Source organism: Haliotis asinina, chromosome 2 (genome assembly GCF_037392515.1).
Source record: "Haliotis asinina isolate JCU_RB_2024 chromosome 2, JCU_Hal_asi_v2, whole genome shotgun sequence".
In the NCBI taxonomy this organism is placed as follows: Eukaryota; Metazoa; Mollusca; class Gastropoda; order Lepetellida; family Haliotidae; genus Haliotis; species Haliotis asinina.
This window is the reverse complement of record NC_090281.1, coordinates 88951776-89074319: the sequence shown is the minus strand read 5'-3', so window position 1 is coordinate 89074319 and position 122544 is coordinate 88951776. Positions and strand designations below refer to the sequence as shown.

Genomic DNA, 122544 nt, shown 5'->3' with positions numbered 1-122544 from the left:
CGGGGTTTGACTGTTTTTACATGACAGAATATATTGTATATTAGAACTGGTTGTAAGAAGCAGTTACCTTTGACAATGTGGGCAAACTGTGACTCAACTCATCCTACTTTAGAGGCTCACATCACTGCTAATCTTTTACAGGTTTTACTGGTAAAGACTTGGTTATTTGTAGGTGCCACATTTATTGCAGGAATATTCAACAACCAAAGTGGGGACTGAATTAGTTTGGTGGTGGTAGTAGTTTTTACATTAATATTGATCCATGTCTGAAGTGAAGTCATCACGTGGGTGACTGGGAAGTGGAGTGGTTAAGGTGTCATGCGGAACAGGTTCCACTGTCCTGAAAGGTGCTGGGTTTGAAGCTGATGTGTCATTTCTAGTACCGCTGTGTCATTGAAATATTTCTGAAAGTGCCATAAACTCACACGTTCTGGATCTACATAGATGTTAATCTGACAGTATTGATCAACACTGGGTCATCATGTAACTCATGTCTCAAGTTACATTTAACCAACTTTAAAATGATGTGGTTTACTGGTTGAACTGCAGTATTGTCCCTGGACGTTTTGGCCACATTCTTGGTTTCTGTGTAACTGACCGTTCCTCCAACTGGTCTGTAACACTACAGGATGATGCTTTATTTACTGCAGGTTTTAACATGTGTCAACTGTTTGGGTAGTCAACAAAATAAGTGCTCTAGAATAGAAGCAATTATCAGCACCATAGCCAGGATTGTGGGTTTTGCGAGATTAGTAAAAATCCAGTGTCAGGCATTTGTCACGCATTCAGCTGGTTTTACCAAGATACACATGTCAAACACTGATCCACTCTTGTCCAGGGGAATTTGAAAAGTTCTGATTGAAATAATAAGAAGGTAAAACGCTTCAGATCAGAGTTGTTAACACGAATACTATGGACTTGGTTATTTCAGGCAGTTCAGTATTCCGTATTTGTTTTGCTTGATATGGTTGTATGAGAATCCATTTCATTGTATGTATTTCACTTCTGTTGTTGATGAAAGTCTGTCATTTGTTATGTTTGTTGTTGTCTTTTTGTTATGAGTTATCATATTCATCAAACCAAGTGACATAGTTTAATTTGAGTCTTTCCCATGAATGATATCCTTGTTCATGATATTTCAACTGTTTAGTTGCTTTGGTGGTTCCTTGGGCTATCCAGAATTGTCTCCCTTAGCTTTGGAAGGATTAACTAGTCGTTAGTGTGAATCCTACACCAAATAGTTTGAGTATATGGATGAATTTATTTGTTCTTAATTGTGAAGATGAAGTGTAATTTAATTGCAAAACATTTAATCAAAACATGTATTCAACAGAACTCATATTGAGTTTAGAATACAATAAAAGATTAATATGGACAAACATTGTGGTCTATAAGTGGGATTCAAAGGATATATGTATGTAGTTGTTTGTTGTTGTTGGATGTTGATATAGGAAATACTTTGTTCTTGTTGTTTAAGTGGTGTTAAGTTTGATATGGTAACAGTGTTTTAAGTGGAATTACTTCTTGTTGACAATTACTGTGAACCACTTTATATGCTGTGAAACAGTAAGGCTGTGTTTCCTATATGGTTGAACCCCAACGTCTTGAACTCGGTTGAGATGAGTTCTCAGTTATGTCACATCTCTCGGTTCCTGACGATTTCCTTACATTTGTCATTATTTCTATGCTGACTGTGTCGAACACTCAGTCAATATGAACTGGTCCCGACGAGTTTGATTCTTTGGGGTTTGACTGTATATGTTTATATATTACAAGTACACTTACCATCTTCACTTGTCACTTTGCTTATTGGCCACAACATGCTTATTTGCAATTCCATGTTAAAATCTCCCATAATCAAAGGAATAGTCACAATGACCAGGGAGTGAACACAGCATAATTAGCTGTGTGACAGTCAGTAGGGCCAGCTTCAGATGTTGTTTTTAATGATTGCTTTCAAAATTGGACATTTTATATTGAGTGATTCTAAAACATTGTGAACTGTTTTTGATGACACATCAAGGACAGGTTATATGAAACAAGAATTGATATGAACTAGCTTAGTATATAAGACATCCTATTACTGAAAGCATGCAAAATTAAGTTAAATTAACATTTAAGAATAAAAGAGACGCCTTGTCATCAGTTTGGTTGAGGTTGATGAATAGTAAGAAAGATAAGATATTTTATGGATGACATCATTTTTATTATATTTTGATGTAACATTGTATACGTTCTTAAACACTGTTGCCTGGCGATGGCATAAGAACCTACACTGAAACATCATATGATACATAATAAAGTTGTCATCCATAAGTAGGTCATCTCAGTTATCTCCCTTATCAGGTGTCCATTAGAGCAATGGATGGTCCAGTCCTGAACGGCCAATCCCCGATATGTATTTATGAATGTCAGTGCCATTACAATGTACACCACATGGTGATAGGGTGTACAGAGCGGAGGTCACAAATCAAGGGAAGTTAAACAACATTGGCCTTAACTTCGATGGGGGGCGGTTTTATACGATAATAATGCCCATGTTGCTTGTGAATTTCTTGCAGGCAATGTATGCCCAACTGGTGAACTGATGGGCTGATCCTGTAAGAAGATTCTGTCTGCCTGCTGTATTTGATAATTATGTTACCTGAATGACTCATGATGATAAAATTGTGTTCATCTGATTTAGTTGTTAAGTATGTCTATGCAGCAATGTAAACTATTCCAGTTACATTGCTTCTGAGCAATGAAACAAGCATCATCTACAGTGAGAAGAATGCCTAAGGGCTGAAGGCATGTTCAAATTATCATCAATTATCACCAATATGTTTGTTGTATCTTAAACTGCTGACAGAAAATGGCCAATATCAACAACAAGAGTTCAGGATCAATTAATCCCAAATTTGGTCAGCAAAGTTAGAAATTGTGTGAATGCTCAGTAATTGTACCACCATTAACAACTCCATATATTCTTGCCAGATGCCTACAGTGTCCAGAAGAGAAGAGTCAAAGTGGCCTTGTGTTGGGTTTACAGGAGTAGAAATTCCCGTTAATTCCCACAAAAAGGAATGGGCAACTTTGGGTGATTTCCTAACAACTGTGAATGTCAGTGTAAGGCAACATGACAGATTTTGGTGTGTCATGGAATGGGGCAAGATCAGCGTAACTGTCCGTGGAAGGGTCAGTGGACATGCATGCATTAATAGTTCCACTGCAGGATGGTCCCGATTTTATCTTGGTCTAGAATGTCAGCCAAGCAAAATGACCACCGGTATAAGGAGGAGCAAAACTCCACCAGGATGCAACAGTCAGCCAGCTTGGCATTAAATGTATCAAAAACTGGTAGACAGTACGCTTTGTGAGAATGGTCTTACACCACTTTTAGCAATATTTCAGCATTATCGTGGTGGGGACACCAGAAATGGGCTTCACACATTGCATTGTAGGGAATCAAACCTGCGTCTTCAGCGTGACAACTGCACACTCCGTCCATGTATTGACATAACACTGTGGCATAGTATACCTGGACTTGGTTATTTCAGGCAGTTCAGTATTCCGTATTTGTTTTGCTTGATATGGTTGTATGAGAATCCATTTCATTGTATGTATTTCACTTCTGTTGTTGATGAAAGTCTGTCATTTGTTATGTTTGTTGTTGTCTTTTTGTTATGAGTTATCATATTCATCAAACCAAGTGACATAGTTTAATTTGAGTCTTTCCCATGAATGATATCCTTGTTCATGATATTTCAACTGTTTAGTTGCTTTGGTGGTTCCTTGGGCTATCCAGAATTGTCTCCCTTAGCTTTGGAAGGATTAACTAGTCGTTAGTGTGAATCCTACACCAAATAGTTTGAGTATATGGATGAATTTATTTGTTCTTAATTGTGAAGATGAAGTGTAATTTAATTGCAAAACATTTAATCAAAACATGTATTCAACAGAACTCATATTGAGTTTAGAATACAATAAAAGATTAATATGGACAAACATTGTGGTCTATAAGTGGGATTCAAAGGATATATGTATGTAGTTGTTTGTTGTTGTTGGATGTTGATATAGGAAATACTTTGTTCTTGTTGTTTAAGTGGTGTTAAGTTTGATATGGTAACAGTGTTTTAAGTGGAATTACTTCTTGTTGACAATTCCTGTGCACCACTTGATATGCTGTGAAACAGTAAGGCTGTGTTTCCTATATGGTTGAACCCCAACGTCTTGAACTTGGTTGACATGAATTCTCAGTTATGTCACATCTCTCGGTTCCTGACGATTTCCTTACATTTCCTTACATGTGAGAATGGTCTTACGCCACTTTTAGCAATATTTCAGCATTATCGTGGTGGGGACACCAGAAATGGGCTTCACACATTGCATTGTAGGGAATCAAACCTGCGTCTTCAGCATGACAACTGCACACTCCGTCCATGTATTGACATAACACTGTGGCATAGTATACCAGTGGGCTGGCACTATTCCTGTAAGCAGTATTATTATTATAAGTGTTCTTGTATAGCGCACAAATCAAACTGCAAGGCAATTTCTCTAGGCGCTAGGTACTTTTCCCTCGATCACCGGATGTCAATCTCAACAGCACATTGTATTTCAATCTCAACTCCCTGGGGAGTATACAACTCTTGCTGCCACTAGACGCACTGGGTTTATTGTGGCTCTCTCATCCTAACGAGGTACCCATTTGACAGCTGGGTGGACTGGGACACATAGTCACAGCACATTGTCCAAGTTTTACTGCACGTTGCTGTAACCGCAACTAGGTGTATGCATGTGTTCATGTGGCCACCATCTGGTCATATACCAACGGATTCGTGGGTTCTTTTAAGTGCACAGGATTGTACACTAGGGGTTGTGACAACACTGAAAGAGTCTGCACACAAAGTTGACTCCAAGGTTTTTTACACCCGGTCACAGGTGGGCTCGATCCCGAAATCTCAACCTCGCTGGATCACTAGCCTGGCGCCTTAGCCAGCTCACCCACCATGCCCCCCAAATCTGGTAAAATTGTGTTCATCTGATTTAGTTGTTGATACCATACATTTCCCCCCATCATGGACCTACACTTTTCTAAACTTCTAAAGTAAGTTTCATGAACTAAAAGACACATTTCATCATCACCCTTTACCTCCTGGTGAAAATATCACAAGTTACAATACTTTCATCTTTTATTTTCAAATATTCTTTTGAACGACATATACATTGTTTTTCTGTACAATTTAAGAAAATCATACCTGCTACATTCCCACTTTGCTAGAAGCTCTGGGGAAATATGCATTGCACTGATGTGTGACATTAAATACCAAATGGGGCACATTTTGGGAAACATGATCATTTTTCAAGACATATTTCACGGTGACCAACTGAGACACCTGATACCTCTTGTTAAGTTTGTTGCTATGTAGCATCTGTTTCCATATATACACTTGACAACAAACAAACATGCAAGAATGGATGTACCCTAACTTCATTTGAGCAGTATGCACCATAGCTACAGACAATTATGACATGGGATTGTCAAGTCATGATAAAAGCGAGTTAGTTTGCTTTTACACCATTTTTAGCAATGATACAGCAGTATCACAGCAGGACACCAGAAATAGGCTTCACATATTGTACATGTGGGGCACTGAACCTATGTCTTCAGCGTGATGATTGGATGCCTTGACCTGGTTACCCCACTGCCCCTGGTGGTATGACTCAATGAAAATCATAAGTCTATGTTATTACTGTCACAGTATACGGGTTATGGGAGCAGGCTTCAGATTATTTGCAGGTAAAATCAAACCAATAGATAGTCAACATCTAAAATGCAAGCAAATGAATGAATTTCTTCCATTCATACAATCAAGCTTGTGGTAATGAGGCTGATTTACATAAAAGTTTAATAAGCTTGCTTACAATTAAAAATATGTTAGGTAATGCAAATATTCCAGATACACTTCCCCAATGCACCACTGTCCTGGAAGATACACATTCTTGAATAAATGCACTATGTCTAATGCTGCCTTTAACAGTAATTTAGTTGTGTCCTGTCATGGAAGGTTAATGGAAAGCAAACCAAGAATGCTGCAGATCTAAGGGGCTTCTACTCTGATGAAACCTAAGGCCAAGGGTGTAGCTTTGACTAATCCACATTTAAAGACTTTAGAAATGCAGTTCTGCACTGTACAGTAGATACATGAGCCACACAGGCCTCGAATGTGAACTAGAAAACCTTTTTATCTAGCCATATGTAAGGATGTCGAGTTTTGATTGGTTCACTTGACTCTGATAAAATACCATGTACATCCATCACGATCCGCCAGCGGGAGTATAAAAGTCATATACTCCCGCTGCGAAAGTCATATAACCCTGCTATGCCTCGGTGACGACGAGAAGTGAAAAAAGCGTGCATCGACAAGCCTTTAGTAACGTGCGGTGCGTTGAGGTCAAACGATCAGCTGGTGTCAACATGGCAGCAAGTCGATTCGATGCGTGTTGTTTTGTTTTGATTTAGTGAAAACATTCAGCTTGATAAATGCGTTATAACATCGTGTCAAGGGAAATACAGGGTTTTATGAGTCCCCCGTAAGGAATACAACCTTACTCGGGACTGACAAAACCCTGTATTTCCCTCGACACGATGTGATAACTTATACTATTGCACTGCAGCAAACATTGGTGAAACTCCCTGTCTTCCATATTTACACCCTGCTGAGCTTCTTTTAATTTAAACATTCTGAAACAAGCTTATAAGACTGGCATAAAACCTTCACCATTAGCTTAGAAGCAACACACATACATTATATACATGTACCACACATGAAGCGTCGGGTACATTCAGACCAATAATTGCTTTCTTTATGACAAATATTGGGAGTTAACAGATGTACAAATAAATACACTGTGTGAACATTGTACAATTAAAATTTATGCTATGTACCATATTTCAAGTTTATACAAAACTAGACGCACAAAATTCATTCAATCCTTAGTCTCAATTTTGTTTATAATAAATAGTAACACCGACAATTTAATTACTTGTTTACATCAAAAACATCAAAGTCAGCAACAGAATTCAGAGCATCAGCGCAAAAACTTGTCTGCTCTTATCAGCAGATCACTATCCAATAGTCCAGTTGGACTATACTACAATTTTAGAAATAAAACAAATGGCTTTGTTAGCCAATTATTTGCATTTGATTAGGACATATATCTATATATCTATATATGTAACTGCAAACAATGAACTGTGCTTACCTGAATCTTAGAGGGCATACAACATACATCTTGATACATTAAGTAGTAAATTTCTTCATCAAGAAGTTCCCAAAAGGCAATCATCACTTTTTCATTCTTCTAAACCTCCACTTCAACTACCTGTTTATCAGCTTTATCAGACTTGCAGTGCATGAAGCTTATTCCATGGACGATGTTTTTGCTCCAATGGCCTGTATTGTTTCTAACTTCAAACAATTTAGAATATGTACAGTGATTTAGCCATTGATAAACTAAATACTTGTCACAACACTGTTGTGCAGACATCTATTGTTTTGGTTTGAGAACCAATTCCCCCATAGAGGACTGATCAGCACCCAGATATTGCGATGCCCTGTGAAAAGCCAATGCTTACTTGGTTGAACGCTAGGTATGGTTGCCCCAGAAGAGAAACAAACAATTCCGGTGATGATTTCTTAATCTTCCATGGTACAGCTTTCTGCCCTGTAGACAATCTATCATATTTTAAATATTAATGAAAATTTGCTTGGGCAGATTTGTTCAACAACCCAAACCACTCCACAACATTGCATAGTATAAGGCTGGAAGACGTGGCAGTCATGGATGCTACTGTATATAGCAATGGCACGATTCACTAATACTCCTTTTCCAGTAAGACTATCAAATCCTACCAAAGTCCTTGCTAGGATAGGCCTTCAGCAACCTATGCCTGTTGTAAGAGATGGCACATGGGGTCAGGTAGTCAGAATTGCTGACATGGTTGATGTGTCACAATATTCCACCACAGTGTGTAGACTGATGCTCATGATGGCAATCTCTGGTAAAGATCATGTCTAGAAAACTATCACATAGCAAGAGTAGTACTACGTGCAGCATCATGTACTTACATTGTTGTTATTTATGATTCATTATTACTATTTCTGTTACTATTCTCATTGTACTCATATTTATATTTACCGGTAGTCATGTGTTCAAATAAGTGGCATGTATCATTCCAATCCGAATCAGTTTTCGATTACCGGTACTTCTCTTAAAACAAACAAAGCATGAAGTCCTTCATACCATCCAGTATTTGTCAACATGTCTTGGAACAGGTATGCAATAACGACTCATCTAGCCTACCTATGTGGTTAATTATCATCAGCATTCATTTTGTGCATGTAATTATTGTGTATACTTTTGTGAATTTAGTAAATTCATTTTGAGGCCATTTTTGATCCAGGAAAAAAATAGTTATATCTTATCTTATCTTATCTTATCTTATCCTACCCCTGCCATATTAATGCAAACATGTGTCATACCCTCTGACCATATTTAAATTAAACACCATATTGGCCATGTCTACCAACCTGCTCCCAACCTGAAACCAATGTTCCTAAGGCTTTCACAGAAATGTTTCTTATTTCCATGGCTATTTTACAGGAAGCAGCCAAAGGGTATGTATGTTTGACTAGTAACCCACACACTATGTTTCAATGACCTTCAAACCAGGCTTGCTCTCAAACCATCCAATCCCTGACATTTGTTGCATACTGATTTAATAAGCCTCAGACAGTTCTCTAAGCACCCAGGACATTATCAGCCATGCCACATCCAATCTCTGACATTTGTTGCATACAGATTTAATAAGCCTCAGACAGTTCTCTAAGCACCCAGGACATTATCAGCCATGCCACATCCAATCCCTGACATTTGTTGCATACTGATTTAATAAGCCTCAGACAGTTCTCTAAGCACCCAGGACATTATCAGCCATGCCACATCCAATCTCTGACATTTGTTGCATACTGATTTAATAAGCCTCAGACAGTTCTCTAAGCACCCAGGACATTATCAGCTGTGTCACTACCAATCTCTGACATTTGTTGCATACAGATTTAATAAGCCTCAGATGGTTCTCTAAGCACCCAGGACATTATCAGCTGTGTCACTACCAATCTCTGACATTTGTTGCATACAGATTTAATAAGCCTCAGACAGTTCTCTAAGCACCCAGGACATTATCAGCTGTGTCACTACCAACACCTTGCCACACATCATTTTATTAGGTTTCCCCTCCTTTGTTTACTTTACCAGTCAGCAATTAATACTCAGAGATGCCTTGAATAGTTTGTTTCAAATATAGAAACATTAGTTGACCTCACATTTTGGCTAAAATAATGATTTGAAGACTTAAATATGAAATCTAATTAATGATAGATGGAACAATGAGAGTTCAAAACTGAATATAAATGGCTGACTGCAAAGATCAGATGTATGAGCAAACTTTAAACAAGAGACACACAAGCAGATGACAAATATGGTGGACAAGACCTCAGGCTATTAAAACCAGCAGCAATAACATTACACTCTCATCCAAAATAGGTACATCCACCACAACTGGTGTTGTCATCTTCTTACAGTTATACAGTCATTGTGACCAGCTGATCCCCCAATTTTTTTTTGCCTCTATTAATAATGGGTATAGTGCCATATTCTGTACATAATGTATATGTTCAAAGTGCTGACATTATTACCCCGGTCAATGGACCCATATGCACCATAATGCCTAGGTGCTAGAAGTTGAACAGTCATGGCAAGCTCATCCCACCTGGTACCCATTTACTGCTGGGTGAACAGAGGCATTTTCCTCTAATGGGATGGACCATATCAACACTTTCCCGACACACAACACACACATTCGGAATAAAATCTCATGATTCACAATCAGATCAAACAAGACTGTTTTTACTGATATAATCATTCTATGAATGTGGCACATTTGGTGAAAGAATGCTGTGGATTAATACACATGGGTATTGCCATTACATTGATCTGGTCATGAAGTCTGTTACAGCGTTTTTACCAAACTTGGTTTCTAAAAGATTTATAACAAAGTCTCTTGAACATCTGTAGTGTTGCTGTGTAAAATTCTTTGCAGGTTGGTAGTATGTTTTGCAATATTGCTGAGCCTCATTCTGACTGCAATAGAACTGTACTCCAACCATGACAGCAAGCAACAACACCATCATTGAAAAGAAGAAGAAACAACATTGTCCTAGGCAGCCCCCTTCTGTAACAGAAAAAGAACCTATGTAACTGCCAGTGATGAAATATCTTCAGGAGATAGACACTCTTGCAGCATCACAGTTCATGATTACTAGTAAATTACAAGTTGAGACTTTTATTGCTAGTCCACTGAAGTTTAACAAAAACAAAAATGAAACATGTGCATTACACATAGCTGATAATTCGAAGACATGCACTCAAAATTCAGAGTATTAATGATTGTTACCACCACTGAGCTAACAAACAGTTTCAGAAACACCAAGGGTCTGGGAGGTCGACCTCCATCATCAAGTTATCAAATTCAGCAGAGAATTGATACAAATGATACCACTATCAGCTTCAGTAAGACATCGTGGGTCTATGAACTATTTAGCCTGCAGCTAAAATTAAAAACATCCTCAATACCCAGATCATGTAAACTGCTATTTCTCCTATTCAGGAAATGTATGCCAAATCACAGAACATATTCTGTCACACAAGAGGAAGGTGTATGCATGAAAGGCTGTGGGAACACATTACAACCTCTTCCACTTGAGTTACAAAATGCAGATCCAGAAAAGGGTACTTTCTTTACTTTCCTTCTAACAACATGCTATTGAAACCAAAAAGTCCTGTTCAAAATGTTTTCAGAGAAATGCAGTCTCTTCAACTAAACACAGTACATACCTTTTGTTTTCTCCTTGGTTTTGTTGACACCATTTTCACGAACTTCATTTTCTTCTGAAAGAAAAGACAGAAACATGTGACACAGTGCTAAGAAAGTGATGTACATGCTACACAAGGGATGGAATGATCAGGATACAATCAAAAACACTGCACTTTAAGTGTGATACTATTTGCATTCTGTACTCATGTTTGTTAAGTTGATATTTTCTACTTTTCAGCAAGACATATCACAGCCCATGACTATTTGTTTTGAAAACATATGGCCCTCAAGCTCCTCACTAACAAAGTGATCACTAACAAAGCAAGCAGTTGTATTTTCAAAAGAAGCCAAGGAGACACCGATGACATCGCTATTAGCTTTCCCAGTTTCAATGATTATTATGTTGCTCATGTTCTTATCTATATTACCATCACAATTTGTGTTCTTACATCAGTAAGCTGCGACCATGTCCTGGTGTTACCCAAATTGTTGTCAAGGTAATAAAACTAAAGTTATCAACTCTTCACTCAGCAGTATTCCAGCCATATGACAGCAGTCTATTGATGATCATATCTGGACCAGACACACTGATGACTGCCACAACAAGGAACATTCCACTAGGTACAATGACACAATCATCCAAGTCACTGTGTTTGACTGATGTGTCACAGTTCTCACCATATTTCGCCCCTTCTTCCTCCATCTTCTCTTTCCTCTCCTGGGCTTTCCGGGCCTGGTGTTCTTTCCTCCTTCGTTCTTTCTCTGCTTGTTTTTCAGCCTTCTTCTTCTTTAGTTCTTCCTCTTCCTTCAGCTTCTCTGCAGCTTCTTTTTCTGAAGAAACAAGAACATCTTCATACAGTCAACAGTAGGAGGTATCACAATGTCTGTGTTCATCCTTGGTGCAGAGCCCTCAGGTATGTCAGGACCAATCAGAAGAAAGAACTGAAATCGACCATTTTTGTAACTTTTCTAGGTGACAATGGTGAGTGAAAACCTTGCACCTCACCTCTAGCCTCCTGTAACTGTTTCTGTTTTCGCCTCTCAGCATCTGAGTTGACTTGTCTCATGTACAACAGAACCTGTAAGGAACAATATACCATCATACACACATCATGAAGGTTTGGCAGTCACTTAAGGTCACTTTCAGTTCAGTGGCAGCCGAGATGTTCCTTCACTATTTTCTCATTCCAATCAATTACTCAAACTGATATTGCATGTTTGCTTCAAAACTATTACATTTGATGAAGTTGGGAGTATAATAATGACTACAACCAACACGAATCACGTCAAAACCTTGATTACGATAAAAACAAGATGTTACTGACATTCTGGACCAACAGACAGTGATCACAGGACTACAGTCTTATAACCAGTTGACTTTCATATTCCTCCTGGATGATGGAGGACGGTTACACCCTTAAAGATTTCTCTCTAAAAACAAGTTATATTCTGGAGGTAACTGATAGCTTTGATGTGTTATTAAATGCCTTGAAGACTGCAGTCCACTCCTATATTGTTTGAATTCAGGGACCAGCTAGCTACATTTTTCACCAGGGGCTAAAACAAGGAGCCTATTACTGTCATGCTTTATTTATAACACTGAAATTTCAATTAAAACTGACACTGACAAAAAATACAAACATGAATATATTTCAACAAGCTCTGAGTTACAGGGCACATAATGATCTCAGATTCCAGACAAAAAGGTGAGACTGGGACAGGTTTAGTCAACTAGTCCAACAAATATATCAAGACTTGGGACACGAGAAATGGGCTTAGCATTAAGTGTTAAATCAAACCTGGGTCTTTGGCATGATGAACAAACCGCAAAGAGGGGTACCCTTGCAGCTAAAGCATCTTCTCATTGCTACAAAGACCAGGGTTTGATTCCCCACATGGGTACAATTAGTGAAGTCCATTTTGAGCATCCCTACCATGATATTGCTAAAAGCAACATAAAATCCAACTCACTCACTTTAACCACTTAGATATCCCAACACACACTCAAGAGATGTCAGGGATTCAAAAATCCCATCACCCAATGCCTGGGACAAGTCAGTTTTCATTTCTGGCAATCAAATAATGGTATCTTACTTGTCCGTGAACTACTAGATAACTTCCACTTATGGTTTCAAACTGCAAATAATCTTGGATTTCATTTCATATCTGCTCATAATGAAGCTAGTAGAGAGTGAAGTTATCACTCTTCGATAAATAGTCCAGTAAATATTAACATCACACATTGTGTCCTAAAATCAGGGCAAGTGGAAAATTAGTCATGACAAGGTACTTTACTTTGGAACACAATACACCTGGATGTGAAGTAGAGTTGTGACGATACGCCCATGCCACGATATGATACGCATCATAATACTGGTAGTCCGATACATACGATACGATATGTATCACGATATTTTGTCCTTGTATACAGAAAAATAAAAGTACTGGAAATAATGTGCTGTTATGTTATCATTTCAGGGAAGGTATTCTTCTCCCAAGAAAAATAAAACATGTCATCATGAAAGACATTTTATTAAAAATGTTTAGCGTGTGTTAGTAAAGTAGTGTTTTCCACAAAAAAATGGAACAGCAGGGATCAATATTGGCACAACTGGCTTTTTTGCATAGATAACAAAATAAATTTGTGTAAATTATCTCCGACGGCGCATGCCCATGGCAATATTTTCCACGAAAATCTAAATAGAAGGGGAGGCGGTGTTTTCGTAGACTCCTAAGTATGTAAGTATCGTGTTGAATCGATACACGACAACCGTATCGATGTATCGTATCGCGATAACTTGTGTATCGATTAATCGTCACAACTCTAATGTGAAGTATATCTAAAATAATGACAATTATTGATAACCTACATTTTTAGCACACTTGCGACACTGTGTTTCATCCAAGCAGTCCCCAGCTGCTTGTTTCAAACCAGGGTCAAGGGGATTGTCCTTTAGGTCCAGCCATTTCAGTTTCTGAAGGTTGAAGAAGCTGAGGGGGAGGATGGTCAGCTGATTGCCCAGCAGGTCCAAGTGTTGCAGGTGGGTCAGATTGCCAAACCGGGTTGGTAGAGAGGTCAGTGTGTTCTTGCTGAGGTCAATCTTGATCAAATGGGTCAGGTTGCAGAAGGGATCCTTGAACATGTTGAAATAATTAAAACATAATCTCATGATTCAACTTCGAGTAAATTCACACAAACATGATGACATATGGATAGTCCTTGAACATTGTCTACGTAATTGGTTTGGGAAACTATCTCAGTCACACAAAATATATTACTGGCCTTGAGACTATCAACGCAATAGCCACTGAAAATATTTTCAGCAATGGGTACTGAAACACTATCTCAGCAATATGCTACGAAACACTGTCCCTTATCAGCACTGATCTTGCCTTGGCATCTGTATTAATATTTTCAAAACAATATTGAATCACATAAGTCGGTTGATCATGGACACCATAAAAGACACCATGATAACAAATGCATACCAACGTTTTTAGGATGGCCACATCTGGTAACAAGGGTCATCACATGTCTTATGATACGGATTTGGTTCAAAGTGAAGCTCTACCCATCAGATCATGGAAATAGTCTGACACAAGTGAAAGTACGGAACATACATAATAATCAGGATCATACTGAAAAAAAAAAAAACTTCAACATACTGATGAGTTGCAAATGGATTACTCACTGGTAATGACGTCAATACATTGCAGGATAAATCCAGATGTGTGGCTTTGGGTATAGCACTCTACAATGAAACAATGTTTGCATAGATGAATATATGGTTCACGCATTCAATGTAAGTGATGGAGGGTCTACACCAAGTAAGCAAGTGCTTCACAGACTGAACAGTGTCCCGACTGAACCTAAAACCTGAAAAGCACAATAACCAGTTATTTTGTTTTTCATATCTTTTGAAGAAAGTAACAAATCCTTGAAATTTTCAACGTATATGGAAGCAAATATACTATCATAATATGCTCATAGACAAAACATATTGTGATCCAAATCCTACAAATCAGAAAAACAAATCCAACTTGGCATAAGATTACACGATGCCATTTAGAAAGTGGTCAAATGCAACATATGTCATATTTGGGATTTCACTTTCTTAGTAAAGTACAAATGCTAGTACTTTTTTCGGTTGAGTCCCATCCGGGATTCGAACCCGCACCCTCAAAGTCAGGCACCTAATCGCCAGCACACAAAGTCAGCCGCCTAGCCCGCTCAGCCACCGCGACTTCCACAAAAAATGAAAGTCGGACAACTGGTAGTCTAGACTGCGTACTTTGTGTACCCCTCTGATGAGTGTAAATTGGCACGGCTCCCACGGCCGAAAGCTATGATTACACGATGCCATTTAGAAAATGGTCAAATGCAACATATGTCATATTTGGGATTTCACTTTCTTAGTAAAGTACAAATGCTAGTACTTTTTTCGGTTGAGTCCCATCCGGGATTCGAACCCGCACCCTCAAAGTCAGGCACCTAATCGCCAGCACACAAAGTCAGCCGCCTAGCCCGCTCAGCTACCGCGACTTCCACAAAAAATGAAAGTCGGACAACTGGTAGTCTAGACTGCGTACTTTGTGTACCCCTCTGATGAGTGTAAATTGGCACGGCTCCCACGGCCGAAAGCTATGATTACACGATGCCATTTAGAAAGTGGTCAAATGCAACATATGTCATATTTGGGATTTCACTTTCTTAGTAAAGTACAAATGCTAGTACTTTTTTCGGTTGAGTCCCATCCGGGATTCGAACCCGCACCCTCAAAGTCAGGCACCTAATCGCCAGCACACAAAGTCAGCCGCCTAGCCCGCTCAGCCACCGCGACTTCCACAAAAAATGAAAGTCGGACAACTGGTAGTCTAGACTGTGTACTTTGTGTACCCCTCTGATGAGTGTAAATTGGCACGGCTCCCACGGCCGAAAGCTATGATTACACGATGCCATTTAGAAAGTGGTCAAATGCAACATATGTCATATTTGGGATTTCACTTTCTTAGTAAAGTACAAATGCTAGTACTTTTTTCGGTTGAGTCCCATCCGGGATTCGAACCCGCACCCTCAAAGTCAGGCACCTAATCGCCAGCACACAAAGTCAGCCGCCTAGCCCGCTCAGCCACCGCGACTTCCACAAAAAATGAAAGTCGGACAACTGGTAGTCTAGACTGCGTACTTTGTGTACCCCTCTGATGAGTGTAAATTGGCACGGCTCCCACGGCCGAAAGCTATGATTACACGATGCCATTTAGAAAGTGGTCAAATGCAACATATGTCATATTTGGGATTTCACTTTCTTAGTAAAGTACAAATGTTAGTACTTTTTCCGGTTGAGTCCCATCCGGGATTCGAACCCGCACCCTCAAAGTCAGGCACCTAATCGCCAGCACACAAAGTCAGCCGCCTAGCCCGCTCAGCCACCGCGACTTCCACAAAAAAATGAAAGTCGGACAACTGGTAGTCTAGACTGCGTACTTTGTGTACCCCTCTGATGAGTGTAAATTGGCACGGCTCCCACGGCCGAAAGCTATGATTACACGATGCCATTTAGAAAGTGGTCAAATGCAACATATGTCATATTTGGGATTTCACTTTCTTAGTAAAGTACAAATGCTAGTACTTTTTTCGGTTGAGTCCCATCCGGGATTCGAACCCGCACCCTCAAAGTCAGGCACCTAATCGCCAGCACACAAAGTCAGCCGCCTAGCCCGCTCAGCCACCGCGACTTCCACAAAAAAATGAAAGTCGGACAACTGGTAGTCTAGACTGCGTACTTTGTGTACCCCTCTGATGAGTGTAAATTGGCACGGCTCCCACGGCCGAAAGCTATGATTACACGATGCCATTTAGAAAGTGGTCAAATGCAACATATGTCATATTTGGGATTTCACTTTCTTAGTAAAGTACAAATGCTAGTACTTTTTTCGGTTGAGTCCCATCCGGGATTCGAACCCGCACCCTCAAAGTCAGGCACCTAATCGCCAGCACACAAAGTCAGCCGCCTAGCCCGCTCAGCCACCACGACTTCCACAAAAAATGAAAGTCGGACAACTGGTAGTCTAGACTGCGTACTTTGTGTACCCCTCTAATGAGTGTAAATTGGCACGGCTCCCACGGCCGAAAGCTATGATTACACGATGCCATTTAGAAAGTGGTCAAATGCAACATATGTCATATTTGGGATTTCACTTTCTTAGTAAAGTACAAATGCTAGTACTTTTTTCGGTTGAGTCCCATCCGGGATTCGAACCCGCACCCTCAAAGTCAGGCACCTAATCGCCAGCACACAAAGTCAGCCGCCTAGCCCGCTCAGCCACCGCGACTTCCACAAAAAATGAAAGTCGGACAACTGGTAGTCTAGACTGCGTACTTTGTGTACCCCTCTGATGAGTGTAAATTGGCACGGCTCCCACGGCCGAAAGCTATGATTACACGATGCCATTTAGAAAGTGGTCAAATGCAACATATGTCATATTTGGGATTTCACTTTCTTAGTAAAGTACAAATGCTAGTACTTTTTTCGGTTGAGTCCCATCCGGGATTCGAACCCGCACCCTCAAAGTCAGGCACCTAATCGCCAGCACACAAAGTCAGCCGCCTAGCCCGCTCAGCCACCGCGACTTCCACAAAAAATGAAAGTCGGACAACTGGTAGTCTAGACTGCGTACTTTGTGTACCCCTCTAATGAGTGTAAATTGGCACGGCTCCCACGGCCGAAAGCTATGATTACACGATGCCATTTAGAAAGTGGTCAAATGCAACATATGTCATATTTGGGATTTCACTTTCTTAGTAAAGTACAAATGCTAGTACTTTTTTCGGTTGAGTCCCATCCGGGATTCGAACCCGCACCCTCAAAGTCAGGCACCTAATCGCCAGCACACAAAGTCAGCCGCCTAGCCCGCTCAGCCACCGCGACTTCCACAAAAAATGAAAGTCGGACAACTGGTAGTCTAGACTGCGTACTTTGTGTACCCCTCTGATGAGTGTAAATTGGCACGGCTCCCACGGCCGAAAGCTATGATTACATGATGCCATTTAGAAAGTGGTCAAATGCAACATATGTCATATTTGGGATTTCACTTTCTTAGTAAAGTACAAATGCTAGTACTTTTTTCGGTTGAGTCCCATCCGGGATTCGAACCCGCACCCTCAAAGTCAGGCACCTAATCGCCAGCACACAAAGTCAGCCGCCTAGCCCGCTCAGCCACCGCGACTTCCACAAAAAATGAAAGTCGGACAACTGGTAGTCTAGACTGCGTACTTTGTGTACCCCTCTGATGAGTGTAAATTGGCACGGCTCCCACGGCCGAAAGCTATGATTACACGATGCCATTTAGAAAGTGGTCAAATGCAACATATGTCATATTTGGGATTTCACTTTCTTAGTAAAGTACAAATGCTAGTACTTTTTTCGGTTGAGTCCCATCCGGGATTCGAACCCGCACCTTCAAAGTCAGGCACCTAATCGCCAGCACACAAAGTCAGCCGCCTAGCCCGCTCAGCCACCGCGACTTCCACAAAAAATGAAAGTCGGACAACTGGTAGTCTAGACTGCGTACTTTGTGTACCCCTCTGATGAGTGTAAATTGGCACGGCTCCCACGGCCGAAAGCTATGATTACACGATGCCATTTAGAAAGTGGTCAAATGCAACATATGTCATATTTGGGATTTCACTTTCTTAGTAAAGTACAAATGCTAGTACTTTTTTCGGTTGAGTCCCATCCGGGATTCGAACCCGCACCCTCAAAGTCAGGCACCTAATCGCCAGCACACAAAGTCAGCCGCCTAGCCCGCTCAGCCACCGCGACTTCCACAAAAAATGAAAGTCGGACAACTGGTAGTCTAGACTGCGTACTTTGTGTACCCCTCTGATGAGTGTAAATTGGCACGGCTCCCACGGCCTAAAGCTATGATTACACGATGCCATTTAGAAAGTGGTCAAATGCAACATATGTCATATTTGGGATTTCACTTTCTTAGTAAAGTACAAATGCTAGTACTTTTTTCGGTTGAGTCCCATCCGGGATTCGAACCCGCACCCTCAAAGTCAGGCACCTAATCGCCAGCACACAAAGTCAGCCGCCTAGCCCGCTCAGCCACCGCGACTTCCACAAAAAATGAAAGTCGGACAACTGGTAGTCTAGACTGCGTACTTTGTGTACCCCTCTGATGAGTGTAAATTGGCACGGCTCCCACGGCCGAAAGCTATGATTACACGATGCCATTTAGAAAGTGGTCAAATGCAACATATGTCATATTTGGGATTTCACTTTCTTAGTAAAGTACAAATGCTAGTACTTTTTTCGGTTGAGTCCCATCCGGGATTCGAACCCGCACCCTCAAAGTCAGGCACCTAATCGCCAGCACACAAAGTCAGCCGCCTAGCCCGCTCAGCCACCGCGACTTCCACAAAAAATGAAAGTCGGACAACTGGTAGTCTAGACTGCGTACTTTGTGTACCCCTCTGATGAGTGTAAATTGGCACGGCTCCCACGGCCGAAAGCTATGATTACACGATGCCATTTAGAAAGTGGTCAAATGCAACATATGTCATATTTGGGATTTCACTTTCTTAGTAAAGTACAAATGCTAGTACTTTTTTCGGTTGAGTCCCATCCGGGATTCGAACCCGCACCCTCAAAGTCAGGCACCTAATCGCCAGCACACAAAGTCAGCCGCCTAGCCCGCTCAGCCACCGCGACTTCCACAAAAAATGAAAGTCGGACAACTGGTAGTCTAGACTGCGTACTTTGTGTACCCCTCTGATGAGTGTAAATTGGCACGGCTCCCACGGCCGAAAGCTATGATTACACGATGCCATTTAGAAAGTGGTCAAATGCAACATATGTCATATTTGGGATTTCATTTTCTTAGTAAAGTACAAATGCTAGTACTTTTTTCGGTTGAGTCCCATCCGGGATTCGAACCCGCACCCTCAAAGTCAGGCACCTAATCGCCAGCACACAAAGTCAGCCGCCTAGCCCGCTCAGCCACCGCGACTTCCACAAAAAATGAAAGTCAGACAACTGGTAGTCTAGACTGCGTACTTTGTGTACCCCTCTGATGAGTGTAAATTGGCACGGCTCCCACGGCCGAAAGCTATGATTACACGATGCCATTTAGAAAGTGGTCAAATGCAACATATGTCATATTTGGGATTTCACTTTCTTAGTAAAGTACAAATGCTAGTACTTTTTTCGGTTGAGTCCCATCCGGGATTCGAACCCGCACCCTCAAAGTCAGGCACCTAATCGCCAGCACACAAAGTCAGCCGCCTAGCCCGCTCAGCCACCGCGACTTCCACAAAAAATGAAAGTCGGACAACTGGTAGTCTAGACTGCGTACTTTGTGTACCCCTCTGATGAGTGTAAATTGGCACGGCTCCCACGGCCGAAAGCTATGATTACACGATGCCATTTAGAAAGTGGTCAAATGCAACATATGTCATATTTGGGATTTCACTTTCTTAGTAAAGTACAAATGCTAGTACTTTTTTCGGTTGAGTCCCATCCGGGATTCGAACCCGCACCCTCAAAGTCAGGCACCTAATCGCCAGCACACAAAGTCAGCCGCCTAGCCCGCTCAGCCACCGCGACTTCCACAAAAAATGAAAGTCGGACAACTGGTAGTCTAGACTGCGTACTTTGTGTACCCCTCTGATGAGTGTAAATTGGCACGGCTCCCACGGCCGAAAGCTATGATTACACGATGCCATTTAGAAAGTGGTCAAATGCAACATATGTCATATTTGGGATTTCATTTTCTTAGTAAAGTACAAATGCTAGTACTTTTTTCGGTTGAGTCCCATCCGGGATTCGAACCCGCACCCTCAAAGTCAGGCACCTAATCGCCAGCACACAAAGTCAGCCGCCTAGCCCGCTCAGCCACCGCGACTTCCACAAAAAATGAAAGTCGGACAACTGGTAGTCTAGACTGCGTACTTTGTGTACCCCTCTGATGAGTGTAAATTGGCACGGCTCCCACGGCCGAAAGCTATGATTACACGATGCCATTTAGAAAGTGGTCAAATGCAACATATGTCATATTTGGGATTTCACTTTCTTAGTAAAGTACAAATGCTAGTACTTTTTTCGGTTGAGTCCCATCCGGGATTCGAACCCGCACCCTCAAAGTCAGGCACCTAATCGCCAGCACACAAAGTCAGCCGCCTAGCCCGCTCAGCCACCGCGACTTCCACAAAAAATGAAAGTCGGACAACTGGTAGTCTAGACTGCGTACTTTGTGTACCCCTCTGATGAGTGTAAATTGGCACGGCTCCCACGGCCGAAAGCTATGATTACACGATGCCATTTAGAAAGTGGTCAAATGCAACATATGTCATATTTGGGATTTCACTTTCTTAGTAAAGTACAAATGCTAGTACTTTTTTCGGTTGAGTCCCATTTGTGTGCTGGCGATTAGGTGCCTGACTTTGAGGGTGCGGGTTCGAATCCCGGATGGGACTCAACCGAAAAAAGTACTAGCATTTGTACTTTACTAAGAAAGTGAAATCCCAAATATGACATATGTTGCATTTGACCACTTTCTAAATGGCATCGTGTAATCATAGCTTTCGGCCGTGGGAGCCGTGCCAATTTACACTCATCAGAGGGGTACACAAAGTACGCAGTCTAGACTACCAGTTGTCCGACTTTCATTTTTTTGTGGAAGTCGCGGTGGCTGAGCGGGCTAGGCGGCTGACTTTGTGTGCTGGCGATTAGGTGCCTGACTTTGAGGGTGCGGGTTCGAATCCCGGATGGGACTCAACCGGAAAAAGTACTAACATTTGTACTTTACTAAGAAAGTGAAATCCCAAATATGACATATGTTGCATTTGACCACTTTCTAAATGGCATCGTGTAATCATAGCTTTCGGCCGTGGGAGCCGTGCCAATTTACACTCATCAGAGGGGTACACAAAGTACGCAGTCTAGACTACCAGTTGTCCGACTTTCATTTTTTGTGGAAGTCGCGGTGGCTGAGCGGGCTAGGCGGCTGACTTTGTGTGCTGGCGATTAGGTGCCTGACTTTGAGGGTGCGGGTTCGAATCCCGGATGGGACTCAACCGAAAAAAGTACTAGCATTTGTACTTTACTAAGAAAGTGAAATCCCAAATATGACATATGTTGCATTTGACCACTTTCTAAATGGCATCGTGTAATCATAGCTTTCGGCCGTGGGAGCCGTGCCAATTTACACTCATCAGAGGGGTACACAAAGTACGCAGTCTAGACTACCAGTTGTCCGACTTTCATTTTTTGTGGAAGTCGCGGTGGCTGAGCGGGCTAGGCGGCTGACTTTGTGTGCTGGCGATTAGGTGCCTGACTTTGAGGGTGCGGGTTCGAATCCCGGATGGGACTCAACCGAAAAAAGTACTAGCATTTGTACTTTACTAAGAAAGTGAAATCCCAAATATGACATATGTTGCATTTGACCACTTTCTAAATGGCATCGTGTAATCATAGCTTTCGGCCGTGGGAGCCGTGCCAATTTACACTCATTAGAGGGGTACACAAAGTACGCAGTCTAGACTACCAGTTGTCCGACTTTCATTTTTTGTGGAAGTCGCGGTGGCTGAGCGGGCTAGGCGGCTGACTTTGTGTGCTGGCGATTAGGTGCCTGACTTTGAGGGTGCGGGTTCGAATCCCGGATGGGACTCAACCGAAAAAAGTACTAGCATTTGTACTTTACTAAGAAAGTGAAATCCCAAATATGACATATGTTGCATTTGACCACTTTCTAAATGGCATCGTGTAATCATAGCTTTCGGCCGTGGGAGCCGTGCCAATTTACACTCATCAGAGGGGTACACAAAGTACGCAGTCTAGACTACCAGTTGTCCGACTTTCATTTTTTTGTGGAAGTCGCGGTGGCTGAGCGGGCTAGGCGGCTGACTTTGTGTGCTGGCGATTAGGTGCCTGACTTTGAGGGTGCGGGTTCGAATCCCGGATGGGACTCAACCGAAAAAAGTACTAGCATTTGTACTTTACTAAGAAAGTGAAATCCCAAATATGACATATGTTGAACTTGGCATAACTCGAGCAGTGAAGGAGAACTGAACTTCAAATAATGGTAAAGGTGATGGAACACCTTTCTATGCGAACACATCGGGCTTCAAACATGCAATGTTAACCAAAAAAAATGAGAAAAAGATGGCAATGGTCTCTGCTGATGTGGCTAAAATAAGCATTTGGAGCATATAATCAAATATATAACCAATCATCTTTTTCTTTTTGATTTCAGTTGCCATGACCGGGATAACTGTCACAAAATGGAATAAACACTAAACTTAATATAGCTATCACCATTACCCAGGTTGGCTCTGACAATGCTTCTCAGATAACTAGGGGATACTTCGACCTGTCCCAGTATATAGCCCTTAGTGAACTTCAGGTTAACTAACCAGTTTCAAATGGCTTCATTTGATGGCACAAGATGATTAAAAGTCAAAATCTAAAACCTGGAACATTGCCTATGCTGTAAAGAGTGGTTTAGATGGCAAACAGCTAGTATTTTCAAGCTGCCATACCCATGATGGTGTAACTGAATTATGCTGACTTGCATAATAACATCCATTCATCATGTTTAGGCACTAACGTCTAATTGTAAATGAGTAATTTGTGAAACTAATCATCGCATCAAGGGCACCAAAGGCAAGATATAAGTCACTTATGAGCATGCTACCTGGTTATTCAACTCTTTCCCATCTCCATACTATATATCATCAAAACCAAGCCGGTTGAAAGTAAAAACCCAAGTGGTTTTATAAATTATACAGTAAACAAACGTCCGTTTCATTTTCAACTGCATGTAAGTGTCAGTATTTCCTACCAGTTCTTTTACAGGGACAACCGACAGGTTATTGAGGCTAAGATCCAGTTCATTCCCATCCAGATATTCTCTCAAATTGTCTTTCGGCATGCTGAATGTGAATATTTTTCGGCCTCGTATTGCACCAGCGGCGAGTCAGACTTCTTCTCTGTTGATAACGTGACACGCAAAGCCGGAAGTTCTGTCACCAATAAAGAACCGGGCTAAATTTTGGAAAGAAAGAAGTGATCCCTCAAAAATTATACGCTAAAATATTTTAATTTCACATTCTAATTCTGTTCTACTCTGCGAAGAACTCGTATAGTGGCAAAGGGCTAGGTGTAGATTTGCCATGTATCTTAACTCATGATGCTGTTGATATGAAAAAACTCTTTCGTAATTTCATCCAAGCGACCCCTCTTTTCCGTGAAAATCCACTGTGAGGAATTCACGAATATTCACTGCGGGAGGGTACACCGTTGCTTCCGGTGTCAATAGAGGACATGTGCAAGGTCTAGCGGTATTACAGCAGATAAATGGTTAGTATGTCATGTGATTCAACGGTTAGTGCAGCCGAATATAATCTGGTTCAGCGTGGTTGAGATATGAGCACCACAGTTGCAGTGAGTAAACCTGCCCATGATTTAAAATATCAACTTTTCTTCACTTCACGACAGTGTCTGAAAAAATGGTATCCTGCTGATATAGGTAGCGTTCATGCCATCTGAGAAGAATATTATTGTTTTCTTGCCTTCGAATTTCTTGAAAACTCTCAACACTAACCATTGCGAACGGTAGCCTTCCACCTACAACAGTTGCCAGTGTGGTTGTTGGTAAGGCGAGTAATTGATGTTTTCGATCAGTGACCTTTTACTTAAGTTACTCTTTATCATCATACTAGGGACCGCAGATACAATTTTGAGATACAAAGAATATTTTTGTGCTTATTTTTTAGATCTAGCAACCACTGAGAAGTAAAGAAATGATGGGTTTTTTTCACAAAAAATGTATGTGTTTTAGCCCAAAGAGGTCCAACCGAGACCACGCATGTGATCGATTTCACAAACCAAATTGGGCCACTCGACTGCTCCAAGGGAATATAAGTTTTCATGTAAAAAAATGTTCCAGTCTATTGAGTAGATGTTGATTCACGTTTCTTTAAAGTTTCCTTTCGAAACTTTTCATAACCTTTAAAGCTACAAGCAAGTGTCTGAGGGAAAATCTTGTCATGAATAAAAAACAAAGGCATTGTAAAGTCACACAGTCATTTATAATGTCATATTGCATTTCTTTCTACCCAGTTCTGAACGCAGTATGACTGAATGTTGTGAATATCAAATTAGAATAGATTTCTTTATCCTTTTCATGTCTTTTTACAAATATTCAGGAAAAAAAATATAATTTTTACCATGATGCTTTTACCAAGGCTTTTGAGTAAAATCTTCTAAAAAATCCTCTTTAATAGTGTTTAACATTCAAGATGAAATTATATAATATAGACACGTACTTGATTTTTGAAAATTATTTATCAGATAAGAAAATCTTAGCAGTTTTTAAAGATATTAAAAAACATGATGATTGCTTGTTATATGTACGTCACAGCTCTGCTTTCAATGCAGTAAATAGTTCATACGATTGTTGAAAGTTGTCCATAATCCAATTATGTAACATGACTTGACACGTTTGTTCAGAGTATACTTGAAATGAAACCTCAAACAAAGAGGATCAAACACATAAACTATGTTATTTTCAGTCACTTCAGTGTTTCAGTTTCACTAAACTTACAGTTTCAGCACCTGCCTTGGATGTCTCCCATGGGTTTCAGAAGTATCTTCAGAAAATATTTGAGTGTACAATTTAACAGCTACACAAGACAGTGGCGATCACACCAGCACCATTAACATCAAATTAAAAAATACCTACACATGACATCAGCTTGGAATCATTGTGAATCTCATCTTCAAGCATTATTATTTGCAATGTTCTTCAAACCCTTGTGATTCCAGTATTTAATAAGTGGGTGGGCTTTTGATTCTTTTTTCAAACATTTGTTCAGTCCCACGATGAGCACAAAATACTCATACAAAATATCTAGCTACACTTTGTAAGAGCATTACTTGTTATCATAAACAGAATAACAATTCTGCTGCAAAATTATTTTACTACGCAGCAGGTGCCACGATTTTGCAATCCTCTTTGACTCTACATGGAGATGAGACTTATAACATACTTTACACTTTACTTTACACATGTATCATGTGTTACACATTATGTGTTGTGAGAGAGAGAGGCGGACATATTTATCTTCGACAGTATTTTCCTCCAGACAAGGCACACTCCAAGTAGGAATCTGTAAAACACGACTTCAATCCAATATGTAACATGTCTGTATTTTATTTACAGGCATCTTGTGCTTTTCAAGCTATCACACAAGTGACTAAGGATGACTGGTTGTGATCTATAAATACGTTTGGTGTGGTGGCTTGCATTTCAGGCCATCAGCTGAAGTAAAAGATTAACAACATTTTTAGTGTAAACCTAAAATGTAATCAGTTCTACTTTGTCATGACAAATACTGTTTCAGAAGACCTATAGCACTATCTGCAAGGACATAACGTGGCATTTACACCAGATGTAAATTCTGATGCTCTATCTAATTGTTATTTTTATGTTTACATTAGTACTGAGGGGTTAGTTCTTACAGAATATATTAAAGCAGTCTCAAGCAACTTGAAATACAACAATGTCAATGGACTTGCTATGCTATGGTGAAACAGTTACTACTTACACTTAACTATTGCAAGTGCTACTTGGGCTGGCTATGAATACTGGCTGTCAGAGAGGCATCTGATTCTGAGCAAAAGGTCATAAAAAGTCAGATAGAAACCATCATATTTGACATCACTGATGAGTGGAAAAGCATGGACAATAAACAAAACCAAAAAGTGTCATGGACATAATAAAGAAGAGATATGAACAAAAACCTCAGTTTGTACATTGTATGTGTAAATTTTTACTCTATTGTACCACAAGAAACTTTTGTTCATGCAATTCATCCAAAAGAAAACCAAGATAATTCTGGTTTCAAAAACTAAACCTTTATGCAATGCATAACATGTTTACTAATTTTTAAGTATTCTACATACATTCATTCTGGTTTCCAATAAATTGACCTTTAAAAAGTAGACATATTTGGACGTTAGTCATTACAACTATTTGAACACACTGAATGAACATGGAATGAAGCTTGTCTTTGCTAAGACACAGGGATTGTTTACATGCATTTACTTCGAAAAATCCATTAATGTACTCAGGTTACCATGGTTACTAAATTGCAATTTGGAAATAAAACAAGAGTGGCAAATTCCTGTTTATTTCTCCTTCAGTTCAGTGTTAATTGCTCAAATACGATTATGTCTACACTGAAATTGTTCCGTGCACAGGAAAATCCAGGAAACATGATAAACAAAAGTGTTATTTATGAAAACTTTGGCAGTGAAAATTCCTTAGCTTACTTTCCCCACTTCATATCAAGGGCAGATAACTCTAAACGACGAGCTATGCAGATTCGCAGCAATGACACCGGAAAAGTTTAAGGTCTCATTTCAGTAAGTTATATACTTCCTAAAATAACCAAACTTTGCATGCTTGTAAATGAATGATTGTATTGAGCGTATTTGCTCATACTTGAAAGAAATTTTTTTTTACAGTGTTTGACATACATATAAAAAAAGAGCAAAGTTTAACTTACTAGCGTTTCTTCATCTTTCTCTGACATATGTTAGTTTTGCAAAATATGCGCACCGGAACATGTGTACAGCGCAATCAAGAAATATCACATACATATCTTCAAAATATGCATATTTTGACCTTAAACGGTGGCCTGTCCGTGGCCCAAAATCATACACAATTCTAAAAATAGCGACACTAGTGACACTAGTGGTGGCTGCAGTCGCTAATCATACAGGTACGTGTAAGGAAGACTGTTTTATGAATCATAAGTCAAATAAAGATCTTAAAATTAGAGAAATCATTCAGAAGACTGAAAATAGGGACAATTGATGAAACAGATTAGTAAGCATGGCTAAAAATTAACATATGCCTGCTTGTCTGAGACCAGTAAAACTTCTTGTGGAGTAGCATTTGCACTTTTTAGGAGACCGCAAATATTTAGTTTATTGTTTTGGCAGATTAGATATCAACATCTTACCATGATTATTGCACTGATTGCTTGATAGTCAGATTCATAGAAGATTCATTACCCTGCTACTATAATCTGTGAATATGTTTGATTATTGTTCATTTGAAATTTTGAGTAACTGGAATATTGCTTTTAATCTTTGCTCAGGAAAGCATCATGAAAACTGTTCACTCATGCTTCTCTTGTTATAGGTTGGTTGGTTCTTGTTTAATGTCACATTCAGCAATATTCCAGCTGTATGGGGGAGATTTGTAAATAACTGAGTCTGTACCAGACCAGATTCTGTTATCAACAGCACGAACATCAATCTACGCCATTTAGATACAATGGCTTGTGTCAACCAATCCTGTTAGTTACCTTTTACAATGATCATGGGTTTCTGAAAATCAATTCTAACCCAATCCTAACGGATATTTTGTTATAGGCCAAGTATCTAGCACAGATCCTGGTCGCTGGGACACAGGTTGTTGGTCGAGCATTTGCACGTGCACTGAAGCAGGAATATGCAGCAAGCCAACAGGCAGCCCAGAGGGCTGGGGGAGGGAGAAAAGGAGCAAGGAGAGCTGCTGCAGACACAGCCACAGGGATGACTTTACAGGTATCATGTCGTTACAGGTGTGATGTTGAATACATGACACTTACTATGGATAGTGACATCTTTTCAGCTGTGTAACTGATTGAGACCTGCCAATATTTTAACATAGATTAGATTTCTGTGATATAAAAATAAAACAAACACAGGTTCCCACATTATAGGTCAGTAAAATCTTTATTAGATACTCTTCTCAAAAAACATGCTTAAATTTTAACAGTAAGTGCCAGTTGTCTTGTGGTCAGAGTTGGCAGCAGTTACGACCCTCATCGCGGGGAGTCAGCTTCTCAGCTTGATACCAATTTTAAGGCTCAAGTTAGAGCATTGGCTTATCTGTGAGGTTGGCGTATCCATGGTAATATATGTTACTTCTTGCCCCTTCATCTGGTATAATGTTGCAGTGGGGAATGTTTTTGGTCTTACAAGTATAATGTTGTTTTGGGTCGAATCATATTGCCATGATAATGTTATACTGAAATATTGTACTGTCGGAATGCGTGACAGGGTACCCAGAACAGCATGTTCACTCGTAAAATCAGGCAAAGCTTAGATACAATACAAATAGCTGCTGAAAACAGTAGATCAGACTATAGGTGGCAATGAGGTATGATGGTGGACAGTCGACTCACCTGGCATGAAACGCATTTGCTGCCCACAGGCACAAGGGGTCATCTCAAAGATGTTTTATGCCTTTTCATGTGTGTTGAATAAGTCTCTCTACTGATTAACATCTTAGATATCTTTCATAAAGTATATGTTTAGGTATGTAAAAGAGTATGATACCCATAGAAAAGCTTAAATCAGCCATCACATTAAATGTCTCAAAATATATAGGTGGCATGACCACCTGTTGACTGGATCTTGTAAATTGTTATGATATGCTGTTTACCTCCCCAGTTTAATTCCCCTAAAGGATTGTCTAATTTCAGCTGATATTTCTACCCACAAGCCTCACCACTGTCTGTGACACATGTCGTGACACACCGTTTAAGACAACCCCTCCTACCTGTTTCTTTTCATAGTGATAGTGAGACTCCATGGTAGTTACATCCTTAAAAGTTCCAGTAATAATGTTATTATTTTTATGTTAGCTATCATTTATAGGTTAAGCTAGGTTTAATTTTAAAATGGCCATTAAAAAAGAGTCCTGTGTAATACAGTATCAGTCCACTCTAATTTGCATAAAGTCATGGTCTGTTCCAATTAAGTCACTTTGGCCATAGAAAAAGAAAACACATTGCTCATTTCTACACTTACCTGTCCTCAGTAAAGTCCTTTTTCTATGTGTCCAACCACTGAGATTGTAGACTCTGTAGTTACACATAGTTTAACACATATTTCACACTGTACTTTTCTGTACATATCCCTCACTAGTATGACATTTCAGTATTTCCATCCTTGTTGTCCTGTTCATAAATAAGCCAGTATTGCATTTTTCATTTTGTTGATATTGTGTTTACAGTATGACATTCGTGAAGGTCTAATAATATTTGCTAGATGTTGAAATCAGGTCCTTTGTCTGAGATGTACTCTTCAGATTTGATGTCCCAAATGTGCTGAATCAGTCAGGCAAAGTAGTGCTGTATATACAACTCAGACATAGTGGAAAAGTCATAGAATCATAGTTTCAGTTTCGCAAACCTTTTTACTACAGTGTTCAAAAAATATTTCTTTTCTACAAGGAATATTCAACCTGATAGTGTATGTTCACAGGTTTCATCAAGGTGGTAAGTGACTAAGACCGTGTTTTCTCTGACATAGAGCTGATGCCCCAACACAACTGGGGTACTGTTGAAAATAATGTTGAAACTACCCTACTTGTTCACTCACTCACTTGAATATTGCAGGAGGCAAAGCAGATACTTAATGTGTCCGAAATCACAGACAAAGAATTGATACAGAGTAAATATGACCACTTGTTTAACGTCAATGAGAAGTCCAAGGGAGGCTCATTCTATATACAGTCTAAGGTATGCTATCTATCCTACAACAGATTGTCAGTATGATGAGAAACTGATTACTACTATGAAAAGTGATATGTGAAGTGGAACTACACATGCTAGAATCCCTAGTTTGTCTGGTTCATACTTCAACACGTACTTAATGCCTATGTGGCAATTGTTTTTACATTTAGACTTCCACAAACTGATAAAACAGGCCCTGCGTTCTGAAAGAGTGTTGCTACCTGATTGACTTGTGGTAAATGTGATTGCATGTATGGTTTTACGCAATATCATGGCGGGGCACACAAGAAATTGGCTTCACACATTGCACCCATGTGGTGAATCGAACACAGTTCCTTGGCATCATGCCCAAACAGTGAAACCACTAGGCTAACACTAACGCCCATGTGATAAATGGACTGAACTTGTGTTGACTGTGGAACTATGTCACTGTTCTGGGGGTATTGTCTTAAGATTTTCATATTAGTAATCAGTTTGAGAGATTATTATTAACAATATTGTTGACATGTTAAAACCTGCAAACATGGGAACAATTCAGAAATATTCACTCACAAATAGGGGTGTCTAGACACAGGTGCCTCATGGGACGATACATATCTCGATACTGAGGTCACAATCAACTATGCTTGTATGAGGCAACTAATGGGATCGGGTGCCCAGGCTCGCTGACTTTGTTGACACATGTCATCAGTTCCCAATTGCACAGATCAATGCTCATGCTGTTGATCAGTGGATTGTCTGGTACAGACTCGATTATTTACAAACCGCTGCCATACAGCTGGAGTATTGCTGAGTGTGGCGTAAAGCTAAAGTCACTCAGGCACTCAATAAGGTCACGATACGTTTCTTGATGCTACATTTCTGACATTTTGCTCATAACAAGCAGCCATTATGTTGATGGCAAGCTCATACCAAAGCTAACCAGTCGCCAATTATTTTTGAGAAATTACAAGAGAAGGGAAGACTGACTCTCAACCATCATGAAGTCTAGTCTTATGTGATGTCAAACAGAATTAAAAGGAAGGATGTGTTAAGTTCACTTTTGATAATGTCTTTTTATTACAAAAAATAACAAAAAATGTTTAAGACAAAATGTCAGTGTAACATCAAAATAATAATCAATAGATGTCAAAGTGAATCTATACCAAATCAAATGAATTATATATCTTATCATTCAAAGCATGCCAGCAATGGGCTGATGCATCAGTGAATCGTATCATTACCAGCTACTACTAGCACTAGTTTTTGAATTGTCAAATTCAGGTCATACGAGCAAAGGAGAGAATTGACATGGAGTTAAGCAACCCTCAACCTAAAAACAAGAAGGAAGAGACTTGACGTCACCATCCAATAGACAGTATGTGTGTTTGTGTGGATGATCAAGATAACACAGTGTTGGATGACCAAGATTACAATCAGGGCCAAATATGTACCTGCTGCAGATCAACCAACCATGATGACAATGTTTCAGAGATTGAGTCAGTATGTTTTATATGGATTTAAGGACATAACCTCAAGATGAAGTTATCATTAAGATGCATGTCTTATATAGTTACCATGGTTACTTTATATGCAGGAAGTCTTTCTGTTCTTCAGTTTTTTTCTGATACTTTTATCCTCAGCGCCAAAGACACAGGAAGCCTGTTTCTGGTCCAGTTATGGTCCAAGTTTGTGCATAAGTGCTTCTACATTATCCAACAAGATTACATTGATTGGCAGCAAGTTAAGATCTGGTCTCCTTATATAATAGTTCACTTGATTACCTGACTTTAGTTACTGAAGAAAGTAAAACTGAGAAATGCATGCTAAGATACCCATTTGGAGGTGATACACACCATAAGTGGTTCGGGTTTCAAAGGGAGCTCACTCTAAATACAGACTGGAACTGTCTAAGTAAACTTAGCCTCAGTACTTTTCGTTACATTCCACTACTGAGTCTGACAAAACTTTATTGGAGGTCGCGTCAGGTAACCTTTTAGGTTGACTAATCAGAGCACAGCTTACCAAATTGCAAAAGTGGACACTCGCACATACCCTTTGAACTTTTTATCTTGAAGAATTTGTTCGTACCGGAACATTCTGAATGCTTTTTAGCGTACACCCGCTTCCAGGTGATGACAACGGTGAGTAAACAAACGCTGAAAATAATGTTTTGGCAATATTCAAGGATGTCATCTTGCGGAAATAATAGCTATGTCAACAGAAACCCTAAAGCGTATAAACTGCAAGTCAAATAACTGTGTTATATACACAGAATTTTGTTTGTGGAGAGATCTATGTCAGTGACCTGAATATTTTTAAAGTCCATCCGATCCCTAAGTACTAGCCGTTGTCTGATCGGTCAATTTCCTTTTGCCGTATCGCATTTGATTGGACGGTCATAGGTTGTTCAAAGGTCACCTGATGCGACCTACTAGGGTTTGTTAGACTCAATGGTGGAGTGTAACAATTAACACTGAGACTAAGTTTACTTAGACTGAGACTGGAGGTATGCAGTTTAGTTTCATATCTGAGAAAACGCAGATCACTGAGATAGCAATAAACTGCACTGTCTAGAACACTGAAAATATATGTATATGAATTTCAGACCCACTTATTTTTTACTTGGGGGTTATTTTTGGGAATAGTGAATAAGTGGCACTTAGGTTGTATTTATGAGTATTTATCTTGGCAGATACCTATAACTTCATGTTGACATGGTTTCAGGTGTGATTTAGTTTTGAATGTGGGCCAATATGTGCATGTATGATGTAGAAAGAGAGCATGCTCCCTTAAACCACCATGATGCAGTTTCATCCATCTGGGCCCTGCTTCACCAAGCTCTCAAAGTTCTAGAACTACCATAACTCCTGTACTTCAACATAGACTTACAACAGTCACAGACACTTGTAACCTTGGACCACCGAAAATGAAAAGGATAATGCAAGAAGATTGTGAGCCAAGCAGCGTACGTAGCAATTAGCTGCAGGGTCAATGTCTGCCTTGTGTCAGATTGTGTGGAATTTCAAACACCTTAGGTATACACATTGTTTGAGAAGATTTTTTCAAGTATAATAGTTCATTTTCAAAGAACCAAGTTTTGTTTTGCCTAATTGTAATGTTACTGGCTGTTTTGTTCAAATATTGTACTGACAGTAAAAGATACCGAAAGACAAATATTGGAAGCATGAATATTTAAAAATGTTTTAACTATAATAGTTGCAAATAATGTTTTCCTGAATAGATTCCATTGTAATCCTTGTCTTCAGTTTGTCTGTAAATATGTACAGTGTACAAGTACGTGGAATGTTCATGTTATGTTCATTGGATAGACAAATTTCATCTTACATGAAGGAATAAACGGTGAATGATGTCATTGAGCATTTTGTCATGGCTGCTGAGTTAAGAGTGAAAAAGTTATGAAGACTTGGATTGAAGCAACCAACACCTCTGCAGGACAAATATCTCATTTTTCAAGTGTTTCTGTGTCAAGATCTCATCCTTGGTTATGAAGGGTATCCTATCTCCGTCTTATTGTCACAAATAACCTTTACCTATTAGTAGGACTGCATTTCCGAAGTGGAATCAACACCTCATTCAGGAAGTGAGCATAGAGAATCACAAAGTGAAAATGTCTCTTTTTCACTGAAATTTACCTTAGATCTTCATTTAAAACTTCAAAGGAAATTATTTACATACAGCTCTTAAAAGAAAGTTAAAGACCACCCAGATGCTTTTTAGGCCATAATTAGTCATAATCCAACAATTTCACAGCATGAAGAACAAACTTATTCATTTTGAAATCATCATTGCTTCTTTAAAAATCCAATCATTTACTTGGAAGTTTCATGGGAAGTCGAGTCATTCAAATCCGATATTAAATAAAGCTATGGTTCAAGAACCAGGATATAAAATGGAAGAGGAAGGAAACAATTCCCATGATAACTGAGGATGTAAAATTCTGGAAATGAAAAAAACAACAAACATTAGAGATCAACAAGTATTTAATTCAACAACATTCATTCAACACCCAACACTCAATCACAACAACTCCCGATGTATCAATGCACTTCATACAACACATTTCATCACCCATATATATAAACAAATATATTCTGACACGTGACTATATATGAATATTATCTACACTCTGCTTTGATACAAAGGAAACAATGCCATTTTGTAATTTATTCTGAGTAAAATGGATGCCAGACCATAAACTATAACTTGAAATAATTTATGAAAAACACAAAGTCCTATTACTGACATACTAGACAGCTGTCATATAACTTGGTTTTGCCCTATAGTCAATACAAACTGATGCCACTTTAACATGGTGATGCTATATATAGTGACAGCACATGAATCTGGATACTCTACTTTGCAGGCAGTTCCTGTTAGGGTGTGTTCAGTTTGACACTATACTCGGTAATGTTCCAGTTGTGTGACATTGGCCTGTTAATACCATGTCTGGAGCCGACACTGAAGCCACTGTATTTTATGAGCAGTATCCCAGGCCGTTTGGATACATTAACACTCAACTAAATAAGTCACTGAGCCTGTGTGCCTGATCAATTTCATCACCTCACACAGCAAGCAGAGGTTACTTGTTCAAAGATGGAATGCCCACAAGGAGATAGATACTACTACACATCATGCATGGTTTGTTACGACATGGATTTCAGAGAGATGTATAGCATCCAGATTCAGGTCACAGTCTGCACTAGTGAGAGTATGCAATTCTGCAAAAAATGCTGACAACCAGAAACTTATAAAATGCATTTCAAGCAAGAATTAACTATTGATAGTATATATAGGGGTGAAAAAGTACACCGTCTTTGTTTTGGTAAACTAATGCACTCCAAATATTTTGGAATTTCAATTTCTATGCCATCATTTTATCAACCTCGTTAAACGTTTTCTAAATGTCTAGAAATTGAATCACGTCAGAATTCTTTGCAAGATGTCTGCAATTTTCCTAAATGTAAGTTCACATATACTAAGCCAAAATGGACTGAACCACAGGCCTTGTACTGTAATACAAGGTACAAGTAATAAGAGCATACCGTTTCATCCCTAATGATATAGTGACACTTTAACATGTATATTCAAGTCTTGTTCAGTTTGTCCACTTATTAAAATCTGAATGGAATGGTAACAGGATCTTGGAAGATACAGTCAGTCATTTATGCATACAACAGTACTGTGAGTATAATGAATACCTGACACATAGCCATCATGAAACACATGTTAATGTTGGATTTGTCCTTCAATTTGTTTAATATATATTGTTCATATATTTTAAAAACAGTAATAAACACAAAAAACAACTGGCCACAGCACTTAAATGCAATGTCACATTCCATGAATAGAAATTAAATACTATTTTGCCTTATCTGCGGCAGACATCCTCTATTCCCACTAACAATACCAAAAAGGGTTCAGGCAAAAAGAAACTTGTTTCTGATGATTACAATATTGACATACATTGTAATAGTTGGTGACTATTTCTGCCAAGGTTATGCTGACACTATGGCATTGTGTACCTAACATGGAGATTGTTTGATTCAGGCATTTTTTGGAAAATAAAAGAAACTGGAATTTTTCGCTACAAAAGAGTGATTGAGTGAGTATGATTTTATGCAGCTGTTGGCAATATCCCAGCAATATGACGGCTAAATGTATTTGCTGTGTAGTTGATATGCCCAGTGTGTAGCTGATATACAAAGGTGAAGGACAACGATTTCTTTAACCTTATCTTGATCAGTCACATTCATCAACCTGCTGTACAAACTTTACTCATGCATAAGCCTTTCTTTTAGTATCGTACAACGCTTGCTTGATAACAGTGTTAGCAGCTACACCAAACTGTTCCCCATATTAATAGTAAAGAAGATGTACCATGTACAGCCAACTCTTGCCCATTGTCTGTCAAGGCATTGGCGAAATATAAGCACAACTTTCTTCTGTACTTACTCATTTGACTTACAATACCATAAGGTCAGTTGTTGAAAAGTGACTCAATACATTTTCGTAAACACATATTCAAAGGATTTCTCAAAGTCGTGTGGGAAACTCAACAAAGGAAGCAATGTGGGAATAGTCAAAAGGTTTACAGTCTTGATGATCATACTGGTTACCCGTGTGAGTAAGGATATGACTTGGACAAACTTAGAGTGAGAATGGTTTAATGCCACTTTTAGCAATATTCCAGAAATATCATGACAGCCACCAAAAATGGATTTCACACACTGAACCCATCTGGTTAATCCTTTTCAGCGTGATGAGCATACGCTTTAACTATCAGGCTACCCCTCCACCCCAAGAAACTTACAAACATAATGGGGAACAAGTGACCAATGTTTGACAACCATAAGATCCTGGCATGGCTAAGGGATTGAACTCTGCGTAGCAATAGAAGACTGGATTAGCCTGGCTCCATGTACAAGGGTGAAGGGAAGCAAGTTAACTTCCAGTACTTCAGCTCCTTTTCTGCTGAAGATCTTACATACAGACAGCATACATGAATTGAAAAATTATGCTTAATGGCTAAGCACAATCAAAGTGTAACGCAAATGGGTTGCACAGCATAGAGAAAATGACCAGTCTTCTTATATGCGAGCAAAGCAAGCAAAGGTTGGCAATGTAGTATCCTAGCTTCACTTCGAAAAATATAATAAAATATAATAATCATAAAATAAAATATCACCACCATCAAAAGTATATATCCATTTCTTCAATTGGTTCTGCTCTCACTTTTCCAAACCCATGTTGAACAATTACTCATGTGAAATACTTTTTATTCAGCATTTTAAGTGCAACTCGTGATTCATCAGACAGTTCTTCACCTCCATTACCCCTTCCAGCTTCCGGTTCAACTGAGTGAAGGGACAGGAGGTTATTATTCCATATGGAACACTTACAGTTACCTCCCCTGCTTCATTTGCCCATTACCCCAGAAGTGTTTTTACGTAGAATCAATGTTACAAAAATTGTAACAATAGCGACGACAGAAATGACAAATAATCTCCAACAGGTTCATGATAAAATTAGGCAATATGGTATTTCTTTTTAATCTTTGTTTATTCTTGCATCGTCACTCCGTTCAACCATTCAATCATTCAATATGAATAAAACATATTTCATGTGAGTAATTATTAAACATGGGGTAGAAAATCTGAGAGCACAACCGAGTGAAGAAATGAGAGTGTACCTTTGATGGTGGCAATATTTTGACACGAAAAATATTTTTTCGATCCGAAGCGATGGAAGTATGTTGCCAACCTTTGCTCATTTCGCTTGCATATGAGAAGATTTGTCATATTCTCTATGGGGCACCGCCCCATTTGTGCTACAATTTGCCTGTGGGCTGAGGTAAACTTACAATGGTTGTGACAGAAAATCATGTTCAATCTACAGACAATGATCTAAATCCCTGAGCAAGTCACCAATCCCAAATTTGTCACTATGAATGAAAAGGTAAATAACTTGATCACATACATCTGGTAACTTGAGAAATCTGAACACAAAACTTGAATAACTCAAGCCTCATGATGGCTCAGAAAGGCCACTGAATGTACAAAGTCAAGCTTACAACGGGACAAACAGATTCAAATGAGGAACTTTTTCTAAACATGACTGTTAATACGTTCCTGTTTTCAAAAATACACAGAATCATATGAAGGCAAGTTTCCAAACAAAAAACATAAACTGACTTGACATATAAACAGAAACAATGATTTCTCTGAAACAAATTATTAGCATTTATTTTCTTTCCATGACTGGAAAACCAGTGACACCGGGCAATGAGTCAGGAACAAGTCTCCAAGCTATGGCCATGTATGTGGACATACATGCTGGGATATTTTGTAGCATGCACCTTGAGTTTTTGTTAAATAAAACATTCTTTGAGTTGACGAATAAAACAACTAACAAGGCTACACTACAAACACGTTTCTCTATCACAATATGCAGAATCACAGATTAGAAAAGTACTGCAAATCTGAGCCTGGACATATATTTGAATACCTTTCTGACTGAGTATTCAGACATCTAGCATGTCCTTGGCTTTGACTTGGAGCCCCCTGTAAGATCAAAGAGACCAGTCACCTATTCTACGGGTTAGTAGATCAGAGAGACCAGTCACCTATTCTACGGGTTAGCAGATCAGAGAGACCAGTCACCTATTCTACGGGTTAGTAGATCAGAGAGACCAGTCACCTATTCCACGGGTTAGTAGATCAGAGAGACCAGTCACCTATTCCACGGGTTAGTAGATCAGAGAGACCAGTCATCTATTCTATGGGTGAGTAGATCAAAGAGACCAGTCACTTATTCTACAGGTAAGTAATTAATGGGGATGCAAGTCTGAATAAAAGCAAATCATCTCTAATAGTTAGCCTCCACCCAGGTAAGAAATGACTAGTCCCCCGTTTGAAATTTCTCTGACAAAACTCTAATCAACTCTGCAGCACATGTGAATTATATTTTAGATCATATGAAACTAGTAGCACTAATATGCACACTTCAAATTTCAGTTTCAAATAGAAACTTTCCAAAACAGTTATATTTGTAGAGCACACCTATGTACCTACTTCAACACACTTCACTTAAAAGTCATGTACATTCTTAAATGGAGCAGAATGTTTGTTAATAAACAGCAAAACAAGAACACAAGATAGTAAATAAACAATACTAGAGCTAACAAGTCTACTGCCTATGCAGATAAGGGAATGCCGCTCACTGAAGTGCACTGTCAATATATATATCTGCATGCTTTTCACTTAGAAAGTGACATAAGATTCCAATCATCTCATGATAAATCCCAACACTGCCCCTCAACTGTCAGTACTGGAACAAGCGGGAGTTACCTCCCTTACATACATTTCTTTCTCCAGTTTAATGCCTAAATGAGCATTTTGTTGAATAATGTAACATAACCATAAATATAATCAGTTCAAACAATCTCCACAAAAATGAGAGTCAGATACAATAAATAAAACATAGCACTTATGTCAGACCAGAAATGATTGTTCCAACAGCATTACCTCTTCACAGATATAACAGTACCATAATGTAGTTTACAGGTATCCAGGTAGGCACCACTGTCTTAGTGTCAACTAGATAATTGAACAGCAACTTCCTGGACTGATAACATAATTCAACATGGGGTGATTGAGAGAGTTTAGCTTTACACCGCACTCAGCAATATTCCAGCTGTATGGGAGAGGTCTGTAAATAATCGAGTCTGAACCAGACAATCCAGTGATCAATAGCAGGAGCATCAATCTACACAACTGGGAACCAATGACATACGTCAACCAAGTCACCGAGCCCGACCACCCGATCCCATTAGTCGGCTCATATGACAAGTATAGTCACAATTCAAAAAGGGATTTGCTCAAGGTTATTTCTGTGATCCTGGATTTTCTACACCATTTGCTGATGACAAAGAAAGAGCTTAAGAACAAAACGACTGCTGCCAAACTCATCACCAAGAATACCAAAGTGACATGCTGATGTGTATGTGTGTCTCCACCAATCATCAGCTGGTTACTATAATGAGAATGGAAATAACATCATGGGCAGACAGGTTGTCATATTACTACTTCTTCCTGCACTGCTCTTTTCAAGTATAAAAAGTAGAGTGATTTTCCAAAAATGGGGAAAAAAGGCATTGGCTTGTAGAAACTTCTAAAACAAGGGAAGAATGGATTTGTTTCAATAAAATTAAAGCAGACCAAAGACACTCCTCAATGTTGCTGATACTATCAAGACTTATTCTTTGTTGTTCTTGTACCAATGCCTGAAAAAAACAAGGTGATAAAATGTTCCCGTATTTGCATGACAAAACAGAATATTCTGGGTAAAAATAAATATTTTCTATCATCCTTGATCAGGGCCAAGCATTCCCCTGGCATGTCAGTCAACCTGGACGTAGTCCATGTCTGATGTTTCATCTTCTTTGGCTTGCTGAGGTAATGGACTCCTTGACAGGTCGAGGGGACCATCTTGGCATCTTGGAGAAGGTAAGGTAGTCTTTATATCGACGGGACTATCACTTTTTTCAGAATGGATGGCTCGTGGGTCTGATACAATTATTCCTGAATGATTTGCTGGTAAGTTGACACTTGATGATGATGATGAATGAGACGAGGTTATGACAGGTGGTGAAAACAATGAATGAAGTGATGACACGGGGAAAATATTGGGTGATAGTGGCAGGAAGTGGGGAGAAAGACTTCCCAGCATTCCACTTGAAGGCGTAAGATTGATGAGATTGTTGACTGTAATTGGAGGAGTAGGCACTGGGGAAGGGGGAGAACTCCGCTGCAACTTTGGGGTTACTGATCCATCACCACGGAAATGGTGTCCAATTGTCCTCACGTGTTTCCTCAACGAGCTTGGATCAGTGTAGCGCTTATGACATCCTGGCATCTTACACACATATGGTTTCTCCTCCTGGTGTGTGCGCACATGCTTGAAACGGTCGCTAGAGTTGGAGTATGCTTTGTGACAGCCCTGGACTGGACACACATATGGCTTCTCTCCTGAAACACAAATCCAAGACTTTGTTGTTTAATATTATGCACACAAGTCCAGCTGTCTTTACTAACTTCAGGACTGGACCTCAAAATGCAGTGATTTATGTTTTAAACCATGATCAACACTGTTGGCATACACTGACACAGAAACAACAAAGTCACAATGTTGATTTATAGTTATAAGATACCACAAGAGAAGTTAGTTGTCCTCAACTTGTGTCCAGAATGAGGTGTATATTACCTGTGTGAGATCGGTTGTGAATCTTGAGGTTTTCTAGGCGTGAAAAGCACTTGCCACACAGACCACATCGATGAGGCTTCTCATTGGTGTGAGTCCGGATGTGGATCAGCATCTTGTATCTGTCAACAGTATCACATCCCATGTAGATAATATCACAAAACTGCTTCGTCATTAATAACAGTTCTGTGTTGCGCTACTCGAGCAAGCCATGTAAAGGCAGGAAGGGACTGGGCATAGGAAAAATCTTTTCTGTACTAGTTAGAGATACTCCACCTTCATCAGTACATAATGAAGTCTAAACCATTGGATAATGACCTGTACCATCTAGCTTAACAGCACTTTAATCCTCATTTTCACCCTCTGAGACATTTAACAATAGCCAAATTGTTGAGCCATTTGCACTTCATGCTTAAGTCCAAAGTTTGACTCCCTACATTGGTACACAAACAGTGATGCCCATTTCCCTCACCATGACATTGCTAGAATATTGCTAAAAGCAACATAAAATCATACTCACTCACTCCCTCATTTCTGACCATCACATCCCAGCAGAATGATACCCAGTGACCATCCAGTCCCAATTTTTGACCCATGATTGAGGGGATGGTTGGATAGCTTGATCGTGATATGAAATATTTACTCATCACACTGGGACCCAAGTTCAGGAACAGAGAAAACAAACCCTAGCAAAAATGGACACTAACACCCCTACCCCCCAAATCAAGATAACAGCCACCGCACTGAGAGAAAGGTCTCCAAACCCATGGTGTCAGTGCAAGGAGTAAATGGTCAAAACAACAATGAGCGACATTTAAGTTTTGACCCGTGAATCTCCTGGGGTAGAATAGGCCTTCAGCAACCCATGCTTGCCATAAAAGGCGACTATGCTTGTCGTAAGAGGCGACTAACGGGATCGGGTGGTCAGGCTCGCTGACTTGGTTGACACATGTAATCGGTTCCCAATTGTGCAGACCGTTGCTCATGTTGTTGATCACTGGATTGCCTGGTCCAGACTCGATTATTTACAGACTGCCCCCATATGGCTGGGATATTACTGAGTGCGGCGTAAAACTAAACTCACTCACTCACTCACTCACTCACTCACTCATTTTTCATCACTCAGCTGAGCAGCCCCCGGTGACTTCCCAATCCTAATTTGGTAACCTGACTTTAGCAAGCATGAGATCCATACAGGGACAGTGATCTGGAGGCTAAACCCACCTTGCATTGAAGCCTTTTCCCTGCCGGGGACATCCTGTCCATTTACACTGGTAGTCAACATCCGGGCGCTCCACTTTGACATGTTGGTCATTGACGTGATTGACCAGATCATCCAGAGCAGAGAACCGACGTTCACACTGCATCCATCTACACTCCCACTCCGCTCCATCTGGAGGTGACATCTGTTCCTTATCAGGGGGAGATAACTGCAGCTAAACATGACACATTTTGTTACAACATTATCTCATGATGTTATTATCAATTCTACATTTGTCCCAAGCTTCTAACATGTAAACAAATAATTCCATTACAGTCAAACCTTTCTTTTGAATTTTAGGATATCGAAATCCATTCACCTCCTAAATTCTACAGGTGCAAAAACGAAATCCCTCTATTATATCATGTATACGACTATTCTACTACATCACATACCTTCAACAATTGAAAGGGGAATAACAAACTTGACCAATGTGAATGTGAAATTTGAGACAGAATGGAAATTTCTCCCATGCTACCAGTGATTCAGTGAAAAAAAGCCAATCATACAGCATGAGAAAGTCTGACACAAAGGCTGCAATGTATTGTATCTGTAACTAATTTCATACTGGCAATAATACTCAATACTGTAGATTTACAGCTCATGATATGTAAGTGTGCCAAGTTTGTGAACATCTGAGGTGTTGGTGTCCATTGTATCCACATCAATATCACAATAAGCCAATGAAACTCCCCAAAAATAATCACTTTAACCTGCACTGAAGACGAACAATTGGAGACACTAATCCACCTTGGGTGCAGCCACTAAACACTACATGCATTATTTAATTCAGCTACCTTCATTGACTTAATAGTTGGAAGGTCAACTAGAGGCGGGAGGGGGACACTTGAGGGACCAATCACTGATGTCATCATCACTGGCTCATTAATAGGTGGTGGCATGGAGAGTGGCATTGAGCAGGATGTTATGACTCCAGGCTGCAGTGCATCCTGGGAGATGATGACATCATGCTGTGTGCATGTCCCACAGTAGACAGGAAGTGAAGGTGGAAGATCCTTGGTTGTCAGGCAGAGTGGCAAGTGCTGGGAAGACAAGTGGTGGAAGTGCCCGCTTCCAGAAGACGGAGCAACTCCAGGAGCCATATTGTCTGAAAATTAACATGTAACATAAAAACAATCTTTAAAATAGTTGTTTAAAGAATGTACAACAAGCAAAGAAAACGCGAATCTTTCATCGATTAAGAACAGTAAGACCAGACCGATCTTATTTCTCGTTTTTTTTGTCCTCAGAAAACCCTAAGGCAAAGGGGGCAAAAATCACCAGTCAAAGGACAGTTCCTTTAAAAAGAAAATTTTACTATTCTCAATTAATCAAGTGTATATGGGGCAAAAACCAATCTAAAATAAGATTTTCTTGTAAGTTTACATTTTTGTCCAGTAAAAACATTTTCTTCATTCTTGAAAAAATATTATCGGCGGATCTGCAAAAACACAAGAAATTAGAATTGGCCTGGACTAATAACAAACAATTATCTGATCTTTACATCTTTGAGTAGCACCACACACTGAAACCTTATGGGGACCATCTTCCTAGATATATTCACTCTCCCCAGATTCATTTACCACTGGAATGGATTTGAACAATGCAATCTTAAAAGCAGCTTTCCAGAATAATATATCAGTTAGTGTGAAACACTGTGAAGTTATGCCACTTACTTGATTTGCTGCCCAAGGCGAGCACCTGTTCGTCGTCCCCAGGAGTTCCTCCTCCATTTGTGACTGGATGTCGATTGTGTGTGGAGTAGCCTGGATTGCCTCCCTCCATCGAGGCCTCATCCTTCACCAGCACCGGATGTTCAGGCACACTCAGCTGAATCTGCAGCAAACAAACAGGGAGACTAAGTAACATGTAGGCACTGAGCTAGACAGGGATCTGACAGTCCAAATCCTGTCAATACCAATGCACACTAGTTTATATATATACTACCAACAGAAAATAAGGGAACCAAGAAAGTGAATGTAGAAGACTTTGACTGTGACAGGGTTCGTTATCGTGGCATATCTTCCAAACGCAACATCCAATGACAATGGAATTTCTCGTAATGCATGCCCAGCACGTGCTACACGTGTATACAGAAGTTAACTCCTGTAAATGTACTGGAGAAGTCGCAATCACTAATGCAATAGAGATTGACACTTACTGACAGAAATGCCTCCGAGGCAGTATCTCGGTGAAGCAACAAACTGGAGAATTGTGGGGATGATAGAGGGGGGGGACATCATTATGTGAAGTTGCCCAGCAGATAGGTAAATCAAAAAGTGTAATTTCACGCCTGTGGGATAAGTACCGTCAAACGGGTGGGGTTGCAACGAGACCTGGGCGTGGTAGACCAAAATCAACAACACCACGACAGGATCGTCTCATTACGTTAATTGCTCTACGTGATAGGTTTAAATCGGCCCCTGCCATCAATAGAGAATTCCGCACACTCACTGGAAGATGCATTTCAACCTCAACCGTTAAAAACCAACTCTATCAAGCTCGTCTGAAAGCAAGACGGCCTTTTAAGGGTGTCCCCCTTTCAGCTCACCATAAGCGCCAAAGATTGGCATGGGCTAGGCAGCATCAGGGACAGGCTATGCGCCACTGGCGTTACACCATGTTCTCTGATGAGTCTAGGTTTTGCCTACGATTCACAGATGGCAGAAAACGTTGGCGTCGGAGCGGGTAGCGATATGCCAGAGCAGCAATTCTTGACCATGATCGATATGGAGGTGGTAGTGTCATGGTTTGGGTTGGGATTACACATGACAGATGATCAGATTTGGTCATCATTAACGGAGCCATGACTGGTCAGCGATACGTTGACCAAATATTGCGTCCTGTTGTGGCTCCATTGGCTAGAGCTATCGACAGAAATTTTGTATTCCAAGATGATAATGCCACACCACATCGGGCCCGAATTGTCTCCGCTTATCTCCGACAAGAAGGTATCCAGACATTGGACTGGCCCTTTAAGTCCCCAGACCTGTCCCCAATTGAACATCTCTGGGACGTTCTTGGTCGAAGGGTGTACGCCAGGGACCCAGGACCCGCCAACCTGGCCCAGCTTGGTGCAGCTCTCCAAGAGGAATGGCGGGCAATACCACGGGCAACCATCCGGAAATTGATTAACAGCATGCCATCAAGGTGCCGTGAATGTGTTGCCCAACATGGTGGACACACCAGATATTGAACTTGACGCCTAAAATTGATTTAGTGGATATTTAAAGCAGTTTCAAATTCGCTATTATTTCATTAGTTCCCTTATTTCTTATCAGTAGTATATTATTAAAATGTATTCATATACACAAAATGCCTTCTTGTCAAGATCTTCTTAGACCAAACCCCTATTTTTCCACAGAAAGACAAAACCCCGAAAGTCCAACTCCTGTCAATACCAACCCACATAAGTATCTTCTTGTCAAGATCCTGTAAAGTTAAACCCTTATTTGTCCACAACCTAAAAGACCAAAGTTGCTAAATTCCACTTACTGAATGAGTGAGTGAGTTTGGTTTTGTGCTGTTTTTAACAACATTCCAGCAATAACAGGTTTGGGGACACCAGAATGGGCTTCACACATTGTACCCTGTGGGGAATGAATGTCTTAGTTTAGTTCTTTGACAAGTAAACAATTAAACCAGTAGAATAAACCTTGTTAGTCCACAACAAGATGAACCAAACTCCTTCAAGCCAAGACAGTACTAGCTCATATGTTGCCAGCCCATGTCAAACCAAACCCCTATTTGTCTACACCCTGGAAGACCCTGCCAGACAAACTGACTGCTTGACCCATCGTATAAATGACTACTAGCAAATCATGTCTTCTCAGTAACTCATGGATATAGAAAGAAAGGATAAATGATAAATGATAAAAAGCATGTTCATGCACAGGCAAACTCTAGCGCAAATGGGGTTGCACAGCATAGCGAAAATGACCAGTTTTTATATATGCGAGCAAAGCAAGCAAAGGTTGGGAACGTACTTTCCTTGCTTCGGATCGAAAAATATTTTTCATCTCAAAATAAAATATCACCACCATCAAAGGTACACTCCCATTTCCTCATTTGGTTGTGCTCTCAGATTTTCTACCCCATGTTTAATAATTACTCACGTGAAATATGTTTTATTGAACATTTTAAGCGCCACTCGTGGTATTCAGATCATTCTTCGCCTCTATTACTCCTGCCAGCTTCCGGTTGAACGGAGTGACAGAACAAGAATAAGCAGAAATTAAAAAGAAATACTATATTGCCTAATTTTATCATGAACCTTATTTGTCGTATCTGTTGTCGCTATTGTTAGAATTTTCATAACATCTATTCTACATAAAAACACTTCTGGCATAATGGGCGAATGAAGCTGGGGAGGTAACTGTATGTATTCCTGTTCCTTCACTGCACTGAACCGGAAGCTGGAAGGGGGAATGGAGGCGAAGAACGATCTGATCTACCACGAGTAGCACTTAAAATGTTGAATAAGAATATTTCACGTAATTGTTCAACATGGGTTTGGAAATGTGAAAGCACAACCCAGTGAAGAAATAGGTGTATACTTTTGATTGGTGGCAATATTTTTATTTTGACATGAAAAATATATTTCGAACTGAAGCGAGGTAAGTACGGTGCCAACCTTGGCTCGCTTAGCTCGCATGTAAGAAGACTGGTCATTTTCTCTATGCTGCGTCACCCTGTGGTTCATGGTAACCTTCAGAAAGAAAGGGAACATGATAAAAAGCATGTTCATGGTAACCATGAGAAGGGGGGATCCTTGTGAATAAGACAGCACAGAACAAGGATTCATGATGAGCATCAGTTTCATGCATATTTCATACAAAATGGTGACTTGGTTGTCAGTCACAGGACTCACCCCACTTCATATCATCTGAATGAGTTTTAGTTTTATTAAACTATCAGGTCATTATTTCAAGCCATGTTGACAGCACCTATGTAAGTCTAGATTCGATCGGCAGCAGCATTCCATGTGTCTAAAAATGACTCTCAACTACTGGTTTTATTTTTTTATAGGAGACACACATTCAAGTTTAGATAGTTACATGTAGTTTTCATGGTTTAATGACTAGAGTTGTGTATCATGGCCTAGGTGGTGAGATGAAATATCCCAATACCAGTCTAATGGCAAGATATACCATGAGTACTGGCAAGGAACAAGCAAGACAATTATCATCACATGCTAAAGATAGTACAGTCACATATATTCAGTATACCTTGATCTAACATATATAACTTGGAAACTGAACTTCTTTCAGAAGTTGTATCTATGCACCAATGCTTTCACAAACATTTCAGTATATGATTACACGATGCCATTTAGAAAGTGGTCAAATGCAACATATGTCATATTTGGGATTTCACTTTCTTAGTAAAGTACAAATTCTAGTACTTTTTTCGGTTGAGTCCCATCCGGGATTCGAACCCGCACCCTCAGAGTCAGGCACCTAATCGCCAGCACACAAAGTCAGCGGGCTAGGCGGCTGACTTTGTGTGCTGGCGATTAGGTGCCTGACTCTGAGGGTACGGGTTTGAATCCCAGATGGGACTCAACCGAAAAAAGTACTAGAATTTGTACTTTACTAAGAAAGTGAAATCCCAAATATGACATATGTTGAATTCATTATAATTTATACAATTTCACACATTGACAATATTTTTACCTATATTATATTTATAATGGGTACATATGCACTCACTGTCACTTCCTATGGATGCAATAAAACACTTTATATACCTTATAACTTGCTTGAAATCGATAATTGAAACTTCAGAGTTTCTAAGTAGAGAACAATTGTCACACATGGTGATGTCGGTGTTTCCTGAACTGGTTTCAATCACAAGTTGCACATGTGTTTTTGCACCAGACATTAGCGTCATTTTCTGGGTCTGAGTTCTGTCTCCCAAAGTGTTAAAGAATATAAGTAACGAGCACTCCAAGGGATCTAATTCTATAAGATTCACTGGGAATAATCTTTGGCCGGTAGACTGAACGAGAGTCTGTTCAATGCAACGTATTATTACTTCAATTTAAATTTCTAATGTAACCATTGTAATCCAAATATGTAATATTTTTGGGGAAAAAAATTATATGGCAGCTTCCCTGAGGGCTGATTATGAGTATTATTGAGAGAAATGCATTATTTATTTTTAGAGAAGTGTGATCTGATATAGTGTCTTTGAGTAAACTACAATTTTAACACACTCAAATTTCTGTTGTTTCCAACCATAGTTTATATACTTGTTGGATCGTCTTGACCTTCACTGATGACCAGAAAAATACATTTGTGAAATTATGTGTCATAGGTAAGACGACCCCTTCTACAGACTGCTGTTTTTGGACATCAAAATACAGTTTATACATAGTAATATACGGTAATAATCATATACATGTTGAGTAAAATAAACCTGTTCAGTTTGTTATATAATGTTTGCTACAAACAGTTAACTATTCTTTCAACCTGAGTCTAGATTTCATCAATATTCTCATGAATACAGAATGTTCAATTCAGATCATGTTGAGGGCAGTATATTTACCTGTCCATAATACAGTATAGACACTTCTCCCTATAGAACTGCCTGCTGATTAGTGACCCTCCTGGTGGCTGGTGTAGGATTACACACTGGCAGAACCAATCAGGAACCTCTCTCCCTAAACACACATATTACTCCACTCAGTTGCACTCAGTTGCCTCAAAGTAGGTGACAGGTCATTCTGCCATGTAGGCATGGCACTTCAGTCTCAAATAACATCACTCTCCTCTAATACAGTCTTTGCCATAGGTTTGTCTGTAGCCATTAACGTCTATAAGTATAATTTTATCAAACACAGATCTACAGTAATGGTTACTGTACTATACTATTTCTAATATGAATCTCATTGTTTGTCTCAAACCAGAAACCACAAAGTTTCTGCTCAAATAGTTTTGTAACAAGCTGATTTCATGGTGATTCTCTCAAACTGTTTCACATAGCATTGACTGAGGGAGTGAGCAGGGTTTCATGCCTCTTTCAACAGTCACTAATGATGCACATATCAGGAGTTTTCCATATTGGAGGAGTGAGTGAGTTTAGGTTTATGCTGCACTCAGCAACATTCCAATTATGTGGTGGTGGTCTGTAAAGAATACTGTCTGGACCAGACAATACAGTGATGAACAGCATCAGCATCAGCATCAGTCTGCGCATTAAGGATCCGATGATGTATGTCCACCAAGCCAGCGAACCCGACCACCTGATCCTGTTAGTCACCACTTACAGCAAGCATGGGTTGCTAAAGATCTATTCTAATCCAGATCCTCACGGGTGGAGCTTAATTAGGATAAAAGTGAAGAGTGAAATTCATCACTGCAAACAGTATAGCAATACTCCAGCAATATCAGAGTGGGGGACACCAGCAATGGGTTTCAAACATTCTACCCATGTGGGGTATTGAGCCAGTGAACCCGGATGCTCTAACCACTTGGCCACCCCACCACCCGAGAACCATATGGATCAGTGCTGGATCACATGGATCAGTGCTGGAGTAACACAGAGAGAGGCATACCCCTTCCTAGGTTTTATCCAGGTATCCTTCCCTGTTTATGCTTTTTCTTCCCCATCCTAGCTTGATCATTCTTCATGACCTGAGGTGGGAAAGGGTCACCCTAACCCTGATCTTTTTTCTTTTTTTTTTCTGACTCTTATTCCAGAAGTTGGAAAGAAAATGAAAAAAATGTATATCTATATTGACAACAACTCCTAATGAACTGTCAATGAATATTGTTACACCATGTTTAAGGGGGAATGAGTTCCACCAAATGATTTTATGTAAGCATGATATATGATAAGCTTCACATTAACACTACAAGAAGAACAGACAGAGAACTGGTAACTTATAGCACACAGCTGGAGATAATTGGATGAAACAAGACATACAGTAAGGATTACTGTGTTGCAAGTTGGACTGACAACTAAGTAGAAGAGTCTTTTGCATGATTAGATCTTCATATAAAGAGAGGATCTAATACCCTTGATCTCTGTTAATTGAATGTATGCAAGGTTAAGGTCTATCCCAAAATTTAATGGTTAAGCATTATAGGGATCAAACTATGAACTATAAATATGTTAACAATGAAAACGTTGAGTTGTGCTTTTAACTTTTTTAGTTGAATATATGCAGTAGAAGATGTTTATGGCTTCTGACAGATGTCTTGCCATAAAGTCCTGATGTTTGGTTGAGAATTTCAACTTTGTAAAACTGAATTTGATGACAATGGAACGTGTGCTGGGTGTTTTGAGTGGCTTATCATTTGTTGTCTGGCTTAGCTGATGAATATTTACACATTTTGTCAAGGATATCCCAATATCCAAGTTCTCACAGTCACGCATAATCTTCAGCAGACTGCTCGTTGGTGCGTAATGACAAATAAGCTTGCAGGAAGGTATTAAGGGATGAGAAGCAACTTGATGGTGTTGATGCTTACTTCGGTGTTTGGTCTGCTGACATCTACTGATTTGATTTAACATATGCTGATTTATGCAGACCTATTTATATGCCACGTTTGGTGAAGAAACATTGAATGGTTTCAATGTTCTGTACTGGAAAAGAGCACCACCACCAATTTCACTTGAAATCACACTTGTTGCCATGGTAACACAAAACATATTTTATTCAGAAATCCGAAACCATCAAAAAGCAGCAGTTCATCACAAGACCCATTTATGTTCCAAGTTTGGTGGAGAAATATTAAACAGTACTTATGTTCTGCTCCGGAAAAGATGAATTTGCACAGGTGATTGCTTATTCTGACATTGAGTCAGTAGGAAATCACGACGTCTTCATCTAACACCTTCACTGCCATGAAAAGGGCACTGATACCTTCTTACACAGAAAGTCTGTTCTCTGTTTAGTGATTCATGTTTCTGAGGAAATGCTTCTTCCATTCATAAGTTGATGGATGACATGATGAAATGTCCCACAAAAAGAAGTGAGTCTCTGTGTAAAAGATTTTCAAGATGACAAAACTCACACAGAAAAGACAGAAACTTCCAACAACAGATCCATTTTGTTCCCAAGAATTGGGTTCATGGAATAACTGACTGTGAGAGCATTTTTAAAAGAATTGGGGGACCTTATCATATGTCGTAAAACATTTTGGTTGCAAATGAAACGATAGTGATCATGAAACACAAACCATTTAATATTTTGTCTCATGAGTGTTTGAATGAGTGCATGAGTGTTCTTGCACTGCTTACAAGCACAATGCTAGCATAGCACCGTTGTGAAAGTGTGAGTGAGAGCAAGTACTTTATTCCCTCCCCTTGCTATACATACTGTCTTAAATACCTTCTAGACACCAGACAACGCAGCTCCATCTATCTGACATCTTTTCCATCGTACAACCAATTCTGAACAGTAATTTGATTTGACAAATTGATATTTAACACTGAGTCTGGAAACCACTTGCAAAAGTATTTGTTGTGAGTGAGTATGGTTTTAGGTGCCTTTTAGCATATTCCAGTAATATCACAGCAAGGGACACCAGAAATGGGCTTCACACATTGTATCCAGGTGAGAAATAAAACCCAGATCTTCAGCTGTACCTGCCACAGCAGCCTTGTGGGAAATAATAGCAATGTTGTCAGATACATATGCAACCTCTGCCATCAACTCCTTGATTGTCATGTGGACAAGACAATCATTCAAAAATTGAGCAGACAGGAGGTAAGGAAAAACTGTGCAAATAAGAAATAATACACTATTGAGAAAATGAATAAGAAAAAAAAATAAGATAAATTTTTAATTTGCAATATGAACACTGATTTGAAAACTGAAATACTTAAATCATTATGCAGTCATGTGCTTTGTATAGATTTACGAAAACATTTATGAAATGAATGGAAAGTCAACAGTAATCACAAACATTTTATTACTCGCCTGTTGAAGATACTGCAGTGTAATATTTTAATGGCAATATTACACTAGTGTAATACTGCTTGACGTTTGACATCAAAATGGTTCAAAGTTGTGACGTCACAATGCTAATGTTACTGCCGCAAGACCTTGCTTGACGGAAAGCTGAGAGTCCTCGCACTGTAGGTTGTTTCACTGCAGTTTCTGTCAATTTATATTGGCGAGTACTAAACAGAATACTAAACTCCTTCCGTGAAATACCACATTTATTAAACTCATTAAAGATTTAGTATCAAACAAGCGAAAGTGAGATTGATACCAAATCATTAACTCGTTTAAATATTACACGAAGGGTCGTTTAGTATAGTCTATCTGTGCTGTCGCAAAGAAAGGTTTCTGGAGTACCAGAACAAATAGAAACCATACGAAATACTTTTTCAAGAGTAAACTTTGACAATGTGAATTAATATACATCTGTATTACTGTAGTATTGATGTAGTAGTGTGAATTTTATGTGTGTTTGTGTGTTTAAAAAAGCAAAAATACTTTGGATGTGTACAGCTGTTATTCACGTATATTTACATTGTACACATCTTCTTTATTCCAATAAAAATTAAAAACAGCAAATATCTCAAACAACTAGGAACTGCCTTAAATCAGGCTTAGAAGGAAGGTCTTCCTGTAGACTGATTCATACAAGCAATCAGCTGACATTTCAACAGTGAGTTGGAGTTTCAGAACCTGAGCTATAGGGAAATAATGTGGTTCAGGGACTGAGAGAGGAACGCTTATTTGTCACCAACAACACAAAGACAACCAATCTAGCTGAGATTCCCTGCAGAAGAACAATCTCTGAGACAACCATCAAGATGAGTATTGATACCAGCCTATACCAATACAGAGCCTCAACCAGATCCTCCAAGTTGTCCAGTGGCGGTAACCATCTCTACGACAGCCCTGAGCATGATTTACTATCAATAGTGAGTGAGTGAGTGAGTGAGGTGAGTGAGTGAGGTGAGTGAGTGAGTGAGTGAGTGAGTGAGTGAGTGAGTGAGTGAGTGAGTGAGTGAGTGAGTGAGGTGAGTTTAGTTTTTCACCATTTATAGCAGTATTCCAGCAATATCACAATGCTATCATTGGCTGAACTTATTACAACAACCAATCAGTGATATTATTGCATGTGGATTAAAACTGGATCATTTAATTGTCTTTTGCACAACTGCAGTTAATGATAACAATATTTAAAGCATCACATACTCTTCAAAAAAGGCAGAGGAACCTGAACTTTGAAGTTTGGTAGAAAGAAAACACACTAAGAAATATTACAATCACATTCATCTTGTGTATGCAGCATCATTTCACGTTATCACCACACACAAACATAATGCATGGGAAACGTGCACAACGTGGGAGCCTCCAGCAAGTGCATGGGGTGTCATTGTGAATCTTGACATTTTTCAGGCAGGTTGATAAATCACTGTAGACCATTTATTCCGATAATATTCTTGCATCTGTGCAAGGTCATGGTCTTGCATCTGTGCATGTGTTCACGGTTAAATCACACACTACTGACTGAAAATTGTAAACCTGAAATTTTCATGTCATGCTCCAGTCACCTAAGAAAGGGGAGAACTGAACGAACAGCTTTGCTTTGAATGAAATCCACGTGGTGATGCATTCCCAAATCATCCATTATTATTGTATCAACATTGCTTCAATCCCCTATATCTCCCAATTTTGACAATCGTACATTGGAAGTACAGTTCCCCTACTTTTTCTGAAGTGTATATTTACTTAAGGTGCACTTGTATTTTTCTGCATGGTGCATTTTCAAATATTTTGTGAACAGCAAGGCACAATCTAAATTTCTGTAAGTGGCAGATCATAATTTGATGCTGAAATGTGGCATAAAACGCATCCCGAGTGTATCCCTGTTGGTGATAACATGAATCAATCTTTTTATTCTATGTACATGGTGAATGAGTAAAATGGTTTCATGACTGCTTGGAAATGTATTCCGGTTATCTGTGTGGGTCTGTTTGAGAAGAGGTGATGGCCACTTCCATTCTTGATGTCCTTTTCCACCAGATGTCATCCTTTTCAACATTTTGGAATGTTACTAATAGCAGCAATAAATTCATTTAGATATAACCTCTGAATCTAATTCATAATTTACATGAAGTAGTTCTTTGGACAAACTGTCAAAGCCAATGATTCACATACTGAACCGTGTACAGTTCACACAGAGGAAGATTCTTCAGAGAAAGTCCAGAAATATAACCATGCACTCATGACAGGGTAATTCAGAATTCAAACTGAATATTGTGTACACTATAAACCCCATTCTCACACTCCTGTCAGGATTTGCATCAAAAAGACACTGAAAACTTACGAGTTCAAAGTTTTCTAAAAATATTCTTAATTGCACCAATAAGTCACTGACAGTCGAGACCGAGAAGCTGTCTTCTCCATCTGAGATTATAGAAATGTTTAAACACTTACCATTGTGATATTTATGAGGAGATTGTTGAGTGGAGTCCTCTTCAATCTTGCATGAATAATGCAGCTGAACCATGTTTGTCCTAACTTTATAGATCTACAGAGGGAAATCGTGTGATCAACAACTGTGTGTTGATCACAGCTCGCTTAACAACTTTTTTTGTTATTGCATGTATCCGAGGTTTTTCAATTGGTTCGAATGAGTTTAGTTTTATGCTGCACTCTAAAATATTCCAGCAGTATGGTGGCAGTCTGTAAATAATAGAGTGCGGATTTGACAATCCAGTGATCAAGAACATGAGCATCAATCTACACAACTGGGAACAGATGACATGTGTCAAATAAGTCATCAAGTCTGACCACCACATCCCATAAGACGCCTCTTATGCTAGCACAGTTTATTAGATCTTCATGTGTAGTTAAATTTAAAGAAAATAAGAATGTTTTGATGAAACTTATATGAAAGTATATCTTCTATTCAGCATGAAAAAAAAAAGACCCTAAACCGGAGGGTAACTGGAGTGAGTGAGTGAGTGAAATGGGTTTTCCAGGTTGATAACAGCCTAAAACACACAGTGGGCTACACAAAACAGTGGTTGTCAGACAAAACTGTTTTTAGACTGGCCCAGCCAAAACCCAGATCTCAAACCTATTGAGAATGTGTGGGGATTGATGAAGGACAGAATAAACCAAAGGCAATTTTAAAATACTGAGAGCATGAAAAGAAAAGTGGTCGAATATTGGAATACGCTGTCACATGAGATCCTACTTTGATCAGTACTGTGTCTGGGTAAATTTGGGAAATCATTTGGGATTTTTTTTACAAACAGAAAAGTTTGACAAAAAGGTGTCATTTGAGATAAACCTGTCAACAATCTGAGCTCGACAGCATAGCTTGGCATGGTTATTCCAATTGTGGTGATCTTTTGACACAGAATAAAATCCCCAAATCCAGAACTATCATAAGATAGTGAAGAAACATCCAACACTGTTTAGTTTGCTCAATAGATGATGCCAAACAATTAGATGAAACAACTTGCCATTAAAATAAAAACCACCTTTTCCTCATTACATAACTAGCCATATGACCAACATTTTCACAAGGCATAGACTTTGACCTCTGCTTCAAAACATATTCCTGAATTAATGGTGGCCATATTGCAGCATAATAAAGACACATTTCATCATAAAAAATCATGGTTAACACACTTTTCAGTAGTACTTGATTTCAGGTGGACAACAAGAAATGAAAGGATGAACAGAAACTTTTATGTTTTCATTCACAAAAAAAGAACAATCAAAAACAACAGTTTGAATAGTTCCCATCACTGGACAAGCCATTAATGGAATCAAGATAGATCAATAAACTCACAGTAACGATGCTGTATACCCTTGTGGTTTCACACACCATTCATCTGCTTTACAGTCTCAGCCTAATGCTCAGTTACAAACTGAACACATTAATTCACTCTTTATTTAGACTCTTAAACTTTAATACTTAACATGAGTTTGACACAATTTGACATCAAAGACATCAAACTGTGTACAAACTATCCGAATTATCAAACTAAAAAACATTCAAAATGATAAAAACTACTACCCTTTAAAAAACATCATGATAAGAAAACATACTAGCACTGTAAAGAACACATTTTTACTGCAAGTTACCACGACTAAATATGGGACGACCACCTATATTCCCCCACATACCTGCCCTCGCATGCTGGCCTCAGCAACTAACTCAAGATGGAGAGACAGTACTTAGACTGTCGTCAACCAAAGTTGGGCTCGAATGTCTCCTTCAACAAGTGCTTTCTTTACCCCCTGTCAATCACCTAACACCCCTTTAAAGAAGATAATAACAGCGTCCACACTACCATAACAAACACAACAGGCCATTTCATTTACTACAACAGGGGTTAACAGATTACAATTCATCTGTGCGATCAGTTAGTCTTTTACTTAGATGTTTAACCCCCCTCAGAAGTATAATCGTTCACGCAATAAGACAAACCACACCACTGTGCCAATTTGTACACAGCAAATAGATACTCGTCATGCAACATATCGCAGTACACTTTGCCGGTGTTGCTCCCTGAGCCACTTCATCATAGTGTCGTGATAATCCGCGTGTTGGACATATTAAATCCTTTGTTAACCAACAATATACCACAAGATAAGATCTTGTACCGCTTATCCTCAATCAGCGACCAGAATCGCTGGGCCACCATTGATACGTGATCACAGGGGTGCGATAGGTTTCGTGGGGGCCCCGTGCAGGGTAGCTCACACAGTGGTGCCAACAGGCCCCCTACCTGGGTCCTCAAAGGAAACCCCATGCAAGTTTCTAACACATATTGTATAAACATTATCAGTCCTTAGCCACATGACATCTGGGATATTTATAGGAATTAACATCTCATGAGAAAACAGTTTTGGCATTTACAGTTTTAATCCGATCTTATAGAGAGGCACATGTCCATCTTGCACAGTTTAATCTTTTAAAATGAGTTTGTGGTATTGTTTGTTTGCTGTACAATATGTTTTGTAATCTCTTTCATGGGTGAGTGACCATTCCTTGTAATTGTGTAATAGGATACTGTTTAAAATCATTGTTCATGTCAAAGTCACACTAACACAGGTCTGCAAGGTGATACACTGGGTATAGCAAAAATTGTGAATACAATCATTTACAAGGCACATGAAAACAGGCAAAATGTTTGGAAAGTCCATATTATGAGTTACACACAAAAGCATTCTGGTAAATATCAAATGTGGGAGATTTATCAGTTTTAATCAGCAGAAAATTAATGCAGAGGATTTTTTTATTTATTTTCAAAAAATTTTACATGATAATGAAATAAATTTGTTATTGACATGATTGAGCAAGTGAGTGTAGTTTTACGCTGCTCTCAGCAATATTCCAGCTATATGGCAGCGTTCTGTAAATAATCAAGGCTAGACCAGACAATCCAGTGATCAACAGCACGAGCATCGATCTATACTGGAAACCGGTGACATGTGTTAAGTCTCCTCTTATGACAAGCATAGTCGTCTTTTCTGGCATGCTTGGGTTGCTGAAGGCCTATTCAACCTAGGACCTTCAAGGGTCTGTTGACATGATGGATAACTGAAAACAAACTCATAACAATTCAATCATCATTGTGCTCAGTAAAATCATTAATAAAGTAGTAACAATGCAAAAAGCATTTCACACTATTCAAAGATACACTATTCTCATGTACTATTCTAAACTTTCGTTGGTAGTAGAAATGCGACGGTCATATTGCCTTGTATGGTTTTTCACAGATGTAACTGAAATGATGTAGAGAAGATACGTAACCCGAACATAAACTGTCGCCAAACTGTTCATCATTTGTTTTTCTAGAAACGTTGGTCTTAACATAATGGGCTGAAATGTCACAAGAATCGCGCGTCAGTTAGCCCTGTGCGAGGATTCTGAATTTAGGTCACAGACACCGTTGTTTGTTTCCTGACATAGATTAATCGAAATTAGGCTTAGAAATTATTGAATAAGGCATCTTTGAAAAGAAATACAGTTCATTCTACCACCATGTATAGTGTAATAAATCACACTTTCGCCCTGAACTATTATAGTTAAAGCACGAGGGTGCACGCAAGCGTCCTCGTGCTTTAGCTATAATAGTTCAGGGTGAAAGTGTGCTTTATTACACTATACGTGGTGGTACATAGAAAGAACTGTATTTCTTAATTCAGAATCCTATTTGACTAATTTTAATAGCTTAATTTCATATCTATAAACATAAACTTTCAAATCAAATATCGCAGTTATTCATTTTGAAGAAATAATTGAACTATTGCCAAAATGTCGAAAAAATTAGATATTAGCAAGGTTTCAGGGATACCACTGCAAATGAAAACAGTATGAAAATCTTATTTCAGAAGCTAGCACTGATAACATGACTTTATTTATTTATTTTATTTTTGCATTTTATTTGTATGGATGTTTGAGTGAATGTTGCATCTGTGTTAAAATAAACCAAAAGACTCAGTGAACCAATGTACTGTATGCACACTGTGTGCATTTATTGTTCACTGCAAGAATAAAAATTGAAATAAAAAAAACAAAACAATATATTTGCCCTCATTAGTAAGAAAACATCATATTGTTATGAGCCACAAATACATACATGTACATTGTACCTTTATTGCAATATCTTGAAGTGATAATAATGAGAACTACTTCCTACTAGTAGTTGAAAATGTATTTGAATCATGACCATAAGGATTTTGCTTGACACAACTTGTAACATTAACAACTTCTTCCACAGAAGTGAGGTGGGGGTCGAAGTGAAAATATTGCGTGATGAATTTCTTCACATACTAAATTCACTTGTTTGTAAGCATTCACTCACCACTATGTAGACACTAGTCAATGTACATCTTTATATTTGGTCTTACAATCCTAAGTAATTCATAATCATACTTGTATGTATTTTGAAATGTAATAAAAAGAAGCGATCTGCTGCTACTTACAGCGAATGCATAGCAGGAATGTAATATCTAGACATTTTATAGTTTGCCTATGTGAATCATAATCCGCACGTATGCCCTAATGTATGTTGTGTGTATCATTACATTTCACGATGAAAACAATGATTCTGTTGAAAGATCTCATCTGCTTACAATGAACACCTGAAAACAACAGAACAGCACTCCAGCCCTCATTGCTGATCAATCCTATCTTTATGAGTATTTTTAAATCTGCCTCTCCAATAGTTGACTTTTTCCCGCACCAGTACCAATAGCCATTGTCATTGTTAATCCCTTTGATAACACCCTAATGCTGTCTTACTTAAACCCATGTAGGTGAATGTAAGTCTTTTCTATGCTGCATTCCTTCACTCTTATTTGACAACAATATCAGAAAACACAACCAATTTCAAAATATTTTTGTCCAACACAAATCCACTGTTTTGAATTTGTGCACGTGTGAACATCAGTGGCACCTTCAACATCTACTGTTAGTCTGCACAGGGGGCATGGACTCCTGCTGCTTGAGGAATACCTCAAAACACATTGTTTATTGTTTACCTGTGTATTCCAGGTATATTCCTAATATATGACAAGGTCATGAAATGTGGATAATAGAAGCGTGACAATACAGAAAATTCGCAATATGATACAAAACACGATATCTTGGAATGATACGATACGATTCGATACACATCACCATATGCTATCTTCAGAATTTTCTTTAGCAACATATATTTTTATATCAAGTAAAAGTGTAAATATTGACATAACCGTCCATTTCTGGAGACAAACAACATTATCTGGCCTCATGTAAAAATGTCAGGTTTTGATTGGTCCACGTGACTCTGATAAAATACCATGTACATCCATCACGATCCACCAGCGTGAGTATACGACTTTCATACTCCCGCTGCGAAAGTCATATTCTCCCGCTATGGCTCGGTGACGACGCGAGAAGTGAGAAAAGCGTGCATCGACAAGCCTTTAGTAACGTGTGGTGCACTGAGGTCAAACGATCAGCTGGTGTCAACATGGCAGCAAGTCAACTCGATGCGTGTTGTTTTGTTTTGATTTAGTGAAAACATTCAGCTAGATAAATGCGTTATCACATCGTGTCGAGGGAAATACACAAACTTACTCAGGGCTGATAAAACCCTGTATTTCCCTCGACACGATGTGAGAACTTATAATGTTGAGGTCAACGATACGTATCACAAAATAAGAAGAAAGTATCAATTTGATGAAGCATCACAATTATCGATACTACAATATATCGTCACACCTCTAGTGGATAAACTATTCAGACTCAAAAATGCCTAGTCTTTTTTGGTGTCTGCACACTACATCAATCCTTGGGTGAAATGTCATGGTCCAGTTAAGAAGAAAGTTTGACATCCTGTCAGAGGATGAAAAAAAGACAAAGAAATAATCCAGTTTTTTACAAGATGATAATCTGGATTATGATAAGTAGACAAGAGAAAAGTAATAAAATTTCATCCATTTCATTTGCAAGCCAATAATAAATACAATCTATCTTCTGGTTTGTTTTTTTCAAAACGCCAGAGGCTCAGTAAACTTTCAAAATCCACTGAACCAATATTAATTTCACTTGACCACAATTCACAGTTTGGTTTCTTTTGCAAGTCAATCTAAGAATATCCAAGGAAATGAAACACAGACATTAGTTGGTAACAATTGCATTCTATCTCATAATCAAAATACATACATCAAAACATTTCAGTAGTTGGGCACAACTGTACCACAGTAAAGTTTAATGTGGATATTTACTTGAGAATGAAAATTCCACTCAACCTGGACAATGGTATTTTTCAACCTTTGTATCACAAGCTCTTGTCCATTGTTCTTGGAAGTGTTTTATTAGCATAACATATTACCTGGTCATTAGGGCAATATTAAAAAAATAAAAATGTACTTATTTTGATAATCTTCATAACTAATACATTACACACATATTAAATAAGTATGCCCTCGCAGATTTTATCTAAATAAATACCATGTAAGGATGCTGAACCCATACATATCCAAACTGAATGAACTATGTCAATCTTTGTACAATTCACTCTCATATGATGTCATTGATGACATTTTGTGTGAACTACATGAGTAAACTATTCCATACCTCACACGATGCTCACATTATTTAAAATATTAACACACATATTAGTCGATTAGTGTGACTCTACCAACACCTTCAACATCAACGTTTATCACAGGTCGACTTCGTATCCATAGCAAAATTTAAAAAGGTTGACTTCTTGTGAATAAACAAGAGCTCCTGATAAGCTTTTGGCCATGTGTGTATGATACCCATACTTGAGAAACTAAGTGGGTTATTTCCAATTTCATGTGGGTATCAATACTTTTTGATATCCACCATATCATTAATAAATGGGTGATCATTTCAAATAAGTTTATGAGGTGAGACATTTTCCTATTCAACTGACATAATAGATAATAATAATTGTAGTCAAAATCCTCCCAAAATGAATAACTATTAATGCTACAGTATATGGCTAATAGCTGACACAGCTTTATCCACTTGTGCTGTACGAATTATAGTCTGTCCTACAGACCCTGAAGCAAATTTATCCAAGAAAGTCCATGCTAGTCTTGAAAATGTTGCAAGTCTAGATTCCCCTTGCTTTTGAAAATGAAGAAAGTCTCAGGGCTTTGGACTAACAGGAGCCCCGGCAACTTTCACGAGACTGACGAATAAAATTGTTAGCAATGAAAAATTTCAAACCATCCTCATCTACTTGGATGGCATACTCATTTTTGGCAGTACCTTTGGAGAAACACTTCAAAAATTAGACTTGGTTTTGACAAGACTTGCCAAATTTACCTTCAAAGTAAAGCCAGAGAAATGTCAGCTATTTGAAGAGAAACTGCAGCATCTTGAGCAAAACATATCCTAAGAAGGTATTTCACCAGATCAAATCAAAATCAATGCAGTGGTTGAATGGCCTGTTCCAAAAACATGCTTTCACAGGACCAGGAGACAGGCAGAACTTGTAATATACTACCGACAAGAAATAAGGGAACTAATGAAATAATAGCGAATTTGAAATTGCTTCAAATATCCACTAAATCAATTTTAGGCGTCAAGTTCAATATCTGGTGTGTCCACCATGTTGGGCAACACATTCACGGCACCTTGATGGCATGCTGTTAATCAATTTCCGGATGGTTGCCCGTGGTATTGCCCGCCATTCCTCTTGGAGAGCTGCACCAAGCTGGGCCAGGTTGGCAGGTCCTGGGTACCTGGTGTACACCCTTCGACCAAGAACGTCCCGGAGATGTTCAATTGGGGACAGGTCTGGGGGCTTAGAGGGCCAGTCCAATGTCTGGATACCTTCTTGTCGGAGATATGCGGAGACAATTCGGGCCCGATGTGGTCTGGCATTATCATCTTGGAATACAAAATTTCGGCCGATTGCTCTAGCCAATGGAGCCACAACAGGACGCAATATTTAGTCAACGTATCGCTGACCAGTCATGGCTCCGTTAATGATGACCAAATCTGATCGTCTGTCATGTGTAATCCCAACCCACACCATGACAATACCACCTCCATATCGATCATGGTCAAGAATTGCTGCTCTGGCATATCGCTACCCGCTCCGACGCCAACAACGTTTTCTGCCATCTGTGAATCGTAGGCAAAACCTTGACTCATCAAAGAACATGGTGTAACGCCAGTGGCGCATAGCCCGTCCCTGATGCTGCCTAGCCCATGCCAATCTTTGGCGCTTATGGTGAGCTGAAAGGGGGACACCCTTAAAAGGCCGTCTTGCTTTCAGACGAGCTTGATAGAGTTGGTTTTTAACGGTTGAGGTTGAAGTGCATCTTCCAGTGAGTGTGCGGAATTCTCTATTGATGGCAGGGGCCGATTTAAACCTATCACGTAGAGCAATTAACGTAATGAGACGATCCTGTCGTGGTGTCGTTGATTTTGGTCTACCACGCCCAGATCTCGTTGCAACCCCACCCGTTTGACGGTACTTATCCCACAGGCGTGAAATTACACTTTTTGATTTACCCATCTGTCGGGCAACTTCACATAATGATGCCCCCCCCTCTATCATCCCCACAATTCTCCATTTTGTTGCTTCACCGAGATACTGCCTCGGAGGCATTTCTGTCAGTAAGTGTCTATCTCTATTGCATTAGTGATTGCGACTTTTCCAGTACATTTACAGGAGTTAACTTCTGTATGCACGTGTAGCACGTGCTGGGCATGCATTATGCGAAATTCCATTGTCATTGGATGTTGTATTTGGGAGATACGCCACGATAACGGACCCTGTCACAGTCAAAGTCATCTACATTCAATTTCTTGGTTCCCTTATTTTCTGTCGGTAGTATATATTAGCAATGCTGCGTTGTGCTACTCGGTCACAGTGCGACCTGCTGAGAACATGACAAACTACAGCAGGATACAATCAGAACTGGTTGCGCCGAAATGGGCTGTTACAGGGAAGTACAGAGATTTCTTACTTGGTGCACAGTGTACTGTTTACACAGTGGGCTGTATGACCTTTCCAGTTATATAAAAACTTCAGCTAAACTTGGAACTGTGGAGATGAGGTGGATTGGTGAACTAGCTCAGTGCAATTTGACCATTTGTCACAGGTCTGGATGAAAAACAAGAATGCTGATTCTCTCAGCAGGAGTCCATCAAGACTAGGGGTTGTTGTCATCATGGCACAACACAAGGCAGCATCTACAATATTACCAACAGACCTGAAATTACAATTCAACCAGGACAGACAAGCCATTCATGCTCTAGACGAACCACTCTCATGTACCCACATACCATCTGTGTCAAAGAGAGAAGCTGCAGCAAGAGGATACACCCATTTCTAGATCCCTTCATTACTGGGACCAAAGTAAGGATCAGCAAAGAAGATCCAGGTACAAGGAAACTACTGAAATGCTGGACACAGATCATAATGCAAAATGGAGTGCTCTACCGACAATCCTGAGCAGACAAGACTGTAACAAGAAGACAAAGTCATCAATATCCCCCACAATGGAAAAATACTCTTCATGAATGTATCACTATTTATGATGATGTCAAATGTTTTGGCAAAGTGGAGAGACAGTACTGAAAATATTTTATTCAGAATTCCAACACTACCAAAAGTAAATCACCTGACCAATCTATGTGCCATCTTTAGTGAAGAAATACTGAAAGGTTTTACATTTCTGCTCCGGAAAAGAGCACACCCCAAATTCAGTCAAAGTTGAACTTGTTGCCATGGAAATGCCAAAATATATTTTGTTCAGAATTCCAAAGCTGCCAAAAGTGAGTGAGTGAGTGAGTGAGTGAGTGAGTGAGTTTTACGATGCACTCAGCAATATTCCAGCTATATGGCGTCCGTCTGGAAAATAATCAAGCCTGGACCAGAGAATCCAGTGATCAACAACATGAGCATCGATCTGCACAATTAGGAACCAATGACATGTGTCAACCAAGTCAGCAAGCCTGACCACATGATCCCATTAGTCACCACTTACGACAAGCATAGTCGCCCTTTTATGGCAGGCATAGGTTGCTGAAGGCCTATTCTATCCCGGGACCTTCACAGGTCCCAAAGCTACCAAAAGACACAAGTACACCACCACATCTGTCCAGTTTGGTTTAGAAATAGTGAACAGTTTTGGGAAGAGTTCTCCTCGCGATAAATAGTACACCAAGCAAAATCATTTAAAGTCGAACTTATTGCTATGTGAACGCAGATATAATTTTATTCAGAATTCCAAAAGGAAAAAGTTACCAAAAGGCATCAGTACACTACCAGAACAATCTATGTGCCAAGTTTGGTTTAGAAATAGTGAACAGTTTCAGAGTTCTTCTCAGGAAAAGAGTACACCCTCCAAATTTCAGTCGAAGTCAACTTGTTGCCATTGAAACCAGTGTTGACGAATAGCGTCTGACCCTCTGACAAATCTGGCAGATTTGCCAGTGGTCAGATAGAAATCACCAACCGGCCAGCCCCAGTGTCAATGCCAATTGTAAGAAATGTCAAATCTGAAGTGCTTGTTTAACTTATTCTGTGGGTCCAATGAATTTTCAGTGGGTCAGACAGACATATGAAACCTACAGGACCCAATGTCCTGTCACTTTGAAACACCATCATGAACACTGGGAAATACAAACAATACTTTATTCAGAAATCCAAACCTACGAAGAGGCACCAGTATACCACATGATCTATCTATGTGCCATGTTTGGTGAAGAAATAGTGAGGAATTTTAAAATTTTGGCCCAGTAAAGAGTACACCACCAAATTCAGTCAAAGTCGAACCTGTTGCCATGGAAATGCAAAAAATAAATATATTATTCAGAATTCCAAAACTACTAAAAGGCACCAGTACATCACCAGATCTATCTATGTGACAAGATTGGTGAAGAAATAATAAACAGTTTTGAAGTTCTGCTCTGGAAAAGACAAATGTGCATGGACGTACATACAGACCGAGTGCATTATAACACATTTATGAAAACGTTCTCATATTAACAGATGTATTTATGAAACACACCAAATGACCAAATTGTGCAGAATCTCAAGCCTGACAGTGAGATTAAGATGAACATAGTTTTTAAGCTTAATACAATAGGGGCTGGTGCACTACATCCTGATATCAAATTTTCAAGATTAGACTCATGGTGACAAAAAACATTATTGACCAAAGCCTGATCATCTCCCCTCGCCACCATCTTTGACAATATTTATGCCATTTCAGGATACTATGACTGCCGCTTTTAGATGCCACGACTGCCATTTTGTATGATTGGCAACTGTTCTCCGGGCACTGTTGTAGCTGATAAATGAGTTTTGTTTCCATTTCAAATGACAAGTTTTTCAGTGTTTGGGTTTTAGAGGCTATTGTTGCAGTTTGGGAAGTTTATTTTCCTATTTTTTTATTTTTGTTCTGTTTTGGTGCATATGAGTTCTGTTTTGATAATTTGTTCACTGTTTGTATGGTAGGCCTAAGGACTATAGCCGAGAGGGGTAGAAATACAATATTGTACCTGAGTAATTTGTTACCAGGACCAGAGCATGGCCTTTGTACAACACTGAAACTGATACTTACATCAAGAACCAGAGTGAGGTATAAGTTCAATATTGTACCCAAGTACATCTTGGGTAGAAAGGTGTCTGTACAATTATTGTAGTACATACAGTTATGATAAGAAGCAGAGTGAGGTGTCAGTACAGTACAGTAACAGGCAGTACTTACGATCATGACAAGAACCAGAGATTGGCGTAAGTTCAGTACAGTAACAGGTGGTACTCACAGTCATGACAAGAACCAGAGATTGGCATAAGTTCAGTACAGTAACTGGTAGTACTTATGATCATGACAAGAACCAGAGATTGGCATAAGTTCAGTACAGTAACAGGTGGTACTTACGATCATGACAAGAACCAGAGATTGGCATAAGTTCAGGACAGACACTGGTAGTACTTACAATCTGGCATAAGTTCAGTACAATAACGGGTAGTACTTACAATCAGGCATAAGTTCAGTACAATAACGGGTAGTACTTACAATCTGGCATAAGTTTAGTACAATAACGGGTAGTACTTACGATCATGACAAGAACCATACAGTACCCACACAACCAGCAGGCTTCTGTTGATGTTCCATGTTGCTACATTAGATGCTGAAAGAGCTGAAACAAACCAATCAAATGTGAGAATCTCATGAGCATCAAAATGACCAAACCCTGCAGACAAGTACGAAGACACTATCTAAGACCAATCCAGTCATCCAGCATGTCTATGTTTCATTAATACCTGTCCAAATGAAGAATGTCGTTAAAGTGAATTTTCCTGAAAGCGTAAACTGTTTCTGTACTAGTCTGTTCTAGAGGATGACAACTGAAAAGCATTGTAACAGAGGTTACTAAGGGTATGTTTAATCATGGAGGAACAGACAAGAACGGCGTAAGTGATGTTAACACCTCATTCTCATTATCCCTTTGATCTTTCAACAAATCATCTTAGAAAGCAGAATATACGTCAAAGGTGACATTTAGCAACAAACGAACAAACCAACGTCAGCCTAACAGAGTAATCATTGTCAACACCATAGTTTCAGGTTTATAAAACATCAAACTATTAAGACACAGAAAATAATGTAAACATGATTAACTCAGGCAGGATTTAAACATTCTTAATTGCTTTTCACTGCCTGGGGAAGAAAATTCTGATCGGTAATTGAAAATACACATTGATATATAGACTTCTGAAATAATCTTATGTTCCTAAGTCATATATGCACTATTAGCTTAAAGTTTGCTTCAACATTTAACAAGGGATATTGTATTGCCAAGGCAGTTTTACTAACACAATACTTCAATAACCCAGAACCTTCAAGAAATAATCTTTTTCTCACTTTTAACTGATTAGTATTTGAAGCCTACAAAACCCTGACTCCATGATGATCTTGAGTCGTTTAATTTTTATGCAAGTTGTATTTTTTTCTGAAAACCGTTTAACAAACTTAAAAAAAAAGACTTCACCATTCAAAGTGAGACTCATCATAATGTGGGATGGAACTCTAGAGTTTTGTGGGGCAGTTTAGATTCTGAACACTTACAACAAACAAGACTTCAGAGTTATGTCCCTTCTACTGCTGAAGCTGCCAACCCAACCTTGTGTGGCTTATATATACACTCTCTACACAATCTTATCTTACCAACAAAAATGTGTCACACTTACAATTATGACTGTGTATAGAGACCCTACCTACTTCCTGGTTGATTGCAGCTGTTCCATACCTAACAGACTGGTTGATTTTCACAATTTTATAATGTAAGATCAAATGATATTGTTTAACATAAACCATGGTAACCTGGTTTTATCAAATTGATTACACGTTCCTAAATATCAATCAATTATCAAAAAATACAACTGATAATTTTTAGCAAAAATGCCAAAATGTCTGAAAGAAATTAATATGCTGTTCAGTATATTATCAATTGTTTTGGACAGCGCTACTGACAGAGGTATCGATACAACTGGTTCAAATACTTGAAATGAACAATCTTATTCAAATATCTTATTCTGGTATAGACCTCATATCATCAGGAGGCAAGAAGGAACTGGCAATGGATGTCCAGTTTCATATTGTCAAACAAAGCTTGGGATTGGGGAGTTTAGCTGAAATCTATGCATAATCCATTCTAACAACACCAGGTTTGTTAACTTCTAGTCAGATTTCGATGATCTTTATCTTCATGTAGAAAGGCAGAGATCTATCGTATCAATGTATCTGAATGCCAAGATCAAAAGGTTCTGACTCAGAGATTTCATATCGCTGTAATTTGTTTGCATTTCAGAGGGCATAATAGGAATTATTCTTGAAATCTCAGAATTTCTATTTGTTACAAGTTGGCTAACAAATTATCAGTTATGAACAAACTGCTTACAAGATGTGGGACACATAGTGGTATCAGATGCAGTCATTCAAGTACATGTGTAACACAAGCGATTTCTCACAGCAGAAATATTGGCAGTCAAGGTAATGTCAATAGCCAGTACACATGGACTGAATGATTGGCTATATTTAGACACAAACACTACGCCAAGGTACCTTTGACATTTCTAAAATGTCGCACACTTCATAATGGTAGCCAGGAATCTCAGAAATGGAGATTATGTCCACACTGGAATAGATTACCTAAAGCTCTGTACGAACCATGTATGTATACAATGTCAACAGGTAGGGTCAATGCTGATCAGCTAAAACGAAGAGTATGTTAAAGTCACTTTCCTGACCCTGACATTAAGATTGTTGACCTAACTGTTTGTAAATGTTATCTGCTTTAAGGCAGCTCACATGATGTAACGGACGTGTTTTACGAGATGGGTAAGAATATAAACAGTCATTAGGACAACAGTTTTCTCTTTATTCACTTGAACATTCCTATAATTCAATATCCTGGATAGATATGCGGAAAATGTTAAGAAAAACATATAATTATTACAAAAGTCTTCTTTCTAAACTGACAACTACTTATGTTTCCAGACAAACACAAACTACATTGTGATGAAAACTATTTCCAATACTGAATTGCACAGAGGATTAAGATTTACTATTTCCTTCCAAAAAGTCCAGGGAATAATCTTGGCATTATCAGAGGACAATATTTGCTCTGTTGTAAATGCAAAAGAAATTATGACAACATGAGTATACTACTTACACTGATCACGATATATTGTAATGCTAAAGACTGAAAGAGTAACTGGTATTTTAGTGGTATCATTACAAATACATCAATCAAGTTGTTAGTAACTTTACACTGTTCAAAAACAGTTACATATATTTTAATTGTACTTTTCACATGTACTTCCTATCAAAAGTTAGACTCATTTAAAATACTTGCTATATGTATTGCATATACAGATGGTTGCATCAAAGATTAATTCCTCCAAGAACATGCGAGAACCAACTGCAAACCTTATGCAGCTGAACTGCATGAGGATCATGCATCAAATTGCTGAAAATTAAATATCGTCCATATGAACAGCTACATTGTCTTGCAAACTAATGTGACAGTCACTGACACGCTTATAATGAATTGGCAGATATGATTTTTTGTGTGTGTCTTTGCAACTTGCTGCATGCTTTAGTGAAAATGTGTGAAAGGACCTGTTCTTACAATGAACTAAATCAGTTGTCCCTTGAGTTCACAATAACTGTAGTTTACTGTATTCTCCAATCAGTATTCCCAACAAGGTATCTGGCACTTATTCAAAATAATCTCTTGTTTCAGTCAGGGTGCACAACTTTCACACACAACCGTTGGAGGTAAGAAAAACAATTTTGAATTTAAAGCTCTTGAAGGTATACACAGTCCAAGGGACTTATCAGGAGTTGCTAAGAGAGCATTACTTGGCCCATGTCTGCAGCAAATGTCAGTAAAACTTCAAAATATGAACACATCATGTTCTAAACTTTCAGAATTTACAAAAAAAAAGGACGTTTTAAAACAATTTAATTTCACATAATACACATATTTTGTCATTTTGCCATACAAAGGTGCATAGTTTATAATCCTAGAAAATCCCTGTATACATAATATTAGTGCACTTATCAAATTCATGTGAAAAGTATCTGTGATCTGAAACACGTGAATCATTGGATCCACTTATGGTGGGACATATTCCATGTCATGTCAGAGTGGTGGGGTAGCCTAATGGTTATAGTGTTCAGTCATAATGTCAAAGATCCGGGGTTCGATACATCACATTGGTACAGTGTGTGTACCATTTCTGGTGTCCCCCACCATCCTATAGCTGGAATACTGTTAAATAACTCCTCTGTCTCCACAGCCTAGTGGATAGAAGCTGAGGCAATAAACCCACACCCAACTGTGACATTGCTGTAATACTGCTAAATGGGCAATAAATACACACACTCACTAAGTCTCTATATTTCAGCAAGCAAGCACTAAATACACACACAATATGCAAGTTCAATAATCTTGGACAGGATAATAAACCCCATGTCACCTCACTTAAAACTCTATTACACATTATAGTGTTCAATAGTTGCTTGCTGTTTAATGAGACAGTGCTTAGAGGAATTCAAAGGTACGGCTATATGCAATAATTTCATGAGCTATTTTCGACACAGGGTCAGCACTCACATTAATTCAATGAAATTCACAGGAGTGTGTGTATATAATAACATAGGAACATAGCACCTTAATAACAGAGACATAAGAAGCTTCACGCATTGTTCCACTGCAGGGATTATGAAAAAGAAGATAGGCAAATAATGAAAGGAGACAGTTTGTCTAAAGAGTAAGGTGATCTAGTGATCATAAGGCTGAGATATATGACAGAGATTATAGCCCAAACCACTTCGCAAATCTCATTTTCGCCCACACCCTGTGTAATAACAAGTCGCCTTGTTGACCAATACTTGGAACTGCTCATTGTCTTGGGGACTGTGACAAATTCATTTCTTTCCTTTATGAAGGACTGGATGGGAGTCCAGGCTCAGGTTCAAGTGAGTGAGTAGTGAGTATGGTCAGGTGCCACCTTTAGCAATATTCCTGAAATATCCAAGTGGGGGACACCAGAAAAAGACTTTTTTACACATTCGAACCTGTATCTCATGTGGGAAATCAAACCTTGACAAGCAAACACTTTAACCACTAGGCTACCCGACCACTCCTACAGTGAATGATTGAGTGAGTTTAGTTTTATGCAATATACGAGAAATATCATGGTGGGCAACACCAGAAATGGGCTTCACACATTGTACCAAGTGGAGTAAGCCTCAGAAGCTCCTTTGACGGGATGTCATTGTATCTCAGTGGTGCTGATTATTTCTCACAATATCAATGAATGGTTCACAAGGTCAGATAAATAAAGTCTACGAGTCAAAATCTTGTACAACTGGCTTGCAGTTTCCACACATGGGAAAAATGTAAAATATCAGATATAAATATATATTCTAATCAATTAATCTAAACATTTCAAAACATATTACATTTGAACAGTAAAGTCAATATAATGAGTGTTTGGATACCATATGCCCATGATAACCCTATCCTACAGCGTTGATGGCAATCATAGTATATCATAAGGTGACTCAAACACTACATTATCCTATTATTGACATATTCACAAATTCTCAGACGTTTATCACATACGAAATTCACTAGTAATGTCTCAGCCCATATACCAATTACATGGTCTCTGGTATGTCTACACTTCATCCCCGATATGAAATATAGATCAAGTATGCTTTGAGATGCCCCCTGAAATAGGTCCCAGCATGGAACACAAGTAGCAATATACTAATCTATGTCTCCACCCTGTTAAATGAGCGTGTATAAGTATGTATTCCTATATATTTACTTCACAGTTAGACATTCAATGAAGTCAATTACGTTCTCTCTTCAAGGGTTTTCAAAGAAGGGTCATATTCTCACTAAGTCTATAACTAACTAGCTCACAGTGGTGGACAAAGTGACCAGTGTGTTCCCCTCTCATCAACGTGGAGATCCACTTACTGAGCTATGTTGGAAAATGAGTTGAACACTTGAATCACCTTCAAATTATCATCCAGATCTAAAGGTATGTATTTCAGGCATCTGGGAAACTTTCACCAAGATCCATTATTTTGGGATGGCGTGACTGTTCCTTTTTCGCATCACTAGTTTTTCAGGTCAAAGAAATATTAAAATATCAAACTACTGAGTTAGAGCAACAAATGGCATAAAATAACTTGTAATCACTTCATGACCAGTCTTCACTGCATGTTTATGAGTGAGTAAGTGAGTGAGGCTAGTTTTACGCCGCTTCCAGCAATATCACACTGTAATACAGCATAAATGGGCATCACACATTTCAACCACATGGGAAAACCAGCCTGACTGAACACTTTAACCACTTGGCTACCCCACCAACCAACATCTATTTATGACACAGGACACAAAGATGAGAGTCAGTTCAATGTCAAGAATGAACACCCAAAGTGTAAAACCAGGATGTGTCTGTATACTGATATATAACACTAACTGGTTGGTTGGTTGAATAATGCAGCACTCAGCAATATTCCAGTCTGTAAAGAACTGAGTCTGGCCCTGACAATCCAGTGATCAATATCATGAACATCAATGCACCAATTAAATAACTTGTCTTTTAATCCATTGTTTTCATACTGAAATGTTTTTATGACCCTTAAACATGTTGCATCCACAGGGATTTGTATCGCTTAGAAACAGCGCTCGAAAGACATACATGTGTATAGACCCTATCCGATTGGCCACTGCCACTGTATATTTCATTTCCCACCAATATACAGTAGCAGTGGCCAATCGGATGGCCCGAGTCTGTTTGCGCGGATCTGCTCTGTTATTTGAATGTCAAGGTCACTTATGGCCGACAAGTGAGTAGGTTTGCCAGCAATTTTGGTGGAAATGTTTGCTTACTGTCGAGAAAATGACATGTAGATGTTGCAATAAGTTTTCCGACCCACGGAATGCCGCAGCCGATCGAATCCAGCCCAGTGATGGTGCTGTCAACGTGTCTGGAATTAATAAACTAATTTAAAAGGTGAGTTTTCGCCGTATTTGGTGATCCATGATTTTAGCGTGAAATTGCGGAGGTAGCTGTTTTCGATGATTCGTGGCGTGTAACTTTTGAAATAATGATCCGATTGTGACCATTTATGGCTCATTTTGTAGGGAAATCATCTGGCGTTCGATCCGTTGGCCTCGACGTTGCCTTAAAAATATTTTACCCGGTGACATGGAACTTTGATCAAGGAGGGGGTGGTTTCTTCGTTACATCCCTTTCCTTTTATATAGTACTAGGGTAGGGTCTATACACATGTCTTTCGAGCGCTGTTTCTAAGCAATACAAGTCCCTGTGGTTGCATCAAAGAAACTTACAGTGTTTACAAACAGTATTATTTACTTAAAATAATCTACAAGAAATCAATATTACTGCCTTTAAGTGAGCCAATCCCCTAGTAAACAGTCTCATATTCAGGGGTTGAAAAAAATGTTGAAAAGTCACTTGCCACAGGGCAACAGGCTTCAAGAAAGCAACTTGTCCTGACTAATTTTTCACTTGCCCTGATTTTATGACACAATGCATGATGTTAATGTTTACTGGACTATTTATTGAAGAGTGATAATTTCACTTTCAATAGCTCTACTTTATTATTATTGCGAGATTTAATAGCTTAACAATGAGCAGATATGAAATGAAATCCATGATAGTTTGAAAGCACAAGTGGAAATTATCTAGCAGTCCATGGCCAAGTAAGATGCCATTATTCGATTGCCCGAAATCAAAACTGTACCCGGCGTCGGGCAATGGGATTTTTTAACCCCTGCACACTGACAAATATTAGTGTTTACGCCAACATATTACTAAAAACCGTCTCCCTCAATACTTCGCTAGTGAATGAAAACAAACATCATTTGACAAAATGTCAAGACAGTCAATGCACATTCTCATAGAATAATAATCCAAATGAAATATTTACAAGACATTTAAATACCCTCAAAACAACAGCATTCAACCTATAATCATTGGCCCCAATAGCCCTGACAATTATCTGATGAACTACCAAATGTCATTCAAGTACAATCATATCATTCACACGTAAACCTTCGTTTGTTAAGTCTTGTCAGTATGCTACCTCCTGAAACACAACAGGCGAAACACGCCACTTCAAAGACCTGAATGAACAGCCTTGGCTATTCCTTACCATACATGAGTGTACTAAGAGGTCTGAGGTTTTTCAGCAAAGGTGTCTGGTTTTGATTGTAATTCCAGACCACCAGAGCAGACGGTGTGTATGTTTGCTAGTCTGTTAACAGACAGGCGATTGGACTGTAATCTGAACCATAAACATGATAATTTGATAAACCTCGAGTGAACCTGTTACCTACACGATAAAGGGCGTCTAACATTCCAGGTAGAAAGCAACACAGCCATACAGAGGTCTGAGTTTGATTCTCTAATAATAATCAATATTTGATGTTTCACGCCTGTCTGCAATATTCCAAGCTTTTTTGTACACAGTCAATCATCCAGGTTGTCCATTGTAAACATTAAGATGTCTAATGCTATAGCATATTTTATTTCAATCTACTGCCCAAACAAAGTGACACAGGCAAGATTCCACGACTAGATGTCAAATCATCAGATATAGGGTCCTCTATATATCAAACGAAACATGAATTAATTCCCTTTTTCCAACAAGTAAATGAGAGTGTCACCACAACAACCTTCAAACACAACTTATCAGCAATGTACCTTGTGAAGATGTAAGATGACCTCAAGGAATGTCGATGCACACAATTTTCTTAAACAACTGCACATATGCTGAAACTTTACTATTCGGCTGAAAACTTGCCACATTACTAACAGAAAACAGTGCTTTCTCATAAATGCATAATCAATCACATTTTGTCTATATACGGTTAAATTATTTTAAAATGTTCAACATAATTTTATAAAAAAAGGCAAAGAAAATATGTGATTTCCTATATGCCCCTGAATTTACACTTAAATGACTGTGTCTAACTCATGACTTTGACTCTAGTCACTAGTATTATTCTAATATATGATTTAGAAGCGCCATTAATAATACTACTACTCTGTATGGTAGTTTTACATGATTGTGTCATCTAAGAATGCCTACTAACGTTTTGAAAATTGAAAAATAAGACAAGAAAGTCAGTCATCTTATTTTTGATACCTAATTCAGAAATATGTAAATAAGATCACAAGTAATTATGAAGCTCTGAAACTCCTGAAGTCAACCTGTAGAATTATGGGTTATTGAAGATGAACTCCTGTCAAGTTTTGCTAACGCAGATGACAAATACTAGATCAAGAAATACACCAATGATGAAAATCAACTATACAGCAAGGAGTGACTTGATTTTCCTCCGAATAATATCCCCAAAAACTTGTGTTCTAAATCACCCTCCAATACCGGATGGGGGAGGGAGAGGAAACTTCCAAAGCAGCATTTCACACTTAAAAAATAACATTAGAAATCATAGAATCAAGAGAATGTTTCTAAATGAGTGAGCGAGTGAGCGAGATATGACTTAGTCACTTTTAGCAATATACCAAAAATATCATGTTGTGGAACACCAGTTACTCATGATAGATGCACGCTGACCAGTTAACCAGGGATAAAAAGTGCAGTGAGTGAGTGAGTGAGTTTAGTTGTATGCTGCTCTTAGCAATGTTCCAGCAATATCATGGTGGGGAACACCAGAGATGGGTTTCACTCATTGTGCCCATGAGGGGAATCGAAACGCCGGTCTCCAGCGTGAGGAGCGAATGCTTTAATCACTGGGCTACCTCAGCGCCTCTATAAAAGTATAGAAACCGTCTGTGGTTACAATGTAGGTGGATATAAATAACACTGAATGAGTTTGTCTTACATACCCTCTTAGACTCACAATAACTGTCGTCACTTCAACCTCCATCAAGAACATAGCCACAATGACAATCTGACATAGTAACTCAATAATGCAAATAGAAATTTATGAATTCAATCTATTTCATAAAAAGCAGAATATTAAATGAGCATGAAATTGATAAAAATTTACAAAAACATCCTTCACTGTTCTGACATAAAAATATTTCATTCCTAGAAATGAAAAAAACTGTACATTATATTGCAGGTAAAAAATTATGAATTCGAGCTGTATTTTTTTTAAAAGCAGAATATCCTGTGAGAATGAAAATTAATAAAAATATCCATTTCTGTTTTGACATAGACATATTTATCCCTGTAATGGAAAAAAAAAATGAACTGGATACAGGCTAAATAAGTCTGATATGAAAAAGCTAAAAGACTCTGGCAGTGAAATCCATGTACATGACCAAAAAAAGTATGCATCTGGTATGAGCAGATGCTAGCACAACCAAGGGATGCAACTCAGCATGGCATGCACAAAAGATCATACATTAAGAACTGATAAACCAAGTCTGGAACAGAACAGAAATGTCAACTCCTGCAAAATCTGGATTCAGCTGAAAAATATCATGATTATAATTGTGCAAGTGGGCTGCACTTACAAATTTCTAATCGCTAAAAAAATACAACATGTAGGAACCATCATTAAAATCTACAAAGATCAGATAACAGCGACACAAGCAACAGACTTGATTCATTAACACTGAAATGGCTAGTTATCAAGACTAGTTAACACACATTTAACCAGCTGGAGTTGCACATCTATCAAAGTGCACCAGAAAGAAGCTGGGGCATCATATCCCCAACATCATTTATGGTATATATATGTTAAAAATATTCCCAACAGATAAGCTGCTCTGTATCAGCCCCTCAAACTGTACTGGGTGGCCCGGAAACAGCAGTTAGATTCTGCCGGGACAAAAAAAAATCACAAAACCTAGCTTGAGTTTATCATTGATGATTCAAGCTTTCCAAAGTTGCGTGAAGCAGATGCATGATGGGTAGAGCCAGACCAGGTGGCACATTTTCGGAATAGTCCGACAGGGTGTTTCAGGAAGTCTCAAGATATAACTTATCTCAATTTCACAAGTCTCCCTAGGAAAACATAAGCGAGTTTAAACTTTATCAGTATTTTTTCATGGAAGGAATTTCATGAAGCTCTGACAAATGGTTTATCTTGTGATGTGCTGGGTTGTTGCACAAAAAGGGTATTCTTCAACCTCTATGATGCTGCAATGGCGGATCCAGGCTGATATTTCTGTTGGATAATCTTGATGTGAGGAGACAAAGAACCTCTAGAATGACAATAGCATCCTCTATCAACATTTCTTACAATTTACCAAGAAACAAAAACCAAACAGGAACATCTGCTACGCATTTTCATGATACATGTTCCCGACAGACACACATGCATGCTGGGATTGAGTGTTTTCAGAGCTATTCACTCAGTTTCCCATTCAAATACAGTAATAGATGATTATAACAGTTTTTATATAACACAAACAATATTTGTTCAATATCAATAGATGCGAATATTTAAAAATTACGGTGGTAATTTTGGACAGATTGTAACTATTGTGCTACAGTCCTCAAATACAACTCTTAAAAGCTCTTAAAAACATATTGATGGTCACTCAATATGAAATAGTAGCGACAACATTTGTCTACTATCCATAACTAAAATCAATGTTAAGCTGCCTGCATACAAACAGACATAAAAATTAGTCAAAATAAGTTTTAAAAAATTACAAATGCACCGTTTTTAATTTGTGTACCTGTATTTAAGTGAGTGAGTGAGTGAGTGAGTGAGTGAGTGAGTGAGTGAGTGAGTGAGTGAGTGAGTGAAAAATGGTTTATGCACAGTTTCACAAATATCCCCACAAAAATGCCAACACTGGTCCCACAAGGCAGCCCTACAGGCCCTTACAGGCATCATGTACATACATAAACAAGATAGTGGCGTAGCCTAGTGGTTAAAGTGGTCACTTGTCACGCCCCAGACCCATGTTCAACTCTCCAGATGGGTACGATGTAAAGTCCATTCCTGGTGTCCCCTGCTGTGATATTTCTAAAAGCAGCATAAAACCTCTCTACCTCTCTCTCTCTCTCTCACTCACTCACTCCACTCCACTCCACTCCACTCCACTCCACTCCGCTCCGCTCCACTCCACTCCACTCCGCTCCACTCCACTCCATAACATAAAAAAGAAGCCATGCCAAGCGGATGGTTAATTAGACATATATATCACTGCTGTGAGTTTGTGTGTGATGTGTTACACACTTGGGGCCACACATGAACAGATACAAATTGAATGTTTACTGAAACACAACTTTAAGCCAAATCCTTTTTAAAATGTTTATTCAATGGCGCAAAAATACCTAACAGATTGGGCCCAAGGGAGAGAAAACAAACGAATACTGACTGACATCAATCATCAACTAATGTAAATGATAATTCAGTGTACTCAATGTCTCAAAACACTGTCTGGGAAGCTGAACAAGGAGATTACAAATTCTCACAGACAATGACAATGACAAGCTGAGCTAACACTGACTTTTAAATTATGCTGCCATGGAAGATTTCCAGTCCCATCAATAGCCATGAAGATTCAGGTTTGAATTGACCTTCAGTAAGCCATGCCTGTCACAAAAAGCGTAAGGCTCAATTGCGTAGATCAAAACTCATGCTGCTGATCAGTGGATTGTCTAGTCCAGACTTGATTATTTGCAGACAACAACCATATAGCTGGAATGTGACTGCTTAAACGTAAACTCATTCTCTCATTCTAGTCCCCTCATTGTTTTACACTGCTGATCTGAAGACACCAACAAGTTCATCGTACAGTTGAAACAGACCAGCACATCTATGTATGTATAACACACAGGTAGATCTCTCAGTATGGTCAGACTCACAGACTTGGCTGATGTCACTTTAACCCCACTGCAGAGATCACATGGTTATCTGGTCTAGACCACGGCCATGTTGCTGGGATTTACACACATGTAGGAATGAAACCCAGGGCTTCAGGGTGACAAGAGAACACTTTAACAACACAGAGACACGCGCACGCGCACGCGCACGCGCACACGCACACGCACGCGCACGCACACACACACACACACACACACCAAACCTGCCCCCCCCCCCACCACCACCCAAGTTACAAGAAGTTAAGAACAAGTGAATGAATAATATAGCACCAGTTCAGGATGTTCAGTCAGTAATTCTGAGTCTCAAGTATGTTATTCCATATATCTCCTATTTGTCTGTCAAGGTGGATGTCAGACTGAGACACAAGAATCTGCAGGTTGGCTGAATGACCAGGGATTGAGGTAGATATGTTTGAACATGGAATTCTGTCAGCAGCTGTTAGGTACAGTACACATACCTTTCCTGGTGATATGGAACAAATGCATCACTCAATTCCCCATGCATTTCAGATTACAAATGATCTGTGTCACCAATCTATATGAAAAAAAATGAAAGATACTGGGTGTGAAAATGAACACTGCAAGAAAGACTGCGCTTGTTTGAAATGTAAACCAAGAAACCTTCCGATTTTACACTGTGTAGAAATTTTCCAACATCCAACTGTCTAACCATTGCTTACTAAGACTCAATCTATATGGAACATGCAGGGGAAGAGTATCATAGCAACAAAGAGCAAACTAAAAACAAACACCATGTAATGATTTGATAATTCATAAGAAGTTTCCATGCAACATGACGCAACGACTGATGCAAAATCATTCTGAACGACAACGGTAGTTGTCAGCATTTCCGACGTCTTCTCTTATTTACAATGAAAACAATGAAAAAACATATAACAATACACAGATAGTCAGAATCGTTTTGATTACTTACATTTCATACTTATGTACAAACGATCCCTGAATCAACTGAAAAGTCCTTGCAAAATCCTGCGCACCCTTGTCAGCAAAGCCACCATTTTTTATGAAATCTGTCATCGGTAGTGTTGTCATACGTCAAAATTGTTGTACATATTAGACAATTTCTTTGAGGTAAAGATCAGTTCAACAAGCCTTTACACACGTTAGAAGATCACATGCAGCAATTATTGCAACATAAGCTTCAGCTCCTGTCATGTACAATATTCACTGTAGCCATCGCTTGATTTTGCTTACAAATAAAACAGATTTTGTGTTCTCCCTTCTCTCGATTTGCATTCACAAAGCATTGGTAATTTCTGTACATCATACGTATGTCAGTGTTATTCGAGACAGAGAATTACTGCCAGGAAGTACCGAATGAGTTGCTATTGGCACCAGGGTACATTGCAATGTACCTTGCTTGTAAGCAGGGTACACTGAAGATAATAGAAGCCAGTCAGAAAGCAACATTCACGTGTGAGGTAAGACGACAAACAATGCTCCCCCTTGTGAGTGAGTGAGTGAGCTTAGTTTTACGCCGCACTCAGCAATATTCCAGCTATATGGCAGCGGTCTATAAATAATCAAGTCTGGACCAAACAATCCACTGATCAACAACGTGAGCATCAATCTGTGCAATTGGGAACCGATGACATGTGTCAACCAAGTCAGCGAGCCTGACCACCCGATCCTGTAAGTCGCCTCTTACAACAAGCTGAGTCGCCTTTTACGGCAACCCCCCTCTTGTGAAAGTGAAAAACTTATAATGTACCCCTTTAGGGGACAGTTAGTTGTTTGATTGGTAAACCTGCCCTCAGCAGCAAAATTTCAGCTATATAACGGCAATGTCTATACATAATGCTGTCTGGACCAAACAATCCAATGATCAACAGCACGAGCATTGACTATGCAATGGTGATACGATGACATACCTCAACCAAGTCAGTGAAACCTGACTGCCAATCCCAGTAAAAGCCTTTTAAGGAAAGCATGGATTTCCATCCCTGATCTTGAAGGATGTAGGGGAGAATGCCACTTTCTAAATCTTCTACAGTGGCAAGTGCCACCCCTGAAAATGCCCCTGTGGAGAACGTCCCAATACTCCTACAGGGGATATAACCCACCTTAAATGTCTCCCATATTAAGAGAGCACCACATTACTGAGTTTGGTTTTATGCCATTTTCAGCAGTATTCAAGCAACAACACGTCGGGGAACACCAGAAATGAGCTTCACACAATTTACCCATGTGGGGATTCGACCCGGGTCTTCAGCATGACAAGCCAATGTTTTAAACTCTAGGATACCCCATTGCCCAGCACCACATTGAAATGTCCCCATTTCCGACAACATCCCTATACGTACCCTGTCTAAAAAACACTACTAAGCGTTTCCAAATTTCGTAAATATCCCCACCAGAACGTCTGAGTTAATAACATGACAAGTACCATGTACATACCAGCTGGTTGTCTGACTGCATGCAGTAACTCCAAGAATAAAAATATTGTATCCCTTCCATGTACGCAGTCAGAGAAACTTGCTTGCCCTCACCAACAACTACTTCCATAAATAATTAATGAGAGAAAACAAATGTCAATGATCACATGGCCAAATTAATCAGATTTTAAATTCATCTTCCCTTCACCTCACATACAACACATTGCCCTGAACATGAATAAAAATTCCAGTCAACCTGTCCAGCTCACCCAGCTGGGGACCCCCTGCAAAGATTTACCTGTAACAGGTACCCCCCACAAAGCTAACTCACATGTATACAGTAATCAGCTCGTCAATTTGTTGCTGGACTCCTACAGGAGGCCCTGCGGGTCAGTTGAGGAGGGGAAAAGCCGACATTGGCTATTGATCTCAGCTAAGTGGGGGGTCAGGTATTAATCGGGATTGTAAGTGATTAACACATCAACTAACACGCTTATCTCACTGCTTGTGTACTATACACCGTATACCATGTCTGTTTCACAGGTTCAGTACTATATACCATGTCTTTGTCCCATCAGACATCTACTGTAAAAATCATATACCATGCTATAGTCTCTGAGGTTGTTTACCAGTTGTATAGTATACATTTATATACCAATATTGTCTCGGTCTTGTCAGTTATCTACTATGACATCATATCATATATTATGCTTAAATCTCACAAGTTGTCTATCAAAAATATCTACCCCAAATTTCTATCAAACTACATGTATATACCATACATCCTACTGGTATACATCACTTCAGTTAATAGGAATTTAATATGCCTCTCTCTTTCCAGTTCTGTATTACTGAAGAATATTTTCCTTGTGCTGTGACCGAGTGAGTGAGTTTAATTCTACACTAAGTTTAGCAACAGCCCTGCAGGAGGCACCAGAAATGGGCTTCACATATTATACCCATATAAGGATTCAAACCTGGGTCTTCGACATGAGAAAATGCTTTAACCACGAGGCAACCCCACCGACCCTAGCGACTAAGTTGTTTAGTTATCCAACAGAACACAACATGAAACAACAAGACGACATTTCAGAATCAAATCAAGAGTTATTGCGTATTACTTCATCCATCTGTAATTGTAATTAAACAATAAAAGTGGATAAAATTGTATAATGTGCATAGTTTTACACTGTTGGGCTCACGTTAGTTAGTGATCATTCATATAAATTTAATGGTTAGTTTACCTCATTCAATTGTTTTATACCAAAATAACAAAATTTCAATTAACTGACAATATGTTTTCTACAATCAATAGATATTTCTTATCCTTCTTTCAATCTATTTTGGCTTATTTTCAATCATCAGAACATCACTAACAGTCATGAGAGCTTTTGCCAAGAATCATCATACAGCACAAAGTACACAGAGGTTCAAAAATCCCTTCTCCTCACGCCTGGGACAAGTCAGTTTTCATTTTGGGCAATCAAATAATGGCATCTTATTTGCCTTTGGGCCACTAGATAATTTCTGCTTACAGTTTCAAACTGAAAATAAACTTGGATTTCATTTCATATCTGCTCAAAATGTAGCTATTAAATTTCCAGTGATAATATAACACGGTTATCTTTTTTTCCTATTTATCACATTCGATAAATATTCCAGTAAAGATTAACATCAAATACCAAGTTGATTTATTCTTTCACAATTTCACCATCATGATTATGTCATATTAATCAGGGCAAGAGGGAAAATTAGTCAGAACAAGTAACTTTCTTAAAGTCACTTGCCCTGAGTACATGAAAAGTATCACAAGATGAACATCATCAAAGTAACCATTATGTATACATACTTAATGTGGAATCTGTGACGGTACCGGTTAGAATTGGTCAGGGGCATAGACCAGCTTCATGAATGTCATCATATCGTATTTGCACCGAGTTTGAACCTATTGACCATCGTAAGTACCTTCAAGCAACAGATCAAAAGTATGGACATGTGATCAGAATTGGATACTATAGGATAAAAAGGTACATTCAGATTTCACGAGGCTTTGGACGAAACACTAACAAAGCTGTGAAAAGAAACAAGTTAAGAAATAACCTCTGTCAATCTTAAAAATTGACAAAATATTTCTTTGACTAATTCCAGAAAAACGTAATAATAAAATATTGAAAGAGTCAATTTGGAATAAGAAAAATCTTGAGCCAATACAATCTCAATGTAACTAATTGATTTCTAAAGAATAATTCATAAAATGCATTGCACTTAGTTTCTGGTTACTGTGACCTTCTAAGAGGTAAAATGTACAGGTTAGTTGCAACATATTACACATATGGACAGAAATACTGTGGGGAAAACATTTTTCTTTCAGCTGTATGCTATCTGACAAAGTATGTATTCACTGAGCACAATAAAACAGTCTATATAATCCATACAATTAACACAAAATGTTTAGCATTACCCACAGAACTAAGTATTCATTTTTAGTCAGCACCAACTAAATCTTCATTTTGGGCATATTTCTGAATTAGCTGTTCAATTTAAAAATTGTTGAACAACTTTGTAAAACACTAAATTATTGAACTGTAAAAATATTACAAGTTATTGTTTTTATATGCTCAATTTTTTAATAAGCAAAAGTTGTTAATAATCAAATTAAAGATAATTGGCTAATCATTTACAATTATATCCCTGGAAAGTCGGAGTTTTGCACTATATGCACTAGTAGAATGCTTGCTTACTGCCGGTGGATGGGGATCATGCAAATTAACATTCAGTACGAAAATTTTTGGTTTGAAATCCATAACTACGACTATACAGTAGTGACAACACTGTGACAGCTGTGAGACATGACTGTGACAGCAGTGAGACAGCAGTGAGACTGCATTGTGACAGCACTGTGACAGCAGCATGACAGCAGTGTGACAGCAGTGTGTCGTACAGAAACTAACTAACCCATAAGGTTTGATTGTTGTTCAACGCCACTCTCAGGAATATTCCATCCCAAAAGCGGCAGTGTATAAACAACTAAGTCTGGACTAGGCAATCCAGTGATCAACAGCATGAGCATCAATCTGCACAAATGGGATACGATGACAAATGTCATCCGGTCAGCAAACCTGACCACTTGATCCCATCACAAAGGGACACTTTATCACTAAGCTGCCCCCCCCCCCCCCCACCCTGATCAATAGGGCTGTATACTGGCAAATATATTGTACTGCAATAGACTGCAGGTCTGGTATCTGTATTCAAGTACATACCATGATATACTGAGAGCTTCAGTATTTGAAAAAGAGTGATATTGAATGTGCATGCAGAGTTTATTTTATACATACTAAAGCCCTAAAAAAGGGGTTCAAAATTCCCATTGCTCAATGCCCAGGACAAGTCAGTTTTAATTTCAGCCAATCAAATAATGGTATCTTACTTGTCTGTGGAGTTAGATAGTTTCCACTTGTGGTTTCAAACTACAAATAATCTTGAATTTCATTTCATATCTGCTCATAATAAAGCTATTAAAGTTCGCAATAGTAATAAAGTGGAGCTAGTAGAAAGAGAAATCATCACTTTTCGATAAATAGTCCAGTCAACATTAACACCACGCATTGTGTCATAAAATCAGGCAGGTGGAAAATTGGTCAGGACAAGTCACGTTCTCGAAGTCACTTGCCCTATGGCAAGTGGCATTTCAAAATATTTTTGAACCCCTGCCCAAAATTAAATTTTATGGATGTGATAAAAGAGTTCTCAATTTAGATTGAATTCTAAAGGATTGTATTATCTTTTTTATAATTTTTGTGTATGTAATGTCTGCAGTTTACTCAATTAATAACAATTGAAAACTTTAGTATGAAAGAAAGTCTGTGTAGATTTCAACTTAGATTGCAATATAGTCAGAAAACTACATATACAGGTTCGGAGAAATACCACTGCAATATGTATCATTTGCACAGCATATTGTGATATACTGGTAATAATGTGCAATCCTATTGACCTACACAATTGAATTATGATGACACACATCAAAGTCATCAAGTCTGAAACAATCAGTCTCCCGTTAAAACTAGATCTATAAACTGATGGCCTATTGTGAAACGGATCTTCATGGGAAAACTTCTACATTTGCATAAAGGATGAATCAAATTAAAAGTGCATAAATAAAAACAAGCAACTGGCAAATGGTTTGGTCCACATGTAATTAATGCTTTGATTGCGTTATCAAAGGATTCATGATTTTATCTCTTAAAAGAATACACTAAAGAGCAATTGACCTAAGACTATGTCAACTGCTCAACAAAAGGCCACTTAGATTAATCACAACATTCTTTCTTAAATGCAGTACTCTTTGCACTGATGATCTATATCTTAAATATTTGCCCTGAACAAGTTTCTTTCTTAAGGTTGACACAACTTTAATCTTTCTCTTAACCCCTGCTGTTATCCTCTGAAACCTGACTGGACATACTATGCCATTCCTTATTAGGCAACATTATTTTTTTTCTTTCTACAATTCACAAAACAACTTCTCAAAATTTTCAGAATATTTTTAAACAGATGACACATCTGATAATCCCGATCAGTGACTGAGTTTAGTTTTACATCACACCAGAAATATTCTTCACACACTGTACCCATGTGGGGAATCGAACCAAGGTCTTCGGCATGCTGAACAGGCACCTGAACCACCAGGCTACCTCACCACCCCAGGCTACCTGACTATCCAAGGCTCAACTCTCCAGAGCTGAGTAAGTATTTGAACAATATTATAAACACACTCAGCTGTGATAGCCATAACCATCATACATATTACTGCACTTGATCATCCAACCATTAAGATGTCTCTCATGAACAGGCAAATTCCACCAACTGATTCAGCCTCAAGTCGGTACCAAATGACAATTACCATTTTTAATTAACAGAATTTAAAAAAAAACAAGGACATTCACGCAAATTATTTTTCAACAACATCATAATAATTTCCCAAAATAAATACCTTGATCAATACAAGTGCACTCGTTAAAATCATGTGCACATATATCAAACAGAAATGTCAAAGTATGTATCACGACAAAATGAATCATAACCATCTCACAATAGAGTTGAGTAATATCACTACGCACTGGAAGGGGCATTATATATGGGTGATGGAATTACAACTTACATGTTGCAATGTACTGGATAATACCCAGATCCATATCATATATTATTAAATGAGTTAATGTCACATTACATTATGAAGCATATGATACCAGTGCACTTCCTAGCATTTCGTATATAAAGACTTATGCAACAGTTCATGACTCAACCACTTTATTTTCAGTACCTTCTTTCACAAGTCCAGTGCATTCTACCTCCAATTAATTATGGAAAACTAAAAAGGGCTATTAACATAGCTTTGTTCTTACACCAGTTTGAGCATGACTCAACCCTAAAATTAGCTGTCACATTACTGTACACAGTATGGCTCTAACATGCACAATATCATCACCATCACTGGACCTCTGAAATACAACTTAAAATACCTCATAGCAAGGGTTTGTCTACCATATCTGTATATTTTGAAAATTACTTCCCCAAATATAATTGTGAAATTCATAATGTTGGATCAAGTAAATTTGCCAGATCTAGCAGAGTAACTGGGTAAATGATGAAAAATGTTTTGTGACGGAGTGAGTGATTCGCATTACTTGTTATACAAAACTGTCTTACATAGATCTAGACACTAAAGTGACTTACCTCCACCAATCAGACAACTTTTCTAAGTCACAATTAATTTTTTTAAGATATTTCATATTGAGGTTGGAAATCATTTACAAATGTATTTGTTGTTAATTTTAAGCTAATTTGAACAGAAATTCTTGAGCTCAGTGATTGTGGAGATGGAGATTGAAAACCGAGCCCATGGTGGCAAAAGGGACCAGAGTGTTTACCACAGATGAATAGAGAAAAAAATCCTGAAATAATCAAGGATAGGTGGAAGACAGGTGTCAAAGCCTGGTCACCTACGTATCCTGTGCTGGCATTTCATTCACCCAGGTAAAGGCTGCACAATGGCAATCACCACTACGATGACATGACATGCTGTATATTTACTTTAGAAATGTCCAAGAACATATAGGATGACATTTTTATTATCTTTTCATTGATACTTAAGTGAAATATATGTAGTCAGAATGAGACCCATTTGAGACACAAAAGGTATCATATAGCAGGTACAGGTAAATTTCAAAAATTTCAGTCAGACCACAGGGCTGTTTAGATATAAAATTTGCCAGAACTGACCAAAAGTTATCTGCCTCCAAATAACTTCGACAAGCGAGATACCATGTCATCCAAGTGGAATTCATCCTTACTTTAACGAGTGAATTAAAAATGATTTATTTATGAAATATGATGATTATCTTCAATCATATAAGCCAACTGTCATACAGGCAAATACTGCATAGAGGCAAAACATCATCTTCAGCACTGATATGGATGTTATTATTTGCATCATAAAATCATACGCACAATACATGGAACTGAAAGAAAAAATAATTAAATATTGTCAGTATTTGATGATATTCTTTATGTCCCATATTGTTCATCGTCATCGTGGGTTTAGCATAAACACTGCTCAGATTTCGCAGTAAATATCTGGGACAAAATACTCTTGATCCCCGTGTATTTTTCAGTATACTTTTGGTCTAATATTTGGTCTTGGTTATTTGCTCTAACAGAAAAAGCCATTTATTATGCATTTGTTTTCTACATATAAAGGGGAGGTAGGGTATATCCAAGATATAGTAGAGATTTATGCAGATGTACCCTGAAGATATCGAGGATGTGGGACAGAAAAACCCATATACTTCTATGTCAATTACATTCAAAGTTCTAAGTGGATTTGAAAATTTAAGACAGAGCTTCATGGAGAAGGCAGTGGGGTAAGTAAACAGGGCAAGGGACTAAATACACTTTAATGCATTTATTCTGAAGAGCTATGCAGTTCTTTGAATTAGGCCTTACATATATTCATCCCAACACACCTAATGTTGCTGGTCCTGATAAAACTAATGAAAGTAGGGACCATTCCTAATTTATGGTTAGGCAGCATGATGATATTTTGAGACGGTTTACACATTTTGTTCTGGAGAGGTGGGAGGGGGCTGGTTATCAATTTTGTAAGGGGTCAGAAATTTTATAAGCAAAAATATTAAAAACACATGTTCAGAAATTCTGGGGTCGGGTTGGCATTGTTTTTGTACAGTACATATATTTTAAGAGAGGGTCATTCACATTGTGCATGCTTCTCCATAAAAATCATTATCACACCCCAATGCCATAATTCCATAACGCTCCCTTACTTACATCATTTAACTTTCTGTCCTGTTTAACATGAACATGACTGGAAAAATTCAGGAAAAAATGTCATACTTGCATCCCAAGTATCAAATTGTCTCTCCCTAGTTCTCAGTGCCTTAGGGGGGGGCGGGGTAGCCTAGTGGTTAAAGTGTCCGCTCGTCACGCCGAAGACCCGGGTTCGATTCCCCACATGGGTACAATGTGTGAGGCCCATTTTCTGGTGTCCCCCCGCCATGACATCGCTGGAATATTGCTAAAAGCGGCGTAAAACCAAACTCACTCACTCTCAGTGCCTTAGGTGTGGTATCTCTCAATCACTTGACTGGCATTGGAGGAGTACCTGGATTTGCTGACAGGAACACGGCTTTTCTGACACACTGGGTAATGCAAAACGGTGCAGTGTTGGGGAGTCTACATGCATATTATCCAAAATAATCTTTGTTTGCTTGACTAGGCAGCAATCTCTCCTGGTCCCCTACTTAAGCATTTAAACAAGGGCCCTTAAACAACACGTCTTCTAACAATAACTCTACTGACTTAAAATGATTACAATACACTTACAATGCAATGTCTAAGCATTAAAATCATCTGTATATTCAAGCTGTAAAATCTATTCAAAGCATCTGTATATTCAAGCTGTATGATCACGTAATGCATCGAATTCCAATGTATATGGATGCAAGACATGAAATACAATAAACATCTTTTGACCTTTTTGACAAGGCAGCACCAAAAGGGAAAAGTCCCCTACACTGTCTGGAAATGGACCTGTAATAAAGGGGGTAAGACCCTGACTGTTCCAGATTAGCCAAGCTCTCTTTACTAGGTGTATTCTAATGTGTAAATAATATTAACCCTAAGAAAGAACCCTTGCCTAAATACCATGGCATTATCATGTTTAGTCATCCGGATGAAGTAGTGTGTAAGAACATATGTCAGTCAGAAACTATGCTATGTGACGTACACAAACACGCCGAACGTAACTAGGGGTTTAAATACGCCAGATATATTCAAAGAATGTGTGCTGACTCGCTAACAACTGCTTTATGCTGGTTCATGACTGCGGTAATGAAAGCACAACTCTCACAAGCCTATTAAGCTTCTTGACTGAACGACCCCATGTTGTCCAAGCCTATTACCCAACCTCCGGCCGACAGTCCTATGTTCGCTATTTATGAATGAACACCACACACAGTTGTGGGAAAACGCGAAAGTACTTATGACCGAAGTGCCTGTGTTAAAACGGGGTGCATGTGTTAGAACGGAGTTCAGTTGCTTGACGTGAAAGTGTAGCAACGAAAGTCTAAACCAAGCCGAGTAAATATACCTGTGTGGGCGAGAATGTCGACTTGTCACTTGCATTTGGTTGCGTTTCGAAAGGTAGCCATCAATGTTTTCGCTTACTCGCACATGCTCAGACCCCCTGCATGCCAAACAATACGTCATCAAATTCCGCTGGTCACATGACCCTTTCTCCACGCGGGAATGTTTGAATATTTTTTTTGCTGAGATTTTAACAGGGCAGGTGCCCGTTGAGTGTTGGTTGGTAAGAAGTTAAAGATTACTTTAAGTCCCCGAAATGAAAAAGACAATTTCTTCCTTGTTTATTTTTATATCAAATTTGTCAACCGGAGCTTAAAAGTGACAAAAAAGACATTTTATGTACGAGTGTTTCCCATCTTTTTCCTTGCTGAAATAATTCGTATACACATATGCACAGTGTGGTGTGTGTAAGAAGGTCTTATGTGTAAAGGCACAGTGCCTTGTGTTTAAACAGATATCGTCTTGCATAACTGTGTGTAAAGTAAAGGTACAGAGTATTGTGATTAAAACTACAGTGGCTTGTGTAAATTGGTAGTGTCAGAAGCAAAAAGGCACAGCTAAGCATCGAAGAACAGCGTCTAGTGTGTAAGATTAAAGTACATTGGCTTATGTATCAAAGTGCAGTGTCTTACTGTAACAGGAAGTGGAGTCATCCCACACATGACATCTTTACGTTGTCAGACTTTTGTCATGAAAGTTTATAAAAAGACCATAAACGTAGTGAAAATTAACCGTGCAGTCCCAGTTCCACCCCCACCCCTTTTTCAATATAGGCTGTATCCTACCCTGTGTATCAGTGTTTGTAAATGTACAATGTCTTGTGATTAAAAGTACCTCTCTATTTAAGAATATTTACATCTAATACCTAGATTTCACATGAATGTATATACATGTATACACGAGGAAACTACTGCAGCATTCCACAAGGGCGGATCCAGCCTCCTCGCACCTCTCTCCCTCAAAAAGCTGTATCCACCCCTGCCCTATAAATAACAGTGTATCAATGTGTTCCCGTTAACCACTGTCAAGGAACCTATCCTCCCGGCAAGATAACTGACGACCTGGATCAACTGACATTCAAGTAATAATTGAATGGCAAATCTCAAAGCAAAAAGACCGGAAGCTGTAATTTATTCATAGAGGCATATATATGGCAAAACACTGACTAGTCTTATAGTGCTGATAACTATCGTCATATAATTAATAGATGCGGTCATAATCATGATTCTGTCATACAATCCTCCAGAAATCATGCAGGTATCAATACGTGTTAATATCTAATATCCGCCAAGCAATATCTCTTATACTCTCCTCTTTTACTGTTTGCGATCCCCAGATATGCTCGATGGGTTTGATATCTGGACTCCTGTCGAGAGAAGGACGAACCGCTACCACTACTTGATATAAGAAATCATCACTGGAAATGCCTTTACGTTCAGATGATGGTCATCTAAATGTGGTACAACAACCCACTCTAGGATACCAGTAATGTTCCCTTGTCCGTTCAGATGATGGTCATCTAAATGTGGTACAACAACCCACTCTAGGATACCAGTAATGTTCCCTTGTCCGTTCAGATGATGGTCATCTAAATGTGGTACAACAACCCACTCTAGGATACCAGTAATGAACCCTTGTCCGTTCAGATGATGGTCATCTAAATGTGGTACAACAACCCACTCTAGGATACCAGTAATGTTCCCTTGTCCGTTCAGATTTTGTCTGACCATCACAAGGTCAGGTTTACAGCCATGTGAGAAGGACCCCAACACCAAACCCCAACCAAACGGTGTCTGCTCCAAGATATTCCATTGTGCTTTATGTAGTGTATCTAATATCAGTCACAGATACATTTTGTCCGACCACAAGTCACTTCTCCATGACCTCAAATTATAGTGTGCAGAAGTATGAAGTGTGAAGTCTAGTGTGAAGATCCGACCGCTTAGAACTGGCCTTCAGTAATACGTGCTTGTAGTATAAAGGCCTGCATGCAAACGGGATCGGGTCAGTCTCGTTCACTTGGTTGATACAGGGGTTGATACATGCCATCGCATCCTATTTGCGTAGATCCGTGTTAAAGCTGTTCAGAAGATAGTCTGGTGCAGACTCGAATATATTTACAAACCGCCGCAGTATAACTGGAATATTGGTGCGTGCGGCGTAACGCTAAATTCCCTCACTCAAATTCCAGTGACGACGGGGATAACAATGGATGTGTGATATGTCGTCAAGCTCTATACTCAGCTGATTTTAGAATGTTCTGATTGTATTGGAGAAATCAGAATGTGGAGGCTAGGCTACTCTTTCTAGAAGTCTACTGATTCTGAAAAGGGCTGACTCGTCCCTGAGCTGTCGGGCGTGGTCGACCTGAACGCCGATAGTTAACGTTACTAATTCGCTGACGCTATCTGGCCAGTCAGCTCCTAGCCGATTAATGATAATGAACATCTCGTGTCATTGCCCTCAATGTTATGCCTTCACACCAATAACCTGCCATTCTTGAACACGTGTTCGTTGAAGGGGCTCCGTGTGATAAAACAAATCGATTTTTACGTTGAACACCTGCTTACAGAGACATTATGACACGTGCATGTAGTAGACATATGTAACTTGCACACCTGTACATGGAGACATTATGACACGTGCATGTAATAGGACAGATGTAAGCTGTACACCTGTAGACGGAGACATTATGACACATACATGTAGTAGACAGATGTACGTTATACACCTGCGACGGAGACATTATGACACGTGTATGTAGTAGACAGGTGTAAGCTGTAAACCTAGAGACGGACATATTATGACACTTACATGTAGTGGGATAGATTCATGTTGTTCACCAGTAGACGGAGACATAATGACACGTGAATGTAGTAGGACAGATGCACTTTGTATCACTTGTGAGGAGCTGGCTATCCTTGTGTATGATTTAACAGTAGAATCTAGTTATGGTTATGGCCCAACTGAACGGAAACCCCTCAGCCCATAAATGTCCAGGTTACATCCGATCTTCATTCAGTAACCCATGCTTGTCGTAACAGGCGATAAAAGGGATCGGGTGATCAGCATCGCTGACTTGGTTGGCCACACCCATCCGCACTTTGGGAAGATAATTCTGAAATACTTTATTTCTAGCATGGGTTTTAGGTGAGGGTGGTGAGTTCGGATTTAACGAATCGGATGAATCGGTTATTGATACATCGAGAATTACGTGCGCGGGTGGACTAGACTGTGGATTGTTTGACCTTATTGAAAGGGGGATTATGAATAGATTATCCGTAATATTCACAGTTTTAAACAGGTTACGTATAGTATTTTTTGTTGGGAACATAAGTAAGTAACAACCCTTCGGAGAAAACTACTAAAGCCAACAGCACAATGTGCACTTTGTTGCGTCATGAACAATGGGTGGTGTAGTTTCTTTCACCAGCGACGCACTGTGACGTCATGTTGCTTCAACTGACCAATCAGCATTGATGGTTGCATAAATGCCAATGTGCAGGTAAAGGAAGAAAATATATTTGCCTACTCTTCATTCAACCCACAGTGAGTATAGCGATACGGGTCTCACCTGCAAGACAAAATCTTTGGTGTGAATAAATGATTTTTGTAAGTTTATCGTACTGACAGTGGAACAATGAGGATCGAATCACAAATACAAACACTTTGATATTTCGCGTTCGACATATTAATACCCAAATCTTTCACATATTACATAAATGGAAGCATTTCTAACGTTATCAAAAGGAGCTCTATTAATAGGACATATCCTCACGTAAACACCAATGCCCAGAACCGAAAAAACAAAACAAAACACAAACATAAAACAAGGTATTGCGATATTGTAATGTTTTTGTGCATGACAAGGCAAAACTTATTTTTTCATTCATTGTTTCAGTGTAAATAACCTAACATTACATAGGTGCGTGATGCATTAAACCCGATGACAATAGATGAGGGAAAGTGAGCAATTGTTGTATATATCTGATCAAAGTATAAATGATTTTATAAAAAGTAATTCACCCATCAAATTACAGAAGAAATACGATAGCGTACCAACCCTATCCGTAGGGCATGACAAGGGTGTGTTACACAAATCGATAAACGTGGTGGTCCGGCAACTCAGAATCAGGAAACGTTCAAAAGTCGGTGGATGCAGAATACACGTGCCTTTTGTTTATTTATTCATTATTTAAGTAGGTCTTTGTGTCCAAAATAAACCTTTACCAATTTCTGAATGAATCACCTTTTAATGCTTAAGCGAAGAACATATTTTCCAAGATGTTTAGGGGACTTACAACAGTCAATATATACGGATACAGTCTATGGTAATGACGAGGTCCCCCATCCATTGTTGGTTGGTGATATTTACAAACTTGTATCCATCATACGAAACCCTTTCTGATCACATAGTAAATGTATTTTTTCCTATTTCTCGCGCTTCCAAATCCTTACTAGAGACAACAACGACGATGACAGCAACAACTGCAACAACATAATCAAATAAATTAATTGATTAATAAATGAACTTTGAAGAGCTTAATGGATTCTATTTTAGTAGGTTGATGTTCATAAAATCTGGAAACACACCCCGAAATGCCGCTGAGTTATTAAAACAGTTAAACAGAGCCAACTCGTACTCTATCTCGAAGCGCCGCTAAAATGCTTTTAACAGTGCACACGCGATACTGCTTCTCGTAGTGGATTACATAAAATCTTCAGATTGAAGCGTGTCAGAGCCAGCAGTTTCTTATTGATCATTTCTACACCAATCAGAAGCGCGGAGCCAGTCAGCTGACTCTCGCTCTTTTTTTAGTAGCGACGTATATGGCAATGTCATAGACTGTCTGCATTCCAGACATAGTAAATCACTACGAAGAATATTCCGCATACCCTTTTGGATTTTACACTGTGCAGTGTTAGTGTTGGGGTAACAGTTGGATGCAAAGTCTAAAACGTAAGTAGTTTATATAGATACACAGTTTCCTGTAAAATGTATTGAAGCATAATACGCCATTTAGATGCAACTTTAAGAAATATGCTCCGGCAAAATCAAATTCTCCCTAGTAGGCGGTTGGCAGCCTGCCAGCAGCTGTTGATTTGTTTATTTTTACTTTCCCGCGCCTTGCCAACGGCCGTCTCACGGAGCTGCATACGCTAGAGAATATAGTCCGCTCATGTTTTAATTCTAAACAATTCGGTAGATGCTTTGCTGCCTCATCACCACTGCTAAGATGCTTTAGCAGACATATGCACATCATAAGGTGTTATTTTCCACTGTTTAAATATTTCAACGTTTGCCAGACGGACCCCCCCAGTGGACCATATCTGTTTGGTGTGAATCGGCCAGCCCAGCTGTTTCCCGCCAATTATTACTCATTCTGCTAGCGTATCGCAGGGTTCTACTGTCTTACAACCGTAAATATTCTCGTATTTTGAGGATATTTCTGTGTGATTCTTGTTTCTTGTGGCAGAGATGGCACTTTATTCACGGAGTAACGATAGGAGAAGGATTATGGAGGAAATTCGACTGCGGGAGATGGATATTGCAGCCGCAATCGGAAAGTAAGTTGTAGTATTTGCCTTACACATGGTTTACGTTATAAACATTGGCGTACGCACGCATGCCGCGATCTTGTTTTGAAGTTCTTCGTCTTCCTAAGCAAGTTTATGATGTTCAAAACATACGATAGCATTCTCTATAACTGGTTTCGTTATAATTCTCACCATTTGCCGTCTTGTTAAGTCTGATTTTGCCAGAATGGCGAGGTAAAGAGAGCAGTAGGCGACAACCACATGATGGCCATTACAAACAAAGGCCCATTCACCAAGCCGCACGGCGCGCTTTACTCGGTAGCGTGGTCGACAATATTTTTGACTTCCCATGTTTTGCGTTATATTCCTTTTATTTGACCAAACGTTAGAACTACAAATACGTTGTTGTGTGTATTTTCGCTGGTGTAGTTTTGCAAGATGGCACGTAGCGTGGTGTGATCAGCTGATTAGTCTGATGTTTGGCTCTGTTGACATGTGGCTTGCGCGGCCTCTGTTCGGCGGCCATGTGTAAGCGTCGATCAGCTGAGCGAAACATTTGCACTCGTTATTGTGAAAAAGGCAACGACAAAATGTGGGCCCTCATTTTCGATTCCGGTTTTCTTTTTTTCAAAATGATATTTGGTACAATATCGGTACGCGTTTTACTTCATGGTTTGTCATTTAGTTTAGTTAGAAAAATTGACTGCCATGTGATGAGTAAGCAAGGCGTGCTGCGTCACATCAGCTGATTTCAGAAAATGGGTGTTCTCAAATGAGAAAATAGTTTGCAACACGGATTTCGTTTTCAATCAAAATTTTATTGCGTCGGACATAATTTATTTGTGTTTTCGATTTTAAATTTTGTATTTTTTACCCTTACATATGTAGTTTCTTCGAATATTTTGGCCAAGAATATATATCTTATTTCGTGTGTTGTTTTTTTTGTGTTTGATGTATATTTTTATAGCTTTTTATTTCATGAATGCTTGGAGTCGGTAAGCTTTCTTCAACGCAAATAATTTTCATAAAAAAATATCTGCACATTATTTTCATTGTTGTAAGTAAAGAAACCATTTTCAATTTATTTGAACTTTCATCGATTTAAGTCTAAAGTTCATAAATTTTGTTCAACGAACAATATACCGAAAACGTGGTCGTCATTAGCTAGCAATATTAATAAGGCGGGTCTGTAGTCACGAGGTTTCTTTGGCTCTCGGCCAAATATTGTAGTCAGGACATACTTTATACGTGTATTGCGCAAATCTCTACTTTCGTTCATGGGACGATAGTGTTATACTCCTGAAAGTTAAATAACCAATGGCACGAGAAATGTATTCGGCACATGTCTGAAAATCACCATAACATTGAAGGAAATTTCGTCCGGGCAAAACCATGAACACCATGCCTTCTCTTGGCGTGGTGCCAGAATTTGTTAGCGACTTGTTGGCAGGCTGCCAAGCGACATTTCGTGTCTGGCTAGACCAGAAGATCAATAATACAACATCGATCGATGCGGTCGCTCTCAAATGGGATTATTCCATTCATTTACAGCGAGAGTAAATGCGGCATGTTTTTATTAAAAATAAACCTAGTTGTATTTGAAATGTAAACACCCGATCTTGAATTTCAGCATTACCTTTAGACAATTATTCATAAGATATAAATGTACTTCGCAATGAGTCGACTTTTACCCGTCTTAAATCGAAATATATATTTAAAAAAAAGACCCACATGTCAGGGTAGACAGAATTTTAGCAGTTTGGCTAAAAATAATCAACCTTGTAAAATCTGCAAGGCAGCAGCAGCTCTTATGCCCAGATCTACTACTAACATTCACGTTTAATTTATTAAATTGCAGTGTCGGTTTTGAAAAAAAAAACAGCTTGTGTACGCAATATTTCAGTCCTTTTCAGAACACATTCTCAAAGAGATTACTTTTTGTTGATATAAACATTTGTTTTCTAGGCAAAGAGAATGTTCCCCAAAGGGACATTTAGAAAATGAGAAGAGAGTCCGCCGAGAAATAGCAAACAGCAATGAACGTCGCCGAATGCAGAGCATCAATGCCGGTTTTGAGTCCCTCAAAACACTCATTCCCCATCACAACGGTGAAAAACTCAGCAAGGTGAATATAGCTGTCTCTTTTCACGCAAAAATTCATACTATAAACGCTCATTCTTAATTTACCTTTTCATTTGCATAAATATTCATGGCACCTTTAGATTTTTTGGGGGGTGGGGGTGGGAAAAAAATTACCTCTTGTTGAGATTTGACAACAGCAAACCCGATGTTTCAATCAATTCAGTAAGCACATTGCCCGGTTTTATTGTAAACAATCGAAGCCAGTGTTATTGTTTGACTTTAGAAATTGTCAAGGTGCCTTGTTAGTGGGTTAGCTTGTAAGGATTCCAGCAAAGCGACCGAGGACGCCCTTGCCATGTAAGGCAGACAGCAGCCAATGAACATGTGAAACACAACCCACTCCCTCGCACGCTACACTAGCTAGCGCCAGCCGCAGACAGGCGGAGTGAGTGGGTACATGCACATGGCATATAGGTCATTGCCACCAAGAGTTCACTCCCCTTGCTCTGTCTGGGATTCTCAGCAAGGTCTATCCGAGTTATTATTTCTTTGATTCATTTCAGCCAGAAATAATATTTCTCTTATTATTTGAATATGACTTTATATTTATTTTTATGACTGAATTTTTGTTTTCTTTTGTTGTTTTTTAAATTTTACATGCAGTAAATGTTCTCAATTCCCAGTTTACAATTTGGTCATTTTGAAATAGTTTATTTTCCTTTTGTGGCGTTGCCTGCAGAAAATATTTTAAATGTGTGAGTATTAAATAGCGGTGATTAATGGATGACTATGAGTAATTCAATGTATTTGTTTAGTTTGCTTTTGTAAGAAAATCTTACTGACATTTGGTTTATTACTTATCATGTGGATGCAACATTTTCTCACATTAATGTTTTCTAATAAATTGTGACCAGGAAGTTAGAGTTAAGAGGGGTTTTTTTCCCACTGACCCGAAAACAATGATTTTTACTTAAATGTTTTGAAAATAGTATTTATCATTCTATTATCTCGGTACTTTGAATGGATTGAAATATGTGACATACTTTCTTACAATATACTAAAAGATTCATTCTTTGCCTCAGTACTGTCCCATTAAGCAGAGCGCTTTTCATACTCCTTGACTGTATTGAATGACCCACTGGCATTTTAATGGGGATAAGGATTGTGTATTGAGATAGGCTGAAGGACTGTGAATGGCAGGAACAGAACTCAAACCCTAGATATCACCACTCCCACATTCCATGTACAGGGCAGCTCCTTGCACTGCCATTTGAATCTTGCAACTTCCTGTGTTACCAAGGTCACGGGATCAAGTCCCCTCGTGACTTTGAATTTTACACTGTCATCATGTAACACAGTTATGTTATCATTAAGACAGAGATAGATATCTCTAATAACATGGTCACACAATCATCCTGAACTCTATTGAATTTCTTATTTTATTAAAGCATTAACTTGTTGTATGGTAATTTTTTTTAGGTTTTATGTCATGATGTTATGGTATGTTTTTGAATAGTTAATGACAATATTCCCAAAGAGAATTTTCCATACAGATTACAAGGAGAATATTGATGTTTTCAAATTAGTGGAGGTTAGGATTTACTGAGAATTCGAAAAAAATGTTTAATGCTGTCATTTGGTGTTGCTATCAGATGAATGAGAAATGATATAATCAGTTCTACATTCCTGACAGTCTCCTGTCAGTGTTATTTCCAATTTCACCTCCACTGTGGAACTCGTAACAGCATCATGAATTATCACAATGAATAAGGCTGTAAGTATGCAGTAATTGTGACAAGGTCAACTCAATATCATATGTAAATATCACCATGTGGCCTCTGGCAATATAAGTATGTGTTACAGCTGGATCAGGTGGTCAGTGAAAGTAGTCCGGGTGATTGGATATAGTCTGATAGGCCCAGGTGCTATTTTGGTTGACTGAGTCATCTGACTACTTGCCAAAGTCTGACGGCCACTGTGAGAACTGATAGCTCTATCACTGCCTAGGAATGTAAACATATCAGTGTTTGAGTTTTGCTGTCCAGATTGTACCAGGCTTGTTGAAAACATTCCTGTGTAATGGAACAGTGCTAATCATGCTAATAATTTTGTGAGAATTAATGGATATGCTTGAAATGTGAATTCAAGTTTAAATTAATTAACCTATGTGATTGTTATTGATGTTGGATTGATAAACTTAATGTGTTAATGAAAACATACAGATCATAATTCCAAAATGGACATAGATAATTACTCCACAGATATTTTCCAGTCTTATGAAAACATTTTTTTTAGTTGGTATAAGATCCTATTTAGTTGTTTGGCAGATGGTAATTAACTAGACTCAGATTTTGGAGTCCTGTGTAATATGTCTTATTGATGTTGGAATGATAAACTTAATGTGTTAATGAAAACATACAGATCATAATTCCAAAATGGACATAGATAATTACTCCACTGATATTTTCCAGTCTTATGAAAACATTTTTTTTAGTTGGTATAAGATCCTATTTAGTTGTTTGGCAGATGGTAATTAACTAGACTCAGATTTTGGAGTCCTGTGTAATATGTCTTATTGATGTTGGAATGATAAACTTAATGTGTTAATGAAAACATACAGATCATAATTCCAAAATGGACATAGATAATTACTCCACAGATATTTTCCAGTCTTATGAAAACATTTTTTTTAGTTGGTATAAGATCCTATTTAGTTGTTTGGCAGATGGTAATTAACTAGACTCAGATTTTGGAGTCCTGTGTAATATGTCTTATTGATGTTGGAATGATAAACTTAATGTGTTAATGAAAACATACAGATCATAATTCCAAAATGGACATAGATAATTACTCCACAGATATTTTCCAGTCTTATGAAAGCATTTTTTTTAGTTGGTATAAGATCCTATTTAGTTGTTTGGCAGATGGTAATTAACTAGACTCAGATTTTGGAGTCCTGTGTAATATGTCTTATTGCCCAATATAATTAATTTCGCCAGCTAATTAGGGTAAAATGTGTGAAGTGTTCCTTATCCAACAATCTGGAGCTTTGAAAAAAATTGTGAAGTTCCAGAAAGCGATTATTTGGGTCAGTAGTAGCAATTCGTTGACAGGAATGTGTGTGTACTGTCCCAGCACACACAGGCTGTATTTGGCAACAGTCTCTAGAACATCCTCCATGGCTGCCAGTACGCTACACAATCACATCTTGCGCAACATGTAACTCCTCGATCAGGCTAGATTTGATTCAGCCCTGGTGATAAAAGTATGTGTGAACTGACTCCTTGTTTGCTCAGGGTCTTGTGACCCAAGGAGTGGCCCAGTGATAAGGGCTTGCTAGCCAGACACGTGTGGACAAAGCTTGAGTTTGGACTGCTAGGGTGAAATAGTATTTGAGTAGGTCAGATTGTGTTGTAAATTGTACAACCAGATCTGTGTCAATATTTTATCATCAATTGAACAATCACATTCTCATTATAGCTTTTCATTTATTACAGATTCAGTATTATTTGACTTAAATAATAGAAATGAGTTTCCAAATATTAGCTGTATTTTGTTTTGTTCTTAATGTGTGATGCCTCATTATGTTATAATTCTGTCAGGTCAATTTGTTCCTACAGATTCTCGCATGACTGCTTATTGATCTCAGTAATAGAAACAGGCAATTTAGAAATGTCCTCAAAATAAACAGATCTCCAACTGTGGTAAAAATAGTTTAATGTTACCTGACCAAAACAATCCCGGCTACAATGTATCTTCTTAATCCTTTCAGTTGCTTTACATCTTACATCTCACAAACTTGGCAGTAGACTTGCATAAATACATCTTCAAGGTTGATACAGATTTGACCTTGAATTTTAAGTTTCTTCTTGAAATATTTTTTTTTAGCATCAACCTAGAAAGGCTTAGAAATAACTAAAATGTGACTTTAAAAACCTTGAATGTCTACAAATTGACATATGTATTACATTTTAGACAGAAATATTATTTGTTAGTTGTGAATAACTTGTTTGAAAATGTGTGACTTTCATACTGCTGTTTAGGTCTTATGATTATTACATAATATCCTGGATTTCTGGATTAGAAGACAATATTCAAAGACAAAGGCTGATTACCAAACTGAAGAGAAAAATTTGAAAATGACATGTGAAGTTCTCTTAGCTCTAAAATAGTCATAAGTGCCATACCTTAGCATTAACTTACGACTATCGTAGCGCTAGGAAAACTTCGGAAATCTAAGCCCTAAAATTTAGTGCTTCTTGTTTATATGAACATTGATTGATTTGACTTTAGTTTCAAGCACTTGGTCTGAATGAAGCCTTAAGATCTGAACCATTCTTTTTGATAGTTGATAATCAATGGAGCATAAAACTGTCTCCTTTACATGACTTTTGGTGTTCACAAATGGTGTTTCATTAAGTTATAGGACATTGGGTCCTGCAAGTTTCAGGTGTCTGTCTGGCCTGAAAATTCACAGGAGCCATAGAATTAAAATTAAACACACATTTCAGATTTAACATTTCTTATCATTGGCATTGAAATTATTGACAAACGCTATATTTATAAACAGCAAAGATGTGTAAATCGTCCCATGTAACAATTTCAGTCATTGTGAAATATACAGTTGGACACTGCTGCCGGTGGGTTGTATACTTCCACCAGACCTTTGGTGAATCTGCCGGATGTATCAGAGTCTGACACTATATGTGAACACTGCACTTTTAAACATTTATTTACAGATATGCCAATTAGTATGAAATCATGTCTGACAAGTTTAAAATGTGGTCTATACTGTGTCTTAAAATGCCTTCAGGCACAAAGATAGGTTGGTTTATAGAACCAATAATAATGTCATTCATTGTGAATAGTCGACATGCCATCGACTTTTATATGATAATGAAGCCAGAGTGTGGGAACAGTCTCAAGCTAGCAGGCCCATTCATGCACAGCCTGCGGTGTTGAAAGCTACTAGTGAACTAAACAACCTCACCCTGTACGCTTCACTGCATCCACAACTTGTTCCCCTATCCTGCTGTTGGTATTTAGGTCAGATGCATACTTGACAGTTATTTATAGTAGCTGGTTATACTTGGTTGTGTTTTCTTCAGGCTGCCATCCTTCAACAAACGTCAGAACATATCAGCAGTCTCGAGACAGAGAAGACCAAACTCCTGGCCCAGAATGCTCATCTGAAGAAAATTCTGCTTGAAGTTTCCAATGAGAGGGATGAGTACTTCAATGAATCTCCACCTCCGAAAAGGAAGAAAAGAGACACAGGTATCAACAATTGTCAATAAAATAATAAAAGTGCAACCTCCTTAACCCACACCCCTTCCCTTATTTGAAAAAAAACACCCATTAGGCATCAGACACAGAATGGCTGTAAGAAGTACATTTTATCATACACTGTGTATCTACTGTGATTCAGAGTAGCTGATCCCTGACACCAGTACACAGATATTATGAGCTATAGTGCATCTCCTGACTTGATCTTTTAACCCTGACTGTTAAATAATGAAATCATTCTGAAGCTTTAGATGCAATAAAATGTGTATGTACATGCGACACATGTGAAAGAAAACATGACACATTAAGAATGTTGGCTTGTTCAAGACTATTAACACTGAGGAAGGTCAAGTAATATTTCCTTGTGGACTCTATTTCACTGGTGACAGCAGATCATTTTTGTACACTAGTAGAAAGAAATTCATTTCCAGATTATTAGTGTCAAAACTATACTTGTCAAACTTGCCAGATAAATTTCTTTGACAGATGCATGTTTCCTTTGTGATGGAATTCGTGCATCATTTCTGTATGCCACATGAAATGAAAACTTGACATCATCTTCCCAGTGTGTGTTGCTGCAAATGCTGTAACGTTACCCTTGACAAGAATCTGTCTACATACGTGAATGATGATATATATGTTGTACATATGAAACCTTCATGGATCTGTTCTGTCTTTCAGAATCATCTGATGAAGGAATAAGTTTAGGGAGTTCCATAGACAGTAGCAGCGAAGAATCAAATGAAGACCTGCAAAGGGAGATAATTGAACTGCGTCGTCAGTTGGACCGAGAACGGTGGCTACGTATGATGTATGAAGAGCGACTAAGATCAGTAGAGAGCCAGATCTACCCAGACCGCATCCGTCACATTGCAGCCCATGTGCAAGCTTCAATTCACATACAAAATGAAAAGGCTTTGGTAAGCATCTCCTCAGTATTATCAGTAATACATTCGTTGACACCTCCTGCTTGTCCCTCTCCTCTCTTCCCACCCCCAAGAAATAAACAGATTTATTTGCTAGACATTGAGCATGTCAACAAACACTTATTGTCTGTAATAAATACAGATATCCTTTGCAATAATTACTATAGTTTGGTAAGATTTTCCCATTCATATTATTTTGCTGAATCTGAATATATGTCAAGTAAAGTTCTATTGAGTTTGTAGTGTTGATGCTTTCTGTATATTTATTTAACATTTTCTGTCTTTCCCCAGAAGCAAGCCAGTGTGACTGAAGTGTCTGAGGATAGTGAGAAAGTTACCATCAAGGAAGAAGATCCCAAAGCTGCCTTGGAATCATCTATGTCACGGAAAAACTTAGAGACAATTGTGGAAGCTATTCGTCATTTGGAAGGTGACAGGATTCTTTTCGATGAGCGGAAAGCAGATGAGAAACAGCCAATACCAAACGGTGAAGAAAGTGATGAGAAGGAAAGTTGTATGAGTGACCAAGAGGATACCAAATCAGACAGTTCAGGTCGGGATTCCCCACTGAGATATACACAACATCAGCTACCGAGTGCAGTTCGGTCAAATTTCAGTGATAAGTACCCCATCGCGACAGACTTGCTGCATCGGCCATTGCAGGCTCAGTTCTACCGACCAGGTGTAATTGTACACAAGTCATGAGGATGGCTTAGGCTGTTTAAGACTCTGTACATACCCAGCATTGCGTCATCATCATCATCGTCATCGTCATCATTTTCCTGTACATTATTCGCTTCATTATGACAAAAGTGCTATTTCATTGTTCACTATGAGTCATGTTGTCCCCATGGATCATAATCAGTGGATCATATGTCATGCATTTCATTGCGCATTCTTTGCGACCATATTGTCAGGCATTTTCATTGAATCACAGAGTTAATATATTTATATTTATGGAAGCTTCATTTTTGATACATTGTTTGTTTTGTATTGTTACTGTATTGCAAAACATTAGGTCATTGTCAAATCTTGCGTTTCTCTTGCATCTTTGGTCGCCATGACGACATTTCAAACATAGATTCTGTTGAACATTCCAACTGTGAGACAGCATTGAACCAAAACTTTGACATCAATCCTGGTGTAAATGTTACAGTATTGTCATAAGGAATCATTCAGTTTTCCTACAAGTAAAAGACACTATTTGCTGTAAACTGCTATACATACATCAGAAAACTTAAAACCTGGCATTTAAAAATTTGTCAACACACATTAAAGGTAAAGACAATATCAAAATGTTGACAAATAGTGTTCCGCAAGTTCACATTTGAACTTGTTCCATTCTGTGTATAAATGTATATAGGAAGTTTCAATTCCATGTTCCTGGGGATTGTCCTGCGATGATGTTCCACTCGAGCCAACTGCACCGTCTTCTCTCCTGTGTATGTGCATACATTCAGTATATAACAAATCTTCATGGCTGGGTTAACAAATAAAATCTTGTTTCAGTAATCTGCAAACTGTTGAATAATATCTTAACATATATTATCATATGTTTCTGTGAACATTTTATTTCAGTTTCAATCCAAAATGCATATTCAGATGTTTTAATCAATGTATTATGATTATATTTTCTGGTTTTGCTAAGTTTCTGCATTGTTTAGACAGGACAGTTCCCAGGTAACTGTGTAAATAGTTAAGTCTGTTGTTGAGTATTGTCCTATGTGCTGTGTGTTGATCTAGCAGTAGCACAGGAGATCTTCTTGTTACATATTTTAACGTAATTACAATGCACACAACAATGCAATGGTGGTAATTGTTGCCCAGGCAACCGCATTGACCAATGACGGTTTTCCTGGAGGCACTATTGACCAATCAGATTCAATGTTTGATTTTGTTTTCTGACCGTTTCATGTATTCTGCAACCCTTTGTCTGGACACAGCACTAAGCTTGGATTGTAGCACAGTTGGCTGTTGAAGAGTTAATTCTCACCCAATGGATACCAAAAGCATTAACAAACAGCAGCACCTCTTTTCTGTATTATGCTAGTCTCCTTATGTGATTGTCGTAACTTCAAAGGACCTTATTTAAGTTCTGGAAATAAATGAGGTGTTACTAAGGATTCTTTTTAGAAGTACCTTTCTGTAATTAAACATGCCATTTTTCAAACATTGAATGATGTTTGAGAAAATTTATGGTAGGGACATTAATGTTTTCATAAATTCAGCATCTTATTCACTGGGTGATGTATTGACAGTGCCAATATTATACAAATCTAAGAATTGTAAGGTATCTCTTAGCTTGTAGTTTGTCTGAAGATGCAGGAATCTAGCGGCTTGTTATCTATGCAACAAATACTGTGTACTTTCTTAATGTTGTCTTTGGCCAGCACAAGTTAGGATCTGTTGAATTTCACAATGTTCCACAATGTCAAATTGTTGTTACCATGTTTAAGATCATCCAATATTGAGTGTTTTCAGTATTACATTAATTTGCACCTTATTTGCCAAATATGAAATATTTGGCTTTTTGACGTGAAGAATTTTCTAAGTTTATTTTATTTGATTGTCCTCAGTCAAGCTTTTATGACGAATTCAAAGTTCTTTTTTTGTTAAGGATTGATGTTAGTCATGAGACTTAAGTTGATTGAATTTGCTGAGTTTTCAATTTTCTTGAAAAAAAATTTTCATGGTAATACAAGGTATTATTTTCATGAAACTTGGTAGGCATGTTGTGTAATACATTAGGCAGAGTGGTGCCTAGCTTGCAGCTGTGATGGTTTTCTCACCGCGTGGTTCTTGCATCTTTAGATATGTTAGTCCTAGCCTCCTTGTGGGGATGTAGCGCGTCCGTCTGGCCAGCCTCATCGGTCCGATGCACAGACGGGCAGTGTAGCATGTGAATGTATCGTCTGCTTCCTGATAAAGTGGTCAATATTAAAAAGTGTGAAAGAAATTATATCTGTTTGTCTTGTGTACCAGTGGATTAGTTGTATATTTGATACAATCCTAGTTTACCAGTGCACCTGCTTAATGTATTCATGCCCTGGTCAGTTATTTGACAGTGGTCTGCAGACAATCTTGACCAGATAATCCAGTGATTGACATCATAGCATTGAACAATATGGAAAATTAACATTAGGATTGGTTGTTTAAATAGGTAACTAGTGGATTGCAGACAGGATGGATTTAACTGATGTCCATTTTGTGAAGTATGGATGCATTATGTTTCAGGATCATGTCTGAACTTTCCATCTGGATCAGATTTTGTTGCCGACATTGAGATCCATAATGAAGAGAAGCACAATTAAGCATGCCTTGAAAACAATGTGAGCAGCCTAAATAGGCTTAAAGAGACCTTGGCACTAAGACTGCTAAGTCCATGTTAAGGTATAACAGTTATGGTGACCTTAGCTCTTTACCAACTCATACAAATATGAATCTTGTCAAAACATGGAAATATTGTGGGAACATTAATGATAAACTCTCAAATATAAATATTACATTATCTAAAACTCAAAAATCTTGGACAAATTGTGATAAGCATAAAGATCATCCATCTACACATGTGAATTTGAAAGACAAGAAACACAACTTACATATATTGTATAATGTTAAATACTGAAGAATCATTACAAATGTTAGAATGTTATAATGAGTATAAATATGTCAGCTGAAGTATGAATCATAAAACACATGGATCTGTATAAACCTGAATCTTCCAAAACATTCTGTGCCCAGCATAAAACATGAAATTCATTAAACAAAATATTGTGAGGAGTGTAAGTATGAATCTCAGAAACACACATATTGTGATTACTATAAATATGAAACACCAGACAATCCAGTGATGGACACCATGAACATCGATACTCAACCTGGATAACCTGTAATCAACCAAGTTGGTTCACTCCCTCCCAATCCTCCGTTCAATACCAAATCCCAAAACAAAGTAAGTCCTAATTTTCGCATTTTCGTAATGTCTGGTGTCTGTGGGTCTCCTTTTCAGTTTGTAAAAATGGAATTACTTGCCTCAATCTATGATACATAGAAAGAAACTAAGCAAAACTCATACGAAAAGTGTATATTCACTACTAGACTAGATTTACAAATCAGCACGCAGACGTGTGGTGTTCGATGAATAAATGATGGCGATCAAGCATTTCCAGAGTAATTACTTAAGATTCTTATGTGTCTTTAACTAAAACTGTTGTGGTTAGGCTCGCAGTAAGGTGTTGCCCAGTCGGGATTCCCTGTTTAATTTTGTTTCCGCAACTAACGTTCCTCGGTGGCACATTTCATCGGCTAGTCACCCTCGGCGGCATGACTTGCCCGGGTGGCGATGACCTCAGTCTTTGTATCAATCACTGGTTCATCTTGCTCAGATAATTAAATACCATGGCCATATTGCCGGAATAAGGTGGCACACATAAGACAGACAAAAATACAAATCAACAAAAACAACATCCAACAAAAAACAAACCAACAGAAAAGCAGGTCTTCAATATCAAAGATTATTCAGGAAACAAACATCCAGTAAATGGCTAAAGCTGCCGTTTTCAGAATCTGAACTATTCAGGTGGTAACCCAAATCATTTATTGAGAGAGTCAGTGCCGCTTCTGTTCCTTATCAGAACACACGGATACACCTTTAGGAATGTGACGTGTCGAATGATATCCGAAGTGCTGATTCGTGGAAGTTGAACTGAGAGAATAACAACATATGTTTGTGAACGGCCTGGCTGAACCAAACTCATCTCGGTGGAATTCCCCGATAGTGCACAGTTAGACCGGCTTAGTATCAGCTGCAAACGACAGGTGGCGCACCGGGATATTCCTGTTGAATAAGACAGATCGTAATAGTACGATCAGGGATTGTCAGTCTTTCCCTGGCTGCGAACTTGGACGCAAACTGCAGTTGATAGCCCGCCTGGCTATATCATCTCCATCCAATTACACCAGCAATCTGATGGGCTCATAAGGCATGGAGTTTAAGCTAGCATCCAATTTACATATTTTACGTTAAATTGCAGTTGGAAACTTAACATACACATGTTATGTTATTTGCTATCGACTTTCTGGTTTGACGTAGATTTGACGATAAACCATGCTTCCAAATTGGTATCAGTGTCAGTTTGTCATGTCATTCAAAGAACGCAGTGTTCTACCACCACCAACGACAACTGTAATAGCTTGTCTGGAAATGCGAAACAGCACGTTGTTTACCAGACGACTTCCGGTATGGGCATTCATGAAAAACTGGTCATTCCGTAACAGGTGCGCGTCACGCCATCAGGGCATAGCTGAGGTATATAGACTGTAACGGTTAAACCTGTCGGCGGTGACATACTGTTTAATGATAGCAGTGGATAGTGTGTCAAGTGTGAAAATAATTACACCCATGCTGGAAACCTAGCGATTATTGGGAAATAATTAGTTGGGGTTTTTCCAATACAACCGTGATATACCAAACAATCGAAAACGACCGAATCCAAAGTGGCTCCTAAAGAGCAGATTTTAAGGGTTGGGACTGGCCATATTTTCTAATCCCTCCCATTGTATGTACATGCACAATTTGGCCATGTCAGCCTTCCTGAAGTTGTTTATGGCTGTGCTGATTTTGGGCGACCACCATCTTTAGCTTTGCCATGTGTTTTTTTTCCAAAATACACGTATAAAATATACCAAATTAAACTGAATTAGTATATAACCGCAGAAGTGTCCATCCCTTTTAACCTTGTAAAACCATCATAAAAAATAATTTTAATTCGAAACATGAGTTCAACAGCTGAAAGATATCATTAATGCTTTGTCCCCAAATAATGTTGCCAGTACCAATGTACACATAGGTTAAAGCAATTGCTCAGACGCGCGTTTTGAAGGACATCTACTCAGCTGTCCCACCAATTGTACTATGAACATGGATATGAGTGAGTGAGTTTAGTTTTACGCCGCACGCAGCAATCTTCCAGCTATATGGCGGAGGCCTCTGAATAATCGAGGCTGGACCAGACAATCCTGTGATAAACAGCATGACCATCGATCTGCGCAATTGGGAACCGATGACAATGTCAACCAAGTCAGCGAGGCTGACCACCCGATCCCGTCGCTTCTTACGACAAGCATATTCGCCTTTTGTGGCAAGCGTGGTTTGCTAAAGGCCTATTCTACCCCGGACCTTCACGGGTACACGGATACGACAGATGAAGAAAGAAGAAGATATAGAAATATATTCTATAGTTACTTCTCCTAACCTAGCTGGTTGTCGTCTCCATTTTGTCAGCTGTTTCCGGAAAGTGTAATAACAGCGTCATACATAATACAAAGCCCCAGGTCTCACAAGACTCGTCGTAGACACTTGAGTCACAAAACAGTGACTAAATCCGGAGGTAGTTCATGTAAAACATTGGTTAGTACGAACTCCGTTGTCTCGACATTATATTTACATTATTATTGTTGGCTCGCAGGCTACCCACCAAGTGAGTGAGGTTCTTTTAGGCCACACTCACCAATATTCAAGCCTAATGGCGGCGGTCTGTAAATTATCCAGTCTGAACCAGATAATCCAGTGATCAACAGCATGGGGTTAGAACTGATCTTCAGTAACTCATGCTTGTCGTCAGAGGTAACTAACGGGATGGGACGGGGGTCATGCTTGCTGACTTTACTGAAACATGTCATCGTATTTCAACTGCACATAGATCGATGCTGCTCATGCTGTTGATCACTGGATTCTCTGGGCCAGACTCAGTTATTTACAGACCGCCACCATGTAGCTGGAATATTGCTGAATGCGGCGTGAAACTAACTCACTCGAGTGTTTAACCACGAACAACTGAACAGACATTCAACGCCAAAGGGCGTACGTGTATTAAAGAAACAGTCCTTCTGTCATTAGTGAAAATAACGTACAGAAATGTAGAGACTTTTCGATTAACTAAGGCATTGTGTTAACAAGCACTCGTTGCATTTATAAGATCAGTCTTGCATTAGTTTGTTGGTAATCAAATGAAGACCTTAACACAATTCTTAAATAACAAGGGCTTTGAGTTAGCAAGCATTCACTGTACTAATATCATCCCAGCAGAGTATTCCATTAATGTCAATAAAGTTAAGAAATTAACACAAATTACTAATTCGTCGGGGCTTTTAGTTAACATATGTTCATTAATCACTTATCCTTCTTTTGTCCGTAACTGGACCTAAAGAATGGAGGCAAGGATTGATTCCTTAGGGGTTTGGTTAAAATGCATTTACTGTACTTAACAAATCAGCTGATCCGTCTCTTGAAACCAGTCAAGTAAAGTGAACACAATGATTGATTTACCAGGACTTTGAGTTAACAAGCATAATAACCACTAAATCCTTCTTTGGCAAAGAAATTTAGACACTTATTGACTTTAAATAGTTTTTGTAAGGCCAGATGTGGGACAATAACATGCAATGGCAATGTGAAATTGGTAACAAATAAATTCCAGATACGAAAAAGCCTAAGACTTTGTATTGTTATTTTGGTAAATATTGGTCAGTTCCCGCTTAAACATTCAGCATTAAACATGCAATCCCTTCAATAGAGAATAGGAAATTAACACTTACAAAACATATACACGTATATGCTTGATGGATTAACGCAAAAGACAATCATTGTCCCTGTAATTAATAAATCGATGTTCATGCTGTTAAGTGATCACTGGATTATCTAGTCCAGACTCGATTATTTACAGAAATGATCACTGGATTATCTAGTCCAGTCTCGATTACATGTATTTACAGACAAATACATTTTACGCCGCACGCAGCAATCTTCCAGCTATATGGCGGAGGCCTCTGAATAATCGAGGCTGGACCAGACAATCCTGTGATAAACAGCATGACCATCGATCTGCGCAATTGGGAACCGATGACAATGTCAACCAAGTCAGCGAGGCTACCATATGAACAGGTTGTCAAGGCATTACATCTTGAGGCATGATAATATTGACAGCAGATTCTAAATATACTCTTTCGATTTCATACTTCCGGTTAAGAAAAATTGTCTATTCAATTGAAGCAAATTGTATTTGTAAGGATCATTTCGATTTTATTTTATCTAGATAGTATGATTTGTGGAGTAAGTTTAATTTTCATTCCAACATCAGACATGAACCATTCTTCAGTTTTCTTGTAAAATTTGTTTATCAAATTAAATTTGTAGAATCCCTAAAAAGGTGAAAAATGGTTTCATTATTTCATTCATTTCAATAGCTGCACAGTGATGAGCCACTGATTTTAATTTCATGTAAAAGTGCTATGTGTCATATATGAAATATTATTAATCATTTTCATTAGGAATCATGGTAATTCCCTACTCTCTGTACATCTAAATGTTATGATGTTTTAAGTTTTCCAATCTGATTCGCCAATATTAGATTCAAGTATGGTTTCCCATTTTAAATTTAAGGCTGATTTCTCGAATACTGACGGGACAATGGTGATGCAAAACAACTTGCTACCCTTATCAGACCCTAACAGTTTATTAATAGTAATGGGCAATGCTAATGATAAGTGATCTGAGATTAGGGTAGCGAAACAGAAACTTTGACTTATTTTGGTCGACATGGGGTCTAACTCTTGTCGCCCACTGCACCCTCAGATGACGATGTCTGTCAGTCAGCAGCGTTCCTCGGTATGGTCGGTAGGTCCTGATACCACGTAGTCTCCTTGTTACTGTCCGTCGACTGACTGGGTGACCGAGAGCCGTTGCCGCTGATGACGTCACAGTCAGGAAGCGGTTTCTCAGGTGCAATAGCCTCAGGTGGCTATCTTCCTGCGCAGTTGTCACCCTAGGCCTGCCTGTCTTGGGACGAAAGTTCCTGACGGTAACGACAGTACAGTGGCAACGTCACCCGTAGTGGCGCCTATCTGCAGCTTTCCGATGACCCTTTCTCGCTCTTTTGGGGTTAACCTTTTGCGTTGTTAAGTCTTTTTCTGTTGAAGTGCGATCTGCTCGGCACTGTGGGGTGGTTTTATACCGTACATGCACGTGCCTTGTACCCTTACATGTACAAGACGTGCATTTTGTTGTTTTCCGTCCAAAGTGGTAAAGAGCTGCGTTTGGGCGCTGTTGTTTGTTATATACATACATGTGTGTGTGTGTGTGTGTCTGTGTGTGTGTGTGTCTCTCTCTCTCTCTCTCTCTCTGTGTGTGTGTGTGTGTGTATGTGTGTCTTTCTAAACCAACACATCCCAATCTACATCAAAGTCTATTCTAAGCACATTAGACCTCTCTATTCATTCAAGATTCCATTTGTTCACAGTTTATGTTTTGATATCTTTTCGGATCCGATCCACATAATTTTACCTTTTTCCAATGTTAAGTTTAAGTGTTGAAAACCAAGCAAAGAGGGTTAGTTCATATATTGTTGTATATAAATGTATGTATTGCGATATATTTTCAGTTCCATCCAGAATGATAGTTCTGCCGTCAGAAAATTGTCAGAGAATATATTCAAGATTTCCAAGTCTTACACCCTTACAATGTTTTTTTAGAAATAGAAATAGATTAATAACTGTATTATATGAATAATTCATTATTGGACATTGGGCGGAAGGCACAAATTTGGAATAAGAGAAAATGGCCTTACACCCTTTACACCAATGTTCCACAACTTTAAAGACGGTGACACCAGAATTGGGCTTCACACGTTGTACTCATGTGGGGAATCGAACCTGGATTACTGGTGAAGAGCGGACGTTTTGTGCACTCGGCTATCCCACAACAATGGGACCACGTGAAAACCTGAGTTACCTTCATGTTAGCATGATTTTAAATATTCCAAAAATTAAGAGCATCTGCGAAAATATTTCCCTAAACTCGTGACAATTGCTCAGAGTATATTATTATACGCTCTATTTTTGTCTGTACTTAAATATATCCATTTCCGTAGAATGTAAATGTTTCCGTCACCATGTTTTTTACAATAACTATTTCTTTTGATGACGCATTGTCCGCAATAGCTACCAACATGACGGCGGTTGTATGTAATCCCACTCGTGAAGATCATAGTTTGAGGTGTTCATCAACATATGCTTGTTGTAAGAAGTTACTAACAGATTCGGGCCAGGGTCACTGACTTGGCTGACACATGTCATCGTATCCCAACTGTGTAGATCGATGTTCATGATGTCGATCACTGGGTTGCCTGATCCAGACTCAGTTACTTACAAACCGCCGCCATAAAGCTAGGATATAAGCAAAGAAACCTAAGTTACTTCTTATGACCAGCATGAGTTGCCGAAAATAAATTCCTGGCTGGATCTTCACGGGTACACTCGGCTATTATTACCGCTATTTTCATATTCCATAACCGCAATATATTATCATAATCATTTTATATAATGTTGTATGTTACTATCTTCTGCATGCCTTGAATGAAAAAATATGTCAAATACTCATACAGATGGCATTAAATATCAGAGCTAAGAGAAAACTCGGCGCGCAAGACGCCAGAACCTGTCTGTTGCCTCCATTACGTAATGCGTAACATACACCGAAGCAACTTAACGCGTGTGTGTGTCCCGTGAGCATCCTTCATGTATATCAGTTGTTCTTTGCAATTTCCTCCCGAAATTTCCATTTTTCAGCAACCAGGTGGCCTCGACTGAGTCACGTGACCGGCGTCCGACTGGAAATCTTGACAGAAAACATCCTTATCTGAAAGTTGCGTTTGTGAGATGCGAACCAACATTTTGTTCTTTTCTGTGCTGGTGGCATTAATATAACCGAATAGCGGGTTCCCCGTAGTTCTTGACCATAAAGTGTTGTCATGATGATTCGTGTGGTGCACTTGTCTAAGTATCCAGAATAAACCTTGCAGAGTTGTGTCACTTGCGCACATCAGAACACAAAGGGGGTGGGTTCCAAACCCCCACTTCTCTCTGATAATTTGTTTCCAGGATTGTCACCACCAAAACTCTTTGGTTTCACCAAGGTCGTGAACATCCGAGGCATGTTTCACCTCGGCCTACTCCCTACCACATCAAACTGACTCGTCTTGATGGAATATGAATATTTTTCAAAGCGGCGTTTAACAGAACTCATTCATTCACCTTAAATCATTGGGCTGGGGATAAGACGATTTTGTCATCTGTTCAGAGTCAAACCTTGTTCATTGTTCGTGCATGTGAATAACAAACGCCTGAACCACTTGTCCATCATGGTCAGAGCTTTAAATGCAGTAATGTACCGAAAAATATTACCCTCCCCCATTGCTTGTCACACTTTTGGAATGACCCTATCCAATTCAATATACATGTCCATTCCCTGACCCTCGATGAAAAGACAACATGCACGATTTCTGTTCTGCCATGAGATGTTCACTTTCACATGACACTCCCAGAATTTGTATGTTTTTTTTTCACCCTTCCGAAGAAACTGTCAAGATTCCCTCTGACCGCTCCAAACAATGGATTCCGGTATAAACAATGCATGATAAATCTTAATTAATGTTTTCACTTTAAAGCAAACGTGCTTTAACCTTAACGAAAGCAGTAGACACAACACCGTGAAACTGTTTCTCGTCCAGACCATTTTTGTCCTGCAACCCTGCAGTCTTTAAGCACTCTTTCAAACGCAGCCTTTCTTGGGTCACGTGACTTTGGCATACCTCAGCGTCTACATCATCCCGTCCTCTCGCTTCTGGCGGCATATCTCGCGAGTCTAGCATTCCTAACAGCTCTGCTGAGTGTGTTCTCCAAATTGAGATCACACAGTTTTTACTGACTTTCATGTAAAACACAACTCGAAAGTGCGCGGACTATTTGCGACCCTCTGTTTAATATTACCTTTTGCGAGGCCTTGTTATGCAAATGGTAAACTCGACTCACGCCGCAGAACACACAAAGGACTTTGATGCGCTATTAAGACTATAAATAGACTATTGTTTTTTAGCAAGTGGGACATTCTTTACAGGATGGTTCAAAGGAGTGTTGATACTCGTCACGGATGAATAAATGATAATGAGTAAGTCCACTGACATCACTTGCCCTTGGGCAGCACACCACTAACCAACTTAATGATTTGCCTTTTAAATATTAACACTACCCAGCGCCTTTCTTGACCAAAACACCGTTAACGGAACGGTTGATCGGTGTCACATGATGCCACGGAACTCTGGACAGAGTTACGTCTTCAAATGTCATACATACCCTGAAACAAATATACCCAATACCCATACAATATGTGCAAATGAAAAGTTAGTTTTGTGTTACGCCGTTTTTAGCAATATTCCAGCATTATCGCGGCGGGGGACACCAGAAATAGACACAACACAATGTAGTCTGTCGTACAGACCCTGAAGTATAAATATCCAAGAAAGCCCACGCAAGTCTAGAAAATGTGGCAAGTCTAGATTTCCATAGCTTCATAGCTGAAAATGAAGAAAGTCCCAGGGCTTCATTTCATTATATTATCTGTTTTTTCACTATGGACGTTTTTTCAGTAAAATATGTTCATTTCAGAGACTAGCTGTTAGTCTAAACACAATGTACCTATGTAGGGAATCGGACCGCTGTAATCACTGGGCTACCTAAGCACCCTGAAAATGTGAAGAAAGCTTCTCGGCTCATTTATTATGCTATAAATCTATTATTTGTCAATAATTCAAGTCAATGTTTTCAAACAATATCACGGCAGGGTACCAATAGGCCCATTCCACAAAGTGATCTAACTTCGTACAATAATCTTACATATGATGGTCACGATGAATAACAGATTCGGACGATTGGAATAGCGGACAGCCAAGGTTCGCATGTAAGTGGCACCGAAAGGGCAAGATCTATGTTATGCGAAAGGAAAGCTTATTTGGCAACAGCCATGTTGTCGGAAATTTTCTTTTACTTCCCGATATCTACAAAAAATATCATCACCTTCTATAAATCGTATTCAGAAAACAGTGTCACGAAACTGGTTCGGGGAACTCTTTATCTGATTGTTTCTGACATTGTTTCACAGGAGATCGATGTTGTTGTTATTCATGATGAATAGTCCTGGTGTTATCTCGTCATTTGGAATAGCAAAAACAACAATCCATTACATATTTGCCGCTGTGGTGACGGACAAAGAGTGCACGAGAGTGAGTAAATGAAGTTTTACGTAGCTTGTAGCAATCATCACGGCGGGGGACACCAGAAATGGGCTTCACACATTGTGCCCATGTGGGGATTCGAACCCGAGTCTTCTGCGTATAGGTTACCCTACCGTCCCAGTGTGCCTGTGGACCGACTGAGTGTGAGAAAGACAAAGTTACTGTTTCCGGTCACTTGACTGTTGTGAAAATCGCCAACAGTGTCTATGACCAGGATATACCTGGTACGTCTCCGTAGTGTGTTTCATCAACATATACCCCAGATATCTCTGTAGTGTGTATACCCAACTGCATAACTGTACCGGGAGTTTAGTTTTACGACACCGGACAAACCAGTTATCAACAGCATAAGCATTAATCTATGCTTTTGGGATACGATGGCATGTGTTAACCAAGTTAACCTGGCCTGATCACATGATCCCGTTAGTCGCCTCATGACAAGTCATGGGTAACTGAAGATCAGTTGTACCCCGGATAGTCAAGGGTTTTATCCTAGTAGAGGGTCTCCACCACGCAACATGCAGGGAGATCACCATTAGCTTCCACAGCTGAATATGTCTGGAATCAGAAGTATTTCCATTTCCATCTCAATCCTCAGAAATATGTTTGTAAACCATAGATGTTTCTTTCTTTCTTCTTCTTCTTCTTCTTCTTTTCTTTCTTTTTTTTGTGGTATTATTCGGATGAATATATTGACGAAACAGTTACAACGGCTCTACGTGTAATCTGACGGCACCTATGTAAGTGACTGGGATTTTTTGGCTTTGATACAGTCAGTGTTAGCACAATCCGCTAAGTGAGTTGTTTGTAGTCGGAGTAAGATGTCACACAAACACAGCCAGGCCAACGAGTGACAATAGATGGTCTCTGCATCACAGCGTCCATTCAGGTAGGGGAAGTTTTAACACGGCTAGGAAAGTGAGTGAGTACGGTTTTACGTCGCTTTTAGCAACATTCCAGCAATATCACGACAGGGGATACCACAAAAGGGCTTCACACATTATACTAAGGTGGGGAGTCGAATCCGGGTCTTAGGTGAACGCTTTAACCAGTTGGCTACCCTCCGCCCCTGGCTGGTAGATAGTCAGCAATGTCCACCGGGAAGTCTTCATGATTCATGTAATACTAGTTCATATGATAAGCAGTACACGATCACGCAGTAGGAAGTTGTACGAGTATTAAGTAGGCCGTTACTTGCTAGAGCTCTTTCGTATGGAAACAAATGTTGGCTTAAACCCGGAAGTACTATCCATCGGTCGAGCTTCGGATTAGATACTGAATTTCAATAACGTTCTATTCAAAAATGAATTGCACAATTTCCCTTTTCTATAAATCATGATATGGTGTATTTTCCGTTTCTAATCAAGAATGAAAACCCTCGGCATCCAACGGACGTCGGGGTAGCCTAATGGTTTAATCGTCCGCTGAAGGCCCGGGTTCGATTCCTCACATGGGATACGATATGTTAAGCCGAATTGTGGTGACCCCTGTCGTGATATTGCTGGAATACTGCTAACACCACATTCAGCCACTGAAGCCTTGACAAAATACTGCTCAATACGGACATGCATGTGGCCAAGTTGACTTCTGTGACTGCATCGATGCCATAGAAACAATGTATGGAAATTGTTGAGTCTCTTAAGTCAACTAATCGATGGCAGAAACGAAAAACTATCGATGCATCGATGGTATATGTGACTATCGACTTCGTTGATATATGCGCAGCTCAAAATACAGGATATTATGGTGTGAACTTGCTGCTTCTTTGAGCTCATGTTTTAACTGTTTAGCCGATCTCAAGTTTCCTGCCACTCATTAAAAGATACTGAAACTACTTGAACCTGATGTCTTTTAGCGGCATTTAGAAGTTGTTATGTATGACCAAGATCTGTTATGGATTAAACTTCTTTTTAATTCTTCTATCACTATTGCAATATAATGTTGCAATAGACTATCGCTATTGGTTGTTTTCTCTCAATAGTCACCACTATAGACTTCGCAGATCCAAATCATCTTCCGTCTCCAGACGTTTCAGAAAGCTATGGTCGTGCTCAAATGTTGGTTGTCCTAAATTTGACTTTTCTTTGTTTATCAGCACATGTTCTGAAGTATCGCTTAAGTGGCTAACAAGCGTTAAACCTAAATCACTCACTCCCTAACTCATTGCTAATGGTTCCTGGACATAAAGTAACTTTGCAGTGAACAAGATGTTTAACATTTAAGATCGAAAAAATAGAACTTACGTGACCGCATATATAATTAACTCATCTTGTGTGCCATCGGCTCCCAAGCATTTGGATACCAATTAACATTTTCAGACAAGTAATTAATTGAGAACGTTTTGTACCCTAAACCATGTCCCGGAAGATGAATAACATATAACATTCAGATCCTATACACACACAAATATCAATAAGTGTCACGCAAGTAGTTTATACGCAATAACCTGATGAACTGAGTATGCGACAAATTATTATGTCATTGAACTTTCTGACAGTTACCTTTGTTCGCGCGTACATCAAGGTTAAGGGGTAAGAATGAGTCATCGCGGATGTTTTATAAAACAGGTATTGATTGTAACGTTATTTATTTCCTTCTTGGCCTGGCGCTTATTGAAGCCCTTCTCTGAGTGGGTGCATGTTTAATCTGTTCCACCTGCCGCCTTTCAACATACATAATGAATTAGTTGTCAGGCATAAAGCATCCCGGTGCACTGTGGGAGCGATTGCACTGCCACCTAGGACAATGGATTGCATGATAAGGCCTTCGTCTTCGACTTATTCAAATATTCAATTATATTCGGATAATTAACTATACTCGTTTCTTATGATTGTAATGAGGGATTTAATATAAACCCAGATTTCTCTAAGTTTAAATGCAGTAAATATATAGATCCAGGATTTGCTGCAACTACATTACATTGTCCAACTTGACTCATTCGTTAACGCCAACGACTGTCGCGGCGTCCATCCTACAGATGAATAGAAAGTTGTTTGAAAAGTATACAATAAATTCTCGCTGTGACCATTTTAGGTCTAAACTAAGCATAGTCTCTGAACATACATAATTTGGATAGAAAGAAACAATTCCATTTGAACTGACAGGGAGACCCGTGAAATTCTCGAATTTTCTTTATTTAGGGCTTTTGTATTGCAGAAAGGGCTAGGCAGATGGGGAAAATAGTGTAGTAATGCGGTTCAAGGACACCGAGGCCGACTTGTCTTGAGAATGTGACGTATACACTTCAGGGAACAGTTTTAGATTTACGAGTGAAAATATAGCCCTCACTTCAGTCAAAAGTTCTACATAGGATTTTGCAAAATATTCCATTCTCACTAAAGGTAGTGTTTACACATGAACTGATGTATTGTTCAGCAAATTTGTAACGTTGAAAAGGTTCGAGGGCATGGTATTAAGGTGCCCGTGAGGCAAAAAAATTGTTATTTTTGGGGATGTCAGTGTAATTAAAAGTCACTGCCATTTAGTTGAGTGGAGTACCCTTTTAAACACGATAGAAACAAAGAAGGCCATGACAAATTGAAGAGGAATTTCCGTGAGATGGTACAGCTGATCTGGATAGTGGAAAATCAAGACCTGTTTGGAGTTACCTGTTTCTGTCAAAAGTATGCATTTTCAAAGACTGCTCGTTATCTTGTTTAACATGGTGGCCTCCCGATAATGTTTATGTCTGAGGTTATGGTTTGATGGGGTGAGGAAGACACGACTATAGAACACGGAAGTGGGAAGCCTTCCGACTGGCAGTATCTCAGCACAGATAGCAACTGCCTCGTTATAACACGTCCTCCTGGCTGTTCCGTTATAGGGTGCCAGACCTGCTCTGCATATTTCTGTGATGATCTGTATGTGATAGAGAGCCAGTGGATTATGTGTGGAAGCAATTTTAAATGTATGATAAAACGAGTTATTGTTTAACATCCAGCATTATCACGGCAGAGGACACCAGAAACGGGCTTCACACATTGTGCCAGTGTAGGGAATCGAACCCGAGCCTTTGGCCTGACCAGCATACGTTTATCGGCAACCTCACAACCCATTATGGCATCTTGTACTTGCATGGACAAAGCGTCGGGTAGGCTGGTGGTAAAACGGTTGAGTTTCACCCCACAGACCCGGGTTCCATTCTCATGGGCACCCCACTGCCCTTAGTTGATTGTAGAAGCAACGATGACGATGACACACAGCAGAAGAGGTCAAGTATTGAATGAATGAATGAATGAATGAATGAATGAATGAATGAATGAATTTGAAAAAGGTCAAGGGTTATGGCGATAACTTTCATACATTGGCTGATTTCAGTAATTTTGTTTTCTTTTTGGATACATTATTTTTTATTGTGTATTGTAGATGTATGTCTTTTCGGGAGCGAGTGAGTGAGTGTGTTGCGTTTTACGCCGCACTTAGCAATATTCCAGCTATATGGCGGCGGTCTGCGTCTTTTCGGGAAATAAAATTGTGTTTACGGTTCCCATTTTTGTCTCTGGGTATACAGATGCCTGAAGGAATGAATAAATCCTAAAAGTCAAAGCTTGAGGGGATGACTTGCATAAACTTGCTGTTTTCAGTAATTTGAGAACTTACACTTTAATTTTCTATGAAGCAAATACAAAATGAAAATTTACACACACCTGATATCAAATGTCCGTCCATTAATGTCTACGGGGTGATATGGTCAGCATATAGGGAGTCAAAATACACAAACCTTTCAGGGGAACCGGAAAGGCATCAATGTCAATGGCGGATACCGAAAGCCGTTCTCCATACAGCGTCAGAGTGTCCATGGTCATGTTTGGTTTAATGGCAGCAACGCTGCAGGGAGATTTACATGTAAAGGAAGTCGGGTGTTTATACAGTCGGAAAGCGGAAGTTGGTCTAGAGAGGTTATTGTTATACTATCATTGATTTAGAGTGTGTTTACACTCTAGAGTACTTCACTAATTGGTATGCACGTGTTTTGACTAAAACAAACAGGTGTTGTTTTGACTGCGGAAATACACTGATGCGTGTTAGGAGCGAACAGTTTGGAGTGCCTTCGCTAGCAAATGTTCGCCAGACGGTGTCACTGAGCACGTGTTTGAAACAGATGTCCATACTACTCAAAAACGGAAACGGACTTT

The 122544-nt window shown here is 38.9% G+C and overlaps 4 protein-coding genes across 5 annotated transcripts; 2 read left to right on the top strand and 2 right to left on the bottom strand.

Annotated features, from left to right (window-relative positions):
- Positions 1-9933: 9933 nt before the first annotated feature.
- LOC137274549 (leucine-rich repeat-containing protein 59-like) lies at positions 9934-23948 on the bottom strand. The gene is made up of 7 exons (XM_067807801.1): positions 23768-23948; positions 14614-14673; positions 13792-14055; positions 11928-12000; positions 11600-11752; positions 10942-10995; positions 9934-10279 (listed from the first exon to the last, which is right to left on the bottom strand). The coding sequence occupies exons 1-7, from the start codon at positions 23855-23857 to the stop codon at positions 10032-10034; spliced, it is 942 nt and encodes a 313-aa protein (XP_067663902.1). The 5' UTR covers positions 23858-23948; the 3' UTR covers positions 9934-10031.
- Positions 23949-24185: 237 nt separating this feature from the next.
- Positions 24186-33858, top strand: LOC137274543 (mitochondrial import inner membrane translocase subunit Tim16-like). The gene is made up of 4 exons (XM_067807786.1): positions 24186-24285; positions 28372-28545; positions 30387-30509; positions 31767-33858. The coding sequence occupies exons 1-4, from the start codon at positions 24283-24285 to the stop codon at positions 31839-31841; spliced, it is 375 nt and encodes a 124-aa protein (XP_067663887.1). The 5' UTR covers positions 24186-24282; the 3' UTR covers positions 31842-33858.
- Positions 33859-37546: 3688 nt separating this feature from the next.
- Positions 37547-90546, bottom strand: LOC137274542 (zinc finger protein GLIS3-like). The gene is made up of 7 exons (XM_067807785.1): positions 90458-90546; positions 67071-67154; positions 44202-44361; positions 43323-43633; positions 42489-42700; positions 41268-41386; positions 37547-41032 (listed from the first exon to the last, which is right to left on the bottom strand). Exons 2-7 carry the CDS (start codon positions 67086-67088, stop codon positions 40404-40406), a joined length of 1449 nt encoding a protein of 482 aa, XP_067663886.1. The 5' UTR covers positions 67089-67154; positions 90458-90546; the 3' UTR covers positions 37547-40403.
- A 4799-nt stretch (positions 90547-95345) lies between these two features.
- On the top strand, positions 95346-107241 carry LOC137274541 (transcription factor AP-4-like). Of its 2 annotated transcripts, none has more exons than XM_067807783.1 (5): positions 95346-96021; positions 97957-98116; positions 103182-103350; positions 104041-104279; positions 104577-107241. In XM_067807783.1, the coding sequence occupies exons 1-5, from the start codon at positions 95933-95935 to the stop codon at positions 104988-104990; spliced, it is 1071 nt and encodes a 356-aa protein (XP_067663884.1). In that variant the 5' UTR covers positions 95346-95932; the 3' UTR covers positions 104991-107241. The 2 variants fall into 2 exon arrangements, with proteins under 2 accessions (XP_067663884.1, XP_067663885.1); XM_067807784.1 differs by having other exon boundaries at positions 95824-96021; positions 104580-107241.
- Positions 107242-122544: the final 15303 nt, after the last annotated feature.

What these genes read in the sequence shown, in the direction of transcription:
- LOC137274549 (XM_067807801.1), bottom strand. Translation starts at nt 23,857, where the DNA reads ATGCCGAAAGACAATTTGAGAGAATATCTGGATGGGAATGAACTGGAT. An exon ending in ATGTATTGACGTCATTACCA is followed by an intron (nt 14,056 to 14,613) that starts GTGAGTAATCCA and finishes AACATGTTCAAG; the next exon opens with GATCCCTTCTGCAACCTGAC. An exon ending in ACAGTTACAGGAGGCTAGAG is followed by an intron (nt 11,753 to 11,927) that starts GTGAGGTGCAAG and finishes TTGTTTCTTCAG; the next exon opens with AAAAAGAAGCTGCAGAGAAG.
- LOC137274543 (XM_067807786.1), top strand. An exon ending in CCACAGGGATGACTTTACAG is followed by an intron (nt 28,546 to 30,386) that starts GTATCATGTCGT and finishes TGAATATTGCAG; the next exon opens with GAGGCAAAGCAGATACTTAA. An exon ending in CATTCTATATACAGTCTAAG is followed by an intron (nt 30,510 to 31,766) that starts GTATGCTATCTA and finishes TGTCAAATTCAG; the next exon opens with GTCATACGAGCAAAGGAGAG.
- LOC137274541 (XM_067807783.1), top strand. Translation starts at nt 95,933, where the DNA reads ATGGCACTTTATTCACGGAGTAACGATAGGAGAAGGATTATGGAGGAA. An exon ending in ACGGTGAAAAACTCAGCAAG is followed by an intron (nt 98,117 to 103,181) that starts GTGAATATAGCT and finishes TGTTTTCTTCAG; the next exon opens with GCTGCCATCCTTCAACAAAC. An exon ending in TACAAAATGAAAAGGCTTTG is followed by an intron (nt 104,280 to 104,576) that starts GTAAGCATCTCC and finishes GTCTTTCCCCAG; the next exon opens with AAGCAAGCCAGTGTGACTGA.
- LOC137274542 (XM_067807785.1), bottom strand. An exon ending in CAACTATTAAGTCAATGAAG is followed by an intron (nt 42,701 to 43,322) that starts GTAGCTGAATTA and finishes TGTCATGTTTAG; the next exon opens with CTGCAGTTATCTCCCCCTGA. An exon ending in TCACAACCGATCTCACACAG is followed by an intron (nt 41,033 to 41,267) that starts GTAATATACACC and finishes TTTGTGTTTCAG; the next exon opens with GAGAGAAGCCATATGTGTGT.